Genomic DNA, 144,179 nt, shown 5'->3' on the forward strand with positions numbered 1-144,179 from the left:
TACCTTACATCAATCTTTCCACTTAGGAGAAGAAAATACTCTCAAATTAACTCGAGAGATATTTGAAGGAAAGGATCTTTCAAAGACTATTCACCAAATAGTCAAAGCCTGTGGCACATGCCAAAGAAATAATCCACGTAATTCTACTCAAAAGCCCCCAGGATTACAAAGAACAGGACAATTCCCTGGGGAAGACTGGCAACTTGATTTTACTCATATACCTAAAAGTAATGGATTTCAATATTTACTAGTTATGGTAGATACTTTTACTGGATGGACTGAAGCCTACCCCTCCCAAACTGAACAAGCAGGAGAGGTAGTCAAGGCTTTATTACAGGAAATAATCCCACGATTTGGGTTGCCTCAAAGTCTACAGAGCGACAATGGAGCAGCCTTTAAGGCAGCTATCACTCAGGGGATATCAAAAGCCTTAGGCATTAAGTATCATCTCCATTGTGCTTGGAGACCTCAATCCTCAGGAAAGGTAGAAAAAACTAATGATATTTTAAAAAGACATCTAAGAAAACTCACTCAAGAGACCCACTACCCATGGCCCAAGGTGCTTCCTTTAGCACTGCTCAGAATCAGGAACACCCCAAAAATATTAGGGCTCAGCCCATTTGAACTCCTATACGGGAGACCATTCCTAAGAAATGATATTCTTAAAGACCAAGAAACTGCAGATCTAGTGACTCATATCACAAAGTTGGCCAAATTTCAAGCTGAAATTCGCAAATATCCTATATCCGAGCCAGTTACTTCTCCACCTCTATATGAGCCTGGAGATCTAGTTATGATTAAGACCATCCCTTCAAACTCTCCAGACTTAGACCCTATTTGGAAAGGACCTTTTTCTGTAATCTTGTCCACCCCTTCCGCAGTAAAGGTGCTGGGACAGGAGAATTGGATCCACCACTCTCGGATTAAGGCCTACCATCCTGAGCCAATACCCAAAGAGACTACTTCTTCCCAGGAAACTGAGGAGCGATACTCCTGCACTCCAGTAGAGGACCTAAAATATCTCTTCCGCAGAGAAAATGGTGATATGTAAACTTTTCCTTCTCTTTCTCCTTGTTACCATAAACAGACCAACTGAAGCTAACTCTTTTCTAATGTGGGCTCAACAGTATACCATTAGGTTACAGAAAGATAATTGCTGGATATGTGGACTATTACCCCTTTCCAGCACTTCTGGACTACCTTGGTGGGTATCCCCATTACAAGGAAAGGACTAGATAAATTTACAATCCTTAATGTTACAACAAAAGAAAGAAAGACCTTATTTACAAAATGCCTCTCGTGCAGATGCTAATTTATGGCCTATAAATGAAACTTTATCACAACCTGGTCATGGAAAGATTTTCACTTTAAACCAGACCAACCTTCAGACGTCCACTACTATTAAATCCCATATAGGCCCATCCAATTCTCTCCCTCCACTACCTGCACCGTCAATATGTCACAGATATAAAGATGGTTATTATCAGATTTGGGACGGAGATTTATGGCTCACTCCCACTATTGGGCATTTAAACCAAAAGGCCCCACTCTGTTGGGAACAGCGAAACCATACCTATGACACGTGGCCTAATGCTACTCGAGAATTAGGATGGACCCCAGAGTCACAATGTAAAAAAATTATAGTTTTACAAGCCAATGATTGGTTTGGAACAAATTGGCTTTCTAGACCTAAAACTATTTGGCCAGCACCCAATGGGACTCAATGGATATGTGGAACTAACCTATGGCCCTGGCTTCCCCCAGGCTGGATAGGAAGATGTACTATTGGGTACCCCTGGATGCAAGGGAGATGGACCCCAAATATAACTCAGCCAGCAAACCTCCCCAATCTCAAACACAGATGGGGACAATTCTGTATTTCGTTGGTATGATCATCTAGCTTCTTTGTTTATCCCACAAATTGGTTTAGAAGATGTAATGTGGCATGTAGAAACTTTAAACAATTATACTCAAACTGCCCTCCATGATGTTGAGGAAAGTATCTCTCTCCTTAATACTGAAATAACACTTATGAGGAAGGCCATCTTACAAAATCGAATGGCTTTAGATGTCCTTACTGCAGCCCAAGGTGGTACTTGTGCTATTATTAAAACTGAATGTTGTGTTTACATCCCTGACAATTCTGGCAATGTGACCAATATCCTTAAGGATTTACATACTCAGATAAAAGCCATGTCCTCACCAACTTTGTCATGGGAACAATATCTTAGCTCCTGGTTCTCTGGTACTTCCTGGTGGAAAACATTGTTAGTCTCTGTCTTTGGTATCATACTTATTGGCATATTCCTGTGTTGTGGTATTTATTGCTGCATCAATATGGTTCCAATATTAATGAATTCTTGTTTCTCTTATAGACCGCCCATCGCCCAAATGGCCCTCCAGCCTATTACTTCTCAATCGGACTTCTATCATGGACCACTCGATAGACCCAATTTTTAAAAGGGGACTCCAAACTGCTTGCCCCAACATCGCCCCTTTTGTCAACCTGAAGAAGCCAGAACGGTCTTCGCCCCCATTCCTTACAGCAGTAAGGAGCTCCCCAAATTAGAGGGGGAAATGAAGCCAGATTTAAAGTTAGGTAGTCAGTGTAGTTAGGTAAATCGGGTCTAATATCGAGTGAAATCTAAAATGGAGGCCATGCTGGGAATGACTCACGGAAAACAGGACAACTCATGGAATGTTAATAAAGTTCCGAAAAGGCCCTAGGCCAAAGTCCACCTGGAAGAAATGTTAATGAACATCCCCCAACAGACTTGAAGACAGCCCATCCCAAAGAAATGTTAATGAAGCCCAGGATACAGCCCCCAACAGATTTGGAGGTAGCTCATCCCAAAGAAATGTTAATGAACAGCAAACTTGACTCGGAAATGACCAGATTACTCCTTTGTCCCAAACCCTTCCCACCTACATTCCTTCACCAAACCTATAAAAAGGGGAACACATTGCCCGCTAACTGGATTCCACCTTTTGGGTCCCCTTCTTCCTCCGGGAGAAGTCTTTTCTTCTGTCCTTTAATAAATTTCTAATTTCTACTCTGGCCTTGCCTCGGCGTGCTTCTTTGGTGTTATTCTTCAGCATCGGGGAGCAAGAACTCGTCACCGGTCAACAGCGGTAACACCGCCATTTTTAAAAAAGTTTTGAAACAGGGTCTCACTAAGTTGCCAGGCCTGCCTTTAACTTACTTACCATTCTTCTGCCTCAGCCTCCTTCGTAGCTGGAATTAAAGTCATATGCCACCATGCCTGGCCTTGGATGGGGTTTTAAGAAAAAACTTATTGCTTATATTTACTTCATAAAAACTTCTCAGGTATTAGATTCAACAATCGATAAATTATCTATTCTCCAAAGCCAATTAAGTAACAAATTGTGCCTTGTGCAGTGTTTTTTATTTTGTCTTTACTCAGATGTGATTAGAGAGTTGTCTTGTTTTAGACTCATTCTATTAAAGTTCTGGTGACCTTGACTGAAGTTGGTGTTCTGTGAACCTGCTTAGGTTAAACTGGAGAACACCATAGTCTTTCTGTTATGGCAGATCAGTTACCACTCAATAGGTTGTTTTTGCCTTTCTCCTCTAGTTAAAATCAGGCTGCCTGTATTGAAATCCAGGCTTCCTCAACAGCTCTGAACTTGGGCAGTCAACTTCCCTGAGCCTGTTTCCTCAACGCAAAGTGGAGATAAATAGTGCCTATTTTAAAGGGATTCTGAGGATTAAAGGGGTTAATATGAGAAAAGCCTTTGAACAGTGTCCAGCACAGGGTAGGTAATAGTATGTTTTTTATTAACAACACCCTGTCTCATTAATTCATTTAACCAACTCATATTTTCTTACATATATCTTGGGACTGTAGAAATTTATTCATTTCCTCATTTTGCCAGAATATGAATTTAAAACTCTGGTTGAAGAATGTTTGCAAAAGTTATAATAATGGTTGAAATTTAAATACAGGCTAATTTGCATTTTTTAACCAATCAGCACGATCAATAGTTCATTCATTACGTATCTTTTTCCTTTTCTAGATCATGATGAGTTGAAACACCCAAAACCAAAATAAAAACAAATATTTAAAACCATACAAAAACTAATTTACTTCCCTCTTTGCTCATTTTTCCCTTTCCAAATTTAGCTAGTGCTATGTATACCAGCCCTTATGGTCTTCGGGTTTTTGTTTTCTTCTAGTTTCTAACGTTGGGCTGTGGGATTAAAAACAAATTATTAATCCTCATTTGTCTGGTTCATAAGAGTGTTGTGATGATGCTCATGTATATGGGGTGGGGGGAAGCAAAAGAAAAACCTTTACAATTCAGATCGTTTCAGAAACGCTTGCCCAAGGGAAGTGAGAAATCACCTGTCAAAACCCTGCAAGCATTTCCGCGGTGAGAGGAAGTTTGGCACTCTGAGGCTCCCATAGCTCGCTTTCCAAGTCAATGTGGTGCCTCCCACAGAGTTTCCCCCGGCCGTTTCCGGTTGTACTTGGAAGCACGAGTTCAGGCCGCCGCTGCGATTGACTGGCTGCTGGCGGCTGCGTGAGCCTTCTTAGAACGGCGGCGGGGGAAGCCAGTCTACAGCCAATATGTCCAGCAGAAATAACAACAAGCTGCCCAACAATCTGCCGCAGTTACAGAATCTGATCAAGCGGGACCCGCCAGCCTACATCGAGGAGGTGGGAGTGGGGCAGGGTTAAACACGTTCCCACCCTGTCGGTTATCCGCCAGACCGGCCTCCCGGAATGCAGGCGGCGGACACTAGAGGCCTGGGCACGCTCGGTGGACAGACCAGCGCGGGGGGCGTGGAGGAGCCGGGGTTCCGGCTCCGCGGGTGCCTTTAGGATCCGGGGTCCCTGCGGAGGAGAGAAGGGTTTGGGGAAGGAACTTGCATAGAGCTCGTTTTCCACCTGTTGGCCTCTTTGGATCTTCTATCTGATCTGTAGACCCCGCTACCACGAAAACATTCTTTAAAACTTCATCTTGTCTCGGTTTATCTGGCTACCTCACTGAGGTGCAGAGACAAAGGACCTGCCCCTATCCTCCACCTTTCATCAGGTTTCTTAGCTGCTGCTTTTCAGAAACTCTTAACATGAATTAGTGGGTAACCCTTGGTAAATCGTGTATTGAAATGCTTTCGAGGGACGTCAGCTCTGCGCCCTGAGCTGTGCCTGAAGAGGCAGGGTGTTCTCGAATACTAGGGACAGAATCAGGAGCCTAGTATACCTTGGTAAGCCAGGATTCAAACCCATTGGAAGCAAGTGTGACCTGGATGAATTGTGAATATTAAAGGTGTTTGAACTGAGGAATGACAAAATGAAAGTGGTGATTATAATGTAATATTAACTATCATAATTAATATATAAGCTCTAGATTATGATTTGCAACCTATTAATGCATCTGTCGATTTCATTGCAATATTTGCAGAATTGAAAGCTTAGGACTTAATGGGGGAAAACACTGTACAACAATTGACAAGAGTTTTAAGCTGAAAGCCCATATATTTCTGTATTTAAGAGCATTGATTTTGGTTCTATTGTAGATCAATTGTGTAACCAGGGAAGGTTAATCAATGAACCTATGTGTATATTTTAATGTGTGAGAAGGCTCTTTTAGTCACTTAAATACACATACAAATCCACACATGTTGCCCCTGGTGTGTATCAATGTAATTCTAAACCTTAGGGATACAGTGATAAACAAGGCAGATGAGAGCTTTCTTCTCCTGGTCTTACATTTTAGTGAAGGTAGATTTATAGTGGTAAGGACTGTGAAGAAAATAAGACTGCATAGGAATATGTTAGAGGCTGTTAATTTTGATTCTGTAAACAGAGAAGGCTTTTCTGCAATAGTGATATTGAGCCAGACAGGTCAAAAGCATAACAGAAAAATTAGGAAGGGCAGAAGCTCTTGGTGAAAAAGAAGTGGAGAGGAAGAAAGTATGGCTAAAATGTAGTGAACACAGAAGACAGCAGTGGAAAATGATGTGGGAAATACAGGGCTGTTGTGGATTTTACACTTTGTGCTTTGGGAAGCCATTGAAGAGTTTTAAACATGAAAGTGACATGATCTGATTTATATTTTTATTTTTATTTTATTTTGGTACCAGGGATTGAACTCAGGGACACTCAACCACTAAGCCACATCCCCAGCCCTATTTTGTATTTTACTTAAGAGACAGGCTCTCATCGAGTTGCTTAGGGTTTCACCGTTGCTGAGACTAACTTTCAACTCACGATCCTCCTTTATATTTTTAAAAATGTACTCTGTAGTTATGTGTGGAATGAATTGTAGAGGAGTAAGACTGGAACTAGGTAACTTATAATGGCTATTGGAATAGTGCCAATGAAATTATCGATAGAATTAGGACAAATTTGAACTAGTCATGGAGGTAGAGCAAGTAGGACTTCCTTGCTCCCTTGTGGAGGGAATATAGGGAGAGGGGAAAAAAAAAGAACAACAAATGATTTTTGTTTTGTTTTGATTTTTTGCACACGGGTGCCGCTTACTGAAGTTCATTCATTTGACAAATATTATTAATTGCCTGTGGTGTGCTAGGCAAGGTGCTGGACCCTGGGACTGTAGTAGTGAACTATACAGAAAAAATCCCATCCTCATTAGATTGCATTATTATAGGAGGAAACAAAATGGCAAGGAATGTATAGTTTGGTAAATGATGGTAAGTACTATAAAAAAAAAAGTAAAATAGAAAAGTCCTCTAGTAACTGCTTAAAGTGGATGAGGCAGAGTTGCGTATATATTTAAAGGAGAAGCATTCTAGGCGGAAGGAACAGCAAATATAAAAACCCTGGGATAGGAATGTGCTTGGTAGGTTTGAAGAACCTAAAGTAGGCTATTATAGCTCAAATGGATAATGAGGAAAGGGAGAGTAATCAGAGGCGAGATGGAGCTTAATCTTATAGAGCCTGGCTGTTTTTAAGAACTTTAGATTTTGCTTTGAGTGAGATGGAAGCCTTTTGGGCAGAGGAATTCATGAATAATCTTATGAGATTTGGATCAGTGTGGCTAGTTTTGAGGATAGATTGTATTGTAGGAAGGCAAAGGTGGAAGCAGACATAGTTAAGAATCCATTAAAATTATCTACAAAAGAAAAATGGTGCCAACTTTGACCAGGATGGTAATAGCAGACTAAGTGAGAAATGATCTGATAAGTGGACAATGCCCCAGGGATTCCCAACATTTAGAGGCTAATAGATTGCTGAGTAACTATCAAAAAAGACTGAAAAAATTTGCCCATGAAGTAGGAAAGCCAGGTAGTATGCTAGAAGCCAAGTACCAAAGGTGTTCCCAAGGTTAAGGGGAGACCAAGAATTTGAGGTGCTGATGAATCAAATAAGATAAAGACTTTCAGTAATTCTAGCAATATTAATGTCATTAGCTACCCTGAAATGAGCAGTTTGGGTGGAATAATGAGTCCAGAAATCTGATTACAGTAGGCTTAAAGGCAAATGAAGTATGATCCCATCTATATGAAATGTCCAGAATGAGTGAATCCATACAGACAAAAGTAGATTAGTGGTTGCCAGGGTCTGAGGGGAAGGGGAATAGGAAATAACTTCTGACACATAGGAGTTTCTTTTATGGTGAAACGTTTTCTAGAATTAGATAGTGGTAATTAGATAGTTGTTTGACCTTTTGAATATATTAAAAACCACTGAATGGTGTACTCCTAAAGGCTAAACCTTATGTATATGAATTATATCAATTTTTTTTAAAAAAGGAAAGCAATTAGATTAAGTATGCACAATTCAGTTTTGCACGCTTTATTTTTTGTTTTGAGAGAGAGTCTTGCTGATTTGCTTAGGGCCTCACTAAGTTGCTGGGGCTGGTTTTGAAATTGTGATCCTCCCACCTTAGTCTCCCAAGCCCCTGGGATTACAGGTGTGTGCCACTATGCCCAGCCTGGGCAATTTAGGTGTTTTTCTGAAAAGGAGGGAGTAGCCAGATATGTGGTGGCATTTACCTGTAATCCCAGCTACTGGGGAGGATGAGGCAGGAGGATTTCAAGTTCAAGACAGGCTTGGGCAACTTAGCAAGACTTTGTCTTGAAATAAAAATAAAAAGGGTTGGGGGTGTAACTCAGTGGTAAAGCACCCCTGGGTTCAATTCCCAGTACTGCAGGAGGGAAAAAAAAAAAGAGAGAGAGAGAGAGGGTGGAGAGAGAAATGGAGTGAAAGCTAGAAAGTGAAGTGGAACCCAGAAAGTTTCTCATTAGATGGTAGAAATAAAAGCATGTCTATATTCTACTGATGGGGTAAAACTTGATTGAAAGCTGGGAGTGGAGACAGTGAAGAAAAAAATAATCAATCTGGATGGATGCCAGTGCTCTTAAAGTAGGGTTGAGGAGCAAAGAGGACACATTCTGACTCAGCTATGTTGGAAGAAAATAATGTGCTCTCCACGAAGTATCAGGATAACTTGGCTCTTTAAAAGATATAAATGCCCGATGCCACCCCAAAGAGTTTTGGGATACTACTAATATGAACATGCCCTCTTTTGAGTAGTGGGTTGAGGGATGGCCTGGGAGACTGTGTTTTTGTAGGACATATTAAAGACTGCCTTTTGACTACTACACTTGGTAAAAGTTGTTGAGTAGACACCTAGATTTTTTTTTTTTTAAGGGAAACAAAAGTTATGTTGTTTCCCTAAAAAAACTTAAGTTTAAGACATCTTTTAGACATCTAAACAGATGTCAGATAGGCAAATGAATATGAGAATTTGGAGTTCACCACACCATTTAGGGCTGAGCTGATGATAAATAAATATGCATTTTCTGTATATATGTGTCTGTTTCTTACACATATACACAATTTAAAAACACCAACTATGGGAAGCTGGAAGAACACTTCTATGGTAGAACACTTGGCTAACATGTGTGAGCCTCTTAGTTCAAACTGTTACTCCACAAAGAAACAAAACAAAATTAAAAAACAAAAGAGAAAGAAATTGGACTATGGAAGGAGAGAAGTTATAGGACATGGAATTGAAGCCTGGCTCACCAGTTCTAACATGAGACTATTGGGTTGTTAGGACTAATTGCAATGAAATAAATAATGTACATAATGAAGTTGGCACGTAGTAAGTGCTGAATAAGTGGAAGCTATGTAATTTTTATGTGTCTCTTGCCCTTGACTCTTAAAAACACGTTTTCTGTCGTGGTATTTTTCTGCTGGTTTGAGTGCTCTCCAAACAGACAATTTATAGAGGTCATCTAGCTAGTAAATGACAGCACAGGGCCAGAATCTGAGTCTTTGACTCTTGCTTATTGTTCTTTATACTACACTACCTAACTTTCTAATGATAATTCTAAGGAAAGAGTTTTTAGATTATCTTTGATGGCTTTAGGTTTTTCAAAACTCATTTAGAAGAATGCAGATAAGGAAAAAGAAGTATTTTTATATATGAGATGCATCTTTTTCTCCATGCCACTGTCAAAGACTTTATTAAATAGTTACTCATATAATAATAAGTTACTCATATAATAATAAGTTACTCATATAATACTCATATAATTGAACATGACAAACTTAAATTTTATTTTTCTACAGTTTCTTCAGCAGTATAATCACTACAAATCCAATGTGGAGATTTTCAAGTTACAACCAAATAAACCCAGCAAAGAATTGGCAGAGCTGGTGATGTTTATGGCACAGGTAAGAAGATAATTTCTGAATAAAACAAAGGTCAGTGTTACTCACTTTTACAGAATATTTTTTTAATAATAATACTCAACCTCATTCCATTCTGGAGTGGAAGCTTAAGTTTTTCTAAAACTTGCCCTTTCTCACAGATTTTATTTTCTTCCTACGATGAGTGGAGAATTTGTTAGGTCTTTTCATAGAAACAATCAGAACCAAACTGTCAAACTATTTTTTTCAAATTCATTGAGCAGGTTCTCAATGATATCATTAATATTTTACAAAGACTATAGGAACTATGAGAATAGCAGGAGAAATAGCATATAGGAAAAAAATAATTTGGGACCATCTGCCTTTGTGAAATACTTTCCTTTTGCAGAACATCTTAAATCTGTGCATCTCAATTTTAGAAAGAGGAACTTCAGAAAAGCCTTTGCTTTGTTATAGATTGGTCACTGCTACCCAGAACATCTAAGTAACTTTCCTCAAGAACTGAAAGATCTTCTTTCCTACAATCATAGTGTATTGGATCCAGATCTTCGAATGGTAGGACAAGTTTTTTGATCAATAAACTATACTGTGTTTAGGTGTGCATATGATAATGTATTTAAATGACAATAGGCTGTCAGCTAAACATCTTTTTAAAATGTCAATCAGAAGGGTCACCTTTTCCTTAAAATTTCTGTGGGTTCTCATTTATATCTATAATATAATTCACACTTATCATTGTGGCCTGTTAAGTTCCTACCTGTGCTCTGCTTCCTGCCTGTTTTTGTTCCCTCATCTCCTTTTCTGCTACTCTCCTCTCTGATTGTTCTGTTCTTCTACCATGCCCTGTTTTGAGTAGGTGATTACTTCAAATCTCATATGCATGAAGAACCTTAATTGTTATAATATGTAGTTTTTATATAATACTTAATTCAGTAAAGTTATCCATTAAATGGCCAGTTTGAGCATTTAAACATTGTCACTCTAGTGGTTGATCTTGGGTCCTGGTTAAGATCCCTTATACCAACTGTTGTACCCATTTCCCCTATCTGCTGAGAATGTCAACTGCTGATCCCCTCCAACCCCCCAACTTCTGCCGCCACCTTACTCTGAAGCATAGTCCCCAGCTAAATGAAAGTCCTAGATCTGGGAGGTTACACTTCCAGCTGATTATCATGAACTGCAAAACCCAACTCATGTTGGGTCTAACTGTATTGTAAATTGTACTCCAGGGCTTCCCTGTGATTGCACCAAAGCTAGTCTCCAGCCAAGTGAGTGTCTTTGCTTGGTTTTTCTTTTCTCTGTACTTATTCTGCATTCTTCACTTCTCTTTTGAGAGCATGTATTCACAAGTGACTTACAATGAATCAGACTCTGCTTTTAGGGAACCCAACATAGGCATATCTGCCTTTCAAATACCTTTACAGCAGGTACTTACAAAAAAAAAAATTATGATCACAAAGCGTATTAATATCCTATGCCAAAACTTGTAAAAATATTTAACTAAGTTTATAGATTTAACATACTACTTATTCTTTTTACTTTTTATTTGTTCTTTTTAAATATTTATGACAATAGAGTATATTCTGACATAGTATACATACATGGAGTATAACTTATTCTAATTAGATCCCATTCTTGTGGTTGTACATGATGTGGACTTTTAACTTTGTTCTTATTCTTAATGTTTTTCCCAGACTTTGTGTAATTCTACCATTTTTACGCTGTTTTGGGGTTTTCTTTTTTGTTTGTATGTTCCCTCCTTGCTATGTTGCTCAGGCCTTGAATTACTAGGCGCAAGTAATCCTGCCTCAGCTTCCTGAGAAGCTGGCACTATAGGCAAGCACCACCACACCCAGCAGTATGTTTCTTTATGTTTTATAAAGATTAGTAAGATTCTTTTGGTTTTGTTTTTTAAATAGAGATTTCCTTTGCTAGAACATGAAGGATTGAGTCTGAATAGTTAGCATTGCTCTTTAGAGGAATAATTTAGTATATACAGAAGAACTTTTTGTGTTCTAATGTGTGTGTGTGTGCGTGTGTGTGTGTGTGTGTGCGTGCGTGCATGCATGCATGTGCTATGGGGAGTGAACCCCAGGACCTTGCACATGCGAGGCAAATGCTCTTGCACTGAGCTGTATCTGTAGCCCGTCTTCAAAAAACTGGCAACACAGGTGTTTGATACTATGCCTGGCCTATTTTATTGGTTATTGTGATAACCACCAATTCTGATTAACCACTGGACTTTCCATCTAGTTTATTTTGCTGTTATTTTTGTACTTTGGAATCCCCAAGTATTTGTTTACTCTTTCCTGCTTACATAGATGGAAACAGATTGTATTTCTTTGTAGAAGAAACTAAATATTCACAACTTACTTATGTAACGAAAAGCAAGAAAAATTAAGCAGATTTTTTTCTTTGACCTTTTAAAATACTTTTATTAAGTTCTTTTGGGGTCTTATTATTTTGTGTTCACATTGTCACCACTTGGCCAAGGGGGAGCTTCTTAGTTGTTTTAGAAGTATCCCTGATTTTTTTTTTTAAGACCTTTCTTCTATTTATTTTTATGTGGTGCTAAGAATTGAACCCAGTGCCTCATATATTCTAGGCTAGTGCTCTACCACTGAGCCACAGCTCAGCTCTACTGTGCTGAGCCCAGTCCTGCCCCTGATATTTTTTAAAGCATCCTTATTATATTCTAGAAGAAATAGTCCCAAGCCTATTCTTATTGTTTCCCCTGCACAAACAGTAAGCAACCAACTATTCTCCAAATATTTCTTATTAGATCTAATGGAAAGTAGTATTAGAGGTCATAATTTGGATAAGACTGCATATGAAAATTGGTGGTAAGCAAGAATGCTACAAGTCTTGTAAGGTAACAGACTTATTTTGATTATTCCATTTCGTGTATCATTTCATTGTTGCCTGACCTATGTTATCCTCATGGAGTCATTGATCACTAGGGTTTTCTCAAATGAAGACAGTCTTCCAGAGAGGCCTTCCTTGACCTCTCTTTGTAAAGTTGCCTTCTTCAGTCAGAATTAATCAATCCTATTACCCTGTTTTACTTCTTCTGTGACATTTATTATCTCACATACTCTTCTTTATGCCTGTATCTTCTTCTGCTCTACCCCTAGTGGAAGCTCCATGAGGGCAGAGATTGTCTGTTCCGATGCCTAGAATAGTGCCTTGTTAGGAAAAGACCTAAACCTATTTGGGATATATATAAATGCTCCATTTTCTTATTTGATTTTTTTCATTTGTCCATAAGACATATACTATAACTGTGTTTTCTTTTCCTTTCAAAGACATTTTGCAAAGCTCTGATCTTGCTGAGAAATAAGAATCTCATCAATCCATCAAATTTACTAGAGCTCTTCTTCGAACTTCTGCGTTGCCATGATAAGCTTCTGCGAAAGGTAAAGACCAAAAAAGTTTTTCCCTACATCTCATTCTTCCTTCAAGTTATATAAAATGTGGAGAGTTTGGAATCCCTTGAATTCTTTATGCTTTATGTCCTTGGATATGGCAAAGAATGATATTTTTATATTATTTTAGTTGTTGATGGACCTTTATTTTATTTATATTCAGTGCTGAGAATTGAATCCAGTGCCTCACACATGTTAAGCAAGTGCTCTACCACTGAACTGCAATCCCAGCCCAAGAATAATTTTAACAGGAAAAAAAATAAACCTTTGTGTACATGCAATATGGTATTAATAGCAAACATTTAATAGCTAACATTTACTTTGTGCATACTTTGTGCCAGGCACATTCTGTGAGCTTTTGTGTATTTGTTTACTCACAAAGCTCAATGAGATAGGAATTTTCATTATAATTTTTATTAGCACTTTACAGATAAAAAGACTGTGGCACAGAGAAAAAGAGTAACTTGCCTAGGGTCACACAGTTTCTGAGTGGTGAGACTGGAATATAAAACCAGGTAATCTGGCTCCAAAATCCATTTCCTTTACCACTGCTCTGTTGTAACAGAATCAGGGCATGGACATTCATAACTAATCGTCCTAAAAAAACTAACTTTTATTGTTGTTGTTGACATTTTCACGTGACCTTGTTTTTGCTATATAAAACTAGAAGCTGAAGGTTTATGAAACAAATTTAAGAAAGAAAAATTAAAAGTTTATATTCATTAACCTAAACATTTTTTTTTCAGAGTATTGAAAGACTACTACATTTGATTTTGAATAATCAGCCCCCATCTTTTCCTGCCCTAGACAGTTACTAGTCTACTTTTTGTCCTCTATAGATTAGCCTATTCTGGATATTTCACATAAGTGCAGGCATATAATATATGTCTTTTCTGGCTGTCTTCTGTTTTTAAGGTTTATCCATGGACACTGCATTCTTTTTGTTTCCAAATAATATTCTGTTATATGGCTATACTCCATTGTGTTTATCCATTCATCAGTCAATGGGGACATTTGGATTGTTTCTGCTTTTTGGTTATTATGAATAATGCTGCTATGAATATTTGTGTGAACACTGATATGGAAATGGGTTTTTCATTTCTTTTGGGTATATACCAAGGAGTGGAATTGTTGGGTCCTATAATAACTCGATGTTTAGCTTTTTAGGATAACTTTACTTTGGTTTTTAGCTGCTTTTTAAATTATTATTATAAATTTGCTTGCTTTTATTTTTTGTATCTTTTATGATATAATGAAAATAGGTAAAATTAAGTTATTCTTATTTGTATTTTTATCCAAATTTAATAGGTTAGAAATGTTGGTTAGGTTTAATGTATGTTTTTGTTTCTTTTCCTCAGACTTTATACACACATATTGTAACTGATATCAAGAATATAAATGCAAAACACAAGAACAATAAAGTGAATGTAGTAAGTACCTTTTTATTGTCCATGTTTGTAGCATTGTACCATCAATGTATTAAGACTTCTTTCTCTTTCTCTTCAGGTTTTGCAGAATTTTATGTATACCATGTTAAGAGATAGCAATGCAACTGCAGCCAAGATATCTTTGGATGTGATGATAGAACTCTACAGAAGGAACATCTGGTAATAGATATATGACTTTGTCTTTTAAGAAGTAGATTCTTTTTTTCATTCATAATTAATACAGAGCACATACACAAATACTTTTCATCATGTGCTCTTCGATATACATCTATCATAAATTAAGTTAGAAGTAAGAATATGGAGGCAATCCAAATGACTAGATAACATTGACTACTGTTTCTTGATTACCTCATTTACCCTTAAGAACATCCTAAGAACAAAGGCAACCTGTATGGAACTAGCTCCATTTTATAGGTAATCAAATGGAAGGTAATAGAGTAAGAGTTTAGGTATTAAGAGGAAGAGTTGAAATTGAAACCCCGGTCTTCTGACCTCAAAATCTGCCCTACTTCCTTTGCCATTCTAAAGATTTCCAAGTCAGTTACTACTGCACATGTGACATACTGTATTTCATATACTTTGTTTTGTTGATATAGTGCCCCAACTCATGTCTTCTGCTTTTTGATATTGATGAACTTTATTTTTTTTTCTTCCTTTTTTGGAACATTTGGAGAAACTAGAAAAGTTTTTTTTTTTTTTTTTTTTTTTTTTTTAAGTTGTAGTTGGATAGAACACCTTTATTTCACTTGTTTATTTTTGTATGTGGTACTGAGGATCGAACCCAGGGTCTCGCACGTGCGAGGCGAGCGCTCTACTGCTGAGCCACAACCCCAGCCCTGTTGTTGTTTTTTATTTTTTTCATAAAAATCCCACCACCCAAACAATTAACTGTTAGTATTTTATATTTCTTTTGGGTATTTATGTAGCATGCGTATTTAACTATGGCTGGATTTTTGCTGTATTACAGATTTTTTCTTCTGGGTTGTTGGGGGTTTTTTCCCCACTTACTTTTAGATTCTGTGTCATTAAAATACTTCAAATACTTCACCTTACTTGTTGCAAATTTTCTGTCTTAAGAGTGGGCAAAATTAAATGTTTTACTTGTGGTTGACTAATTTAGGAATCCATGACATTTTTTGGCGCTGGGGATTGAAGCCAGGGCCTTGCACATGCTCAGTAAATTCTCCACCACTGAACTATACCCCCAGCCTATTTAAAAATTTTGTTTTGAGACATGGTGTTCTTTGAGTTGCCCAGGCTATCCTTGAACTTTTTTTTTTTTTTTTAATATATTTAGTTGAAGATGGATACAATACCTTTATTTGTTTATTTAAGTGGTGCTGAGAATGGAACCCAGTGCCTCACACATGCTAGGCAAGTACTCTACCACTGAGCCACAACCCCAGCCCCTATCCATGAACTTTTGATCCTCTTGCCTCATTCTCCCAAGTACCTGGGATTTATGGGTGTGCACCACCACCTGGATGCAAACCATGATTTAAAAATTTTAGAGTTGAAAATTCGAATGTCAGAAGTATTTTTTATGTTGTTTCTTTTGTGCCATTGTCTGTACTGTGAAATACAATACAATGAAAGTCTACTTCAAAACATTCATTGTCTCCCCCCAGGAATGATGCCAAAACTGTTAATGTTATCACAACTGCATGTTTCTCTAAGGTCACCAAGGTGAGCACTTGTAGGGCTGTGTGGAAACACTGTCTTTGTGGTCTGTTTCTATGGATAGAAGGTAAAGGAGCTGGATATGTAAAGAAGTGGTGGATGGAACGTGGGATTTATGTTTGATGAGGCTTTCTTTGTATTTAGACTACTTCCTTAGGTTGTCTGTGCTGTAGAAGAGTCAAGCAATTATGAGATTATAAAGCATTGTAATGAGTAATAGCTGTTTACATTGTTTTCCCCTCTAATTCTTCTCTTCTGTTAGGCTCTGATACAATTGAAAGAATTTTAAGAACTATATTTGACTTTCTGTTAGAATGGCCATGACATTACTTTCCTTGTGTGGAATGTAGAAATTCTTGGTAGTCTACCTGAAAGACAAAGATAACAGAGCCTGGCAGTTTTTATCCTAAGTTTATTTAATTTTTGTGATGCTAGAGATTGAACCCAGGAACTCATGCATGCTAAACATGTGCTCTACCACTGTACTACACCCCCACCTGTAGTTAAGGATTTTTAAAATTACATATTTGGGACAGATGACATGTTGAAAACATTTTAAAATTAAACAAAAGGAGCAAAAATCCCACTACACTTTGCATATTTTTCTTTAGATCCTAGTTCATATGTATATGTAAAATGTAAAAAAAAAATTGTTGTTGTTGTTGTAAGCTGGGTTAGATAACTGACTTTTTTTCTGATTGGTCTTTAGATACTAGTTGCTGCTTTGACATTCTTCCTTGGGAAAGATGAAGATGAAAAACAGGACAGTGACTCAGAATCTGAGGTTAGTTTAATGATAGATGCTTCTGAATTTTATAATTTCTCAGATTTCGTTTTTTTCTCTGAGAACAACTTGTAAAATTTTGGACTACTAGAGTTAGAAAAACTGTTGTATTTCACCTTTGTCCTTCATTGAGTTCTATATTGAGATTTTATTCCACTTTGAATTTATCACTTGTATTCAGTAAGATTGATGAAGTAAAAGGCAGATTTATTCCACCTTATTCTTAACTCTAAAGCTATATCTTTATCTTACTGTACAAATTTAGAATAAAAATTGCTGCCAGTATATTTTGAGATAATGTCAACATCATAGAAATTTACAGTGGGAGGAGGGGAGAAGATTATGGCATCTTTAAAAGGAAAAATAATCAAGATTTATGACATCATAAAATTTTCTTAGAAGTATTAAAAAGAAATTCTAAAAAGTCTCCCTTTTCCATTTAAAGCATTTTGATAGCTAGATCTAAAATATGTAATGGCCATCTTTTAAACAATGTGTGATTGATACATTTTTGCTATAAAACTTTTTAGATACTATGGATAAAATGTGTTTTACTTTAATGTTATTTCTACATTGCTGTTCCTTCTTCAGAGATAACCATCTCATTTTTCATCCATTTAAATATGGATACGCCTGCATAAAGTCTTACGTGTATAGTAGGTTTTTAAGAACTGTATGAATAACATGTATTCTGCAACTTGCTTTCTTTATATCAATACATATAGATCTACCAGTGCAATTAAATCTTAAAGAATAACCTCCACATATTCAGAATATATGACTTTATTTTAAGTGTTCCCCTTTTGATCAAAATTTGTTTCTAGTTTCTTTCAAATAAATACAAAGTTGTACTCTGTATATCAGTCTTCAGTAAAAATCAAAATCAAAATATAAACACAGTAATTTTTGTGTGTATCTGTTTTCTTTTACAGATGGGTGCATTTTTTTAAGAGAGAGAGAATTTTTTAATATTTATTTTTTAGTTTTCAGTGGACACACATCTTTATTTTACTTTTATGTGGTGCTGAGGATCGAACCCAGCGCCCCATGCATGCCAGGCGAGCGTGTTACCGCTTGAGCCACATCCCCAGCCCAGGGTGCATATTTTTTAACTTAATTTTAAAAATTTATTCATTTTTAATAGGTGTGTGCAGAGCAGATAAGAACCAAAAAGTTGTTGAAAGGATTATATATTGCTTCTATGCAGATCTATTCCTTGTTTCCAATTTTTTTTTAACTTTTATTTTTTAGTTGTGGATGGACACAATACCTTTATTTTATTTTTATGTGGTGCTGAAGATTGAACCCAGTGCTTCATGCATTAACTAGGCAAGTGCTCTACCTCTGAGCCACAACCCTAGTCCCCCTTGTTTCCAATTTTACAAAGTAGTATCTCTTTCAGGATGACGGCCCCACAGCAAGAGACCTGCTAGTGCAGTATGCCACAGGGAAGAAGAGCTCCAAAAACAAGAAAAAGTTGGAAAAGGCAATGAAAGTACTCAAGGTGAGATTAATACCTGGGAAATGAGGTAGGAATCATTAAAATACTGAATATATGGTTTTTAGCTAGAGCTTTATAAGATTTAGAAATCCAGAAATAGCATTTTTTCAAAATTTAGAAATTTGTGATGAAATTTTCAACTCTAATTTTTAGTAAGATATTCAGCTCTAGCAAAATCTGTGGCTTAAATAAATTAATTTGATTAAATTCATTTTCTTTTTTTTTTATTGGTTGTTCACAACATTACACAGCTCTTGACAGATCATATTTCATACATTAGATTCAAGTGGGTTATGAACTCCAAATTTTTACCCCAAATGCAGATTGCAGAATCACATCGGTTACACATCCACAATTTTACATGATGCCCTATTAGTAACTGTTGTATTCTGCTACCTTTCCTATTCTCTACTATCCCGCCTCCCCTGCCCTCCCATCTTCTCTCTCTACCCCATCTACTGTAATTTATTACTCTCATTGTTTATTTTCCCATTCCCCTCACAACCTTTTATATGTAATTTTGTATAGCAATGAGGGTCTCCCTTCATTTCCATGCAATTTCCCTTTTCTCTCCCTTTCCCTCCCATCTCATGTCTCTGTTTAATGTAAATTCACTTTCAATTGTTCTGATAGAATGTGCCTGTATTAGGATATCTTTGCTAGACATGTTTTTTTAAGAAAAGTATAGAAATTAATTGCATTTATTATTTTATAATGATTATTCTGAGAATCATTAGTTTGGTCCCTTTGAGTATTTTGTGTGTGTGTGTGTGTGTGTGTGTGTGTGTGTGTGTGTGTGTGTGTCCTGGGTAGTACTGGAGATTGAACATAGGACCTTGTAAATGCCAGACAAGCCAGCTACCCCTGAGCTATATCTCAGCACCTCCTCACCTCTTTTTTTTTTTTTAATATTTATTTTTTAGTTGTAGGTGGACAGAATACCTTTAGTTTATTTTTATGTGGTGCTGAGGATCGAACCCAGGGCCTCACACTTGCTAGGTGAGAGCTCTACCACTGAGCCACAACTCCAGGCCCCTCTTCACCCCCCCCCCTTTTTTTTTGCTTTCTATCAAGGTAGAGTCTTGCTAAGTTGCTGAGGCTAGCCTTAAACCTTTGGTTTCCCTGCCTTACTCTCCCATGTAGCTGCGATTATAGGCATGTACCACTGTGCCCAGCTCTTCTATTTTTAATTGTTTGTATTTCCAGATTCCTTTAAGTTTCACAGATTCTAATGCCTAGAAGGGTTTAATCTTAAATGGCAAAAACCATCTTTAGTTCTTTTAGTCAAAAGAAAGGTTTTTAGATCAAGGATTTTTTTTTTTTCTTTTTACACAGTCTACTAGACATGTTAACAGCCTTTAGCACCATAGCACGTTGAATTCCAAGGGCAATATCGTTATAATTCAGATTGAAAAGTTGTTTCACTCTGTCTCTTTTAGAAACAAAAGAAGAAAAAAAAGCCAGAGGTGTTTAACTTTTCAGCCATTCACTTGATTCATGATCCCCAAGGTACTGTAGTTATAATTTCCTAAGTTCCTTATTGGCTTTGTCTCTGCCTGTTTTGTTTCCTGCTTTCAGGATTGTCAGGAAATATATGATCCTTGGCACTTAATAGACATAAGTGCTTAATTTTTTCTACTTGGTTGTAGCCTAGATAATTATATTGTTAAGGAATGATTTCCAGTCTGGCAAGATAACAAAACTGGATGAACAAGTTTTTCAGAGATTCATATTTTTAACAACACAAAAGTAGTAGAATATTGTACTTAAACGAAAACTGATTGTCTGTTTCCTTTTTTTCTAAACTGATCTTCAGAAACCAAAAGTCTGGGAAACTGTATTCTAAAACACTAGTTCTCAAACTAGGTCGCACATTATAATCACCTGGAGAATTTATTATAGATGTATTCTGATGCCCAGAGATTGTGACTTAGTTTGTATGGAGTGTGGCTCTCTGCACTCTACTGTATAGCAATATTTGCTAACCCATGTTCTAGGTCAGTACTTTTCAAATTTTATGTGCATACAAATCACCTGGAGAATTGGTTGAAGTGCAGATTCTGATTCAGCAGGGCACAAGTAGGACCTGAGATTCTACATTTCTAAGAAGGTTCCAGGACTGACTGCTGCTGGTCTGTAGATTATATTTTGAGAAACAAAGCTCTAAAGAACTATTAAGTGAAGCCCCTATTAAACAGTTACTCTAGATACGGATGCTTAAAACTTTGAGGCTCTTAAAGATGTGACTTTGGGCACCATAAAGTATATTCATCTGTGTTTAATCTTTTCACTGATCTAATTATGTACAAACCATAGACCCACACTGTACTTCTTTGATCCTCTCCTTTCCAGATTTTGCAGAAAAATTACTAAAGCAGCTGGAGAGCTCTAAGGAAAGGTTTGAAGTGAAGATGATGCTCATGAATCTCATCTCCAGATTGGTGGGAATTCACGAGGTTTGAAATACCTTATGTTTCTCTTCTAAAATCTTAGAACTAGAAATATTCTCAGTAAAAGGAAAGCCATTAGGTAAAGCAGTGTCTTAATTTTTTAAAAAAATTTTTATGTGTCCTTTTTAGTTATACATGACAGTAGAATATATTTTGACATACATACATGGAGTATAACTTACCATTTTTGTGGGTGTACATGATGTGGAGTTACACTGCTTATGTATTCATATAAGAACATAGGAAAGTTATGTCTGATTCTTTCTACTGTCTTTCTTATTTCCATCCCCCATCCCTTCCCTTCATCCACTTTGTCTAATCTAGTAAACATCTATTCCCCCCAATCCCCGCTAGCTTATTGTGAGTTAATATTTGCATATCAGAGAGAATATTCAGCCTTTGTTTTTTTTTTTTGGATTTTCTTATTAATATTAGCATGGCAGTCTCCAGTTGCTCCATTAACTGGCAAATGCCATCATTTCATTCTTTATGGCTGAGTAATATTCCATTGTGTGTATGTACCACATTTTCTTTATCCATTCATCTGTTGAAGGGTACCTAGGTTGGTTCCATCCCTTAACAATGTGAATTGAGCTTCTATAAACATCGATGTGACTGTGTCACTATAGTATGTTGATTTAAGTCCTTTGGGGATATGCCGAGGAGTGGGATAACTGGGTCAAATGGAGGAATCTTCATACTACTTCCAGAGTGGTTGAACCAATTTGCAATGTATGAGTGTACCTCTTTCCCCATATCCTTACCACTGTTATTGTTCCTTGTATTCTTGATAGTAGCCATTCTGACTGCAGTGAGATGGAATCCCAATGTAGTTTTAATTTGCATTTCTCTAATTGCTAGTGATATTCAACAAAATTTTTTCATATATTTGTTGATTGATTGTATTTCTTCTTCTGTGAGGTGTCTGTTCACTTCCTTTGTCCATTTATTGATTAGATTATTTAATGATTTTTTTTGGGGGGGGGTCAAATTTTTTGAGTTCTTTATATATCCTGGAGATTAATCCTCTATCTAAGGTGCCATGTAGCAAAGATTTTCTCCTATTCTGTGGACTCTCTCTTCATATTCTTGATTGTTTCTTTTGCTCAGAAGAAGCTTTTTGACTTGATATTATCTCATTTATTCATTCTTGATTTTACTTCTTGCATAATAGGAGTCTTGTTGAGGAATTCTGTTCCTAACCCAGTTTCCAACAATGATGGAAATTTAGCCCTGCTTCTTCTTTTAGTAGGTACAGGATCTCTGGTAGAATGCCTAGGTCCTTGATCCTTTGAGTTTTGTGCAAAGTGAGAGATTGGGTTAAATTTCATTTTGCTACATGTAGATTTCCAGTTTTCCCACACCATTTGTTGAAAAGGCTGTCTTTTCTTTAATGTATGGTTATGGAATCTTTGTCTAGTATGAGATAACTCCATTTATATAGGTTTGTCTCTGCGTCTTCCATTCTGTTCCATTGGTCTTCATGTCTGTTTTGGTGACAATATCTTGCTGTTTTTGTTGCTGTACTCTGTAGTATAATTTAAGGTCTGGTATTATGATGCCTCCTGCTTCACTTTTCTTGCTAAGGATTGCTTTGACTATTCTGGGCCTCTTATTATTCCACTGATTTCATGACTGCTTTTTCTATTTCTATGAAGAACATCACTGAAATTTTAGTAGGAATTGCCTTAAATCTGCATAGCACTTTTGGTAGTATGGCTATTTTGTCAATATTTATTCTGCTTATCCAAGAGCATGGGAGATCTTTCCATCTTCTAAGGTCTTCAGTTTCTTTCTTCAGTGTTCTGAAGTTTTCATTGAAGAGGTCTTTCACCTCTTTTGTTAGATTGAGTCCCAAATATTTTCTTTTCTTTGAGGCTATTGTGAATGGGATAGTTTACCTAATTTCTCTTTCAGTTGATTCATAAATGATGTCTAGGAATGTAGTTGACTTATGGGTATTAATTTTATATCCTGCTGCTTTGCTGAATATATGAATTTTAGAAGTTTTCTAGTGGAGTTTTTTTGGGTCTTCTATATATAGAATCATTCATTGACAAATAGGGATAGTTTGAGTTCTTCTTTTCCTATTGATATCCCTTTATTTATTTATTTATTTTTCTCTGTCTCATTGCTCTGGCTAGAGTTTACAGAACTAGGTTGAATAGAAGTTGTGTAGGAAGGCATCCCTGTTTTGTTCCAGTTTTTAGAGGGAATGCTTTCAATTTTTCTCCACATAGAATGATGTTGGCCTGGGGTTTAGCATATATAGCTTTTTTGATCTTGAGATATGTTCCTGTTATCCCTAGTTTTTCTAGTGTTTTGAACCTGAATGGATGCTGTATTTTGTCACATGCTTTTTCTGCATCTACTGAGATAATCCTGGGATTCTTGTCTTTAAGTCCATTGATGTGATGAATTACATTTATGGATTTCTGTATGTTGAACCAACCTTGTAGCCCTGGGATGAACCCTACTTGATCATAGTGCACTATCTTTTTAATATGTTTTTGTATGCAATTTGCCAGGATTTTATTAAGAATTTTTGCATCTATGTCATTCAGGGATATTGGTCTGAAGTTTTCTTTCCTTGATGTGTCTTTGTCTGGTTTTGGTATCAGGTTGATACAAATCTCATAGAATGATTTTGTAAGCATTCCCTCCTTTTCTATTTCATGGACTAATTTGAGGATTGGTGTTAATTCTTTGAAGATTTGCTAGAAGAACTGAGCTGAAAATCTGACTGGTCCTGGGCTTTTCCTTGTTGGTAGGCTTTTATGCTGCCTCAATTTCATTGCTTGAAATTGATCTGTTTAAATTTTCAATGTCCTCTTGATTTAACTTATGTACGTCATATGTCTCTAGAAGTTTGTCAATGTCTTTAAGATTTTATATTTTATTAGAGTATAAATTTTCAAAATAGTTTCTGGTTGTTGTCTGTATTTCAGTAGTTTTTTGTTGTTGTTTAATTTCATTGATTTCTGCTCTGATTTTAATTATTTCCTATGTTCTGCTGCTTTTGGCATTGATTTGTTCTTCTTTATAGGGCTTTGAGATGTAATGTTATGTTATTTTTTTGGTAACTTTATCTTCTTTTAATGTATAAGCTCATTGCAATAAACTTTCCTCTTAGCACTGCCTTCCTACTGTTCCAGAGATTTTGATATGTTGTATTGCTATTCTCATTTACCTGTTAGTATTTTTTTATTTCATCCTGATTTCTTCTGTTATGCATTGGTCATTCCAGGTATAACGTGGATTTCTTCTGTTATGCATTGGTCATTTGCAGGGTATAGTATTCTTGGCTAGCATCCATTTTCTTTAAGAGCTTGGTATGTATCATTCTTTAATTTTGTATTTTATTGGTGACTTCTAATTTCAGTCAGTTATGATTGATAGAATGCAAGGTATTATCTGTTTTTTTGTATTTGCTAAAAGTTGCTTTGTGGCCTAAGATGTGGTCTATTTTAGAGAAGGATCCATGTGCTGCTGAGAAGAAAGTGTATTTAGTCATTGATGGATGAAATATTCTATATATGTTTATTGAGTCTAAATTGTTAATCTTATTTTTCAGTTCTATAGCTTCTTTGTTTAATTTTTGTTTGGAGGATCTATCCAGAGTGGTGAGAGATGTGTTAAAAGTCATCAAGTATTATTGTGTTGTGGTCTATTTGTTGAAATCGAGAAGGGTTTGTTTGACATACATAGATGCTCCATTGTTTAGGGCATAAATATTTATGATAATTATGTATTGTTGCTGTAAAATTCCCTTAAGCAGTATGAAATAGCCTTCTTTGTCCCTTCTGATTAACTTTGGCTTGAATTCCACTTTATTTGATATGAATATAGCAACCCCTGGTACTTTACATGATAACATGTGAATATGTTTTTCCCATCCTTTTACATTCAGTCTGTGCATGTCTTTGCCTATGAGGTGAGTTTGTTGGAGACAGCATATTGTTGACTCTTGTTTTTTAATCTAATCTGCCAGTCAGTGTCTTTTGATTGATGAGTTGAGGCCATTTACATTTATTACTGAGAAATGATTTTTATTCACAATCATTTTGATATATTTTTGGTTTTTAATTTGAATTAATTTCTCCTCTGATTGACTATTCTTCTAGTATAGTTCCTCCCTTTGCTGTTTTTCACTGTTTTGTGGGGGGATGGGAGGCAGGGATTGAACTTAGAGGCACTCAACCATTGAGCCACATCCCCAACCCATTTTTGTATTTTATTTAGAGACAGTGTCTTACTAAGTCGCTTAGTGCCTCAGCCTCCTGATCCGCTGGGATTGGTTTTCACTTTTATTTTTCATGAAGTATTTTATTGAGTATATTTCATAGTGCAGGCTTTCTGGTTGTGAATTCTTTTAAATTTTGTTTATCATGGAAGGTTTTTATTTCATGATCAATTCTGAAGCTTAATTTGCAGGGTATAGTATTCTTGGCTAGCATCCATTTTCTTTCAGAGCTTGGTATGTATCATTTCAAGACCTGTTCTCTTTGAGGGTCTGGGTTGAGAAATCAGATGAGATCCGGATTATTTTCCTTATAAATGTTACCCATTGTTTTTCTCTGGCAGCTTTTAAAATTCTATCCTTATTCTGTATGTTAGGCATTTACATAATAGTGTACCTTGGTATAGGTCTATTGTAATTTTGTATATTTGGGATCCTGTAAGCCTCCTGTATTTGATTTTTCATTCCATTCTTTAGGTTTGGGAAATTTCCTGATATTATTTCATTGAAAATATTGTGCATGTCTTTGTTTTGTATCTCTAAGCTTTCATCTACCCATTAAATCTTAAAATCTGTTCTTTTCAGGTTATCGCATTATTTCTTGAAAATTCATCTTTTCTCCATGATCAACTTTATTTTCTAGATTATATATTTTGTCTTCATTGACTAAAACTCTGTCTTCCAAGTGATCTAGTCTGTTAGTGATGTCTTCCACTGAGTTTTTAATTTGGTGTATTGATTTCTTCATTTTAAGGATTTCTGTTTGATTTCTTTTTCAGAATCTCTATCTCTGTATTGAAGTGATCTTTCACATCCTGAATTTTCTCTCTGATTTCACTCCTTACATCATCTTTTACCTCACACATGAGTTTAACTCTGTACATTCTAAACTTCTTCTCTGATATTTCCACTGTGGTGTTGATGGATTCTGTTATTGGAGTATCTTGGTTTGTTTGGGGTGATTTGTTCCCTTGCTTTTTCATGCTGTTTGTGTGTCTACCCATCTAACAATATGGGTCTGAGGCAGTAGAGTTTCTACGCTGTGGACTTACAGTGTCCCTGAAGGTTTCCAGTACCTCACCATTTTGGGGAAGACAAGTAATAACATCAACTAATACAAACAACATATAGCATTAAATCAAATAGTTCCTGCTATAATGTCTACAATATTAATTGTCATAGTAAACAGAACTTATATAACAGTTATTGTCTACAATAAAAAAAGTGAGTTTGCAAAAGGGTTTACAATTTCAAATGGTAGACAGTGATAGAACAGAAGTGATGTAGGATGTAATGATTATGAAGGAGCAGAAGAGGAGATAGAAGTGAAAAATTGATAGAAGTAAAAATTTAAAAATTACAAAACAAAATAAAAATAGATTAAGCAAACATCCTAGTCCTCAAAAACTGACCCATGAAAAATAACTGGCTTCAAAAATGATAGAAATGAGAAAAAACATCAATATGAATATGTATAAATGTCCATGAACCATTAAGGTCACAAACAGAAAACAAACAAACAAAGAAGACACAAAAAAACATGAAAAGTTAAAGAATTGTTTCTGTTGGAGTTCAAAAGATTCTCAGTTTCTCCTCTCAGCAGTGTTAGGTGGGGTTATCTGGAGTGTGATACTGCACCCTGTGGGTGGATTGCTAGAGTAAGAGAGGTAATCCCACAGGCACAATTCCTGGAGGTGGGGTTTAGGTTTAGGTGGGCTCTAGGCTCTTTGCTGAATACCAGTTGGTCTGGAGATTTTATATCAGTGTACCTCCAGGGCCCAGCAATTCTGGTCCACACTAGAAGACTGTTATCTCAGGGATCTCCTTGGGTTTCACTGTTGTGGTGGAGCCAATTCTTAGCCATTATGTCACCTGTGGACCCCACTTTTCCTGGCCTCGGGTTTAGTCATCAAATCCAATCTCTCCCTCCCATGCCCTTTTAAATTCCTGGTCAGGTGCATTTCTCCCAAGCCAATCTTGCAAACAGCCTGATTAGAGGGATGGAGGGAGAGCCAAGTGGGTTTCCACAACCAGTATTCCCCTGTGTAAACCTCTCTCCATGCTTGATTTTCTCCTGATCACTTAGGCACAGTCTGTGTCATGCAGTGTGGGTTTTCCAGGTCTGAATTTCAGGCCAAACTTGGGTTTCCCAGGAAGCGACTTCACCACTTGCCTGGCCCCACACTGCATCGGCTGCAAAATGGTTCTTTTCTCTGTCTTCTGCACCAGGAGAGAGTTGGCTTCTTTCCTGCACAAGGATGTTGTGCACTACTCCTTTCGGTTTAGTCTAGCTGTGTCTTTCATTTCTAAACTCCCCATACCTCCAGGACTCCCAGAAAATGTGGTTCCTTAATTCCCTTATTCTCCCACTTTGCTCACAGAGGGAGTGCTCTTGCTGGTGCCTCCGGCCACGGCAGTAGCTTTGGCACTGGGGATTTTTTTCTTTATTTTATTGTATCCAACCTCCAGAGTCTCCCCCAATCTGCTTAGTATTAAATTCCAGTATTAAATTCCAGGAAAGCCCTTTCCCTTCTTTTTTATTTTTTTGCTGAGAAGCTGCCTAACTGCTTTCTTGGTTTCATGCCACACAACAGCCGGGAAAGCAACCTTTTCTATTCTATCATCTTGAAACCTCTCTTGAAGTATCTAAATTTTAATTCCTAAGCCATTTATACCTATATTATTAAGAGAACTATATAGTCTTTCAGTCTTAAATAGTTATTTTGATTATTTTCTTTCTAGTTAAGTATTTATGTTAATTTGTATATATGTCCATTTTATTGGTAACTATTTTGTGTTCTATTTTAATATTTCTTATTAACTTTATTTCACATATGCATTTTTCCCAAGCCATTATAACACACATATTTTTATTGACTCTTAACTACATTTTACAATTTGTTTAGCCCTCTAAGGCCTTCTTGACTTTCTGATCTCTCTGGTAGGAAATTGTCATGTTTGTAAAGATGAACTCCATGGTTATTTATTTTGTATTAAATTAGATTGTTAAAGTTCCTCAGTGGTGTATGTGTTTAGATGTGGTATACATATATGGGAACTTCACACATACTCTTAGTATCATTATGGAAAAAGAAAGATGCCTAAAAATTTAAGCCTTAAAGAAATGACTATTGAGGTTGTTTCCTGTCAATTGTACCTAGTGACTGGTATCTACATTTTAGTGAATATATTGCTTTTTCTCCCGGGGTTATATTCCCAGTGGGATCACCAGGTCAGTTCTTTTTACATTTGTGTAGCAATTTTATGTCTGACCTGAATTTGAGTGTGATAGGAAAGCAAAAGTGGTTTGTGATTTAAACAGGAATTGTTGGAAGTAATACTGGAATTTCACACTGACTGTAATTAAATATTCATCTTTATAGGAAATCGAAGTCTTCCCTATTCCTTCCCAATAACATATCTTCATTTTGCTTTGTGGCTAAAATAGAAAAAATTAATTTATTCCCAAATGATGAACCTTGAAAAAATCCCAATCCATCTCTAAAGTTTCACTTCTTGAAGGTAAACTTTACTGTTGCTGTAATAACTGGACCCTTGTCAATTTTGTTTATGTAGTGTTTAGTGTTAAAATGCAGAGCACAGAGTAATTCCTCCATATAGCTTGGCTGGAAGATAATAACAAATCAGGACTATAGGAGTTTTGGTGTTCAAATTATACTAGGTCTGTTCATATTTGGATTTCTATTTTGTCTCTTGCTTTGAAGCTTTAATATCAGTGTTATTCCTTCCTATAATCCCTTCTCTTTGAACATAGAAATATTAGTTCTGTAGCCGCACCAATTTTAAATGTGGATGAATATTGTGTTTTGGTTGCCTTTCTCTCCTTTATTCTGCGTGCACTTTCTCCCTCCATTACATAATAAAAATAGTAGCATAGTGTCAGTTGAAAGAGATCCTTTTCTTAGTTACTCCAGCATATTGAATTGGGCTGGGGCATGATTTCTTACTGAGACAAAGCAAAAGTAACAAATGATTCCCAGTGAGTTGTCTTAATGATATAGTTGCATTATAGAAAATTGAACCTCCATGCTTCAGGTTACATAAATACTAAAATCAGTGTTTCTTCTCTCCACAGCTTTTTCTCTTCAACTTTTATCCCTTCCTGCAAAGGTTTCTGCAGCCCCACCAGAGAGGTAACCTGCCCACTTACTACCACTTGCCATGTCTCCTTGGTGATCTTAGTGTTAGAATAGCTATCCAGAGCCTTTTGTTTTGGAATCATTAAAGACTGTGTTAGGCTGGGTGTGGTTGCAGTCTTCTGTAACCCTAGTGAGTTGGAAGGCTGAGGCAGGAAGATTGCAAATTTGAGACCAGCCTCAACAATTTAGACCCTGTATCAAAAAAAAAAAAGGAATGGGGGGTGTAGAGCAGAGGTATAATGCGCCTAAATTCATTCCCCAGTACCACAGTCAATCAATTAATCAATTAATAAGATAGTGTTAGGAGTAGAAATGTGTTCTATAACAGACAAGGAGAGAGAAGCTCTTACATTTTCTTGGTATAGTCGGCCATGGGTTAGTTGTTCTAATTTTAAAATTAAAATTAATTCTCATCAATTTTAAGAAACAATTATTTTTTAAAAAGAAATTAGACCTTTTACCGTAACTTTAGAATAGGTAGCAGAATTTTATTTTAACTGTTCTCATTATGTTTTTGTGCATTTTCATTTAAAAACAACATAAAAGCAGGAAACAAGATGTTTTGTCTTTGAATTTGAACCAAGATAGGAAAGAAACATTTATTGTGAGGCTCTAACATGCGCCAAAGCATGTGTTAAGTGCTTTCCTTCCATCATCTCATCTGGCCTTCATATCAATACTGCAAGGTGCAGAAAGAAGCAAAATGAAAAGAGTCAGTCAGCAAATAAATGGCAAGTCAGATTTGCTTCACTTCCTTTCACCAAAGGCCTTGTTCTTTACATATACTGCACTGCCCCTTTGAAGAGAGAATATGTGTATTTGCTTATGTTGTATTTATTTATTCATTCAACAAGTGTTTAGTGATTTCTATGGCAGGCATTGTATTAGACACTAAGAATTTCACAATGACCAAGAAGTCCTTACCCTCATAGAGCTTACATTCTAGATAGAGATAAAGATAATACAGTACATATGTCAATGTAAAAGATAAGTGTTTTGAAGAGAAAGGAAGCAGAGTAGGGACAATAGGGAGTGCTGGGGCAGGTTTTATTTTATTTTTTATTTTTTTTAAAGAGAGAGAGAGAGAATTTTTTAATATTTATTTTTTAGTTTTTTCGGCAGACACAACATCTTTGTTTGTATGTGGTGCTGAGGATCGAGCCCAGGCCGCACGCATGCCAGGCGAGCGCGCTACCGCTTGAGCCACATCCCCAGCCCCAGGTTCTATTTTAGATTGTGTGGTCAGGAAAGACCTTTCAGCAAGGAAGCAACTGAGCAGGTAGCTGAAGGGAGCAAAGGGGTGAGCCATGCAGATAGCTGGGGTTGGGTGTTCTTGGTGGAATAAACAGCTGTTGCATAAGGCAGGAATATGCTTGCCATGTTGCTATATATTCTGAGAGGCAGAGTGATAACTGTGACCTTTCTCATCTCTTGTGTTTTTAGAAGTAACAAAGATCCTTCTGTTTGCTGCACAAGCTTCTCATCACCTAGTACCCCCAGAGGTGAGAACTCTTTTTTTTATTATTATTTTTAATTCTAATTTGTTATATATGACAGCAGAATGCATTATAATTCATATTACACATATAGAGTGCAGTTTTTCATATCTCTGGTTGTATATAAAGTATCTTCACACCATTCATGTCTTTATAAGTGTACTTAAGGTAATGATATTCATCTCATTCCACCATCTTTTTACCCCCATGCCCCATCCCATCCCCTCCCATCCCTTGGTCCTACCTAGAGTTTGTCTAATCCTCCCATGCACCCCCTCCCAACCCCAATATGAATCAGCCTCCTCGTATCAGAGAAAACATTTGGCATTTGGTTTGTTGGGATTGGCTAACTTCACTTAACATTATATTCTCCAACTCCATCCATTTACCTGCAAATGCCATGATTTTATTCTCTTTTAATGCTGAGTATTATTCCATTGTGTATATATACATGTTTTCTTATCCATTCATCTACTGAAGGGCATCTAGGATGGTTCCACAGTTTAGCTATTGTGAATTGTGCTGCTATAAACATTGATGTGGCTGTGTCTCTGTAGTATGCTGTCCTTTGGTATAGATTAAGGAATGGGATATCTGGGTCAAATGGTGGTTCCATTCCCACCTTTCCAAGGAATCCCCATACTGCTTTCCATATTGGCTGCAACAATTTGCAGTCCCACCAACAATGTAGGAGTGTGCCTTTTTCCTCACCAACACTTATTGTTGTTTGTGTTCTTAATAGCCGCCATTCTAACTGGAGTGAGATGAAATCTCAGAGTAGTTTTGATTTGCATTTCTCTAATTGCTAGAGATGTTGAACATGTTTTCATTTATTTGTTGATTGATTGTATAACATCTTTTGAGAGGTGTCTGTTCAGTTCCTTGGCCCATTGTTGATTGGGCTGTTTGTTTTTTTGGTGTTTAGCTTTTTGAGTTCTATATACCCTAGAGATTAGTGCTGTATCTGATGTGCCAGCACTAAATTTGCTCCCAAGATGTAGGTTCTCTATTCACTTCACTGATTGTTTCTTTTGTCAAGAAGAAGCTTTTTAGTTAGAATCCATCCCATTTATTGATTTTAATTCTTCTGTTATAGGAGTCTTATTAAGGAAGTTGAGGCCTAATCGACATGATGGAGATTTGGGCCTACTTTTTCTTCTAAAAAGCACAGTGTCTCTGGTTTAATTCCTAGGTCCTTGATCCACTTTGAGTTTTGTGCATGGTGAGAGATTGGGGTTTAATTTCATTTTGTTGCATTTGGATTTCCAATTTTCCCAGCACCATTTATTGAAGAAGCTATCTTTTCTCCAATGTATGTTTTTGGCACCTTTGTCTAATATAAGATAACTGTAATTATGTGGGTTAGTCTCTTTGTCCTCTATTCTATATCATAGGTCTACCAGTCCATTTTGGTGCCAATACCATGCTGTTTTTGTTACTATTTCTCTGTAGTGTAGTTTAAGGTCCGGTATAACGATGCCACCTGCTTCATCTTCTTGCTAAGGATTGCTTTAGCTATTCTGGGTCTCTTATTTTTCCAGATGAATTTCATGACTGCTTTTTCTATTTCTTTGAAGAATGTCATTGGGATTTTGATTGGGATTGCATTCAATCTATAGATTGTTTTTGATAGTATGGTCATTTTGACAATATTAATTCTTCATATCCAAGAAGAAGGAAGATCTTTCTATCTTCTAAGGTCTTCTTTAATTTCTTTCTTTAGTGTTCTGTAGTTTTCATTGTAGAGGTCTTTTACCTCTTTTGTTAGACTGATTCCCAATTATTTTATTTTTTTGAGGCTGTTGCAAATGGGTTAGTTTTCCTCGTTTCCCTTTCAGAGGATTTGTCACTGATATAGAGAAATGCCCTTGATTTATGGGTATTGATTTTGTATCCTGCTACTTTGCTGAATTCATTTACTAGTTCTAGAAGTTTTCTGGTAGAGTTTTTTGGGTCTTCTAGGTATAGAATCATATCGTCAGCAAATAGTGTTCTTCTTTTCCTATCCATATCCCTTTAATTTCTTTCATCTGTCTAATTGCTCTGGCCAGTGTTTCAAGAACTATGTTAAATAGAAGTGGTGAAAGAGGACATCCCTGCCTTGTTCCAATTTTTAGATGGAATGCTTTCAATTTTTCTCCACTTAGAATGATGTTGGCCTGGGGTTTAGCATAGATAGCTTTTTTGATCTTGAGATATGTTCCTGTTTTCCCTAGTTTTTCTAGTGCTTTGAACATGTATGGGTGCTGTATTTTGTCAAATGATTTTTCTGCATCAATTGAGATGATCATATGGTTCTTTAAGTCTATTGATGTGATGAATTACATTTATTGATTTCCATATGTTGAACCAACCTTGCATCCCTATGATGAACCCCACTTGATCATGGTGCACTATCTTTTTGATATGTCTTTGTATTCGATTTGCCAGAATTTTATTGAGAATTTTTGCATCTATGTTGATTAGTGATATTGGTCCGAAGTTTTCTTTTTTTGTTGTGTCTTTGCCTGGTTTTGGAATCAGGGTGATATTGGCCTCATAGAATGAGATTGGAAGTGCTCCTTCTTTTTCAACTTCATGAAATGATTTGTAGAGTATATTTATTAATTCTTCTTTAGAGGTCTTGTAGAACTTTAGCTGTGTATCCATCTGGTCCTGGACTTTTCTTGATTGGTAGACTTCTGATGGCGTTTTCTATTTCCTTGCTTGAAATTGATCTGTTTAAATTGTGTATGTCATCCTTATTCAATTCATGCCTGTAGAAATTTGTCAATGCCTTCAGTATTCTCTATTTTACTAGAGTACAAGTTTTCAAAATAATTTCTAATTATTTTCTGTAGTGTCTGTTGTGATATTTCCTTTTTCATCACATATGTTAGTGGTTTTTCTCTCTCCTTCTCTTTGTTAGCATGGCTAAGGGTCTTTCAATTTTATTTATTTTTTCAAAGAACCAACTTTCTATTTTGTCCATTTTTTCAGTTGTTTCTTTTGTTTCAATTTTATTGATTTCAGCTCTGATTTTAATTATTTCCTATGTTCTACTGCTTTTGGTGTTGATTTATTCTTTTTCTAGCACTTTGAGATGTAATGTTAGGTCATTTATTAAGACTTTTTCTTCTTTTAAGGAATGAACTCCATGCAATGAACTTTCCTATTAGTACTGCCTTCATAGTGTCTCAGAAATTTTGATATGTTGTGTCAGTGTTCTCATTTACCTCTAAGAATTTTTTAATCTCCTCCTTGATATCTTTTGCAACCCATTGTTCATTCAGTAGCATATTATTTAGTCTCCACGTGTTGGAGTAGTTTTTTTTTTTTTATCACTGATTTCGAATTTCATTCCATTGTGATCTGATAGAATACAGGGTAGTATCGCTACTTTTTTGTATTTGTTACGAGTTGGTTTGTGGCATAATATAAGGTCTGTTTTAGACAAGGATCCATGTGCTGCTGAGAAGAAAGTATATTTGCTTGTTGAAGGATGAAATATTCTATATTTGTCACGTAAGTCTAAGTTATTGATTGTATTATTGAGTTCTATAGTTTCTTTGTTAAGCTTTTTGGAAGATCTATCCAGTGGGGAAAGACGTGTGTTGAAGTCACCCAGTGTTGTTGTATTGTGGTCTGTTTGACTCTTGAACTTGAGAAGAGTTTGTTTGATGAACATAGATACTCCATTGTTTGGGGCATATATATTTATAATTGTTAAGTCTTGTTGGTATATGGTTCCCTTGAGCTGTATAAAATGTCCTTCTTTGTCCCTTTTGATTAATTTTAAAGTCTACTTTATTTGATACAAGGATGGAAACCCCTGCTTGCTTCCGCAGTTCCATTTGAGCTATATGAGTTTTCCCAACCCCTCACCTTCAGTCTGTCTTTTCCTCTGAGGTGAGTCTCTTGGAGGCAGCATATTCTGTATGTTAGACATTTTCATTATAATGTGCCTTGGTGTGAATCTGTTGTGATTTTGTACATTTGGTGTCCTGTAAGCCTCTTGAATTTGGTTTTCCAATTTGTTTTTCATGTTATTATTTCATTGAATAGATTGTCATTCCTTTGGTTTGGAACTCTATGCCTTACTCTATCCCAATAACTCTTAGATTTGGTCTTTTTATGCTATCCCATATTTCTTGAATATTTTGCTCATAGCTTCTTACTATTTTCACTGTATGGTCTACATTCTTCTCAAGATTATATATTTTGTCTTCATTGTCTGAGGTCCTGTCTTCCAAGTGGTCTAATCTGTTGGTGATGCTTTCAGTTGAACTTTTAATTTCGTTTATTTTTTCTTTTATTTCAAGGATTTTTGTTTGGTTTTTCTTTAGAATATCTATCTCCCTATTAAAGTATCTTTTGCTTCCTATATTTGCTTACGTAGCTCTTTGTTGAAATGATCTTTTGCTGCCTGTATTTGCTCTCTTATATCACCCTTAAATTCACAGAAACTTTTAATCATGTACATCCTGAACTCCTTGTCTGTCATTTCCTCTGCTGTGCTGGCCATGGATTCTAATGATGTGGTATCTTGATTTGTTTGGGGCACTTTCTTCCCTTGTCTTTTCATGTTGCTTGTGTCTTTTCCTTTCTATCTCTATAGATCTGAGGCGTTACTGTTTTTACCCTATAGGTTTATAGGGCTCTTATAGGGTTCTAATACCTCATCTTTGAGGGGAAGGACAATATTAACAGATCCCAATATAAACAAGATACCACCTAAAAACAAATAGTTGTTATTAAGACGTTTATAGTTTGGTCACAGTGTACAGAAATGGTGAATTCAATTATTATCTACAATATGATCAGTAGGTTTGTAAAAGGGTTTACAGTTTCTGATGATGTACACAGAACCAGGGGTGAGGTGTAAGGTGATATGCTGAGGAGGTAGGAGGTGAGGCTATGGAGTTATTATATCTCAGGAAGTGTGAAACAGAAATCTAAAGAAGAAGGTTAGTAGCAGGAAAGTAGAGAGGCAGTAATTTGGGGTAGACAAGTAAGAGGGAAGACAGTAGAGTACATAAGACAAACCCATGTATTAAAAAAATAAAAAATGTTAAAATAGTCAAAATTGGAGAGAAAAAACAAGAAAAAGAATATACAACACAACTGTAATATACTATTCAGTCATCTCAGTCCTCAATATCCTAATTCATGCAAAGTACTTGGTTTCACATATGTTGGGGATGTGAGGGCGCGAGAATAAAGAGGGAGAAGGAAGGAAAAAAAAATCTCAAAGGGAGAAAAAAGGATTGTTTTGGTTGATCAGTATATTTCTTACTTCCCTTCTCATCCAGTAGGTGGGGTTGTCAGTTCTTAGTTGGCATCTCTGCCCTCAGGATGGTGTGGGTTACCAGGGTGTGAGGGTTGGTCTTGGTGCAGGGCACCTAGAAGTGGGGTATGGCACCTGCCCGTCCTGTTGGGAGACTGCACCTCCTTTGGGGTCTGCTCCTGTGATATGGGCGCCTGGTCTTATTTCCTCATCTTGCCTATAGACCTCACAGTTTCTGCCCTCTAAATCAGTCTCTAAAGTTATCTCCCTTACCCTCTCCCTTTCTACTTCCAACCAGGAACCTTTCTCTCTGGGAATCTTGTGTGTTGTACTCTGATGGCTGCACGCCTGTAGCAGAGGGTTGTTTTGTAATAGGCACTCACTCTACTGAGTTAGCAGCTGCCAGGGTTTGGGGGGCAATTAGAAAACTATGGGTACCTCGCTATCTCGTGTTTCAAACTTGTAGTTGCCCAGACTAAAGATGGTGATGGAGATGACCTGAGATGGAGGCTGCTGCTTTCAGGGATGGAGTGTCAAGTCAGGTGGGAGGAGCCGGGCGATGGCGTTGTACCATCAGTTCAGAGATGAGCTCTGAGACATGCAGTGTGTTGTTTATAGCTTTCTTCAGAGCTTGTGATATCCCCAGGTGCAGGCAGTTTATCTCCAATAGGGGACTATGGCAGTATCTTCGAGTCCCAAGATGGAGGCTACCGGGGGGTCCACATGGGAGTTGCACACAGAGTTCTTGCATGTAGGTAGCAGCTTAATGTCCTTCGTGGGAGCAGCGTCTGGGAATTCTGGGCCAGCGCTCATGCTGGTGGTTGCGCTAAGGCACCCAGAGACCTGCGTGGGAGGGTAGTCGGGAGTCAGGAGTCCTTTTGTAACGCTTGAGGTCTGGGTCCCTGCACACCAAGGTGGCCATGATTCCTATGCGGGATCAGCTGTAGAGGGGTCCTCCGTCACTCTCACCAAAGCAATATTCCCAGAAATTGAAACCCGGGTCACAGGGCGACACAGAATGCTGCCTCCTCTGGCCCATCATCTTGGATCTCCCAAGGTGAGAACTCTTAACCTGAACTTTGGATCTAGTGCACACAGAGCAGTGCCTGCCCCTATTAGATATACTTATTCCTTTTTAAGTGAGCAGAGGAGATAACTAACCCTTAAGAAGATATAATACAGAAGTTCAGTTGTACAGTTTTTAGAAAGTGGAATTTGGGGTTTTTTGTTTTGTTTTGTTTTTGACAAGTTGAGAATTCTACTTAGTTTGCTAACTAAATAATATTATGATTGGGAGAGATCAACAATATCAATTTATAGTGATTATTTTTCAAAGGTGGTAATTTCTTTGATTAAAACAGCTTTGGATTATCCTGTGTCAAAGCAGGGTTCTTTTTTTTTTTTCACTTATACTATAAAATGATATTAAAGAGGAGTAAAATTTATTTTAAAGGTTAAAAAAGATTGAACTCCAAAGTGGCATATTTTAATCTCTCTTTCTTAGTCATGATTCCTCCAACTCCCAAATGAAGGTGGAAGGCTATTTTTCCACTATGAATAATCTGTTGTCCTTTCATCCTCAGGTGTTTGTGTGGGTACAGACATTTCACTTATATTCATCTCTTCTTTTGTTCCCAACTCAGATCATTCAATCAGTGCTCATGACCGTGGCCAACAATTTTGTTACTGACAAGAACTCTGGGGAAGTCATGACAGTAGGGTATGTAGAACATGGTTGGGGGCAATAGATATGTTTTCAATGTACTAGATTTGCTTTAAGTTACAAAGTTGTGTAATTTCAGCTGACAGTATGGCCTCTAGAATAGCAGTTTAAAATACGCTTGAGTCCTTGAGGAGGCTTGATATTTTTATTTTATTGGTCATAATTTTGAGAAGGGAACCAGAGATAATCTGCTTATTCTTTTAATCAGAATTTTTTTTTTTTTACTAGTTTTACACTTTGAATTGAATGATTATTTGGCTACCTCAGTATTTTTTTGTTTTTGTTTTTTTATCTTCCACCATGAATTTGTGTCTTATCCTGGAATAAGTGATATATTATTGAATCAATCTTCAATTTTAGGGCAAGTCAGTGGCCCTTTTGATTAATTAAAAATTATTAATGACTAAATCATCTTGGTAAGTAAGTGATATACTAAACGGTTACTTTGTATTTCCCTTGAGAAATGTTACTGGGAGAATAGCCGGAAGATTTTCCGTCTTTCTTGTTTAGCCTAGTCCCTTCTTTCCTTAGGGTTGGCAAATAAACACTGCCATGATTTAGTTTCCTGACATTGCTCTTCATGCCACTAGCAGCAAAAATTGCTGTAATAAAAGCCCTCTACCCACTTAACATTCTCTACTATACTACAGTTTTAGAAACTTAGGCCACATAAAACGCAACTTGTATTCCTTTTGATTCCTTTTTTGAAAAATTTCTTAGATTTAACCACCACTTTTTCTTTTCTAGAATTAATGCTATAAAAGAGATAACAGCCCGATGTCCTCTCGCCATGACTGAAGAACTTCTCCAAGACCTGGCTCAATATAAGACACATAAAGATAAGAGTAAGTTGCATGTTATTCTCTGTAAGCCAAAGAGTACAATGTTTTTACCTCTTTGCTTCTTTACCTCTTAACCTTCTTTGCTCCAGAATTTGTAATTAAAGGTATTATTTTTGTAGATGTGATGATGTCTGCTAGAACTCTGATTCAGCTCTTCCGGACACTGAACCCTCAGATGTTACAGAAGAAATTCCGGGTAGGTGAACCCTGTTTATGTTGGTCTAAAGGTTATGGTCTTTTGAATTTTATTACAATTTAGATTTAGGTATTTGTGATAGTTTTGAGTACTGGTGATGCACATGGTTTTATTTAAAGTTTGAATTCAATTGATTGAATACCATTACCTTAAATATTTTGTAGTTGGCTTGTGTTCTTTGATGATGACTGTTTTTTATAAACCTATCAAGCTGATTAAACTTGATGATGCCAGTATTAAACAAGACTATTTCCCAGCCAGGTACTACCTCTTTAAAGGGCAGAAGGATGCTTGTGTATAAAGAAAGAGATTGTACTTTGGACACCTAAAATATTTGAACAGATATTCTTTAATAGCTGCCAATTTCTTGATTTGGATTAGAAATGAGAAAATAGTGGACAGCATTCTGACTCAGTATTTACTTTGACCTGAGATATAAACAGAATATTTTGTCATTTTATTATTTCCATTTTCTGTAGTGCTCCCATCTCAATTCATAATCAATTCATTGATGTTTTACAGTATGAGCACTTTATTATAAACAATTTATTTTCCTTTAGGGTAAACCTACAGAAGCATCTGTTGAAGCAAGAGTACAAGAATATGGTGAATTGGATGCTAAAGATTACATTCCAGGAGCAGAGGTTCTGGAAATTGAGAAGGAAGAGAAAACAGAAAATGATGAAGGTTCATTTTTCTTTCTTCCTTTCTATCTATCTTTCTTTCTTTCTTCCTTTCTTTCTTTCTTCCTTCCTTCCTTCCTTCCTTCCTTCCTTCCTTCCTTCCTTCCTTTCTTCCTTTCTTCCTTTCTTTCTTTGATGGTACTGGGGAAATTGAACCCAGAACCTTTTTTTTTGTTGTTGTTTTTTGTTTTGAATTTTTAACATTTTATCATTGTAAATATATTTACTGCAACTTTATAGTTTAGTTAACAATTATATACAAATAGACTTTTAGCTATAAAATCCCAATTGATTACATCTAAATCACTGTTGTGAAGAAAACAAATTAGAAGTCTTCCAGTCCTTTAACTTTACCTTTCTTAAATTATATAGGAAAAATAACATCTGATAGTTTTGATTTCAAGTTACAGGGGAGGAGGTATTATCACATTTTATCACTTAGGAACCTAGGGCCCCTTATGCATGCAAATCAAGTGCTCTGTCCCTAGGCTATATCTCCAAGCTATGGAGGTTAATTTTATTTCACCATTATTTAGGGAGAAAACCACATGGCAAGATAGGAGACTTGAAAGAGAACTGGAAACATTATTATGTGGGTGGTTTTATATATACCAGACCAAAAAGTTGGGACACTGTCTTACAGATCCCAGGGAGCCACTTTATTGAAATGTCTACAAGGTTATTTTATGCCCAGAATCTTTTATTTAATTCTCTGAATAACTGCAGCTAGTTTCTCATACATGCATAAATATATTTAGATGAGTTAGTCAGATACTTGCTATATGCCCAAGTTAAAAGTATAAGCGCCATTTTTTTTAATGTGCTTTATTGTCTGTCATCTTTACTAGATCATGAGCTTTATTAGGGCAGGGACCAAATCTCTTTTGTTTACCATTGAATCACTAACCAATCACAGCATAATAATATCTGCACAATTCCCCGAGATCTGCTTAGTGAATGGTTAGTGAACTTCCATCGAATCATGTTTTTCATAGATAAACAGTTATATAATGTGAGATCTATGTTGTTCTAATTAGTTATACATGGCAGTAGAATGCACTTTGACACATACATAAATGGAGTATAACTTCTCGTTCTTCTGATTATGTATGATGTAGAATCACATTGGTCATATAGTCATATATGCATATAGGGTAATAATGCCCAGTTCATTCTACTATCCTTCCTACCCTCTCCCCTTCATTCCCCTTTACCTAATCCAAAATAACTATTACAAGTGCCATTTTGATAGGCACAGTTGGCTCCGTGAACATGGACTCTGAAGTCAGTCATGGTTTTTGTGATTTCCATGTAGGCTACATTTTTTGGCTGTGATATTTAACTCTGGGGAATGATCCTTTTCTGCCAAGTTGTGATGACAGTTTATTTATTTTTATGTGGTGCTGAAGATTGAGCCCAGGGCCTCACATGTGCTAGGCAATTGCTCTACCATTGAGTCATGACCCCAACCCCAGTGTATAGTTCTTATTCCTTAAATTAACTAAGTTGAGATGGCTTATTTAACAACAAACATTGCTCAAGTTTTTGTCAGTATTATATGTATTTAAGTTTCACTACTTTACTCTTCCATTGCATGATTTATTTCAAATTGTTGTAAATATTCAACATAAAGTAGTAGTTACATCACTAAGCTCTTTTTCACACAGATGAATGGGAAAGTACCAGTCTCAGTGAGGAGGAAGATGCCGATGGTGAATGGGTTGATGTGCACCACTCTTCAGATGAAGAGCAGCAAGAAATTGTAAGTCATAAAAACTCCTCTTACAAGTGCATCACTCTGATGGTTATTAAGATATAATTTTTGCTGGACCTTGTGGGGAGACTAACACTTGAATGGCTGAGCTCTCACTTGAGCTGGTAGCCATTTAAGCCTTTGTTTGTGTACTCTTAAGTCTAAGAAACTAAACAGCATGCCGATCGAGGAGCGGAAAGCCAAAGCTGCAGCCATCAGCACTAGTAGAGTTTTAACTCAGGAAGACTTCCAGAAAATCCGCATGGCCCAAATGAGGAAAGAACTTGACGCTGCCCCTGGGAAAGCCCAAAAAAGAAAATACATTGAAATAGACAGTGATGAGGAGCACAGGTAAAATGCATTTTCACCAGGTCTTCAGTCAGCTTGTGTGCGAATGAAAGCCTCGGGAAAAGGAATTGCACCCTTATTTCTTATTTTATTTTTCCCTCATCCCAGGGGTGAATTACTTTCTCTTCGGGACATTGAACGCCTTCATAAAAAGCCAAAGTCTGACAAGGAGACAAGACTAGCAACTGCTATGGTGAGTGATACATTAACATTAAAATGAAATATAATCTGGATTTTGTATAGCCATAGAATGGCAATTTTTTAAATGTCTTAAATTAACAGAATAAAATGTACAGATATTAGATGTTGTATTAGATGAGTTTTGATTGCTGTACATACCATGTGACTATGTTCATGGTATTAGGAGATTTCACCCCACCATGAATGCTTTTATCTGTTTAAAAAAAAAACTTAATTCCCTTTCTGGGAACCTCTCTTACCTCACCAGGCTGAATTATGACTTTTCCTTCCACTGAGCTTCCTTATTCCATTGCAGTACTTCAGCCATTGCTCACTGGGACGGAGCCCTAGGGAGCAAGGACTGTGTTCTGTCTGTGCTGTGTCCTTGGTGTCGGATAGAGTGCCTGGCAGAGAGGAGACATTGACTTAGATTAGATGTCTTCTGAAGTGTGTTATTTCACAAATATCAATCTTTTTGTGCTGATAGGCTGGAAAGACAGATCGAAAGGAATTTGTGAAGAAGAAAACCAAAGTGAATCCATTTTCCAGTTCTACAAATAAAGAGAAGAAAAAACAGAAGAACTTTATGATGATGCGGTATAGCCAGAATGTCCGGTCAAAAAACAAGCGTTCCTTCCGAGAAAAACAGGTGAGTTCCACTTAAAGCTGGGTGGCTGGAATGGTACTATAATTTGAGCCCACTTATATCTGAGATGAGTTGTGCTTTCTGAAGACTACCACCGTGTGTACCTTGGTGCTAATGGGCACTGTTGGAAAACATCAAGAGGTGCTAGGCAGTCATGCCACATAAATCCTGGACCTGACTTAGTTGGGACTCAACTGTGTGACAGATGGGTTAGGGGTTTTGTGTCCATTTTTCTTCTTTGTCAGTAAAGGGGTATAGCCAGCTGTAATGATGCACACTTGTAATCCCAGAGATTTAGAAGGCTGAGGCAGGAGGATCACAAGTCAAGGCCAGCCTTGGCAAGTTAGGGAGCTTCTGTTTCAAAATAAAAAAGGGCTGGGAGTGTGGCTCAATGGTAGAGGGCCTTGGGGCTCAGTTCCCAGTACCACATGCTAAAATAATCTGTCATTTAATCTGTGAAATATACTATTGAAATTCATTGATATTAGCAATTGTATGCCTGGGAGTTTTAGAAAGGAGTGATTTTGTGTGGTAATACATCAGAAACCGTTTCAGGAAAACAGTCTAAAACAAACTTCTATTTTGGTATAACCCTTCCTATATATTTATACCCTTTTGCAAAACCCTTTCTGTTTACAGGCCTTTGGGTTTTCATTTTATTTGTTTGTAGCCTTTGAATGGTAATCCTGTTCTGCTCAGATGGCTTGCTTATTTTAGTAATTCATTGTAGTAAAATAAATTTATGCTTTTTTGTATCTTCCCCTCCTGGGAAGAATATATCAGAATATATCTAAACATCATTTTGAAGAATCTCCAGGAAATCAGGTCCAGGCTAAAATAATCCCTCATTCTGAACCAGTGTTCCTAAGTAGATGACAAGCCTGCCAAGTCTGAATGTTACAGCCTGTCCTCTAGGGCAGCACTATGTCTATGTGGGAGCCAAGTCAGGGTGACCTGAATTAGGTACTGTTTAAACTCTCCCTATCTGTTTTTCTAAATCTTCCACTCTGTGGGTCAATACATCATGTAAGCAATAAAGTGATGGCATATTTAATAAAGGTTGAAGTACTTTAAATTTTGCCACAAATTGACTTAAGCCCATCATTCTAACTTTCATTGGCCCTTAATAACTATTTTAGGTGGCCTTACTCTATTATGTAGTTTATGTGACCTGCCTACATTTTAGCTAAGTGTGTCATCCATCCCTTACTTATTTTGTTTGTTTGTTTGTTTTTTGTTTTTTTGGTACCTGGGATTGATCCAGAGGCACTTAACCACTGAGCCAAATCCTCAGCCCTTTTTAAAAAACAAAAAAAAAATTTTTTATTTAGAGACAGTCACACTAAGTTGCTGAAGCTGGCTTTGAATTTGTGATCATCCTGCCTCAGCCTCCCAAGTTGGTGGGATTACAGGCGTGTGCCAACTGGCTCCTACTTCTAGGTTTTTAACATGCCATTTTCAGCATATAAAAAAGCCCTGCCTTGTTCCTTGTCAATACCTCATAAAATCTCTCTCTCAAAGAGTAAAGAATTTTTATTTAAGAATAAATTTAGAGTTCGTTGGACATAAACCTTGACTCAGAAATGTTATTTCCAGGCTGGGGTTGTGGCTCAGTGATAGAGCACTTGAATAGCACATGTGAGGCACTACAATCCTAAGCATTACATAAAAAATGAAAAAGAAGCCTGGCAAGGTTGCATATACCTGTAATCCCAGTAGCTCAGGAGACTGAGGCAAGAGGATCACCAGATCAAAGCCAACCTCAGTCAGCAAAAGCAAGGCGTGAAGCAACTCAGTGAGACCCTGTCTCTAAATAAAATACAAAATAGGGCTGGAGATGTGGCTCAGTGGTCAACTGCCCCTGAGTTCAATCCCCAGTACCAATAAATAAATAAATAGATGATAGATAGATAGATAAATAGATTAAGAAAAAAATAAAATAAAGATATTGTGTCTGTCTATAACTAAAAATATTTTTTAATGTTATTTCCTGTTCTCTAGTTTTCTTACTGAAATTAATCAATTTCTGTGTATATTTCCTTGCCTTATGTTTTCTTTAAAGTCTCTTTTATTATAAAAGTTTGGTTTTCATATTTTCTCCTTCTTTAGAACATTTTGTTCAATTGAAATATACAAATCATATGTGATTTTTAAAGAAAAAAGAAATGAAGTTAATTTTAATAATATATCTTATTTGGGGCTGGGGTTGTGACTCAGTGATAGAGCACTTGCCTTGCACATGTGAGGCACTGGGTTCGATCCTCAGCATCAAATAAAAATAAATAAAGACTAATAAAGATATTGTATCCATGTATAACTAAAAAATTTTTTTAATTATATATCTTATTTAACCTAGTATATCAAAATAGTATTCTAATGTAACCAGTATAAAAATTATTAATAAGATATTTTACATTCTTATATTTGAACTAATTGAAATCCAGCATCTCTTTTACATTATAGCACATCTCAATTTGAGATGCTCATCTTCTCTGTATTGTTCCAGTTTTAGTATGTGTACTGCCTAAGTAAGCACAAGCCGTGTTTCAAATGCTCAATAGCCACATGTAGTTCATGGCTGCCATAATGATCAGCTCTACTATACAGCAACCTCAAACTGTCCCATGACCCATGCACTCTGTGGGGATGCAGCATCACATCACATTTTCCTTTGCCCCTCAGTGGTGTTTCACTGTCTGAAATAAAAGATCTTTTGTGACTAGAATATGTACATGAAGTCTTACTGTAAATTTTTAGAATAAATAAAATGATCTGGGGTTGAGACTAGAAGAGTAAAGTAAAGCATATGAGAGAGAAAGAGAAAAAGATCTTATAGGGATTTTTAAATGAAAAGAGGAGACTATACCTGTTCTTGTATTCACTTGGTGGCACTGAAGGGGAAAAGGACCTCTGAGAGTCACCTGTGCTGTTATAGTTTAATGAGCAAAATTAAATCTATGCAACCAATATTAGCTTAAACATACAGTTTTTGCAATATGGCTTTAATTATACCAGAGCTTTCCATTAATTTATTTAATCATCATACAACATGAGCAGACACAGTAAATGAAGTATGCAGATAGAAAATAAGACACAAATAAGTCTTGAGAAATTCCTCCTTAGCTAGGCATTGTGGTACACACCTATAATCCCAGTGGCTTTGGAGGCTAAGGCAGGAGGATCTCAAGTTTGAGGCCAGCCTAGGCAACAAATGAGTCTGTCTCAAAAAATACAAAGGTCTGGGCTTGTAGCTCAGTGGTAGAGCACCCTTGGGTTTAATCTCCAGTGTCAAAAAGAAAAAGAAAGAAAGAAAAGAAATACCTCTTTTTGGCCAAATTAGATTAAAATGAACTTGCCAATTTTTTTTCTCTTAAAGATACTATTTTTCCTATCTACAAAGATACAAAGACATATAAAGCCCATGTACAAGCTAAAGAAAAGGAATCAATAACTTAAATCATAGAATCCAAAAGGGTTGAACATTTAGATATAATCCATGCAGTTTTGATCCAAAAAAATGTTTTTTTAACAAAGCAATCATATCAATCATTCCTTGTTAAAATTCATAATCGAGAGACTTTTATAAGTTTGAAGGATAAAGAGTAGTGCTGAGGAATTAATGGAATAGTTTTCATCACATACATAAAATGTGTCTTGGCCTTAGTTACTCTTTTTGTAAAAATTGGATTTATTCTTGATAATCTGTAATATTCTGGGGTTTTTGTTTTGTTGTTTGTTTTTGAGGAAAATGGTAATCTTTAAATGGCCCATATGTTCAGTTTATCTTGGAAAGGTGACCTGTATTCCTGGTACTCAGGAAATTGAGGTAGGAGGAGAGCTTGAGTCCAGGAGTTTTTCAACCTGGGCAACACAGCAAGACCTTCAGTGAAAAAATTTAAAAAAGAAAAAAATGTGTAAGTGGTGCTCATGTTCAGTAGGATATAAATGATTTATAAAAGATGATTGTGAATAAAGATCTGCTTTTCTATTTTAATTTAGATAGTATGTCCTACCCATAGCTCTCAAAAATTAAGAGCTGTGTAGGTCAGAGTAGTACTGAGCAGTATCCTCGGAGACAGGTGATATGCAAGTCGAAACATTCAATACACCTGCTCTAGTTGTGAGCCTTGTTTCCATGAGTTGGGAATAGTATTTAAGAGCATTGCATGTTTCCTAGCAGTGTAGAGGCCCCCATCCTGAATACAGATTGGATCTGTTAGGGAATATTTCATTATTTGTACTTTTTCAGGATGATTTATGATTTAGTGATTTCTTTTTTGTACATTCCTTATAACCAAATTAACATAATGGGATACTCAAGACTTATCACTTTTTTTCTTACCTTCCAGCTGGCATTACGAGATGCGCTGTTGAAAAAGAGGAAAAGGATGAAGTAACTTCCAAGCAAGTTTTTCATTTCAAGGAGAAAATGCCAAGTTTGTGTCACTACTATGAAAATTAGTAAATCAAGAATGTTTCTTACATTAAAAAGTCCAGAAGCACTATATGGTAACAACCACAGTAAACTTGGTAGCAATTTGGTGTTTTTAACTTGGAGATGGGTAGTAGTGGGAATGTTTAAAATGTAAATACTAGTGATATTATAAAAACATTTTCATTTAAACATTCATGCAAAGAAAAACATTGAATGCCTAATAAGTGTCATTCTAGATATAAAATTAAATGAGCCACAGCCAGTTCTCTCAAAGCATTCACAACTAGTGTGGGAAGGGAGGCAGGTATTATATGTGTGTTTACAGTTCATTGTAAATAGTTCTCTTGCAGAGATCGGTTTATATTTCTATAGGGTCACTGAGGCCTGATGGACTAAATCTGCAAGGGTGGGAGTTATGTATTCTCTTAAAACAAAAAAGGACGATGTTACAAGAGTAAGAGGTTCTTACTTGTAAATAGGCTTACCTGCTAAAAACAGGTCCCTGCTGTACAGACTTTGGGTAGATAATTTAGCTCTTTTAGTCTATCCAAAAGATTTCAATATTTTTTTTAATGCTATGTAAGGATTTTTTTCTTCAGACCTCATTTTTTTAAACAGCCGTAAGGATAAATTATAATTTTGAAATGTCTTTGTTTCATCCTTTGATCTGTGCTCTTCCTGTTAGTTTCCTCCGCTTCCTTGGACTCTTATCATATTTTCAACTCATTGTTTGTCTTGTCTTCAATAAAGGGTTTCTAACATCAAATAGGTATTCTTTTGTATGTGCAATAGTGTATGATGTTTACCAGTCACACTTAAGTCAATTTCAGGAGACAATTTGTTTGCATTCAATTAATTGCACTTAGAAATAGTTTGGTCCTTCTACCTTAGGTTTTTTAGCTGATGTTGTGGTAGATGAGAAATTTGTTTTATGTTATTTCAAATTTGAGTAATGGGCAATTTTCTGTCCAGAGTTAGAACAACTTCTAAAATCACTTCCCCTGTTCCCTTTGCAGTTTTTTTGTTCATCTTCTGAATTCAGTTTTAGTTTTATTTGAATGAAACTTTGTGATTTTTGCCGAAGATGTTCCAGATCACTGTTAGACAGTTAGTTGAATATAAGAGTCAACTCCCAGCAACTTGATTGTTTCGTGGGATGTGCCCAATGCAAATGTGTTTATTTCAGACCCTTTTCTTTTCTTTTTTTTTTTTCCTTTGGGGTAATGGGAATGGAGCACTTGCTAAGGCAGGCACTCAACCACTGAGCTATATTCTCAGGCCCCCCCTTTTAACATATATTTTTTAGTTGTTGATGGAATTTTATTTTATTTTATTTTATTTATTTATATGAGGTGCTGAAAATTGAACCCAATGCCTCAGTCATGCTAGGCAAGCACTCTACCACTGAACCACAAGCCCAGCCCCTCTTTAGCCCTTTTTAAATTTTATTTTGAGATAGGGTCTCACCTTCCCAGTCTGACCTCGAACCTGTGATCCTTGTGCCTGAGCCTCCCGAGTTGCTGGGATTGCAGGTGTATACCCAGCTTCAGACCCTCTTCTTTGTGTATTTTCAAATAGGGTATCTCATGTGTCTGGAGCCAGAAAGTGAATAAAATCCAAAATAGCATAGTAGATAGTGTCCACAGCTTTGCTATGTGTTTTCTGATGGTGCCTGGAAGTTTCATCTTTCCCTTGTATTTCCCCACCCTACTTAGATACTAAGATGCCAAAGTTTTTTCTGTGCTCTGACTCCAATTCTGCTGTGGCCTCACCCTGCTCTTAACTAGCCTGAGGCTTATATGCAAGATAAAGGTACCTGGCTTTAAAAGATAAATTCTTCTTAACTGTTTTCTTTAATCCCACAGTCTCTTATTTCTGGTTACTTTTAATAATGTATCAGTTTTCTCTTGAGAATTTTTCCTTTTACTGCTAATTTGAAGATCAAATTCTCACAAATTGGATGCAGCCAGCAAAGGTCAAGTAACTTTGCGGGGTGACTTTAATCTTGAAGAAGTCATCAGTGTTTAAAACTTTTTAGTCTCGAACTTTCCTCAGCACTGAGAATGTGTCCATGTCATGATGCACTCGCATTGTCCAAGCTCATAATATATAAAAGCGGTATGTAAATCTGGAATGCTGACCTGTCATCTCTGTGATCTTACTAAGTTCCACTAGTAAATTAGCTCCACGTGAGGCAGAGATTTTGATCTGTTCTCTGCTATATTCCCTGTGGTAGTTCAGTGTCTAATATGGTATAGAGGGACTAGGAAAATGTTTGAACATATGATTTAATCTCTGTCAGTTTTCTGTCTGTAAATATACCAGCTCCCTCACTGACTATTTTGAGAATTTTGAAAACTAATGTTTATAGGCATTTACCATGTTATCTGACACAAAGAAAGGTTTCAGCAAATTTCTCATCAAAAATTAGCTACCTGTTACATTGGTTTTGCTTAATTTATTTAAAATAAAACAGCAATTACATTTGCCACAAATATTTTATCCCTCAAATCCAATTTTTTGGATTACTAGTTTGAAGTATAAAAATGTATGTTGAATACCCACTGTATACAAAGTATTCTGCTAGATGCTGTGTGGTTTGTAGACAGCATTTGTCCCTTATTGAAACTTTCAGTGCATTGAAGGCAATAGATTCACAAAATGACTTCATAATACAAAGCAGCTTACAAAAAGTTGTCAGAAAGGTACAGTTATACAAAAAAAGTATGTGAGGGGCTGGAGATGTGGCTCAAGTGGTAGCACGCTCGCCTGGCATGCGTGTGGCCCAGGTTCGATCCTCAGCACCACATACAAACAAAGATGTTGTGTCCGCCGAAAACTAAAAAATAAATATTAAAAAATGCTCTCTCTCAAAAAAGTATGTGAGGTGATATAAAGGTATCTTAGTTAAGTCATTCTCAATACATGTCAATGTTAAAACATCACATGGTCTATCATAAATAGATCTAATTTTGTCAATTAAAAAATCACAGCGCAGGGTGTGGTTGTAGCTCAGTGGTAGAGTGTTTGCGTAGCACTTGTGAGGCACTGGGTTTTGTCCTCAGCACCAAATAAAATAAGGTATTGTGTCCATCTACAATTAAAAGTATTAAAAAAAAAAGTACAGTATTAGGGGATCATAAGGAAGGGACAGATCACCTGGCAGGAAGGTCAAATGCTGGTTTGCTAACAAACTGATGCTTATGATGGTCAGCGCAACCAGTAGGAAGACATTCCCAAACTGTACAAGAAAAGTTATGGTTTAAAAGTTGAAATAATTTTAGTATGATTTTTAAAAGGTTATTGTTATATAAATTTTAATTTTTTATATTCTAATTCCTTGAAAATTTTTATATAGGGTATTACATTGCAATTGTTTTAACTAAAATGTTCAGTCATTTTGAGTATTAATACTATTTTAAATAAGATGTTTAAAATATATGTAGATAACATAGTTCTGTACTTTCAGAAATTTAAGAAATATCTTGAATATGATTAAGAAGAGGGATAGGGTTATGGCTCAGAGGTAGAATGCTTGCCTAGCACATGTGAGACATTGGGTTTGATCCTTAGCACCACATAAAAAAATAAAGGTATTGTGTCCATCTACCAACTGAAAAAAGAAGAAGATAGGGCAATGACCTAGAGCTTTTTCTTTTACAAGATCAAAGTTGGAAACAACTTTCACTAGTGTAGTATTTGGTCTGCACTTGAATTAAAATGTAAGCAAAAGTAGCACAGCTAATGCTATATTATTGAAAAAGAATAAACTCGTATAGGACACTTTTTGTGTAGTAGTCTTATTTCCTTTTGCTGATTCTACTTTTGTGTTTTGTCAGTCTGATCTCAATACAGAAATGTTTTAAGTAAACTATGATTTATCTACATGATGGGATATTATATAGTCATTAAAATGTTTATAATAGGAAATACATATTATAACTTGACAAAAAACAAATACATATTATAACTTGACAAAAAACAAATACATATTATAACTTGACAAAAAACAAATACATATTATAACTTAACAAAAAACAAAGCTTTTTACATGTAAGAAAATTGTACATGTAAGAAAATGGAAAATCATAAAAGCCCTAGAGAAAATATACCAAATATTAAATATAGTTTTCTTTAGTGTTTGGAGCATTTTTGTTATTATGTAAGAGGCAAAATAAACTAAATAAACTTTGTCTTCTTAATTACTCTCTTCCCTCATTTAGTCATTGGGGCTAGAGTCATCTTTGTTTGGTGCTAGCCAAAGTTGCCTGATATTAACAAAAGTACTATTAGTACAATTCTTTAAGTTCTATGTACCAAGAACTTAAAGATAGTCATAACCTTTGGCTGAAATCCACTTCGGAAGGTCTAATCTGAGAAAATGATCCAAAATATAGCTGTGTCTGTGACTGTTTGGCTGCAAAAAAACGTATTCGTTTTAAAATACCCTAACCAAAGTGGAGTTTGTCTCACCAAGTATAGAGATGGACTGTTGATTCTTTGGGGTTCAGCTTCTCTATAATGACACCAGGACCTTGGGCTCCTCTTCGGCTTTGTCATTCTTAGTGTGTTGAAGTAGGACCATGTTGGATGCTGGCTCTGACAGCTGTATGACCATGTGGAACTCACTCATTTCTGCATCTCAGTTTTTTAAGGCAGCAAGAAGGGACCGAAGTGACATTGCCGTATCTATCCCTTTTCTAAGAAAACAAGAGCTTTCATAGAATTCCTTCAACAGCCTTCATACTTTATATGGATTAACTAGCCACCCTACTATTAAGAGAAACCAAGAAAGCAGGAAATGGGATTGTTGACCCCTCAGATGGACCATAACCATCTCAACAGAACTGAACTTATGTTAGCAAGGAAGGAAGTGAGAGGGAATTTGGATAGACTATTTTCAATCTGTAAACTATCTATAGGTAAATATTCACTATAATTTTCAATGGCAAGAATAGGTACAGAAAAAAGTTCTAAAATATGAGAATACTTAAGCAACTTGGGATATAGTTAGTTGGTGGAATATTCAACTGTTAAACAATATCATTTTGATAAGTTAAAGGTATAACAATGTAGTAATGTAAAATATGTACCCTGTTAAAACTGTAAGCTGATATTACATGATTTTAAGACATTTTTTTTTACCTTTTTAAAAAATCTTTTTAAACTTTTGTTTGTAATTATAAATGGACAGAATGCCTTTATATTATTTGTTTCTTTTTATGTGGTGCTAAGGATCAAACTCAGTGCCTCACACATGCTAGGCAAGCACTCTGCCACTGAGCTACAGCCCCAACCTTTTTAAAAAATCTTTGAAATTAGGATTTTTAAAAAATTTTTTACATCCAGATGATAGTCTTAACAGTTGTCATTGCCTTCGCTCTCACAAACTTGATCTAAAATCTTCAGTTGACATCAATTAAAATCAAAAACCTACATCAGAAATATACAAGTATTATTAAGCATACAAGCTCAGTGGATTTTCATAACCTGAATACCTCCCAGTATTCAGCACCTGATCAGGAAACATAACATGACCAATACCTTACAAGACCCTTTTTGAGTGGAGAACTCAGAAATACTGTAGATCACCAAGATTCATAATGACACAGAGGAGTGGTGTGTTGTGGAAAATGGGCATCTATGATGCCAAATCAAATGGCAACTGGAGTCTAACTCTGAATCTAAAGCACTTAAGCATTTCTTAGAAAACATGCAAGAATAAATGTATGAGGGCTGAGGATGTGGCTCAAGCGGTAGCGTGCTCGCCTGGCATACGTGCAGCCCTGGTTCGATCCTCAGTACCACATACAAACAAAGATGTTGTGTCCGCCGGAAACTAAAAATAAATATTAAAAGAAAATTCTCTTTCTCTCTCTCTCTCTCTCTCTCTCTCTCTCTCTCTCTCTCTCTCTCTCTAAAAAAGAAAAAGAATAAATGTATGTTATTTGTATCTGTGACAAAAGACTTATTGAATGCATACACATTTTAAAATTCTGGTAAGAGCATTTGTCATAGTTTAAATGGAGTTTTTCTTTGAGGAGTATAAAATAATGGTGCTTCTTACATGTTTAAAATATGCCTATGAAAATATTGCTAGATTTGAATGGTAGAATATAACTGAATTTAGATTTTCTTTTTGTCTACATTTTACCCATTTCACAATATTTATAAAATATTTGTACTAAGCATTTAGAAAAATCTAAAAAGCTAGTTCTAACTTAGTAAGATGTAATTTGGCTATACCTACTGTTACTAGTATCTAAGTTAACCTCAGAGGTTTTTTAGGCCAAGGAGGCAAAGAAAATTAAGGACAAAATGGAAACCATGATTTGTATCTGGGAAATATTATAAAAAGGGAATTTTAAAATAATTACATAAAGGTAAATGATGATATTTGATGCAACTTCTTAGTTTAAGGATATGTGAATCTTCCTCTTGTTAAAAATTTTAAACTATAATTTGAGCTGTAATTTTTTTAAAATACACAGAATAGAAAATAATGAAAACCATCCCTGAATTTTATCCAATGTTTTATGTATATATCACACATATACACATATATATTAATATATACCTTAGTATAAAGACATATGTATGTATATGAATGTATATATATTCAGAATGGGAATATTTAAGCATAAAAACTATAGCTTCACTCAGCCATATCTCCTCCTCTTTCAGGACGATTATCTTGAAGTTGATGCTATCATTCCAGTAGCTTTTTTTTTCTTTTGCCGCATACATATAGTATACAGTATTATTTAGTATCTTAAAATTTTACATAAAAAATATCATTGGATATATTATTTTGCTGACCATGTAACAGATTGTTGATGAATAAAGATACTTTTTATTTTAATCATGTCAGAGTTTCCATTGCTTATTCATAAATCCACAATTTATCATTTTCCTACCCAAAAGCAATAAGATTGTTTCTATTTTTCCTGCTATTTACAAACCTTACTGCAACAAACATCTTTGAACATGTTCTCTAGGGTTCATAGTTTTAGAGGGGTTTTGTTTTTTCTTTTTTTAACCAAAGATGAGATAGAAACAAAGAAATGTACTTTGCCATGCTGTAGATTTATTCATATTTTATCATTGGTGTTTAGAATATCCCGCATCTATTTTAATTTTTTACTTGTTCTTTTTAGTCACACATGACAGTAGAATGTATCTTGACATATCACACATGGAATATAACTTCCCATTCTTGAATATTGTGTATGATGTAGAGTTAAACCGGTAATGTATTCATATAAGAACATAGGAAAGTTTTGTGTGATTGATTCTACTGTCTTTCCTATTCCCATCCCCCTACCCTTTCCTTTATTTTCCTTTGTCTAATCCAGTGAACTTCTCTGTTCTTCCCTCCCCGCTGCTTATTGTGAGGTAGCATCCACATATCAGAGAAAACATTGGTCTTTGGTTTTTTGAGGTTGATTTATTTCATTTAGCATGATAGTCTCAGTTCCATCTATTAACTGGAAAATGCCATCATTTTATTCTTCTTTATGGCTGAGTATTATTCCATTGTGTATATGTACCACGTTGTCTTTATCCATTCATCTGTTAAAGGCACCTAGGTTGGTTCCATAGCTTAGCTCTTGTCAATTGAGCTGCAATAAACATTGATGTGACCATGTCACTACAGTATGCTGACAGTAAGTCCTTTGGGTATACCCTGAGGAGTGGGATAATTGGGTCAAATGGTGGTTCCATTCCAAGTTTTCTGAAGAATCTCTATACTGTTTTCCAGAGTGGTTGCATCAATTTGCAGTCCCACCAGCAAGGTATGAGTGTGCCTCTTTCCCCACACCCTTGCCAACATTTATTGTTCCTTGTATTCTTCATAATTGGCACTCTGACTAGAGTGAGAGAGATCTTCAATATAGTTTTAATTTGCATTTCTCTAATTGCTAGTGATATTGAACATTTTTTATATATTTTCTGACTGATAGTATTTCTTCTTCTGTGAAGTGTCCAGTTCCTTTGCCCATTTATTGATTGGGTTTTTTGTTTGGTTGGTTTTTGGTGATAAATTTTTTGAATATATATCCTGGAGATGAATCCTCTGATGTGAAGGTGAAGGTGGCCAAGATTTTTTCCCATTCTGTAGGCCCTCTCTTCACGTTCTTGATTGTTTCCTTTACTGTGAAGAAGACTTTTATTTTGATACCAACCAACCCATTTATTAATTCTTGATTTTATTTCTTGCGCTTTAGAAATCATGTTGAGGAAGTTGGTTCCTAAGTTAACATGATGGAGATTTGGACATATTTTTTCATCTAGTAGGCACAGGGTCTCTGGTATAGGTACTTTCCAGGTACTTGATCCACTTTGAGCTGAGTTTTGTGCACAGTGAGAGATAGGAGTTTAATTTCATTTTGCTACATATGGATTTCCAGTTTTCCCATCACCATTTGTTGAAGAGACTATCTTTTCTCCAGTGTATGTTTATGTCACCTTTCTCTAGTATGAGAAAACTGTATTTATGTGGGCTTTTCTCTGTGTCTTCTATTCTGTTCATTGGTCTTCATGTCTGTTTTGGTGCCAATACCATGCTGTTTTTGTTACTATAGCTCTGTAGTATAATTTAAGATCTGGTGTTGTGATGCCTCCTGTTTCACTTTTCTTGCTAAGGATTGCTTTGATTATTCTGGGCCTCATATTTTCACAGTTATTTTTTATGACTGCTTTTTCTATGTCTATGAAGAATGTCGTGAAATTTTAAGAGGAATTGCATTAAATCTGTATAGTGCTTTTGGTACTGTGGCCATGTGGACACTTTATTCTGTGTATACAAGAACATGGGAGAACTTTCCATATTCTGAGGTCTTTTTCAGTTTCTTTCTTTAGTGTTCTGTAGTTTTCTTTCACCTCTTTTGTTAGATTGGTTCCCAGATATTTTCTGTTCTTTGAGCTATTGTGAATGGGATAGTTTTCCTAATTTCTCTTTCAGTTGATTCATAAATGATGTCTAGGAATGCAGTTGATTTATGGGTGTTAATTTTATATCCTGCTACTTTGCTGAATTCATTTGTGAGTTCTAGAAATTTTCTGATGAAATTTTTTGGATCTTCTAAATATAGAATCATGTCCTTGGCAAAGAGGGATAGTTTTGTTCTTCTTTTCCTATTCATATCCCTTTAATTTCTTTCTTCTGCCTGATTGCTCTGGGTAGAGCTTCAAGGACTAGGTATAATAGAAATGGTGAAAGATTCTTGGGGATACTTGTCTTGTTCCAGCTTTTAGAGGAAATGCTTTTAATTTTTCTCCATTTAGAATGATGTTGGCCTTGGTTTTAACCTATAGCTTTTATAATATTGAGATATGTTCCTACTATTCCAGTTTTTCTAGTGTTTTAAACATGCATGGATGTTGTATTTCATCACATGCTTTTTCTGCATCTTATTGAGATAATCCTGTGATTCTTGTCTTCAAGTCTATTAATGTGATGAATTACACTTATTGATTTCCATATGTTGAACCAACCTTGCATCCCTGGGATAAGCCCACTTGATCATGATGCACTATCTTTTTAATATGTTTTTGGATGTGATTTGTCAGAATTTTATTAAGAATTTTTACATCTGTATTTATCAGGGATATTGGTCTGAAGTGTTTTCTTTCCTTGATATGTCTTTTGTCTGGTTTTGGTATTAGGGTGATACTGATCTCATAGAATGATTTTGTAAGCATTCCTTCCTTTTGTATTTCATGTGAGGAGATTGGTGTTAGTTCTTTTTTGAAGGTCAGTAGAATTTGGCTGAAAATTCATCTGGTCCTGGGCCTTTTTTTTATTGTCATGCAATGAAATTGATCTGTTTAAATTTTCTATATCCTCCTGGTTTAATTTGGGTAGGTCATGTCTCTAGAAATTTGTCGATGTCTTCAACATTTTATATTTTATTAGAGTATAAATTTTCAAAATTGCTTTTGATTATTGTCTATTTTTCAGTAGTGTCTGTCATGATATTTCTTATTTCAGCACAGATTTTAGTAATTTGAGTTTTTTTCTCTCTTCATTAGCTGGCTGAGGGTTTATCATTTTTTTCATTTTTTCAAAGAACCAACTTTTTGTCTTGTCCATTTTTTAAAATAGTTTTTGTTTGTTTGTTTCAATTTCATTGATTTCAGCTCTGATTTTAATATTTCCTGTCTTCTGCTTTGGGCATTGATTAGTTCTTCTCTTCTAGGGCTTTGAGATGTAATGTTATGTTATTTATTTTTGTTGACTTTCTATTCTTTTAATGCAATGAACTTTCCTCTTTTTTTTTTTTTTGCCTTCATAATTGCCCAGAGATTTTGATATGTTGTGTCACTATTCTCATTTGCCTCTAAGTAATTTTTTATTTTATCCCTGATTTCTTCTGCTATCCATTGGCCATTCAATAGTGTATTATTTAATCTCCAGGTGTTAGGGTAGCTTTCATTTTGTATTTTATTGCTGATTTCTGATTTCAGGCAATTATTATCTGAATTATTATAGACTGCAAGGTATTATTTCCATTTTTTTGTGTATTTGTGAAGAAAGTGTATTCTCTTGTTGAAGTTGAAATATTCTATATATGTCAGTTAAGTCTAAATTATTAATTGTATTTTTTAGTTCTACAGCTTCTTTATTTAGTTTTTGTTTGGAGGATCTATCCAAGTGGTGAGAGAGGTGTGTTAAAGTCACCCAGTATTAATGTGTTGTGGTCTGATTGTTGAAATTGAGAAGAGTTTATTTGATGTACGTAGATACTTCATTGGGGCATAAATATTTGTGATTGTTAGGTCTTGTTGATGTATAATTCTCTTAAGCAGTAAGAAATGTCCTTTTTTGTTCTTTCTGATTAACTTTGGCTTGAAATTCACTTTATCTGATATGAGTATAGAAACCCTGCTTGTTTATGAGATCCATGTGAATAATATATTTTCTCCCATCCTTTTACATTCAGTCTGTGAATGTCTTTGCCTATGAGGTGAGCCTGTTGGAGACAGCATATTGTTGAGTCTTGTTTTTTAATCCAATCTTCTAGTTGGTGTCTTTTGATTGATGAGTTGAGGCCATTTTCATTCAATGTTATTATTGAGAAATGGTTTTTATTCCCTGTCATTTTGATTTATTTTCTGGTTTTTAATTTGAATTAGTTTCTCCTTTGATTGACTATTCTTGTAGTGTAGTTCCTCCCTTTGCTGGTTTTCACTTTTCTTCATGTAATAATTCATTGAGTATGTTTTGTAGTGCAGGCTTTCTAGGTGTAAATTCTTTCAACTTTTGTTTATCGTGGAAGGTTTTTATTTCATCATTAATTCTGATGCTTAATTTTGCTGGGTATAGTATTCTTGGCTGGCCTCCACTTTCTTTCAGATTTTGGTATATATTATTCCAAGACCTCCTTTCAGGGTCTGGGTTGAGAAATCAGCTGAGATCCAGATTGGTTTTCCTCTAAATATGACTTGTCGTTTTTCTCTCACAACCTTTAAAATTCTATCCTCATTCTCTGTTAGGTATTTTCATAGTGATATGACTTGGTGTGGGTCTGTTGCAATTTTATTTATTTAGGGTCCTATGAGCCTCCTGTGCTTGATTTTCCATTTCATTCTTTAGGTTTGGGAAATTTTCTGATATTGGTTTGTATCTTTAAGGCTTCATCTCTCCTGATAGATCTTAAATTTTGTCTTTTCGTGTTATCCCATATATCTTGGAAGTTCTGTTCATGATCTCTTAACAACTTGTTTCCATGGTCAACTTTATTTTCAAGATTATATATTTTTGTTTTCATTGCCTGAAACTGTTTTCCAAGTGATCTAATCTGCTGGTGATGTCTTCCATTGAATTTTTAATTTTGTTTATTGATTCCTTTATTTTGAGGATTTCTCTTGATCTTTTTTCAGAATCTCTCTTTATTGAAGTGATCTTTCTTTTCCTGTATTTTCTATCTGATTTCACTTGTTACATTGTCCTTTACCTCACATATGAGTTTAACTATGTATATTCTAAATCATTCTCTGACATTTCTTCCACTGTAGTGTCTTGGATTCTGTTATTGGAGTACCTTAGTTTGTTTGGCACAATTTTTAACAACAGTCAATGCAAACAACATACAATGTTAAACCAAATAGTTCCAGCTATGATGTCTACAATATTAATTGACACAGTAAACAGAAATGATATGACCAGTTATTGTCTACAATAAAAACAGTAAGTTTACAAAAGGGTTTACAGTTTCAAATGGTGGACAGGAAGAGAACAGAGTTATATAGGATATGATGATTATGAGAGAAGAGAAGATAGAAGTAAAAAATTAAAGGAAGGGTAAAAAAATAGAGATTGACTGTCAGAGAAAGAAAAAAGAATCAAGGGAAACAGCTGAGACAAAAAATATATATAAAGTAAAAATTTAAAAATTAAAAGAACACAAAACTAAATTGTAATAGACTAATCAAACATCCTAGACCTCAAAAAAATTGATCCATGAAAAATAACTGGCTTCAAAAATGATAGAAGTGAGAAGAATACTAATATGAATATGTACAAATGTCCATTAACCATTAAGGTCACAATTAAACAGAAAAGAAAAAAAAATTTGATGAAAAGTTAAAGAATTGTTTCCATTGGAATTCAAAAGATTCTCAGTTTCTCTTCTCAGCAGTGTTAGGTGCGATCATCTGGACCAATGTGATACCTCACCTTGTGGGTGAATTGAGGTAATCCCGTAGGTGGAACCTTTGGAGGTGGAGTTTAGGCTTAGGTGGACTCCAGCCTCTTCACTGAATGCCAATTGGTCTGGCACACCTCCAGGGCCCAGCATTTGACAGTTCACACTGGAAGACTGTAACCAGGGATCTCCCCAGTTCCACTCTTATAGTAGAGAAGCCAATTCTTAGTCCACTTTGTCACCTTGCTAAAAAGCTGCCTAATTGCTTTCTTGGTTTCATTCCATGCTCAGCCAGGAAAGCAACCTTCTCTATACCACCATCTTGAAACCCTTCATAAATCCCGTTTTTTTGTTTATCTTTGAGACAACAACTTACTGTGTTGGTTAGGCTGGTCTGGATCTCCTGGGCTCAAGTGAATCTTCTGCCTTAGTCTCCCAAGTAGATGGGAATACAAGTGCACATCAAAGTAAAGATAAAATTTTTTAAAAATACAGAAGCTGGGCATAATTCTGTATTTTTTTTAAAAAATTTATCTTTTTTTTTTCCTTTTGCAGTGCTGGAGATTGAACCCTGGGCTTTTTGTGTGCTAGACAAGCACTCTACCACTGAGCTGCATCCTCAATCCCTAATTTTTATCTTTTTATTTATTTATATGCAGTACTGAGAATCAAACCCAGTGCCTCACACATGATAGACAAGTGCTGTACCACTGAGCTGCATCCCCAGTCCCTGATTTTTATCTTTTTAATATCAGTCTTGGAGTGACTGGAAATCATTTTTTTTTAATGCAAGCCCACCTCTTTGAACTCATAATTTGTTCACTTTATTGGTGAATCTTTTAATGCACTTTGATTAAGCAGACAATTGCTGTTACTAAAGCTTTACAAAAGAGAAAATTAAGACCAGAGATAGGGCTGGGGGTTATGTTCAGTGGTAGAGCACTTACCTAGCTAGCAAGCCTAAGGCCTTGTGTCTAATCCCCAACACTAGAGTTGATAAAAAGACTGGGGGAAAAAAAGGAAGAAGCTGGAACTGAGGGTTGAAACTTTAGCCTATGGAAACCAAGAGAATTTTGTAGAATACTTAACTGTTACTGACCACTGATCTTCAAAATTTTTCAGTGGTCTTTGTCCTGGCCAATTGTCTGTAGACAGTTCAGAAAGACTGTAGAAAGGAGATTGCTAGGTGATCATGTTCAACCATTCTTATCTCAGTTGGCTATATTGATTACCGAGGGAGAATCATTACATCACTGAATTTACAGTCCAGGCAGCTCCACTCATCTGGGTTTCAGAGGACAAGAGCCTGTATTTTGTTTTAAGTATTTAATTATTATTATTTATATAATAATAATAACAATAATAATAATAATGTCTCCTGTTTGCACTTAAGCACCATCTCCTCTTTTGCACAGTGAAATATTTTCGATTATGTTCTATGTTGGGCATTGTGTTGCAAAACAGGACTCAAAAGAAACTTCAACCCAGTGAAATAAAGTCCATAAAAAAGGAAAAAGTAGAGGTTATAATGGGGGTTTTGGTAGACAGGAGGATAGGGGATTTGGGGAATCCCTGAAAATATTTTTTCCAAGTTTCTAGTATACATTTACTCTATTTTACCCATACATGATTGTGTTAACCATTAAGAATGTACCAGTTTTAGACGATTTTCCTGACCTGAAAGTTTCCCATTTCCCAAATATTGAGAATGCAAGTAGGTGAGGAAGCTTCAGGTTAGGCATTGGAGAGGTGGGTTTTGAATGCAGACAGCCTAGCTTGAAGCAAGACAGAGCTCACCAGTGGTGTGACCTGGGGCAAAGACTTCCCTCTAAGAACCTCATTCCTCATCTGTAAAACCAGGATGATTTAGCAGAACCTATATTTTGGCTTTTTGTTGTTGTTGTTGTTAGCAAAAATACTGGACACATGAATGTTAACCTTTTTTTTTTTTTAACCTGAGAAGTAGGAGTGTTGAAAAGAAAAATTCCTTTGCCCTTTACAAAACCCAAGCAAGGGGCTGGTTGTAGCTCAGTGGTTGAGAGCTTGCCTAGCATGAGTGAGGCCTTGGGTTGATCCTCAGTACCACATAAAAATAAATAAATAAAATAAAGGTATAGTGCCCATCTACAACTTAAAGATATATTTTAATTTTTTTTAATTCAAGCAATTCAAACAATTTAAAATTTAAAATGCTGTGAAGCCTGTTGCAGTGGCGCACGTCTGTAATCCCAGGGTTCAGGAGATTGAGGCAGCAGGATGGCGAGTTCAAAGGCAGCTTCAGCAAAAGCAAGGTGCTAAGTAACTCAGTGAGACTCGGTCTCTAAATAAAATACAAAATAGGGCTGGAGGTGTGGCTCAGTGGTCGAGTGCCCCTGAGTTCAATCCCCAGTACCAAAAAAATAAAAAATAATAATAAGCAAATGAGGCGGGGAGTACAGATTCTTTTCTACCACAGTAGGAGTTTCCCCATACACATTCGCTACTGAAAATCTTAACCTCCCAGGCAGGCTGCAGTTCACACTCCCTCAGTCCACGTAGTTGGGATGGGGCGGGCTGCAGCAATAAGAAGCCTGTAGCCTGCTGCATTCAGCGTCCCGGTGGTGAGGGACGTCAGGACTGGACTGACAGCCAGGGCGGGTGGTGGTGTAGATAAGTGGCAGGGATGGCGGCGGGTGTCACAGCTGGGTGTCTGGGCTTGTCCCCAGCGGGCGGGCAGCTTGCAGTACCCGCCTCTGGCGTTCGGCACCGCCCCAGCTCCTCCTCCTTCGCCAGCTACTCCTTGGCTTCCCCAGCCGTCAGTAGCCACTGCAGCGGGACGAGTTGCTGCAGGCAGATCCTGAACCATGAGAGCGGCGGGCCGTGGGGCGCAACCCGCGCAGGCATTGCTGCTGCTGCTGGTGCCACTAGCCGGGGTCTGGTCATGGGCCTCCGCCTCGTGCCCAAAGCCGCCGCTCTTCAACGTGAGCCTGGACGCGGCTCCAGAGCTGCGCTGGCTGCCGGTGCTGCGGCACTATGACCCGGACTTGGTGCGCGCGGCGGTGGTGCAAATCATCGGGTGAGCCGCGGGCTCAGGACCTTGTCTGCGGGAACACGGGCGGCTGGGGTCCGAGTGCGGAAAAGCCCAGAGGCTCGCTGCCTTTGAGCTTTCAACCCAGATTATACTCCTCCCCTCCGTCTCCAACGTCTTCCTCTCCTCCTCTTCTAGGACTAGGCTTTGCTCTGGCGCTGAGCAGCATGGGGCGGGCGGGACTATCCGGCGCGGCTGGTTTGACTTTTAAGTCACCAGTGGCACCTCATTCCGGGTCAGGGTGGCGCGCTGTCACTCGGTTACTGAGTAGGGGACACAATCCACGCCTTCTTTGCAGGCCTTGGGGCTCCCCTCGCCTGCCCTTCGGGGATCACCCCTTCCGAGGTTTCTTTTTCCCTCTAGGACGCTGCTGATAGAGCTCTGTGGCTCCAGAGCTGTCAGCTCTGTGGGGAAACACAGGCACTTAACACCCGCCTCCCTGCACCCATCTGTCTTCTAAGCAGGTCAGACGCTGGTTTTTCGTTTCTAGAGACAGAGTCCCCAAGTGGGCCCTCACGTTGATTGGGAAGGTGATCACGGAGCTGGAGAGCTTCCTTCCCCAACCCTTCACCGACGAGATCCGCGGCATGAGCGACTTCCTGAACCTCAGCCTGGCGGACGGTCTCCTGGTCAACCTGGCCTACGAGTACTCTGCGTGAGTGTCCAATTCCTGGGCAGCTTGCTAGGGACTCCTGCCACCTAGAGGTGTGCTGTCAGTGAGATAAAAAAGGAATGTTGACTGACTACCCAAAACCTGCCGCATTTCCTCTTTGCCTCTGGGGATATCTGAGCAGCAGATCATGAGCTTCTAGAATGAAAGCAACTTTTCTGACTCAACTTTCCCTGTCCCCGAACCCCCTTTGTTTCTCACCACTAATCCAGGTAGCATCCCACTTTCAAAACTTTGTTCAAAATGTACTTTTTTCAGAAACTTTTTGAAACACAACCCATTCTCATCTGGACCCTTTAGATGCTGTATGCAGGTAGTGGGTCATCCTGCACTCACTTGTCCAGCTGCACTCACTTTTCATGGCCTGTGATCCAGAGTACTGTTTCAGAGTCTGTTTCCTCCAACGCTGGGGTCACAAGGAACTTTGCTCTATCTAATAAGGCCAAACTTTGATCTGAGCACTGGACATAATAAAGTGTGGAATCAACACTGAAAGCAATATGGAGTGTGTGCTTGATTCCAGGCAAAGTGCAGAGGGACTCCTGTTAGTGGACTCTGTAACAGGTCCTGAAACTGAGAGGTTTGGCTTGGGTTCTGCCTTTAAGACATTGTTTTGTCACCTCATGTAGTAACATTTGGTAGTTCCTTACAGCTTCTGGCTGCCTAAGATGAAAGGGAAAAAAAGTTCTTGGGATAATAAAACTTTACTGCACTTGGTATCTTCCCAGAGCAAGTAGAAAGGGTAAGTTAAGAAGTAGGGTGACTACCTTCCTTCCTCTTCTGGAAAGTGTTTTCAGACACACATAAGACACAGGTCTGCTAAATTAAAGTGCTTTTAAGTTAAACTAAGTTAATCTTACCGTCTCCCTCTCCTACATCCAACTTTGTTCTCTTCTGGCATATGGCTTTCTCAGTGAAAAATCACTGACCATTTCCACCCTCTTTTGGAGTCATTGTAGGCAGATTAAGCCAAAAGTTCTAATAAAAACTTTCTAACTTTTGGATCTCAGATTAAAGTATTTATTAAATTATCTACAAAAAAAGACACTACTGTGCTATATTCCACTAGCATTAAAAAAAGGAAATGTTTTGTTCTCATTTCCGAAGTCAGGCTGTTTGTATCAAAATATTACCTGCATCTTATGGAGTCTACTGGGTTCCAGACACTTCATGAATACAGCTCCACTGGGAAGATGGTATTTTCTGTTTTGTGATGTAGAAACCAAGTCTCAGAGGGGACAATTTGCTGGAAGTCTGGTGGCTGGTATGTTCCAAAGATGCTGCTAAAAAGCACACCAGTCTCCAGGGCCCTGCAGTGCCTCTTCCAAAGCAGAACTATCTCCTCTCTTGTCCCTTGTGCTCGTGTAGTGCATCATGTAGAGTATTTGGAATGAGATGGAATGATGGTTAGTTTGACAATTTTGAAAGATCACTTTTGAAAAGATTCTGAAACCTTTATTTTAGTTACTTTCCTATTTTATCAGTTCCGTTCCTCTTATAAACCCTTTGCAGGTAAGATTGGAAGCCCTGGAAGGAATTAAAACTTCACCAAGTTTCCTTTCTAAATACACCAAAAAAAAAAAAAAAAGAAGAAGAAAAGAAAAAAAATTTAGTAACATTTGTTTTTTTCCTACTTATAAGAGTAATGTATAATCATTATAGGAAATCAGCAATACAGAAAAGTACTAGCTATTATCAGAGAATATGGATAGTGAGATGTTTTAACAAATCTCCTTCTCTTTTACTCAAAATAATTCTCTCCAACCAAGAGTTTTTTAGGATCTTTTTCTCTTAGTAGCTCTGTGCAACAAGCTCTGAGTGGAACAGGAACAGTACCAAGCCCCTAAAAAGCTGACCATTTTCCCAAGGGGACAAAATAAAACATTCATAGAACCAAATGGTTTAGTGCCATTGTACTTGCTCTGAGGAATTCAGAGCTTGGATTAGCTTGCAATAAAGGGTTCAATAGGAGCTGGGGCTGGGGCTCAGCAGTAGAGTGCTCACCTAGCACGTGTGAGGCCCTGGGTTCGATCCTCAGCACCACATAAAAATAAATAAATGAAATCAAGGTATTGTGTCCAACTATAACTAAAAAATAAATATTTTTTAAAAAGTGTTAAATAGAATATATACTGCCAAGCAGAGGAAGAGTCAGCGTTCAGAGGGCTAGATGAGCCCAAGATGGTTTGTTTCTGCATGTTTGCAACATCATCCTTGTGTACCAATAGCACAGGTCAACACTGAATGAACACAGATGAGTTATGTCTGGTTGTGTTCTTCAGCTTGAATTGTGAATCCATATTCTTATACAAAGATTATGGCATGTATGTTAGCTATAAGGAAGAAAAACTCTTTGAGGATTTTTAGTTGTAGATGGACACAATATCTTTATTTTATTCATTTATTTTTATGTGATGCTGAGGATCCAACCCACTGCCTCACACACACTAGGCAAGCACTTTACCCCTGAGCTACAACCCCAGACCCAAGGATTTGTTTAAAAAAAAAAAACAACTCCTTTTCCTTGTTCTTATTTGTCTCACTTATTCATGTTGGACTTTTCCCTTTTCTCAGATTCTGCACCAGCATTGTGGCTCAAGACTCCAGGGGGCACATTTACCACGGTCGGAATCTGGACTATGCTTTTGGAAATATCTTACGAAAGTTGACGGTGGATGTGCAATTCTTAAAGAATGGGCAGGTATGGTCCATACCGTATGATATAGAATTCCAAAACACCTTCTAACCCATGTTAACAGTCATTTGGAGAGCCTGGTATACTAAGTGTATTCTTACTATAAGAAACAAATCAAACCCTTTGGAGAAGCAAAACCAGGAGAAAGATGTACATTAATTGTGCATATAGGAACAAGAGTCATTTATTGTTATTGAGCTTGGATTTAAGGAGGTCAATCAGTTTCCTTAGGGAAGTCTCTTTTGGGGTATGATAAGTTGTCCATCTATTAGGCTAAATCAGCTCTTTCCTCTGCTTTCTCAGGCTGCTTCTGGAATAGGTAAGGGGCCGAGTATTGTAATGGCTAGGAACACCCAGCTTGGGGTCTGATAATCCTGGGTTTGAATCCTGCTTGGGTCATTTCCTCTATGAACCTGGAGATTTACTCATACCTGTTTTGCAACTCAGAGACCCAGAGAGGTTAATAACTGCTTTATTGAAAGAGATTAAGATTAAATCATGTGGAAGGTGCTTGATAAATAGTGGCCAAATAATGAATGGACTTTCACCTTTCAAGTATAATTTGCCCACACCACTCTTGTGTATAATCATTAAAAAATTATACTTATTTTATTTTCAGCATGGTCTCTTTAAAAGCATAATCTAATAGATACTATTGTCACATGACTGTAAAAACTTAGCATTAATCAATGTTAATTGAATATACAAAGGATATCATTCCTATGAAATAATACAACCTACAAAAGACAGATTTTTATCTTTTGGGACAAGGACTTCGTTCTCTTTGTGCTTAGGGATGGATTCAGAAATACTAAAAGCTTGTTTACTAAAAACTCATTTAGTCATCTGCTTTTACAAAGGTAAACTTTTTCTCAGAAAAATTTAAGATGAAATTTTCTCCTTTCCCAATTTTATTCCTTCACTTTGCTACAATTAACAATTTCAAGTCTAGCTGAAGATGTACTTCAAAAACAATTTTGCATAGTAGCAAGTTCTAACATAAATGCAGGAAATTGAAAATATTAAGTTATCATTAAATGAAGGGATAACTGTAATTGACAACTTTATGTTTTCTCCATTATTCTACAATGAGCAAACATTTGTGTGCGTGTTTTGCATAGGGATGGAGCCCATGGCCTCATGCATGTGAGGTGAGCACTTTACCATGAGCTTCCCAGACCTTTCTTTATTTTTTCCCCCACATTTTTTATTGATACATTATAGTTGACATACCGATGGGATTTGTTGGTACATCATCACACATGCATACAATGTACAATATAACAATATAATTTGACCTATATCACTCCCCATTTTCATTTCATTTTGAAACAGGGTCTTGCTAAGTTGCCCCAGACTAGCCATGAACTTGCTATCCTCCTGCCTTAGCCTCCCAAGTCACTGGGGTTACAGGCCTGCGCCACCATGCCTGACTGGAAATATTCTTATAAATAGAGAAAATAATAAATGCAATAAAAATAAATTATTTCAACTGTTCCTCTAAAACTTACCCTAACAATTGTCACTTCATTTGTTTCTGTTTGCCCTGGATCTCCCATGAGAAACAGTCCCCTGAGGTGGCTTTACTCTCAGATTATCACTGAATCTAGTCAGTGTACACGTGGGTATTAATTTTTAGCAGAGAATTTGTGGCCAATAAATTATTTTGCCAAATTAAGAACAGGTAATCTGCATAACAATTCATTTCTCATTTGTGTTTAGTGTTCATGATTTTTTTTTAGAGAGAGAGGTGAGAGAGAGAGAGAGAGAGAGAGAGAGAGAGAATTTTTAATATTTATTTTTTAGTTTTCGGCGGACACAACGTCTTTGTTGGTATGTGGTGCTGAGGATCCAACCCGGGCCGCACGCATGCCAGGCGAGCGCACTACCGCTTGAGCCACATCCCCAGCCCCTAGTGTTCATGATTTTAAAAATAGTTTTCTATATAGGACCTCATTTGAACCTCTGAGCAGCCTTGTGAAGTTGGCCCAAGTCAACATTTTCATTTATATTTTAAGGGGGCTGGGCCTCACAGAGACTAACCTGCCTCAAATCACATGGTGGAAATGAGGTGTAGATCTTCAACTCCTAATAGCTTTTTTTTTTTTTTGGCCAAAATTCAACCTCAGTTAAAATATAAATTAGTGTCCCCCGCTAAGGGTTTCTTCATTTTAACTGACTTGGCAAAGACAATTGGGCAGTACAAACATTTAGAAATAAAGGCCAATTTGCAGAGCTGCCTGATAAAATATCTTACAACATTATGTACAACTTGAAACTACCATGTGATTTTGATTTTTAGGAACTTTAATTTCTCAACCCTTCAAGAGTGACAGTACTGTGAGGGCCAGTGTGTCATGTGAATGGAGTGACTGTGTACTTACATGTTTTGTTCTTCATATAGTTACTAAAAGGCCTTTAGTAGTAACATAAGCTTACTCCCGTTTCATGGCTGTGAATGGAGATGGGGGAAGTCACAGAAGGCTCTCCTGTAGTCCCAGCAACTGAGTCAGGAGGATCGAAAGGTCAAAACCAGCCCAGAGGCTGAGTCAGGAGGATCGAAAGGTCAAAACCAGCCTCAGCAACATCAAGGCGCCAAGCAACTCAGTGAAACCCTGACTCTAAATAAAATACAAAATATACAAAATAGGGCTGGGGATGTGGCTCAGTGGTCGAGTGCCCCTGAGTTCAATACCTGGAACCAAAAAAAAAAAAAAAAGGCCACTTGTAATTTAGCTACTTTACCCTATGTTTACAGCCAGAGGAGGTGAAGATAAATAATTCAGTGAAAAAGGTTGCTAATTAAAAATTAAGCTTTCTAAACAAAAAGATTAACCTAGGCCCAATTTATTTCTCAAAATATAAAGATACAAGTTAACCCTTGGACAGTATGAGCTAAGCACTGTTCAAAGTACTTCCTTGAAAAATAAAATCTGGTATTGGAAATAACTGCTAGACTTTGGCTTTTCTCCTGGGGTATCATAGTGGTATGTTTTGATCACGGAAGCTAGTTACCTTAATTTAAAGTGAGGTGATTCCTCTCACATGGGATGATCATGAGGGTTAAATGAAAGATATGTAAAATGAATTTTTAAATATTTAAAATTTAAATGTGATTCTTATTGGTGAGCAGTCCCACTTGTTTCCTCTGACTTCACAGAGCTTATCAAATGTGTGACATTGATCTCTTGTAATCAAGTCAAAACAAGTTTTTAAATCAAACACCATATTCTGGGATGAGGCTTATTTGTGCATAGATTTCCTAAAATAAGATTTATGGGAATATAAAAGAAACCAGTTATATTGAAATACAGTTATTTCAGTATTATATGTTTAAACACATTAAGTAGTAAGATTTAGCAGTGAGTTTAATAACTACCATAATTTCAGGGCAGTGACAACTGAAGGAGGCAGCATTTCAAGTTATCTATAACCACCATGGTGCATGTGAAAATAGCTGCCATTTCTACTGGGGACAAAATCACCACACCATTGTCACTGCTTGGTTTGTCATATGCATTCATGATAGAGGGAGTTAACTTTCAGTTAGAGGTTAGTGAAAATAAAGATAGACCTTTTTTCCCATCCAATCATTCCATTGAATTCTATTCATGGATCCCCAAGGTTAAGAACCCCTGTTCTAGAAGGCTATTTTAGAGTCTTTAGAGTCTTATTCTGTTAGGAAAAAAAATCCAGGAAATTATGAGACACAACAATTGATTGCAGTGTATGTTTTGTTAGAACAGTAAAATGATACCTTGTCTCTTGATTTCAGGTTGCATTCACAGGAACCACTTTTATTGGCTACGTAGGATTATGGACTGGTCAGAGTCCACACAAGTTTACAGTTTCTGGTGATGAACGAGGTAATCAAACTCCTGAGCATCTCCCACCCTATCCCTGTTCAGTTCTAGTTTCCTTCGCTCAACAGAATATGTGGGAGAACATCTACCACGTGATAGGGACCTTCATCCTAGTGACAGGAGAGGGACGGTAGGCTTGGAAGCAATGAAGATGATCTCAGGGAGTGGTAAGCACTACCAAAAAAGCAGAACAGGAGGACAGGGAGAGTGCAGGACAGCCAGGGGAGGTCCCTCCAGGGGATCCCCAGCCAGTTCTACAGAAGCTGCTACCCTCGCCTTCCTGTAAATCTCTCTCTCCCCAGCACTAGAACGATCACGTGGTCACCCTGTTTAAAACCCACTGTAACTCAGGAAGACACATGATTTCACTTACATGTGAAATCTAAAACAGAGAGAATATCTGCATATTTTTACTCACTAGAAGAACATTGTACTTATAGAAGAGAGGAGAATGGTGGTTACCAAAGGCTGGAAGTAGGGATGGGGAAAGGAGAAATGTTGGTCAAAGAGTACAGAGTCTCACCTAGGAGGAATAAAGTCTGGTGGTCTGGGGTCACCTGGTGTCTATGGTTAATAATAATGTACTGTATATTTCAAAATGGCTAAGAGTGGATTTTAAACAGTCTCACCACAAAGAAATAATAAGGGTATGAGGTGATGGATATGCTAATTAGCCTAATTGGCTCATTCCACCATGTGTGCAGGTATTAAAACATCACATGGTAGCCAGACAGGTGGCAGAAGCCTGTAATCCCAGCACCTCGGGAGGCTGAGGCAGGAGGACCATGAGTTCAAAGCCAGCCTCAGCAATTTAGCAGGTCCTAAGCAACTCAGAAAGACCCTGTCTCTAAATAAAACACAAAAAGAGCTGGGGATGTGACTCAGTGGTTGAGTGCCCCTAAGTTCAATCTCTGGTACAAAAAAAAAAAACCAACCCCACATTGTACTCTATACATAAATACAATTATTATTCATCAATTAAAATAACAATACAAAATTTTAAATGTCACCCCAAAAAAACTCTGCAGTGGATTGTCCATTTCACTTAAAACAAACTCAAGGTCCTGATTCTCACCCCAGAACCCTACTTGATCACCTCCTGCACCTCGTTGTATTCCTCTCTCCCTTGCCCTTCCTCTGCCTGCACCTCATTGGCCTTCTTTCTCTTCCTGAAGTCTGCCCTGACACCCACGCCTTCTGCCTGGCATGCTCTGCCCATCTATAATCCCAGTCCCTGGAATTACAGGTGTGGCCCTTTGCCCAATTTTGAATTGAGGTGTTTTTGTTTTTTGATTATTGTTGTTGAGTTTTAGACGTTCTCTATATGTTCTGGCTATTAACCCCTTATCAGATATCTATATGTAAATATTCCCCCCACTCTATTCTTTTCACTCTGTTATTATCTTTTAGTGCACAAAATTATGAAGTTTTTACGAAGTCTAATTTGTCAATTTTTTTTTTCTTTTGCTTCCACTGCTTATTTCTTGCATGATTTTTTTTTAAAATAAATACCCTACAGAGACTTTTAAAGGAAAATAATTTGGGGAGTGACTGAAAATATGTATGTTTTTTTTTTAAAAAATGTAAGCCCAAATCAAACTTAAAGGTTTTAGAGATATATGTTGTAAAGATATAAGTTCTATACATTCTTCCAAATAATTACTGAGCCACTTTTCTTAAAAGATACATGATTTAATTTTGCCTGGGATAATTAATACAGTGTTTTCTTTTGCCATAATTATCATTGTATTCAGGTACCAAAAATTTTACTTTCAACACTTGAGAGAATATCTGCATATTTTTACTCACTAGAAGAACATCTATGTTTATTGTATGTATGTGTACACACATAAGCATATGTATATGATGTTCTTATGTCACTATGAAATTCAGACTTAATCTTTCAAAGCTGCGTACTAGTAAAATCACTTTTTCTTAGCCAGCCTTTCTCTTCCATCAGCTTGTAAAATGGGAATGAAGCAAAACAAAACAACAAAAAAAATGTGTTGTTGTTGTTGTTGCAGTATTGGGAATTGAACTCAGGGACGCTCTGCCACTGATCTACACCCTGAGTCCTTTTTATTTTTTGTTCTGAGACAGGGTCTCTAAGTTGCCCAAGCTAGCCTTAAACTAGTAATCCTGATACTCCAGAGTAGTTGGAATGTCAGGTGTACACCACGACGCCTGGTAGAAATTAACAAAATTTAAGAAAAATACATTTTCATGCTGTTTGAGTAACAAACTGTTACTTCTTCACCTCGGCAGATAAAGGCTGGTGGTGGGAGAATATGATCGCTGCCCTTTTTAAGAGATACTCTCCAGTCAGCTGGCTTATCCGCACTGTGAGTATATTTATTGTTGAGCCCACCTCACACTAACTTCATCTTCTAGACCACTGTGTTCTTGTTGCGATGTTCTTTGTCACTTAGAGATATTGCTTTTAATGTAAAAAGGTGCTGAAAAGAAGCAGAACTTAAATGTTTGCAAACTGCACTTGAACCTTTCAATAATAAGTATCAAAGGTAAACAAAGCCAGGCCCTAATTAAAGTAGCAATTAGGGGTTTTAATCAGTAATATACTACAATTAGAATAAGGACTTGGATTTGAGCAGAGGTGGTCGGCTATTTTAAAGGAAGAATGAGGGAATAGAAAAGGAGTTGAATAGAGGCTTAGTAGAGTCAGGGAAGGGAAGAATTCTGAGTGGAAAGGAGGGGTTGCCCATTTGAAACCCATCTGGGTTTGCTAACTGGCCTTATGGAAGTTGGGCTCCTATCCTCCCACTAAGACTGGGAGATAGAGTACTATTTTCAGGTGTTGGCTGGAATGAATTCTTTTGATGACCTTGAGTGTCCTCAGACAGGCTAGCAGGGAGGATCATCTTAGGGATACAGCCTTGAGCTGATAGAAATGGCTAGTGTTTGTACCTCTTGATAGGCCAAGGTTAGGGCAAGTAGAAGAGGACTCAGAGGAGCCCAGCTAGAGTTTGTTCAGGAGAGAATCTTTATCATAGGCTAGAATTTTGCACAATATAAGAGATTAATTTAGGTTCTTCTATGGGTATAGATATATACACTCCTTTTAGAATCTCCTTTACAAATATCTGAATTAATGAATCAAATGCATTACAATTTATCTTCACATACCACTAAAGGAACATATGCTTTATACAAGTCTATTAAATGAGCAGCTTCCAGGCCATATAAACTTTATTTTGACTATAGAAGGCCCCTTTAGGGAGCACATCTCTGGTATCAGGATCTGGCCCTGTCCAGCTTTGCCTTTCTGACCTTTCCTCACTTTGCTCTAAATCATCTGCCCACTGCCTGCCTCTCCTTGACCTCTCGCATTTCTCTTCAACTTGTTGCTGGAGCACTCCCTAAAGATGCTGTAAAACTATGCATTCATCACAAATGAACTTCTATTATTCCCTTCCAACCCCCGCTTATTGCGTGTTAGCATCCGCATATCAGAGAAAACACTTGGCCTTTGGTTTTGGGGGGATTGGCTTATTTCACTTAGCATGATATTCTCCAGTTCCATCCATTTACTGGCAAATGCCATAATTTCATTCTTCTTTATGGCTGAGTAATATTATTTTGTTTATATATATATCACATTTTTCTTTAGTGATTCATCCATTGAAGGGCACCTAGGTTGGTTCCACAGCTTAGCTACTGTGAATTGGGCCTCTACAAACATTGCTGTGACCATGTCATTATAGTATGCTGATTTTAAGTCCTTTAGGTATACGCTCAGGAATGGAATAACTGGGTCAAATGGTGGTTCCATTCCAAGTTTTCTGAGGAATCTCCGTACTGCTTTCCAGAGTGGTTGCCCCAATTTTCAGTCCCACTAGCAATGGATGTTCTCTCTTATACTTTAATGTATCACCCTCTCAGGGCCTAGCCCATGATGCCTGATACCCTCCACCCCCCTCACCCCGGCCTTCCTTTGAAATATCCATGGAAGCCTCCATAGTTCTGTAACTCTTGTATTCTGCATTCCCACAAAACCAGAACTAAGTGGAAAATGCCAACGTTTGCCGTCAGCAAGAGCAATAGCCAGGCTTTCATGGACCATGGCTACAGTGGCCTCTAAGTGCATGGTGAAATGAATTCTGGGGAAACAGCATCATACATAGGCAGTCCTACGAGACCAGGGCATCCTCTGTGCTTTCTTCTCAAAGCAAAGTATTTCACATGAGATTTTACTTTTACACCCTTGAGCCTACTATGGGTCGGGGGTGGGGGGGTGGGGTGGTGTCTGGCCAGTTGTTGAGATGTCTTCAAAACAAGGCATCTTTTCTGATGTCTCTATGCCTAGCGCATGGCTTCTGTTTAATGGTGCTAATATCTCCAGCAACCACAACTCCCTTGGCCCCAATTTTACATGTGCTTTTCTTGTCAAACTAAATTTTTTTCAAATCTTTCTGTTCCGCTTCTTGCTTCTGATTCAGATTTTATACCTGGCTAAAAGCCACTGCCTGAATGCTGTGTTGCCATGAAATTGCCTCCAACAGATTAATTAGTCCATCACCTTTAAATTCAGCTCATACAAAATCTCATAGCATGTACAAAATTAGACAAGTTCTTTGCCAGGATGTAATAAAAATGGCCTCTAGCTCAATTCTCAACAAAGTTCTCATTCTCATCTGAAACCTCGTGACTACAGTCTTTACTCTCTGCATTTATTTCAGACTTCTGGTCTTCTGAACTCACACCAGAAATATTCATTAAGCTCAGCTTACAATATTCTAGGGATTTCCTAGCCTGTATTGCCAAACTTTTCCAAATGCCTCTCCATTCCAAAGGCCAGGTATAGGAATAGCATCAACCCCACTTCTCCGAGTTAATTTCTGTTTTAGTCAGCTTTTCATTGCTGAACCAAAATACCCAACAAAAACAAGTCAGAGCCTTTATAATTCAACCACTTCCCCAAATTCTCACCTCTGAACACTGTTTCATTGTGGACCACGCCTTCAACACACGAGCCTTTGAGGGGTACTTCATATCCAAACCATAAATTCCCCATTTCCTCCATTTCCTGAAATAGATAAAGCACTTGTTTTCTCTGACTTTGTCACTTGAGTGAAATAAGTCACTATGCCTTCAATATTTCTTATTGATGTTCTTTTGCTTTGTTCACACAGAGCTCTCTGTAAGAAGGAATGCATTATTTAATAATAGTTGGATGATGATATAGTTGGGTGTTTGATATAATCAAACAAATATCCCATTACTCCAACTACCGCACTTTGTCATTTTTCTCAGTTCAGAACAAACCAATGCAAATCAAAATACCCCTCACAGCAGTATGTATAAGACAGGGTGATTTATGGGTGCTGAAGGATGGAACATTTGCAGATACCAATATTTTGAATCATTCTTTTTATTTTATTTTATTTTATTGAACTCGGGGTATTCAACCACTGAGCCACATCCGTAGCCCTATTTTGTATTTTATTTAGAGATAGCATCTCACTGAGTTGTTAGCACCTTGCCATTGCTGAGGCTGGCTTTGAACTTGTGATTCTCCTGTCCTGTCTTAGTCTCCAGAGCTGCCACCACACCCGACTTTGAATTGTTCTTTTATTTGACCCTATCCCCACCCAAACCCTTAACAGTGTGTCTTGACAATATTCAAGATGAGTTAGCCTAAAATGTACTACTCTCAAAAAATTAATTATGAAGGTGCAGGCAGAAAGAACAGGCCTTCTACTGCAGAATGTTCCTGAGCAGATCAGCTCAGAAGGAGCACCCATGGAAGCTGAGGATTTTGAAAGATTCCCTTAACTGCCCATGCCATAGAACTTTAGAAGTCTTCATGGACCCTCAGGAAGTCTTCATGGACCCTCAGGGGTGTCAGAACAGCAGTTAAGCTCTCCATTCATATGTGTTCTTTTATCTCAAGCCTTTGCTAATAAGTCCATTGAACTAGAACTTTCTACCCTACTCCCTGTCCTCTTCCTGCAACCACCACTTTCATAATTGAGTTCAGCTCCTGTGATGCTTCCATGGGATGCCATTTCTACTGCCCTGGGAGAGGATGGGCTCCCTGCTATGACTTCTGCCACTTTGCCTTCTCCAGTGCTAACACTTACTGTTCTGTGTCCCCATTGCCTGGTTGACTTTTCTGTCTTCCTTGGAAATTTGGGAAGAAAAACAACCAGGTCACTCATATGCACTGCTCCAGCCTGGCTCCTGCACAGTGCCTAGCCACCAGTAGGTACTCAAGAACTGCCCTTGAAAGAACAAATGAAGGGAGAAACACAAGGCATCTGTTGAGACTGAGATCTGCCTGGAAAGCACCTAGCTTGTGTTTGGTGAACCAGGTGTGGGACCTGCAACAGTTTTGTCCTTTCATGAGGAATTCTTGCTGATTTTGGCCCCCACTGCAGCTGAGGTTTCTTCCATCTCAGGAAGATAAGTTAGAGTAGTTCTATGGCTCAATATATCAGGAGAAAGCGCTTTGGATCATTTTTGTTCATCGTTGGGTGTGGACCATTCCCTTGGATCATGTTGCCTATGCTGGTTTGTCTTTTTGTTCAGACGCTGAGTGAGTCGGAAAACTTTGAAGCAGCCGTTTACAAGTTGGCCAAGACTCCCCTCATTGCTGATGTCTATTACATCGTTGGTGGTACATCCCCCCAGGAGGGAGTGGTCATCACCAGGAACAGAGGTGGCCCAGAAGACATTTGGCCTCTAGATCCTTTGAATGGAGAGTGAGTTGAATTAAAGACTCTGGTCATTTTGTATCAAATCTTTCTTTTTAATTTGGTGAAACTGAGGTATTTTTATTTTTTAATATTTCTTCTATAATTATATCTCAACAACCTTGGATAAGACAAGATGATGTGCTCTGTTGTAGGTGGTTCCGAGTTGAGACAAATTATGACCACTGGAAGCCAGCACCCAAGAGAGATGACCGGAGGTAGCCTTCCATATGCTTTCTGGTTGGCCATGTTTTTTTGTGGTCAAGAGAATATCCCCTTCCTACCCCAGGGACTGGAGAGACCTACAGGTGTTTTCCCCTCCTAGAGAGCGTACTTCCCTCCCTTCACCAGTGTCTTGACCAGGGTGGGGAGTACAGTGTGTGGAGGAAAGTCATGGTGAGGGCCTTTTGGTAGTTGCTGGGGTTGGAAAGGATGAAGTTGGCCCTGGCCTAATGGCTAGAATCCCTGAAGCTCACCACCAACCTCACTAATAACTCTTTGTGTGGCCTCTTGGATCTCTGTTCACCCATCTGTAAATAAAAGGACAAGGCCAGACTCATGAACTTCAGTGTAGTTGGGGTTTTTATTGTCCCTTCTAATTGTGAAAATTCTATTACTCATTGTGGCTGCAAAGAACAGATGACTGTATATTTCACTTGCCTTTACCATCCCAAATTTGGTAGCAAAAATTTAATTCTGAAACTTCCTTGAGCACAGGAGCCAACAGGACCAACAGTTGAATGAGTCCCATCATGGTGGTGTGAGCCAACGTAGCTAATATGCTTGGGGGCCACATTCTGTTTTGACATAGGGGAGATAATGAGACAGGGCCCTGGATGTGTAAAAGAGAATGACAGCTGATGGGATTCAGAGTTTCCTAAAGTACCTAGTGACCTTTGACGGTTGTCCTTGCAGAACACCTGCCATCAAAGCCCTTAATGCTACAGGACCAGAAAACATCAACCTGGAGACACTTTTCAAGGTAACTTGTGTCCTGATGTCCAGTTTACCCAGGATGTTTGGTGAAAAAAAGAAATTCTCTGAAATCAAACAAATGTAGTAGATGAAAAAGTTATAGTAACAGTTCTACCTAGTTAAAAACTTTTTAAAAAGTTACATGACATTTATTGAGCTTTTTTTCTGTATAGGTTAAAATTCCACCTTCACCTGAGTTTTTATTCACATTAAAAGTAAACAGACATAGTTGTAATATATGTTTATTGTTTAAAAGAAAAAAAAGAGCAAGGATTAAAAGGTTTATAACTATAGCCTTGAGATACACTAAAGGGTTCAACGGTTATGTTCTTCCTATAGATATTCTACACGTATTTCTTCTACCTTTTCATGTTTTTGTAATTTTTTTTTTCTGTGCAGGTTTTGTCAGTGGTTCCCGTGTATAACAAGTAAGTTAAGCACATCTGTTCATCTGTCACCTCAGAACAGTGACTTCACTCACCCACTGTGGCTCCCCAGGCATGTGAGGGCTCCTGGGATCAGACACCATAGGTGTTGTCAGTTCAGCAGTGGACAGAACCGTCTCTACTCTCAGGGGACTAACATTCTGCGTGGGGAGTGGGGTAGATAAACAAATACACCACAAGTCAGGTGAGAAATTCATGCCAAAACTAAAAGTGAGGAGGACAGAAGATGGAGAAGGAGGAAGGCAGTGACATCTTCACCCTGATTCAGTCTGGTAGCTGTGGGCAGTTTTCACTGGAGATGAGCATCCTTAACATCACTTTGTTAGAACTAGATTTTTAGCACCTTTGGTGTTCTTTATCTTCCTGGAAGTTTCCACTACCTCCACCCCCATGTTGTTCCTCATTCCACACCCAATTTAGTAAGAATAGTTCCTTTAGCCTGCACCCTTGAGGGTAGCATTGTGTGAGCTGTGGTTTCTCTGGACTATAGTTCAGGATTTTATTCACACTTTTTGGGCAAAGCTCTAGGCCACGATTAGCTCTTAGCTCAATTTGAGAGGCAGCTGCACCAAATCTGTTGGGGGAAACTGTGAAGGTCCATTGTCACCACCACTGCAAAGCTGAATAGGCCATCAGCCCCCCTCTTTATCATCCCCATTAGGGGAACACTGAGGAAGGGGACTCACCCCTAACTGCCTTATTCACACCCAAGACTACCTTTTTAGGAATGTAGGCACCTTCTTATGCTTAGTGGGGCAGAACTGAACTTATTAAAATAAATGAGGAAGTACCTGCAAGCAAAGATAGTTATCTCCTTCCTTTACTTCAATAAACTCCAAACAGCATTTCCTACTTTCTCATCTCTGCTTTCTCCACAGCAATAATATCAAACTGTATTCTTCAAGAAATAACAAGTGAAACTTTAAACATCCAGTAGAAGCCAGGTATTGTGGCACATATCTGTAATCCCAGATACTAAGGAGGCTGAGGCAAGAGGATCCCAAGTTTGAGACCAGCCTGGACAATTTAGCAATATGGAAGGGCACTTGCTTAGCACATGTGAGGCCCTGGGTTTAATTCCCACGATTGCAAAAACAAACAAACAAACAAACAAAAAACAATCAAATACCCTGTAGATTTTTTTTTCTTTGCATTTGTATCTGCGTGCTTTAAGATTCCTGAGTACAAAGATTTTCTCAAAACTGTTATTTTGCACCATAATAGAAATCTATTTCCAAAATACCTCTTTGGAAGTCTTTTCATTGAGTATGGCCAGATACAAAGATTAACACTTAAGAATTTATTTCATAATTTTCTAATAGCCAACATAGAAAACAAATTAATCAGTATTCTACCACCATTATGTAGCCATTTAAAAATTTGAAGGCTATTCAAAGCATGGACTATTTAAATAAATATAGTAATGATTTTATTACAAAACTAATTTTAAAAATATAGTCATTACTTATGTAACTACTTTAAAAACTATAAGAATACAGAAATAGTTTCTTAACCCTTTAATTTATTTTTATTATTTATTTATTTGTTTATATTTGGTACCAGGGATTGAACCCAGTGGCTCTTAACCACTGAGCCACATCCCCAACTCTTTTTATTTTTTATTTTGAGAAAAGGTCTCACTAAGTTGCTTAGGGCCTCACTAAGTTGCTGAGATTGTCTTTGAACTTATGATCCTCCTGCCTCAGTCTCCTGATCTGCTGGGATTACAGGCATTTGCCACAGTGCCTGGCCTTTCTTTAATTTCTTTTTATTCTTAAATTTTAAAAATTTTGTGGTACTGGGGATTGAACCCAATGGCACTTTACCACTGAGCTACAATCCAAGTCTGTCTTTATAATAATTTGAGACTCTTGCTAAATAGCTGAGGCTGGCCTTAAACTGGGATCCTATAGCCTCACCCTCCCCAGTCACTAGGATTATAGGCACATGCCAACACACCCAGCAACCCCTCATTTTAAAAATAAATATTCTAACAAATAAGCTATTTGGATAAAGAACCACCCCCCAATGCCCCCAATGGTATGTTTATAAATTAACTCTTTGGGATAGGGGAGAAAAACAAATAATTTCCCTGATTTTTAGCATTTGTCAATTTCCTATTGTAAATACAGGTAAAGTATCCCTTATTCAACATGCCTGGGACCAAAAGTGTTTCAGATTTCAGAGTGTTTTCTGTTTTGAAATATTTTCATGCACTTTACCAGTGAAACATTTCTAATCTGAAAATCTGAAACATTCCAAAATCCAAAACTTTTTGAGGGCCGACGTAGTGCTCAAAATGTTTTGGATTTCAAAGCATTTTATATTTTGGATTTTGGATGCTCAACCTGGACTTTCACCATGGCTGATTTGAAGCTTTCAGTTGGTTCATGAATTACCTATATATTTGACAATTGCTCTCACTAGCCTGTAGGAGCCAGCTCTAACACTTTATTGGCTGTTTCCTAGGATATAATTTTGCTCTTCTAATATTCATTTTTAAAATAGAGTTTAAAAACTAAGCATGGGGCTGGGGATGTGGCTCAAGCGGTGACGTGCTCACCTGGCATGTGCAGGGTGCTGGGTTCAATCCTCAACACCACATAAAAATAAAATAAAGATGTTATGTCCACCAAAACCTGAAAAATAAATATTTAAAAAATTCTCTCTCTCTTCTCTTTCTCTCTCTCTTTAAAAAAAAAAAAAAAAACTGGGCATGGTGTACATGCATGCTAGTAGCCCTAGATGCTAGGGAGGCTGAGGCAGGAGAATCCTTTGAGCCAAGGAGTTTGAGGCCAACCTGGGCAACTTAGGGAGACCTTGTCTCAAAAAATTAAAAGGGATGGGGATATAGTTCAGTGGTAGAGTGCTTGGCCAGCATGTGAGAGACCCTGGGTTGGAATCCCAGCATTACAAAATAGGGGTTAAAAATTATCTTAGTGTTCTTACAGTTTTTGAAAGTAATTACATAAATGATCACTTTATTTTAAATTAGTTTTATAATTAAGCATTTAGTATATTTATTTTAATAAAAGAAAGCAATTTCTATGCTTTGAATATCCCTCGTATTTTTAAATGCTGCACGATGCTTAATTGTATGCATTATAATGAAATTAATCTTTCTCCACTTACTAGTTTTTCCTCCATTAAAACAGAAATGAACATATATGTATCTCACACACCCACTACTTTTGGATTTTTTAAAATTATTTCCATTGGCTGAATTCCCAGAAGTAGGGTTACTGAGTTACAGGCTCTGACTATTTAAATCGTTTCTGAAATGTTTGTCAAAATAAAATTGTTAGAAGTTATAAGTAGTTTACTAAGTAACATTTTTCTCTATTGTGTAATCAAAAACCCAAGAGGAAATTTAAATTTAAATGACAGTCCTCACTGAACCAGAATGAACGCAGCATTCTAACTCTCAGGCCCTTTTCATGTAATGATTAACCCCATCTGGGCTTGTTGAGTGTGTGAGGTCAGTAGAAATGTCAGAACATACCAGATTAGCTCTATGTTGCCCCCTTGTGCCGTACTCAAAAGTTAAACCTGCTGGCAACAGAATGTTCTCTGTGGCCATCAGCAGAGAAAGCATTAATGTAGAGAGGGAGACCTGGGTTTGGTGGTGCACACCTGAAATCTCAGCTACTCTGTCTGAGGCGGGAGGTTTGCAAGTTCAAGGCCAGCCTGTGCAATTTAGTGGTACCTTGTCTCAAAATTTGAAAAAATAAAAAAGGACTAGGGATGTAGCTCCGTCCTGAGGGTAGTGATAGGGAAGTGATAGAGAATAGACCTATGACTAAAGTAAGCAAGCATCTGAGGTCCTGTTCAGAGGACCCCTGATACCCTTAGTCAAGCTTTAAGCATGCTCACAGTGCTGTCTTCAGCTGGCTGTGTGATTCAGCTGTGGTGTTCAGTGCCTCTAATTCTGCCTGTTCCTGAACAACCCAGTTCCAGTTGCTTTGACCATGTGCCCCAGCTGCTCTCTAACACAAGCAATGGAGGAAGGGAGTGAAGGAATGGGCCTTAGCATGGGTGCACATGTGCTTGTGTTGTTCTCTTGCTTTGCAAAATGTGGAATAAATGACATTGTACTTTTTTCCCCTTAGTTCTGGGCAAGAGGGGCATCTACCTTGATCCCTGAGATTTTGAGGCTGTACTCTGGCCATCCTCTGGATGTGATCCTCCCATATAAGGAATATGCTGGGTCAGGTGTCCATCCAGAATCTGCCCCAGGATTTCCTGAAAAGCCCCAAGCCCATTTCTGGGGTCCAGGTGTCCTCTTTCCTGGAAGCTGTCTCCTGATGGTGGTGAGCAGCCATTGTGAACACCCTGTCCTTATAGGGGCCAAGAAATGGCTGCTTACTGGGGGATATGAATGAAGCTTAGATGTCTGAGGTGTCATATATGTGCAAGAAAGTCCCCTTGTGGGGTAGGAAAGAGCCAGGGTCAGGGTCAAAGGCTGGCTGGCTCTCATTGCCATAGCAATGGAGCTTTAATGAATCTGAGAATTTTACATTCATCTTGGTCTTCCACAGTGTTGTCAAAGAAAGAGGAAAGAACATTTTGACCTTTTGATTTATACATTTTAAAACATTCTGACATATATGAACCTCTATTTGTATTCTTGTCCCAGATCTCAGTGTTAGGGAAGGGCTTGATATTTTTTCCCTGTCTTTAGCATATTAGAGGAAATTATGTCTATATAAAAATTTCTCTTGTTATTTCAGCTATACAGTTTATACTACAGTAATGAGTGCTGCCAACCCAGAAAAGTACAAAACGAGCATCAGAAACATGAGCTGAACGTAAGTAAGCTGAAGAGTGAGTTTGTCCATGCTTTGAAAGAATTGTCATAGCTTATTGATATTGGGGTGGGATGAGAGGTGGGTATGTGCTGGTATTTCTCACGAAAGATGGTGATACTTAAGATTTATATGTACATAGTATTTTCTGACAAGCATTTGGCATATGATTGACATCATTAGGTATTTTATTATGAATTGTTTGAATTGAATGAAACTGAAATCTTCCAGTGCCCTGTGCCTCTTTACCTCTAAATATACCCTTTTCTCAAGACAAGATATTATCTCTTCACACACACAGAAGAGTAAATATCTGGGAAGACTAATGTGTCCCCAGAATAATAGTGAGGCGCAGCACCTTCATAGCATTGGAAGACAGATTCTGAAGGCAAAGGACACTTCCAGAATTTATTTCAGGTACTGGTGAGTCCATAGGTAAGGAGAAGGACATTAAGGAGAAAGCAAGAGTCTCCTTCCTGCTACCCCTGAAATCAAACCTGGACAGTACCATTCTAATTGCAAGAATCATCTGAAGTTTGTAAACCTGGCCTGATGTTTTGATCACTGATTTATCTTGGGAATGTTCAAAATCACTGTTTGAATTAAATGCATTTTTTTTTCTTCTGTTACAGATTTTTTTAAAAATGAAATTCTTGAAGAGCTGCACTTAAAAAAAAGACAAAGTGGAAGTATTTTATTATTTTATGAACAATACAGACTCCTTCCTCATTATACTTTTCAACCTTATGAAATGGGGGTCAGGCGTCACTTCGGTGGCATTTTGATGGAATGGGGAATAGCATTGTTTTGCATTCTCTTCTCTTCCTCGTCATCTTGATTTTTTTTTTAAGCTTCTACTCTGGCTTTACTCCCAGCTTCTCATGATTCTGTTATCATACCTCTGCTTATCCCCTAAAGAAGTCAGCTAGAAATACCTCTTTGTTCATTATGAAGTGCTTCTAGAAGAGCCCAGTTAAAAATTTCTTCTAAGGCTTAAATAGGTCAGTTGTAGAACTGTACAGATTCTGTCTCCAACACCACACACACACACACACACACACACACACACACACACACACACAGAAGGATTTCTTCTTAAAAAAAAAATGGAGAGCTCTATTTTGAATAGAGCCTGTTTGAAGGTGTGTTCATGGGACTTTGGTTGTATATTTCCATGTGATGGGATATTTTTATATTTCTAATGTTTTTTACTTCAACCAGTGGACCTTCTTTTTTTCTAAATAATTTCTTACCACTTTTTAAGGGGAGTATGAAATCAAGTCATTTTTAGTAGTTACTTATCATTTGTTAACAAAATGTTGAAAGAGATGTTGGCAAGGAGAATAAAACTGTTTTTCAAGATACCAAATGTTGTGTCCTCTGTGCTTTCTTACCCCTGGGATCAAAGGGATCTAAACAGCTGTCCTGAGAAGCAGCTCTCCTAGTTGTGACGTTGTTTACAAGTTTCAGGATTTAAGGGAGTGAACAGCTGTTTTGTAGAATTTTATTCCCCCATCCCCCCCACCACCACATACATGAAAGAAACTTCTTTGAGGATGAAGTCACAGAAGATTAAAATCATGAACAAAGGAATTTTGACTGAATATTCTTGTTTAGTGTTTTAGCCGAATGAAGGAAGATAAATGTCTAGAAGGCAGTGTTACCTGGTCACAGAGGACCTCTACCCCTCTGCATGGCACACCTATCCAGTGGCCTGGAATAGTCACGGTTCTTCTTGGATAGTGTTATTCAATTTCCATCATACAAGGCTTTCTTTAAATAAAATATCAGAGATAGTTTACTCATGGCACATATATCACACTGTCATTGAAACTAGAAATTTCCACTAATTTATTTCATTCCATTCCTGTTTTCTTGAAAATATATTGTGATCTTTGGATGGAAATTTGGAGAAAACCCTAATTTTAACCAGGCAAGGCCATGCTATTGAGGATTCTCAGCAGGAGAGCAATCTCTGGTTGCTTTTTAGATCTCTGTCCTTTGTATTGTGTGATTTGACTATCATGTGTCTGGATATAGACTGGATTTTATTTAGCCTGTTAGGAATTTGTTGTGGCATACAAATTTCAAATTATGCCTTTTATTATTCGTTTTTGGTTAATTGTCAGTTATCTAAGACTTGCTCTCCTACATTCTCTCTTCTTCTGAACTCCAAGTATGTTGAAAGAGTTCAGAACACATCACTCAAATTATGCCATTTTAGGATAAGGGTTATTTCAAGCTAAAGGCACTTGAAAAACCAGCAGATAGAAGGTTGTTCTGACCCTCCCCTTTTCCTCCTTGAAAGCAGGAGAGAAAATCTTTCAGGAGGAAGGCAACAATCTTATGAAGGACAGGAAGTAGAAGCAAGATAATTCTGTACAAACAAACCTTATTAAACTAACCTTTACCTTCCTATTAACTTCCCCACCCAGTTAATTACCCTATTCCGAGCCCCTGTGCCTTGTCATGCTTTCACAATTTACTATTCTTTGTCCAGCTTGCTCCTCAACTTAGAATGGGCTACAATATGTGAGGTGCTTTTGTTACAATATGTGAGGTGCTCCTCAACTTAGAATGGGGTTACATCCAAAGGAAAAAACAATCATAAGTTGAAAATATTCTAAGTAAAAATTGCATTTAATACAGCCACCTATCAGCCATCACAGGAAACAACACAATACACAATACATTGTTTCTTCCTCATGATTCTGTGACTGGGAAACAGCTTACTGGAGATGGGAAGCAGGTGAGAATCACATCAAAATTCAAAATTTGAAGTCTTTTATTTTTTCCTGAATGTGTATTGCTTTTGTCCCATGATAAAGTCAAAAAATGTAAGTTGAACCAATGTTGAGTTAGGGCCATCTGTATAGTAAAACAAATGAAGAATTAAAATGTCTTGAAAGATGTAAATACAATCTAAATGTCCATCCATGGATGAATGGATAAAAGAAATAGGATGTGTACATACAATGGAATATTCTTCCTTTTAAAAAGAGGAAATGATACTATAGAGGAGAAAAAAAATTTCAACATTTTTACCCATTTTAGGTTCTTGGATTGGAGTCCTGCAAATTAGACTAACAAAGTTTAACAAACCAAAAAACAATTTTATTAACGTGTTTCATACTAATAACATGCAGGAGCACCCAGAGATGAGTAACTCAAAGGTTTGGTTAGAACATGAGTTAATATAGCTTCTTAGCAAAGAAGCTTCTTAGCAAAAGAAATTTATAGAAGTGACAAAAGAAAAGGACCCTGAGTCTCTAGGGTGGCAAACTGTCGGAAGGTGTAACTGTATGGAACCTGTGGTAGGTAGATAACGGCTAGTTAGTCAAGTTTTGTTAGTGATTTCTCTGCTGCCCTAGAGTTTTCTCCTGTGAGTAAGCTTATCCTTACAGATAAAGAAGGGAAGAGAGACACTGTTGTAAATTTATGACCTCCCTATAGCAGGAGGACAGGCAAATAGGGAGAGGGCAAAGAACTTTTCCTATGTTTGCTGCTTTCTAATTGCCTTTTGCTCAAAATAATTCTTGTCAAAGAGGCATATTTTGGGTGACATTTGTTACAATATGTGATAACATGAATGAAACTTGTAGACATTAGGCTAAATGACAAAAGACAGATGCACAAATACTGTATGATTTCACTTACGTGGAGTATCTCAAATGGTGTCAGAAGCAGAGAGTAGAACCGAGGTTTTAGGGGTTGAGCGGTATGAAAAATGGGCAGTTGCTATTCAACCAGTATAAATCAGTTTTGCAAGGTGAGGGATTTCTAGAGATCTGCTGTATCACATCATGCCTATAGTTAATGATATTGTATGGTACACTTAAAAATCTAAGAATATAAGCCAGGTATGATGGCATGTGCCTATTTCCCAGCTGCTGGGAGGTTGAGGCAGGAGGATCCCTTGAGCTCAGGAGTCTGAGTGCAGCCTGGGCAACATAGCGAGATTCCGTCTCAACAACAACAATAACCCAAAACCCTAAGAGGTAGATCTCCTGTTGTATTCTTACCATAATAAATCAAATATAAAAGAAGAGCAAAAATAAGAAGAGAAATTTAAATAATTTGGCCTACAGTAGTTGCATGGAAGAGTTGATGGAGAGTTGATGTTTTTAAAAATAGCCTTTTTAAAAAGTATACAAGTAAAATAAAAATAAACCAAACAGTACATATTGTAATCTTCTGCCTCTCTTCCCATCTTGTAGCTAATATTCCCTCCAGACTGTATTCATCAAGACAGTTTTTAATATGTCAATCATTTGATGCTCTGAGAGCATAAAAGTAAGAGGATTTTATTTGGGGTTTTATGAATTAAAATTCAAGAGAATTTCAGATAGCACTGAATGAATGTTCCAAAGGTGACAGGGGAAGTAGGAGCTTATATAGGCAAGCAGCGCTGATTTATTGCAAAGTGGTAAAAATTCTCTCGTAGGAAACTTCTGTTGAAGTAGAGAAAGAACAGGAGCTATGGGGTAGGGATTATGTAACCAATCAAATCTAACAAAAAGAATGCATTATGTAGTAAAAATGTTCATAAAACAAGAGTCCAATAGTCCTTTGACATACATCTTGAATCTCTACGCATGATGTAATTGTCCTGGTCATTCCAGATGCCTGCAGTCAAGGGGTCAAGGTGACTAAATATTCACATTCCTAGGCAGAAGCTCGAGAAATGATAAGTCATATTCCCTTGAGGGCTTCCTGGCTCCATGTTGAAAAGCTCTTTTAGTGTTGCTTCTACTGTGATTTTCATTTTATTTTCACAATGCATATATCTTTTAAATTTTAGATACTATATTTATTTAGGTATGGTGAGGCCAACAGATATGAGAAAGTTGCCATTGAAATTAAAACAGTTACCAAGAGGAGGGGCCATGCATGGCCACAGTGGAGAACACTGAGGTGGGTCACAGGCAGAGAAAGAGACAGGAACAAAGGACAAGACGCTCTCTATAGGAAAGGAATGGTTAAGACAAGGTAAGCACAGTGCCTCACACATGCTAGGCAAGTGCTCTACCACTGAGCCACAACCCCAGCCCGATAGTTGGAATAATTTCAGCAGATTCCTGAGTGTAGGGACTACTCCTAGTTGTTTGATACCTGGTTTGGGATAGTTTTCTTTTGGAATTAGCTAACCATGGGAGGGGTACCTCCCTCTGGACAGCAAGGCCCAAAGATGTCAAGGCATCAATATAGATTCTATACCTAGGAAGACCCCAAAAAGTCCACCAGAAAACTTCTAGAACTAATAAACGAATTCAGCAAAGTAGTAGGATATAAAATCAACACCCATAAATCAAAGGCATTTCTGTACATCAGTGGCAAATCCTCTGAAAGAGAAACTAGGAAAACCACCCCATTTACAATAGCCTCAAAATAAACAAATAAATAAAATACTTAGGAATCACCTTAATGAAAGAGATGAAAGACCTCTACAGTGAAAACTATAGAACGCTAAAGAAAGAAATTAAAGAAGACCTTAGAAGATGGAAAGATCTCCTTTGTTCTTGGATACACAGAATTAATATTGTCAAAATAACCATACTACCAAAAGCAATATATAGATTTAATGCAATCCCAATCAAAATCCCAAAGACATTCCTCAAAGAAATAGAAAAAGCAATCATGAAATTCATCTGGAAAAATAAGAGACCCAGAATAGCCAAAGCAATCCTTAGCAAGAAGAGTTAAGTGGGTGGCATTACTATATCAGATCTTAAACTATACTACAGAGCAATAATAACAAACATGGCATGGTATTGGCACCAAAATAGACTTGTTGACCAATGGTACAGAATAGAGAACACAGAGACAAACCCACATAAGTACAGTTTTCTCATACTAGACTGTGGGATCACTCGGTCCAGCTGAAGCTCACCTAATGGCTGAGGAGGGTGTGGTGACAGAGTTGAAAAGAGACCTACAGAGACCAGTTTCAGAGAACTTGATCCACTTTATTATTGCTAGGCAAACCTTTTATGAATAGCCTGTTATTGGGCAAATTTGCTGAGGGTTGTAATAATCCAATGAACTAGCAACACCCTTACAAATGGCAACCAGTGGGCTAATACGTCAGTGGCAAAAAAAGCAGAAGGAAGGAAACATGCTGTACACCTGCAGATTACCATGGTAATGGGGCTGGTCATGGTTGGTGTTCCAAACCACAAATATCTAGACTCAGTGTGCTGAACCCTGAGAGCCCCTCACATTTGTGACATCACGGGCCCAACACTAGACAAAGGTGCCAAAAACATGTTGGAGAAAAGATAGCCTCTTCAACAAATCGTGCTGGGAAAACTGGAAATCTATATGCAATGAAATGAAATTAAACCCCTATCTCTCACCATGCACAAACTCAACTCGAAGTGGATCAAGGACCTAGGATTTAGACCAGAGACCCTGTGCCTAATAGAAGAAAAAGTAGGCCCAAATCTTCATCATGTCAGATTAGGCCCCAACTTCCTTAATAAGACTCCTATAGTACAAGAAATAAAATCAAGAATCAATAAATGGAATGGATTCAAACGGGAAAGTTTCTTCTCAGCACAAGTAACAATCAGTGAGGTAAATGGGGAGCCTACAGAATGGGGCAAATTTTACCACATGCACATCAGATGGATCACTAATCCCTAGGATATATAAATATATATAAAAACAAATAACTCAATCAATAAATGGTCAAGGAACTAAACAGATACTTCTCAGAAGAAGATATACAATCAATCAACAAATATATGAAAAAAATGTTCGACATCTCTAGCAATTAAAGAAATACAAATCAAAACTACTCCAAGATTTCATCTCACTCCAGTCAGAATGGCAGCTGTTAAGAATACAAACAACAATAAGTGTTGACGAGGATGTGAGGAAAAAGGCACATTCACACATTGCTGGTGGGACTGCAAATTGGTACAACCACTCTGGAAAGCCCTATGGAGATTTCTTGGAAAATGGATCCACCATTTGACCCAGCTATCCCACTCCTCAATTTATACCCAAAGGACTGAAAAACAGCATATTATAGTGATGCAACCACATCAATATTTATAGCAGCACAATTCCCAATAGCTAAATTGTGGAACCAATCTAGATGCCCTTCAGTAGATGAATGGATAAAGAAACTGTGGTACATATACATAATGGAATATTAGCATTAAGAGAGAATAAAATCATGGCATTTGCAGGTAAATGGATGGAGTTGGAGAATATTATGCTAAGTGAATAATCCAATCCCCCAAAACCAAAGGCCGAATGTTCTCTTGCTGAGAGCCATAGCCGAATTGGAATGACGCATGGTATTTTTGCCAGAACGGCTCGAGATTTGTGCCCAGCCAGACTGTGGCATTCTCTCATTGTGGATGGTGATCCACAATAGGGATGGGGTGGTGGGGGGGAGCATGGGAAGAATGGAGGAACTTTAGATAGGGCAAAGGGGAAGGAGGGAAAGAGAGGGGGCATGGGGAAAAGAAAGATAGTGGAATAAGATTGACATCATTATCCTAAGTACATGCATGAAGACATGTTTTGACTCTACTTTGTGAACAACTAGAGACATGAAAAATTATGCTCTATATGTGTACTATGAATTGAAATACATTCTATAACAAATTAGAATAAATAAATTTAAAAAGAAACCAGAAAATGTAGTGAATACCATACAAAAAGCAATTTTTAGGTTATTTTTTAATTTTTCATAATCACAAATAAAATAGTAATGAAATCCTTTATTTTTTGTTGGATATAAAATTTAAGCTGAATTTCTGGATCAAAGGGTTTATATATTTCAAATTTGTAATTTAGTAGATGCATAATTTATTAAACTATAATTAAAACTTAATCTAGGGTTAGAGTAGTAGCTCAGTGGTAGCGCACTTGCTTGGCATGTGTGAGGCCCTGGGTTCGATCCTCAGCACCACATATAAATAAATAAATAAAATAAACGACTCACTGACAACTAAAATACATTTTAAAAAAACTTAATTTAATAGATTCCAAAAATGTAAAATGATTTACATTTTGACCGATAATATCTATACAAGACTCTTTTTACTCTTACTCGCAATAATACAGGCTATTATCAGTCTTACAGTCAATTTGGAAAAAGAATGAAAGCAGTCAACCACTAACAAAAGGTAACCCAGTGTAAAAATATTAATATCAGACAAAAGAGAATTCAAGGCAAAAGGCCTTAAAGAGGAGAGCAATATTTTTTAAATATTTTAGGGGGGCTGGAGATGTGGCTCAAGAGGTAGCGCGCTCGCCTGGCATGCGTGCAGCCCAGGTTCGATCCTCAGCACCTTATACAAACAAAGATGTTGTGTCTGCCGAAAACTAAAAAATAAATATTAAAAAAATTATCTCTCTCTCTCTCTCTCTCTCTCTCTCTCTCTTTAATAAAACTATTTTTTAGTTGTAGATGAACACAATTTATTTTGCTTATTTTTATGTGGTGCTTAGGATCGAACCCAGTGCCTCACACTTGCGAGGCAAGTGCTTCAAGACCGAGCTACAACCCCAGCCCAAAGGTAGAACAATGTTTAATTTTGAAAAGTTGCCCTCTACCAAAGGAGTAATACGGTTATAAGCCTTTATGTATTATAATTAGGTAATTGCCAATGGCGATTTTATATGATCCAAAGTAATATATAATTATAGAACTTCAAAATACATATGTAAAGACTCAAATACAAGGAGAAATTGCTAAATATCACCATAGAAATCTTCAAAACACCTTTTTTGAAGATGGGCAAATCAGAAAGAGTAAATAAGAATAAAGACTTGAAAAATATAATTAACAAGCTTAACTTTCTAGATACTGATAAATAAACATTATTTTCAAGTTCCAGTGAAATATTTAGTATTTACCAGCCCACACTCAAGCATCTTAGATCAATTGCCAGTAAATTGAGACTGTGGATTAACAACAGTTTCGGTTATATCCTAAGGGGAAAGTGGCCACAAGAAGGGCATGATATTTCAATCAGGTTTAGAAACAAGCCAGCCACAATGGAAAATGCCTTGCACCTCCTGTGTGGCTCCTGATGAGGACCCCTGAACTCTGGAGCCCCCGGGCCCCTCTGTCTCCTCAGCACTCTTCTATTTCTGGGTTAAGGAGATCAGGCTTCTCACACGTGGCTTGGGAAACGTGTCCTCCTAATCCAGCAGAGTAAGAAGATTTAGGACTGGGGAGGAGCTGGAGTGAGAGAGAGAGTGGAAGGGGGACTACGTGCAGGCGTGGGCCTGGGTGTGCAGAGGGCACCTGACTACAATCTCTCCTTTCCAGGGCCTGATCTGACTGAGGTCTGGTGTGTCCAGTGCTTCAAGGAGGGGAGCCCTGTAAGTGTCTCCCTGTCACGGTGGATGTGTGGCCAGGGCTGTGGATATCATCCTTGCCTTTCGGAGAGATGGTGTGCCAGACTAAGGCAGCATTTTATTTATTGGACCTGTAGGTCTGGAGAGATCAGATTGGCCGGATCCCTTGGCCAACTCTGAAGACAGAATGGCCATCGCAACTGTATGTTGAAGGTTTCTGTTTTCTTGTGCATCATAGTAAGAAACACCCAAGAAGGTAAGAACCTATTAGCCTGCAATACAGAAATGGGTCGTGGGGACTGTCAGGGCAACGAATGCATGTTTTCCACAGGAGATAAATACAGGTTTGGTTTGGGGACCAGCTTGAAAACCCCTCTGTTATTTCATCAACTCAGCTAGAGAGGGTCTTTGGTATGTGTGTTCCAGGGTCTTCAAGTCCTGGGTAACCAATCTTTCTTCCATTTATTAGACTCATTTACTGGGCAGATAAATACTAACTACATTTTTAAAAACTGATAATTCCAGGTATGGCTATGCTAAGTCAAATTCTAGAGGGACAAACAGTGGTAGAGATGTGTCAATCACCTAAAAAGACTATTAACCATATGAGTCATGAGCCAGACTCATGACTCACCAAAAAGTACTAATTCAACGGGGTGAGGCTACAGCATACCTAATTTTATGAAGTTTTTACTCTTTGAGTTTTTCTCTTGAGAATTATTTCACTTTTCCTTTCTATTAATTTTTTTCTAGTGACTTCTAGAACATTCTGTACTAGTCTGTATATAACGTCACTTTCTTAACACTATATGCAGGATCTATTTAGTCATTTTTTTCTATTTTTTTCTCATATGGGAAAATATCAGTAATTATTGTTTGTGTTCTAGAGTGCTGGATATTGAACCTGAGGGTTTTGTGTGTGCTAGGCAAGCACTCCACCACTGAGTTATACCCCTGCCCTCATTTATTAATTTTTTATTTGTTCTTTTTACATGACAGTAGAATGTATTTTAAGACATTGTACATACATGGAGTATAACTTCCCATTCTTGTGGTTGTACATGATGTGGTCATTTACTAATTGTTAATGATTAAAGTTATAAAGAGAACTAAGTAAGTTCAATGAGATTTTTGTCAGATATAGTGGCCCATGCCTGTAATCCCAGTGGCTCTGGAGACTTGAGGCAGGAGAATTGAAAGTTCAAGGCCAGCCTCAGTAATTTAGGGAGACCCTAAGCAACGTAGTGAGACCCTGTCTCAAAATAAACAAAAAGGGATGGGGATCTAGCTCAGTGGTTAAGTGCCTCTGGGTTCAAACCTGGGTACCACAAACAAAAAAAGAGAGAGAGAACTTCTCTTACCCAGCTTCATTCTCCCAAAATAATCACTATTAACAGTTTGGTGTACACTCTTTGATCTTTATACACTTATTGATTGATTATTTTTTTATATATAGATGAAAGCATGAGACAATATTAAACACAACTGTTGTGCAATTTTATTTTCTTTGTTTTGCTTTCAGTACTAAAAATTGAACTCAGGGGTGCTGTAACACTGAGCTACCTCCCCAACCCATATATATATATATTTTTCCCCTATATGAGACAGAGTCTTGCTAAATTGCCCAGGCTGGCCTTAAATTGTCATCCTTCTGCCTCAGCCTCCCAAGTCATGGGGATTACAGGCATGCACCACCATGTCCAGTTGCAGTTTGCTTTTCTTCACATTACAGTATATCTTGAGGATATTCTCAGAGGGTTGCCATATGAACCTGCCTTGTTCTTTGTTGTTGCTGAAAACTATCACATTGTTTTTAGCATACCATGACGTTTTTAGTTGACCCTGTACTGAAACTATTTAGGGTGTTTTTATTTTGTAGGGAGAAATATTTTAGGAAATTTTTGAGAGTGTCATTTAAGAATGTTCCTAGTCTACACTTTTCATGACAATGACAAACATTTGCAAAGTAGTCCTCATATATAACTTCCCTTCCCCCCAATGACAACTCTGGTAGAAAAACTATTATCTATACACAAAGGAGAAACAGAGACCCAAGCAGGGATCTCATGCATCTTTGCTGTTCTAGTGACAGCTGAGTGCCCTCTGCCTGCTTCCCAGTGGTTTATAGAAGTATATCCTTTTGTCTTTGGTGACCCGGTTACAACTGGATGTGTGGCCTATGGAAGACTTCATCACTTCTTCACTGTGCAGGAGTGCCATATTTCTATCTCCAGTCACCTTTTTTATAGGGTAAATGACTCTTAAAATCATCGTATTCTGCTTCCATGTTTAGATTTCCAAATTCATAAGAAACAAGGTACCGGGAGGCAAAAGAAGATTCAATAATAAACGTTGATGCAGCAATAATAAGTATTTTCCTGTTGTTTTATGCTGAAATTTTGTGACTTCTAGTTGCTTCTAAATTTGAGCCAAGGACATATTTTTGATTGTTGGTAACTTAAAATAAATATGATATCAGTTAATCCATTCATTGATGAGGAGTCGGGCGTGATGGCGCATGCCTGTAATCCCAGTGGCTCAGGAGGCTGAGGCAGGAGGATCATGAGTTCAGAGCCAGTCTCAGAAAAAGTGAGGTGCTAAGTAACTCAGTGAGACCCTGTCTTTAAATAAAATACAAAATAGGACTGGGGGTGTGGTTCAGTGTCAAGTGCCCCTGAGTTCAATCCCCAGTACCAAAAAAAAAAAAAAAATCATTGATATGGTCAGAGCTTTCATGGTCCAGTCACTTCCCCAAAGCCTCACCTCTGAACATCGGTGCATTGGGGACCAAGCCTTTAACATACGAAGAGCCTTAGGAGGACTTCATACCCAAACCATATGAGGAGGTCAAAGGGTAATTATGATTATGAAGATTTGCTCTGAAAATGCAGCAGAATCCAGTTTGTTTCTAGACTGTAAAGGAAAAGCCAGTAGAAAACAAGATAGAGATGGGGTAACAAATGGAAGGGGAGGAACGCTTTGTGCACTGGGGCTGGAGAGGTGGGAGGGATGCTCTCACATGAGGGCAATTGGTCTCTCTCGGGGACAGTTTGGTCCTTCCTAACACTCTACCTGAATTTCCCTATTACAGATTCCCCTTCTCATCATCAAACAGCTCACTGCCCCGTGGATCTGCTCTCTGCGTCTGGTGGGAACACTGTACTTAAACTATGGGGAGCAGCACCTCTATCCATCATCATTTTGCTTTTCAGAATGCAGAGAAAGGTATGTGCTTCCCCTGTTCCAGGTACCCCAAAACCCATGTTGCATGTGGAGGGGCTTCTCAAGGTGGAAGCAGAAAACCATTACATTTCTTCTCAAGGCAACTCTTAGAAATCAGTTTCCCCTTGAAATATGACCACCAGAATGCTCAAGACAACTTTATTTGACAGAATTAAAATTTTCCCAGAGAGTTAATGTCCTCCCTTGGAGTTTATCTCAAAACTAAACCCATACAAGTGAAAAAAAAAAATAAAGGTGGGAAAAAAAAAGAGAATGAAAAGCATTCCAGGCAGAGAGTACGTACAGCATGGGCAAGGGACACGTGGCCGGAAGAACCAAGGTGTGGTCAAGGATCTGAAGGGTCTGAAGTGACAGAGAAGGAGGGTGACATGAGATGAGGCTGCTGAGGTAGGCAGGACCCAGGTCTTGGGGTCTTGTAGGATTTTAAACTTTGCCCTAAAAGAGTGAAGAACCAAAGAAGAATTCAAACTAGAGAGTTCTATAGTAAGATTTACCTATTTAAAACATCCTCCCGGCTTCTGTGACGATGAGTTGGAGGGGTGAAGTGGATGGAAGAACGGTAGGGTAGATGGTTGTTGAAGCCCTGACAGGAGAGAACCTGGAGGCAGAGCAAGGACAGAGCACAGCCTGGGGCCCAGGACAGTCATGAGGGACTCCAGCACTTCAGCAGCATGTGGATGAGGAAGAACCTGCAAAGGAGGCTGAGGAGAGGGAGCCAGAGGTGGAGGAGGCAAGCCAGGAGCACGTGATATCTTAGAAACCAAAAGAAGAATGTTTCAAGAGCACGGTCACCCTCAGCACAGATGAGATACTAATTAAACGCCAGGTAAACACACCTAACTGGAACATTGATAGAACCCAAATCCAAGCTGAGGGTAAAAGTCAACCACAGCATGGAATGAAGAGTGATAGAAAAAAGAAAATAGAGAAGAGTGTGTAGCTGCTAACACTTTGACAAGTTCAGGTGGGAAGGTTTTTGTATCAAACACAAAGCATCACTACTACGTAACACTGAGTGAAGAGCCAGAGGGTGTGGGTTCAAATCTTGGCTGTACTACTTACCACCTGTAAATGAGATCCTCTTAATTTCTTTTGGTCTTAGTATCCTTATTTTTTAAACCAGAGAAAATAACAAGACTACATCCCCACTCGTTTGTTATGAGTATTAAATGAATGAGTTAAGATTCAGTACTTACAACAGAATGTGGCTCACGGTAAGTATCCAAGTAAGTATTAGTTACTTTTAGTACCAAAATTTTGGGATGGTTTGAAAATAAACCAAGGTTAGCTGTTCATGGATGTCTGAATGATGGGACGAGGAGGTATTCATGGACCATTGTGATCCTGCCAAGATGAAGTGGATCCACAGAGGTGGGAGGAGAGCTTTTATATCCTTTGAGGGCTGTACTGAAAGTTGAAGTAAACAAACAAAAAATATCATAAGATAAAATTAAAAGTGGCTTTTACCTTTTGGGTAAGTAAGTGGTTAGAACAAGTCATGGATATCCTCCTAAAGTGAGGACTGACCAGCCAAGCCTGGAGGGGAAGATGCGTAAGTCACAGTGACCAGGGTGAAGGGGAAAGAGGGAAGGTGTTTGAGTCAGAAACCTGGGCTCCTGCCCTGCTCTTCCCTGGCGGTGTGCTACTGGTCAAGGACACTGTGTTAAGTCAGCTTTTCACTGCTGTGACCCAGATGCCTGACAAGAACAACTTAGCAGAAGAAAAGTTTATTTGTGACTCATAGTTTCAGGGGTTCAGTCCATGGTCCGCTGACTCCATACCTCTGGGTCTGAGGTGGGGCCGAGCATCAGGGCAGAAGGACGTGGTGGAAGAAAGCAGCTCACCTCATGGCAGACAGGGAGCAGAGAGAGATCAGGGTACCAGGGGCAAAATATAAAAGGCATGCCCCAGTAAACTACTTCTTCCAGCCACACCCTACCTGCCTATAGTGACCACTCTTTTAGTCCATTCAAAGTAGGAGAGACTTGATTCATTTACAGCTCTCATGATCTCATCATTTCACCTCTGAACATTTCTGCATCAACACAGGAGCTTTGGGGGGATACTTCATATTCAAACCATAATGTGCTCTGTGACATCCATGAAATGCAGATAAATAAATAAAGACAGTGATTTTCCTTATGGAGCGCTCACTACCTGCTTTACATACATTATTTTATTTATCTGCTCAACAACTCTGTTTGATTAATCTCCGTTTTAAAGATGCAGATATAAACTGCCCCTCCTCATACCTTTCAATATTGTTTTCCATGAAACAGTGTATGTGGAAGAACTTTTTAAACCATAACATGCCAGTTAAATCTGTTATTATTTTAACTGTCTTTGGAAAAGAAGGCTGTGATGGATGTGCTGGGTGGTGGGCACCCTGGAACCCTGAGAGGGTCTCACTTTCCCTATCCCTTCTGCACAGTCAGCTGATTCCTTTAACTGTGACCACCCAAATAAGTCTAGATGGAGGTCTATGGGTCTCCCATGGTGAAGACACGGGAAGAATTAGTACTCTGAGAAAAAATTAAGAGTCTTTGACTAACTTACCTCTGAAAAGTCTGACCTGTCAAATGTGAATAAGGGGATAGTGGAGAAAGAATAGCATTTACTGTCCCTAGAGTGGGGAGAGCCAGCTTCTGTATGAACTGGCCCTACCAAAGGAACACAGTGAGGGAAAGAGGATGGACACAGAGCTGAAGGAGGGGTTTGTGTTGGGGGGAGCACCAGCATCAGCACCTGGTTTGTCAGGGCATCTCTGGAAGCCCGCGGCTGCCCTACTTCCTAGTGTGGCAATGTGCTGAGCTCATTCTGAGTGGTCTTTGCCTAGGATCAGGAGCAGCTGTTTCTCCAGGGCTCTGTGGTGTTCATTGCTCCCAGGCTGGGTGTCCTTTCTAGGTGTTTCAGTGAACAGACTCACAAAGCACGTATAATTTGAAGAGAAACAAACATGACCAATTTAGGATGGCAATATTTTTACTTAACAGCCTTGATAATGATATTTATATACACTTTCTCTTTGTTAAACATTTCTATAAAGACATTAACATAATGCTATTTATCCTACAATTTATATAGTTTCAGAACAACAATAAAAATATGAAAATATGGTTGCTGGGAACTCTAAGATTTCTTTGTAATTTTTTTTGGTTCAAATATATCCTCTAGGGATGTACAAGTTTCTGAATTTTCAAGTTATTTGAAATAACTCCTTTCTGTGTGGGTGAGGCCACCCACACAGAAAGGAGTTAGGATCACTTTACTTTTTGCTTTTGGTTTTTAGAGACTGTTCTCTTTTTTCATTTTGATTTAAATTTGTTTTATAATTTTATGAAGCTTTTATACCATCCCTCTTCCAGTTACATAATGCTGTATAACAAACCATTGAAATATTAGAGGCTTGTGATAATTATTTTATTCTGCTCATAACTTTGTGCGTTCGGACATTGCCAAGGGCCTAGGTGGGTGGTTTATGTGATGCCTGGTGCACCTAGGACTGGAGACTCTTCTTCTAAGTTGGCTCTTCACAAAGATCTGGCTTCTCACTGTGCCCAGCCTCTCTCCCTATGCCATACCTCATCTTACAGGCCTCACCCTGGGTCTCGGGCTTCTCACACCATTAGTGGTTGGTCTCAGACTAGTCAAGCTGAGACTAGCCTGAGACCATGGCAGCTGGCTTCCCCTAGGTGAGCATTCAAAAGCAAACTCCAAGAAGCAGGAAGCAGAAGCGGTTAAATTCTTAAGATCTGAGCCTGGAAACCAGCACAGTCTCATTTCCGCTGCATCCTCCCAGTCACAGTGATCAGAAAGCCCACCTCGATTTGCAAGGAGTAGACATAGACTCTGCCCCTTGGTGAGAGAAGTATCAAAAAATTTGCTGTCATCTTTAGTCTTCCACAGTTTCAAAGTCAAATCTACAAAAGGTCCACTCAGAGAAGTATAATTTTTGTCTCTGTCCTTTACACTTGGTTCCTTCCACCTATAAGTAATTATATAAATTTTTGAAGGGGGCTGGGGCTATAGCTCAGTGGCAGAGCACCTGCCTAGCATGTGTTAGGCATTGGGTTTGATCCTCAGCATCACATTAAAAAAATAAATAAATAAACAAATAAATAAAGGCATTCTGTCCATCTACAACTGTAAAATTTAAAGAATTTTTTTGTTTTATTTTTCCTAAAAAAAATAAGCATGGTGTGTGTGTGCGTGTGTGTGTGTGTGTGTGTGTGTGTGTTTTCACAGTTTTCCTTTTCTTAGATAAATGGTAATATCCAATACACCATATCCTTTTCCTTATTTCACTTAATAACATATTCTGTAGATTGTGCCATCACAGAAGAGTGATATCCCTTATTCCTTTTTGTATCTCTCTATACTCCGTTATATGATAGTAGTTTTGTTTACTCAAATCAGGTCCCCAGATAACTGAAAAGTTTATAGTGCTTTTCTATTACAACTCGTGCATACAGCTTTTCATATTTTTGTCAGTTTATTTCTGTCATAGATTTCTTTCAATATAATGGGATTGTGGGGTCAAAGAGTAAATCCCTGTGTAATTTTGTCAGATATTGCTAAATTCTTCTCCAGTTGCATTCCCACCAGTGATGTTGTGTTGGTTTACTAGAGCTGCTAGAACAGTCTCACAGACTGGGTATCTTAAGCAACAGAAATGTATTTGTTCACAGTTCTGGAGGCTGGAAGTCCAAGGTCAAGGTCTTGATTTCCCCTGGACCCCCTCCCCTTGACATGTTGATGAAGGCCTTTTTGCTGTGTTCTTACACAGCTTTCCTTTGTACACAAAACTCCCTGGTATCTCTGTATGTCCATATTTCCTCTTCTTATAAGGGCACCAATCACATTTGATCAGGGCCCATCATATACTTTATTCTAACTTAATCACCTCTTTAAGACCCTCTCTCCAAATAGTGTCACATTCTCCAGTACTGGGGCACCTCAATTTCAACAAATGAATTTGGGGGGCATACAATTTAGCCTTTGGAAAATATCTGTTACCTCCCAGCCTAATAGAGCTAATAGATCACAGTGCCAAATTTTATATTTATAACCATCTAATAGGTGAAAATATGTCTGTCAGCAGTTTTAACTTCTCTCTCTTATTATGAGTGAGGTAGAATATCTGCATAGGTTTAAACCTTGTGCTTCTTTTTCCACAGGACTGTCTCTTTACATCTCTTGTTTACCCCACCCCCCAATTAATTGGTTTTTTTCTTCTTTCTTTTTTGAATTTCCTAATATAGTGGGGATATCAGTTATCTGTAATATAAACTGCAAACGTTTTTTTCCCAATTTGTCTGCAAACACTTTTTCCCAACACTTTGTCTTTTTTGTGGACACATTTTTGAGTTATCTTCGGCTCAGGTTTGCTCACCTAGTGACAAGAAGGCAACCCACACATGGCACAGGCTGAGACTTCCTCTCTCACAGGGGACTTTGGGTTTATGTCAGCTCATTCCCTGCTGTGAGTGAGTTTGGGAGGCAAAGATTTACCTGTTTCCATCAGGAACAGAAACTTCCCCAGCTCTTGCCTTTTTGCAGACTTCAGTTATAGAGCCTCGCAGTCCACAGAGACCTGGGACTCTTCCCATCCCCATAAGCGTATTAACCCCAGCTACTGGGACTCTCTGGTTCATATTCCCCTGGGAGATGACTGATGTCAGTGCCTCCAGGTGCTTTTGGTTATAGATTCTTTCCTCATTTCTGGCACCTGGAGATTTCCCTTTAATTGTTTTTATTTCATTTTATTTTCTCAAACTATTTTTTTAGTTGTCAATGAAACTTTAGTTTATTTATTTATTTATTTATTTATTTATTTGTTTATTTATTTATTTATTTATATACAGTGCTGAGAATTGAACCCAGTGCCTCACATGTGCTAGGCAAGTACTCTACAGCAGAGCCACAACCCCAGCCCCCCTTTAATTGTTTTGACTTCAGCTCTCTGTTAATTTTTTTCCTAATCACTTTATGAAGCATTTCTCACTTTTGTATTGTTTTTCTGGTGCCAGGGAAGAAGCCTAGTGCCTCATGAATGGTAGACAAGCACATTGATCCAGAATCCCCAAAATATGCAGTGTTTTTGTTGTTGTTGTTGTTTTGTTTTGTTTTTAATGCATTGTGGGTATGGGGAATTCCACAATCTGTTTAAACATTCCATTTCTAACTGGCACATAAAAACTCTGTCTACTATTCATGACGTTGACGTCAGTTAACCCACGGGGTTTGCTTTTTAATCCAGCTTTATCCACAAATAGTCCATTCATCACTAGCAGTACCTCGGATTAGTTTTATATGTAGTCCAAGTAAGAGGTGTCCGAATACTTGGCATTGTGCTATTGAAAACAGATGATGGGGTAAAGGATCCTAAACTATCCCACAATTAAAGGTTACCTAGACCCCAGGTAGAGAGCTGGGAGAAAGAGGAAAAGTAGCCAAAGCAGAGCTGAGGCTGTCTAGTTATTGGCAGCACCTGCTTTAGAATGTTGGGGGCAAGGTATTAGCAAACAACGTCCCTGTCCATGATCTTCCTCAGTGGATTTTAACCTTGGTGCAAGTAAGAATGATGTGTGGAGCTTGTTGATTCTTTCTGGGGTTATACTTTTAGAAATTCTGATGCTGCAGGTCTAGAGCAAGTGCAGAAATCTCCGGATTTACCAACAGCTCCTACAGAATCTATAGTGCCTATTCTGCACATTTCATCAATGATTCTGGAAATGGTTTTACCAAATTTGATTGGTAAAGCTTCGTCCTCATCATTTATTATTTAGCAAGTAGCTTTGAAAAATACTTACTTTTAATTTCACAGGAAATCAAAATTAACTCTGCTTAAATTCTTTCCAGTTTCTCTTTTCTCACTTCACCATCATTTTTCCTCTTAAGGAAATCAGCAAGAAATTGATCAACTCTCTAATGCAAGCTAAATAGATTAAGTCAATCTGTCTATTATTTGACCTCAGTTAAACTGCAGAGTTTGCTTTTTAATCCAGCTTTGTCTACAAATAGTCCATTCATCACTAACAGCATGTCCACAGGAGCTTAAGAAGAATCCAGTTACTTACGTTGGACAGCTGTCCCCTCCTCTGGCAACAATACTTGACCACGGTGACCCAAATGCCCACCAAGAACAATTTAGAGGGGGAAAAGTTTATTTTGGTTCATGGTATCAGAGGTCTCAGTCCACTGACAGCCAAGACTATTGCTCTGGCCCAAGATGAGGCAGCACATCGTGGGAGAAGGGTGTTGCAGGGGGAAGCTTCTCCATTCATGGCAGGAGAGAGAGAGAGAGAGAGAGAGACAGAGAGAGAGAGAGAGAGAGAGAGAGAGAGAGAGAGAGAGAGAGAGAGATGGAGAGATGTGTATGCAGGGGAAAGGGACTACACAGAAGATGTACCCTTGCAGGGCATGTCCTTGGTAACCCACCTCCTCCAGCTATGTCCCACCTACCTACAGTTTTCATCCTGTCAGTCCATTCAAATTAGAATGAACTGATGTCACAGCTTTCATAATCTAATCATTTAACCTTTAAATATATCTGTATTTTTAAAAAATATTTTATTAGATATTAATGGACCTTTATTTTATTCATTTATTGATATGTGGTGCTGAGGATTGAACCCAGTGCCTCACACGTGCTAGGCAAGTGCTCTACCACTTGAGCCCCAGCCCCAGCCTCAATATCCCTGTATTAATGGGAACTTTGGGGGAACAACTCATATTCAAACCATAAGAGGTCCTAAACGTCAGATGAGGCTAACACATCCTAATTTGCCCTACAAGGTCAACTGACACAGGTCCTGGCAAAAAGGAGAAGCCCAAAGATGCAGTCATGGATATTTTATGATGGGTGTGCCTAAGACTCACAGAGATATCACCAAACAGGACTGGGAAATACTCTTCACCCCTGGCACTATGAAATATTAATTTGGGGGTTTAATGTTTGTTTTCCCCATCTTCATCTAGTCCAACCTCTTTTCCAGATGAACACAGGGAGGCACAAAATGAGCTGTCTGTGGCCACATAGCTTGGCAGGGCTGTTCCAGGCACAGGACCCAGATCTCCTGAGATTCGATCTATTGTGATAATATCAAATGTCCTTCCCCTCTCTCACTCTCCACATTATCCCAGTCTTCCAGGGTACTGAATTCTTAAAAATCTCTCCAGAATCCTCAGAGTACAATCTTTCTGTCTGTACAGTAGTCCCTCCCCCACCTTATCAATGATTTTACTTTCTACGATTTCTTTTATCCATAGTCAATCACAATCTGAAAATATTAAATGAAAAATTTCAGAAATAAACAATCCATAAGTTTTAAATTGCATGCTGTTCTGAATAGTGTAATAGTGTCCAGCTCCATCCCACCCAGGACTTGAATCATCTCTTTGTCCAGTGTATCCATGCTGTATACTCTACCTGCCCATTAGTCACTTAGTAGTCATTTCAGTTATCAGATTAACCGTTGCAGTATCCGTAGTGCTTGTTTTCAAGTAAATCTTTTTTTTTAACTTAATAATGGCTTCAAAGCATTAGAGTAGTAATGCTGGCAATTCAGATATATCAAGAGAAGCTGTAAAGTGTTTCCTTCAAGTAAAAGGTGGAAGTTTTTGACTCACTAAGGAAAAAATGAAATATATAGGTTTCAGTACTATCCACTGTTTCAGGCATCCACTGAGGGTTGAGAATGCATCCCTTCAGACAGGGGTGAGTTGGGATAGGGGAAGGGGTTAGTGTAACCTATAAATATTTTCATCAATAAATGGTATGAATGAAGGTGAGTTTGGGATGGGTTGAAAGAAAATGTCTATGACCAGAAACAAAGCAAATACCTTCCTACAGGCATCAGTGGGCAGTGCTGTCCCCTCCATTTTGTCCCCACATGTGTAGTGGGAGAGGGTCTGGGTGCTGCCCTTGCCCTGTTCCCCATCCCCCGCCTGGGGAGTCCCAGCTCACAGGCTTGTATCTCCATCTGTGTCACAGCCTTCAAGGCAGCGATCCTAATCCAGAGATGGTACCGGCGCTACGTGGCCCGCCTGGAGATGAGACGGCAGTGCACCTGGAGCATCTTCCAGTCCATAGAGTATGCTGGGCAGCAAGACCAGGTCAAGGTGCGGAGGGAAGAGCTGGGGTTGCCTCTAGCTCTGCTTTCTAGGCCTTGGGCATCAAACCCCAGGTGCTCAAAAGGTGCAACCAGTCTGGACACGCCCAGGTTCTCTCTTCTCTCATTTTTTAAGTTTAATTTTTTATTTGTTCTATTTCAATATAAGTGACAGTGGAGTGTTTTTGACATATTACACATACAGGGAGTAAAACTTATTCTAATTAGGATCCCATTCTTGAGATTGTATATGGTGTGGAGTGTCACTGGTCGTGTGTTCATGGATGACCATGGCAAAGTTATGTCCCATTCACTCTACTGTCTTTCCTAGTCCCACCCTCCACCCTTCCCTGCATTCCTTTTTGTCTAATCCAATGAATTTCTATTCTTCCCTCCCTCCACCCCTTATTGAGAGAACATTTGGCCTTTGTTTGGGGGGACCAGCTTATTTCACTTAGCATGATAGTCTCCATTTCCAGCCATTTACTAAGGCTCATTGGGTTCTTCTGCAGCTCCATGATTTCTTCAGTTACCTTATGGATCACTTCACCCCAGACAGCCACCATGAGAGTGAGTATGAACTGCCGTGGGGCATGTCCTCCTGTCTGAAGGTCGTAGATATCAGAGTGGGGTGGAGGATGCACAGGGATTGAGACCACGAATCTGGTGATAGCCAGTGAATGAGTGAAGGGCTGACAACAGATTGGAATTTTATTCTTAGTTCTCCCCCAAACACACCTAGAAACATGCCTAGTTAGGTTGTAAGGAGTTTGTTAAAGTGCAGAAAACACTAGGGGGTGGATGTAGGGGGAAGGTCATGAAAGGGGAGGCAGCCAATCAAGGGTGAGTCACTCAGCCAGCAACTGGGAGGGGAGAAGTGGGAAATAGCACAGAGCACAAGCCTCAGAATGGTCCCACCTGCAGATGAGGGAACTAGGGTCTGTAGAAGTCAGCTCTTGAGTCACTGAATGGGGGCAGGGGTGGGAGGTTGGGTTGCGCAGTCTATATGGCTTGCCACATGAGGCCCTCAGTAAATCCAGGCTAGAGAGATGGAGGCAGGCAGCTGGAGGTAGCTTCAGGCACGGAGCCGGCTGGGCCTCTGCCACATTCAGAGTGCACCATGAAGGCCTACCAACTCCTCCCACCCTGCCTGCGCCATTTCCTCCTGCTTATACACCCAAGCCTCACAAGTCTGTACTTTCTCAGTTTGACAAATGTTGATCTTTTAAAATAAAAATAGAGTCCATTACCAGTTAATGTCTTTATTAACATGAAAACAAAACCTTCCCTCCCACCCATACCAGGTGTCCTCTGTTCCCTTTCCTTTTCCTTTATGGGAGCTGATGCCAGTCTGGCCAGGTCCCGCTCCAGCTCCGTCCAGAGTGGACTAGGCTCTGTGGTGCCGTGGACTGCGTGTCCCATCATAAGTCAGCCCCCTTTTCTGTCTGACTAGAGGAGTTCCTGGACCGCATGTTCACTGAGGAGAGATTCCCCCAGGAGGCCGAGATGGAGAAATACAGTGACTACGAATCCATCGAGGTGCCGGACAGTTACACAGGACCACATCTCTCCTTTCCGCTCCTCCCTGACCACGCCACTGCCCTGGTGGAAGCTTTCAGACTGAAACAAGTAAGCTCACCTGGGGAGACTGGGTCCCCATCCACTCCATGCCATGTGCAAAGGGAGACCAACGCAGCACAGAAAGAATGGCCCTGGCCCTAGGGTGTTCATACCATGCGCTGCCTGGACAGATGGCATGTTCCCTTTGCTAAGCCAGGACCCTTGGTCCTTCAGCAGGTTTTCCTGATTCAGAGCGCCTCCTGATCATGTAAGCATCCTGCAGATGATTGTGGAGCACCGCTGTGGGCCCACACTATTCTGGGCACTGGGATTTAGCAGTGAACAAGACAGATGCATACCCCTGCCCTCAGGGAAGAGGCAGATAATAAATAACAAATAACAGTAAAAAGTCAATTCTGTGACATGTTAGAAGGCAACAAAATCGATGGGAAAGATAAACGTCAGTTGTGAGGGGGAGGGTCAGCAATTTTATGGAGTGGCCTGGGAAGGTGATTTTTGAGCAAAGGTATAAGGTGGTGCCCTGTGAATATCTAGAGAAAGAGTATTTTAGGCAGAGGGGACAAGTGGAAAAGGCCTGAGGCTGGAACTAGTCTGAGCTGTTCAGGTGCTTCTTGGGAGAGCCAGGGGAAGAGGAGATGAGTTGGGGAGGAGTGGAGTTCTTATTCTTCAGAGCGAGATGAGGAGACATTGAGCACAGTGTGTGGCTTCCTTTCAAATTTTATATATTTTGGTATCAGGAATTGAAATCAGGGGCACTTTACCACTGAAATACACCCCAGCCTTTTTTATTAATTTTGATACAGGGTCTAAATTGCAGAGGGTCTTGCTAAGTTGCTGAGTTGTTCAAGGCTGACCTTGAATTTAAGATCCTCCTGCCTCGGCCTTCTGAGTCATTGGGATGACAGCCATGTGCCCTCACACCTGGTGTGACTTGCTTTTTAAAATGGTACTTTTGGCTACTGTGTAAGGAGAGCGTGTACAGGGAAGGGCTGATGTCAGCAGTTCTCATAATGCAGGCAAAAGATTGTTAATGGCTTGAAACTCTGTGGTAGAGGCAGAGGTGAGAAGTGGTCAGATTCTGGCTCTAGGCCAGATGCCAGTTTTTCCCCTCTTTCACACGAAGATAACTCACTGCAAGAGCAGTTGAGCTGTTTCTTGGCAGTGTCAGGGTCACTAGATGCCATTAACATACATGTACTTATTAATAGTCTATGGAAATAATCATGAACTGCTCCCCAGCTAAAGGAGAGGAAGGGTTTTATGGAGTAACTAGAAAGAGCAAATGAGCTCAATATCTGAGGAGGGGAAAATGAGATGATGAGAAGCAGAAACAAGGGCAGAAGATGGGTGAGAGAGGAAGGCTCTGTGTAGAGTCCTAGGAGCAGTTCACTGGGGTCACTTTTGGTGTCTTTAGTGATTGGGGTCGTTAAATAGCAAAGTTGAGGGCCACCTGTGTTGTTTTGTTCCCTCCCTCCTCTTCCTCCTAGTAGCAGCTCCATGCTAGATACGTCTTGAATCTTTTGTATGAGGCCAGGAAACACCTGGCGCAGCTGCCCAACATCAACCGGCTCTCCACCTGTTACAGCGAGGAGATCACAGTGTGTGGTAAGAACCTGCCTGAAGGGCTCCCCTTGTTAGACACAAACTAGAAAGCTCTCCCTTGGAGAAGGGCAGGAGCAGGGTTTGTCCCAAGGGAGGTGGGCAGGTCAAGTTTCATGCCCTTAAACTGACCATTTACAGATTTCCCCATATTTACTTAAGGGAGCCATGGTTCAGAGAGGGGGAACGTTGGAGCCCAGGGCTCAGCCTCTGCTTTAGTTTCCAAAGCAATTCATATTGACTGCAAACTCTCATTCCCCACTGAGAACAAAACCCCTGCAAACCACCAGACCCTCCTTGTGAGAAGAGAATTTATTCATTGGGACATGAGCAAGCCCCCCAATGCCTAAGGAATTATTCCTTCCATCCATATTCATTCCTCTTCCAGAGAGAAGTCCTGTTAATGAGAAGTGCTTCCGTTTCCTTGTATTTTCTCATGATATCAAGCGTCCATATAGACTGATGCCCACACCATAGCCCAGGGAGGCTGTGTCCACGCCAGGGACCGTGAATTAGCACTTCAAGGGCCACATGCAGCCTGTATATATGTCCTGTTTGCCCTACAATGTTTTTAAAGCTTTTAAAATCAGTGTTCCCAACATTTGAAAATTAGAGGATTTCATAGTAAAGTCTAGATTTTACAACTTCTCTTAAAGAATCTCCTCCTAACACTGGTCCATAAGTGAGTGGCAGCTTCCAACTTTAATGGTGGCAAAACTCTCCAGTTCTCACCTGGGTTGCGACCCTGCATTATTCTGTCTCATCTTTTCTTCAGTAAAAAATGTAGGCCATTTACTCTTTATTATAAAATACTACTTATGACAAACTTGTGCTTTCTGCTTTCAGTATTAACCGTCTCTGCAACAAGGGGAAATGAATATTTATCTCACATATGGAAAAAATTAGTAACCCCTGATTTCTTAACTTTGTCAGATTTTTCTAGAAACATATATTTTCCCTTTTATAGTAAAAATTAGAAACAATAGTAACAGTCAATCAGCACTGATATTCTTTTTTTTTTTTTTTTAGGAGATTTACATGGCCAGTTAGATGACTTAATATTTATATTTTATAAGGTATGAATGTTCCAAATAAGTTTCTTACTTGCTCTGAGACTTAATTTAGAACTTGGAATACAGTGTCTACTAAACAAATACTTAAATATTGCTTGGATTCTTAAAATATTATTTTTAATAATATTTGCTTCTAGGTAGAAAATATATAATACAGAACTCATCATCGCATTATATTCTGGAAATGTTTTTTGTGAACTGTGTTAGCTTAATAAGTAGAAGAAAGCATTATTCAGCAATTTATTTTTTTCCAGATAAAGAAAATTGATTATTATCAAAGCAACCAATAGGTGTAAACTATTTTATATCTATTTTAGCTATAAGATGTAGAACATGTAACAAAGTATATAAATATAATGGTGTTTTATCAAATTGATATTGCTTTATACATATACTCATTTCTCAAAGCATTTTCCTACGGATTATCTTGTTTAATCCTGAGGAATCTGCAGCAGCTGTTGTTGTTATTATAATTGCCAGAACTTAAAGCTGGCCTTCAAATCACATTTCCAGTGCCCTTTACTGACACCACATGGACAGTCTGGCTTTCTATAAAGTGTCCATTCTGATGATCATCTCATAAGCTCAGCTTTGCTGGAAAGGAAATATAACACAGTAGAAAATATTTCCATTTTTTTACTGATGTTTCACATTTGGAGGAGATGTGGAAACAAAGAATTGGCTATAGACCTGATGGTCAGATGGCCATTGGCTTTAACCTGATTTTCTATTCTCTTTCCCCCACTGGCTCTTGAACTCATCTTTGTGTTGGGAAGAATGGCCTCCCGTCACCAGAGCGTGCATACGTGTTCAATGGTGACTTCGTGGATCGGGGCAAGGATTCAATAGAGATCCTGATGGTTCTTTTTGCCTTCATGTTGGTTTACCCCAAAGAGTTCCATCTTAACCGAGGAAACCACGAGGACCATTTGATGAACTTACGGTACAAGCCAAAACATGCTTGGGTATTTGATACTCGCTTGTTGCAATTATAAAAAAAAATCTTGCCAGAGTTTCTTATTTTAGATGCTTTTGAAAAGTGGTTTTCTAATTTCTGGAAGTAGAAGACACAATATATAATATTTTAAAATTTTTTAAATTATGTTATTCTACAATTCTAATAAGACTATTAATTTGTACCCATGTCCATATTATTTGGCATGTAAATTATAAGGATTCACCATAGAAAAAGTGGGAAATATGGATTATCAAAAGAAAGAAAATTAAAATATCTCACAATTTCTTTATCCATATATAATGTTATAACTGAACATTTTGGTGATTATTTCTCAGTCTCTTTTCTAAATACTTCATATATATATATATATATAATTTTCTATATATAATGTGCATTTTTTATAAAACTGTGAGCATGCCATAACTGTTGTCACTAAATTTATTTTAATACCTACTTTCCCTTCTGTATCTAGATATGGCTTCACCAAGGAAGTGATGCAAAAATATAAGGTGTGCCTGTCTTTATAAGCTAAAGTTTCTCTTCAATCAGATGAGTAAGTTATTTGAAACTTAACATCTTGCTAATATCATTTTTTTTCAGGTGCATGGAAAGAAAATATTAAGAACTCTTCAAGATGTGTTCTGTTGGCTTCCATTGGCCACTCTGATTGATGAGAAAGTCCTGATTCTTCACGGTGGAATATCAGACAGGACTGACCTGGAGCTTTTGGCTAAACTAGACAGGCACAAGGTACCGATTCATGAAATAATACAAATATCACCTTAATGTGCAGTTTCACTACCAACAAAAAATAAATGTCATTTTGCATGAGGACTCCTGGTGACTAAGAAGAGCATAAAGACTGAGAATCCATAGCTGGGATCAAGATTCGAGTATGCTGTAATCAACTGGTAATGTCTACCATGGACACACGAGTGGCAGGAGGTAGCTAGTGCTACGTATTTGCCTTTCCTGATCTAGATAGTTCTAATCACTACCCTTCTATCCAGTTTCCAAATAATTCATATCATCTTTAAACTCAACACATCTAGTACCTACCACATGCAGGGAAGGTGCCACTGGCAGTACATAGATGAAGATCAATTTCAATTAAACTAAAAAATCTCTGTTTTACATGCTTACCATGCATAAAGAAATTGTTAGGGGAGATATCAAGATGAACCAGAGATGGTGCCTTTCCTGAAGGAACTGACAATCACCAGTGTGTGTTGGAAGTGGGAGGGTGGGAGAGTGGGAGACAGATGTATTATAGCCTATTAACAACAAATGGCTATTTTCCAATTCATTTTAGCAGTGAAAACCTGGAAAGTAAAAGTTGTATTTTCTTTTAATAGTAGACTCTTATATTTGAATTATACCTTAAGGCACCCATATTCCAACTGCCCATCCCACACAGGAAACTCTGCTACAACAGTCTTTTCTTTTTCTTTTTAAAATTTATTCTAATTAGTTATACATGACAGCAGAATGCATTTCAACTCATTGTACACAAATGGAGCAAAACTTCTCATTTCTCTGGCTGTACATGAGGCAGAGTCACACCATTCATGCAATCATACATGTACATAGGGTAATAATGTCCATCTCATTCCACCATTCTTCCCACCACCATACTCCTTCTCCTCCCCTTACTCCCCTCTGCCCAATCCAAATTTCTTCCCTAGTGCCCCCCGCATTATGGATCAGCATCAACATATCAGATAAAACATCTGGCCTTTGTTTTTGGGGGATTGGCTTATTTTGCTTAGCATGATATTGTTCAACTCTATCCATTTACGTGCAAATGCCATAATTTCATTTTTCTTTAAGGCTGAATAATATTCCACTTTGTATACATACCACATTTTATTTATCCATTCATCTGTTGAAGGGCATCTGGGTTGGTTCCATAGTTTAGCTATTGTGACTTGAGCTGCTATAAATATTGATGTGACTGCGTCATTGTAGTGTGCAGATTTTAAGTCATTTGGGTATAAACTGAGGAGTGGGATAGCTGGATCAAATGGTGGTTCCACTCCAAGTTTTCTAAGGAATCTCCATACTGCTTTCCAGAGTGGTTGCACCAATTTGCAGTCCCACCAGCAATGTTTGAGTGTACCTTTTCCCCCACATCCTCACTAACTCTTAATATTGCTTGTATTCTTGATAATTGCCATTCTGACTGGAGTAGTTTTGATTTGCATTTCTCTAATTGCTAGAGATGTTGAACATTTTTTCATATATTTGTTGATTGCTTGTGTATCTTCTGTGAATTTTCTGTTCAGTTCCTTAGCTCATTTATTGATTGGGTTATATGTTTTTTTGGTGTTTTTGGAGTTCTTTATATATCCTGGAGATTAGTGCTCTATCTGAGGTGTGTATGGTAAAGATGTTCTCCCATTCTGTAGGCTTTCTGTCCATGTGATTGATTGTTTCGTTGCTGAGGAGAAGCTTTTTAGTTTGAATCCATCCCATTTATTGATTCTTGATTTTATTTCATGTGTGTTAGGAGTCATGTTAAGGAAGTCAGATCCTAATCTGACATGATGAAGATTTGGACCTACTTTTTCTTCTATTAGGTGCAGGGTCTCTGGTTTAATTCCTAGGTCCTTGTTTCACTTGAGTTAAGTTTTGTGCATGGTGAGAGACACAGGTTTAATTTCATTTTGCTACATATGGATTTCCAGTTTTCCCAGCACCATTTGTTGAAGAGGCTATCTTTTCTGAGAGGCCTAAAACCAGTTCTTGTATTTCTTTTGTTAATTCCAATGTATGCTTTTGGCACCTTTGTCTAATATGAGAAAACTGTATTTATGTGGGTTAGTCTCTGTGTCTTCTATTCTGTACCATTGGTCTACATGTCTATTTCGGTGCTAATACCATGCTGTTTTTGTTACTATATCTCTGTTTAGTATAGTTATCCATTAGTATATCCATTTAGTATAGTTTAGGGTCTGGTTTTGTGGAGCCTCCTGCTTCACTCTTCTCACCAAGGATTGCTTTGTCTATTCTGAGCCTCTTATTTTTCCAAATGAATTTCATGATTGCCTTTACTTTGAAGAATGACATTGGGATTTTAACAGGACTTGCATTAAATCTGTATAACACTTTTGGTAGTATGGCCATCTTGACAATATTAATTCTGCCTATCCAAGAACATGGGAAATCTTTTCATCTTCTAAGGTCTTTTTCAATTTCTTTCTTTCGTGTTCTCACTACAACATTCTTGATGACATTTTCCTGAGCATTCCAAGAAGAGGGAACTCATCACCACACAGGCCAGGCTACTTCAACTTTGGGCAGCTCTACAGGATATGAAAGTTTCTCTGCATGAGGCACACATGAAAGAGTCCACCAGATTGGGTTTGAATCTTGCCTTACCCAGTAAGTGCCTGATAGGGCAATTTTGTTCTATGAAGTTGTTCAGAGACCCAGGATTATTATGTCTCATTTCCCATCTCTAGAGTGCATCACTCAAGAAAACTTGTTACCACATTCAAATCCTAAGCAATAGAAGAGGGGAAGGAAAGGAATAAGAATGCTCTTATCACAGTATAGAACTTGCACATCTCCCCATTCTTATCCTATTGGTCAGAATGTGAGTATGTGGCTATCCCTCACTAGAAGGGAGGCTAGAAATGCTGTCTTTATCATGGCTGCCAATCTCCCCAGCAAAAATTGAAAAACATATTTGACAGGAATGATAGTCTTAGCCATGTCAGAGGTGTTGTTACCGCTGTTGGCCGGTGACGAGTCCTTGCTGTTGAAGAATAACACCAGAAAAGCACACGCCCGAGGCAAGGTCAGAGTAGAGATTAGAAGTTTATTAAAGGACAGCAGAAAACACTTCTCCCGGAGGAAGAAGGGGACCCAAGAGGTGGAATCCAGTTGGCGGGCAAATGTGTTCCCCTTTTTATAGGTTTGGTGATGGAATGTAGGTTGGAGGGCCCGAGGGGTGGGACACAGGTGGGCCAAATGGGCAGGAAGGACTTTTGGGATGGGCTTATCACTTCTCTGGGATGGGCTATCTCCAAATCTGTTGGGGGCTGTTTCCTGGGCTCCATTAACATTTCTTTGAGGTGAACTTTGGCCTAGGCCTTTTGGGGACTTCATTAACATTCCATGAGTTGTCCTGCGTTTCCGGGAATCATTCTCAGCATGGCCTCCATTTTAGATTTCACTCGATGTTAGACCCGATTTACCTAACTACACTGACTACCTAATTTTTTTAAAAAAAATTTAAATCTGGCTTCAGTGTTATCAAGATTAAATGAAAACATTTGTGGCTTACAAAAGTGAAAATGGTATTTACTTTTGACTGAAGTGACAAAAAACTTCACGAAAGACATGTTTATATCTCTCTCATGTAAACAAAGGCTGGAGGAGAGCAGTCCAGGGCTGGTATAGTGATGCTACGAAGTCACAGGATTTCAGACTTCTTCTGTCTTGCTGATTCACCATGTTACATCATGATCAAAGATGGCTGCTTGAGTTCCAAGCATTATGATCACATTCTAGTCAGCAGAAATTGAAATTAAACAGAGTAAAAGAAAGGCATGCTTTTTCCTTTTATATGATTGTATAATTGAATATCCAATTATGAAACAAACCTTTTCATATTTAATTGACCAGAATTTAGTTATGTGTCTACATTCAGCTGAAAGGGAAAGTTGCAAGTAAAGTCTTTATTTTAGGTTGTTATGTGCCCTCATAAGAATCAGGGATTCTATTACTAAGGAAGAAGGGTAGCTAGATCTTAACACTGATTTAAGTTAGGGTAGCAACATTCTAGGTTGGTTTGTCCCTTTGGCTCCCCAAATTCCAATGCCAGCTCTTCTTCCCACACGTAGAAACAGGCTCATCCCCTTTCCAAGGGAGACTCTCAAGAATCATCCAGTAATTGCAACCAACTCAAAGGCCAAGGGTTCTGAACTTTGGTCTTACTTATCAGGTCTGGTTGTGGCTCCTCATGGTTTGGTAACTGAGATCTATGTCCTATCCACCCAAACTCAGTTCAAAGAAGAAAAGGATAACTCTTTGGTAGAGGTGGAGGTGAGAAGGCCTGCAACTTCCTCCAAAAGTCTTGGATTTTACCAACCTTTTCTCTACCTCTGTGCAATCTCAACCCTTTTATATTCTTGAAGAGAGCACGGAGCTTGAGAGGCCTAAAACCAGTTCTTGGTATTTCTTTTGTTAATTCTGCATGTTGCCTGGCACCTAATTATTATTATGTTTTTTTAGCTTCTACATTTTTATACCTTGGTGTTTCTTGAAAACTTTGAATTCAACCATTCTGTTAGGGTGTGTTGGCCCAAAGGCAGAGAAGAGACATTAAGTCACAGTAGAACAGATCATGTCATGGAAGAATCATTTTTAATTATGAAAACAGAAGTAGGAGGAACTTTGAGGAAGAATACTAACAGCTGACTTTCTGTGGCTAATTAAAAAATAAACTAACTTCCTAATGTTTGGTTTGCAGAGTTCTACAAAATGGGTAATATAGTAATTTGTGTGGTCTGGGGAACACTTGGGAAGGAACTACAGAGAAATATGGGCTCTGCAGTCAGAACTCTGTGGCTTCAGTCCTGGACAAATCTTAGTATCTATGTGCCTTTGTTTTTTATCTGTACTATAAATAATGATGTTATCTCATAAGGGTGATAAGGAGAATGAATTAACTTGTGTGAACTGCCCAGAATTGTACCTATTTGGAAAGGGCTCAATATATGAATTTGAAACATATGAAAGTTAGGAAATTCAGTAAGGATTTGACTTTCTAGAGATTTGCCCTTTTCCATCTTATCTGAAAATCATAGGTTCTTAGAGAGAAACAATGCCCTAGGTTAGTGTTTCCCAAATTATCCAGGTTTTAGAATTTCCCAATTAGTCACACATCAATACCTTTGTAAAATACGACACATATGAATCATTAAAAAAAATTAAATACAAATGAAAAATATGAGCCCATTGATCATGTGCTTGAATGTCATGGCAATATCAAATTGCTATACAAATTTCTAGGGCTTACTGTCAAAGGTCTGTACCTGTCTTGTTCTAGGCCAGGGGCCAACAGTGCACAGATTGACCAGTAATTTGTTTCTGTGGAGCCCAGCCTTTAGGACTGACCTGTGTGCAAAACTGCTTTTCAGAAAGGATCTACAGTTTCATTATCTGTGTCTTTTGGGGACCTGTTTAGATCGTTTCCACGCTGAGGTACAAGATAAGAAAGGAAAATGACAGACAGGCAGAGGAGAAGAGAAAAGCCCACCAGACAAGCTCTGCGCAGACGTCCACCCCGTGGTTTCTTCCCCAAAGCCGCTCTCCCCCTTCTCTACCCTTTCACCTGGGCTCAGACAAGTCCCACAAAGCCAGCCTGTCCTCCAGCGTCCCCTGCAGCGCCCTGCTTGAGCACACAGAGCTGGCCTGGCTGGGGCGGCACTCGGTGGACCAGGAGCTGGAGCGGTGCCAGCAGCGAGCCAGCTTCCTGGGGATCCGGGAGAAGGAGGAGCCCTTGCCCCAGACCTCGGAAGCCCACGCCATCCCTGGAGAGCTGCCAGAGCCCACTCTGCAGGAGTGGAGGCAGGTGGGTTTCCTAGAATTGGACTGCCATTGGGTGGGACCCAGGATTTTAATAACAGCCCCAATATCCTCCTTCGGTATAAATTGAAGGTTATACTTTTGTGGGGTTAGAAAATGCCAGAAGAGCATTAGTATTTGCTTAATGATTCCTATGTTTTAGAGTTTCATAAAGAACGGGAAGACGTAGCAGGTGGGCTCTCTTGCCTGGTTTAGTGACTTAGCATCAGTGGGTAAGAAGGTAAGCTACAATTTATTGGATGGTATTAAATACTAGTTTGTACCTGTCAGCACGATGGCTGCTACAGCTCAAAGACAAAAGAGCTAGGCAGTAACTTCTGTCCTCTGTTATCAGGCAACTAAGACCTTTCCAAAGGCTCCAGAACTTTGTCACATGCCCTCCTCCCGGAACTTCAAGGGAGACTGGAAAAAGGAGTGTTTAGTGGGCTCAGTGTCATCCCAGACACAATCATTTTGTTATATTGGAAGAAGAAGGAGAATGGACATCCAGTGGACACTACTCAATTAGGCACAGTGCTTGCTAAAACCCATGAACAGGCATCCAGGTGGAGGGCACATTTCATGGGGGCAAGTCTTTTAAGGTCTCTTAAAAGACTCTTGTAGCTCAGTGGTAGAGTGCTTGCCCGCATGTGCAAGGCCCTGCCTCTAAAAGGAAGGAAGGAAGGAAGGAAGGAAGGAAGGAAGGAAGGAAGGAAGGAAGGAAGGAAGGAAGGGAGGGAGGGAGGAAGGAAGGAAATATTGTAGGAGATGATGGTGGTGATCTTGGGCAGTAGTGTTACTGAACTACATGAACTTGCTAGTATTTAATCATTATTTTACCTACAAAACCTACCATTTCATATGGTTCACCCAGTAAAGAAAAGAATTCAGAATTAAGATGTAAAATTAGCAGAACTGGCTGATTGATTGGAGGAAGGGTGGTGAGAAAGAGGAGGGGTTGCAGCTGACTCTGAAGCTAGAAACCACAGAGAGAGAGAGGGTGAGTTTAGGTACATTCTCCCAGACATCCATCTGGGCTTCAATACTAATTTAGAATTGAAATACTAAAATTCAGGCCTTTCCTTTTGCAAAACATGACTCAATAATAATGTGCAAGTACTTATAAATCACATTCAGGTTTTGGTTTTTATTTTTTTGTTTGTTTGGTTTTTGTTTTTGGTACTGGGGATTGAACCCAGGGGCACTCAAACACTGAGCCACATCCCCAGCCTTTTTAAAAATATATTTTAGTTAGAGACAGAGTCTTACTGAGTTGCTTAGGGCCTTGCTAAGTCGCTGAGGCTGGCTTTAAACTCGTGATCCTCCTGCCTCAGCCTCCCAAACTGCTGGGATTACAGGCATACGCCACTGCACCCAGTTTGCAGTTTTATGTTTAGAAGTACATTTGGGATAAACAACTGAAATATACTCAATTATTTCACCTGATTAGGATGAGACTGGCAACCTCCTTCTTCTGCTTTCATGTGAATGACTCTGAATGAATACCTGTCTCTTGGTCTTCCCAGGTTGTTGACATCCTGTGGAGTGATCCCATGATGCAGGAGGGCTGCAAAGCAAACACCGTTAGAGGAGGAGGCTGTTACTTTGGGCCTGATGTGACAGAACAGTTGTTACAGAAATACAACCTGCAGTTTCTGATCCGTTCCCATGAATGCAAACCTGAAGGCTATGAGTTCTGCCACAACCGCAAAGTAGGTGAACCCACTGCAGCAGTGCTGGTTTGTGTGTCACAAAAGCATCCCAAGAGCTCCTCCTAGGCCTGGAATGTGAAGTGCATTTGTTACCAACTTGATCAAAGCAACTGGGCCCTTTATAGTCATTTATCCATGACTTTTATAGCCTCTTTTTCTTTACTTTCTTTTTTCTTATTCTTATTCTTTTTTTTTTTTAATGATACTAGGGATTGAACTAAGGACCTTGTACACACTGAGCTACATTTCAAACACTTTCTTTTTTTATTTTTTCTTTCTTTTCTTTTTTCTTTTAATTTGAGACAAGGTTTTGCTAAGTTGTCCATACTGGCCTTGAACTTGGGATCCTCCTGCCTTAGCCTCACAGGTAGCTGGGGTTACAGGAATAAGCCACAAGGCCCAACTTCCCATCTTTATTCTTTAAAGCTTACTGTCATATGTCTCAAGCAACCTAACAGGGTAATTAGATTTCTGCACTATTCCAGGTGGGGATTCAGGATCATTTGTTTTCTCAGGAGTAGAATGAATATCCTAACATCTTTGGGTATTTCCAAATCCTATAATATTTTTCTAACGTAATGCCACTAGAATGGGATTCTGTCTTCCTGGGAATACTAACTTTATAGGAGAATAAGACATTTCCATGGCAAGGGGTGTGTGAGAGATCAACTAATGGAAGAAATGTTTGCTTAAATGGTTATATATGAGTTTCTTTGTTGCAAGACTTCTGAGAGCCTTTGATTTCCTATATTCATTGTAAATCTTCAGGAAGAGACACCATGTCTAGCAACTTCCAAGATATCGACAATGGAAATCTCTTTTACAGAGAATCTCAGAGGAGGCACAGAAATATGTATAGCTTTGAGGCAGCACAACAATTTCATAAACTCATTTGCCTGCTAGTTTTTTCATGGTCATTCCAGCTCATCAGACCAAACCTGCCCTTAAATTAAAACAAATGACTGGTTTTCTCTGAACCATGAAATTTTTATTTGGAGCAAAAATGTGAAAACATGTTATAGGCCTCCTTTTGAAATTCAAGTGTCTATGACTTGAGTCACAATTCATGCCCTCGTTAAAAAAGAAGAACGAAAGAAAGAAGAAAGGAAAAGAAAAGGTTCACAGACCAGAGCAAAAAGGAACAGCAGCCCTGACATTGGGTTGGCCATATGGGTTTGAGGTTGAAGGGTTCTTCAATGAACATGAATGCTATCTCTCTTCTGTTTTGATTCAGGTGTTAACCATCTTTTCTGCCTCCAACTACTATGAAGTTGGCAGTAACAGAGGGGCCTATGTCAAACTGGGGCCATCCCTGAGCCCATATATTGTGCAGTATCAAGCTAACAAGGCAACCCACATGCTCACCATGAGGCAAAGGCAAGACATTTCAATGAATGGTTTTCAGAAAAAAAATGCAGTGTTTAGAGAACTTTGAGATGCCAAATGCAATTACATTTATCCAAATTCAATGTGAGAATTCAGAATTTAGCTATGTCAGCATACAGCTGTAGAATAGACATTATAGCCAGGGTCTTATAGAACTCCATTTTTTTGTTACTATAATGAAGTACCTGAGGTGAGAGATTTATTTAGAAAAGAGGTTTGTTAACACAGAGTTAAAAGCTGAAAGTCCAAGATCAGGCAGCCCCAGGGTTCAGCCTCTAGTAAGGGTATAATACTAGAAGGTATCATGGTGAGAATAAGGAATGAAAGATCACAAATCAAAAAAGGAAACCAGAGGAAGAGGGAGGAGCCAGCTTTGCTTCTTTTGTAACAACCCTCTCATAAGAATTAACTCAAGGACTCAATGAAAACTTCCTTTATCCCTTCCAAGGGCATTCCTCCAATGACCTAAGAACCTGCACAAAGCCCTACTCCCCCAAGGTCCCACCAATACAAAGGACCAGGCCTCTAACCCATGAACCTTTAGGGGACAAACCATATCCAAACCACAGCAGGTTTCCTCCTTCTCCTCCATATACTCTTAGTATCTGTATCTACCCACCATTCATGGGAGCAATCAGTTTGCTTTCTGCAGAAATTCTCCATGGGTACATCTTGAGGAAGTCCATATATCAGGCCACCAAGTCTTGCTAAGGTTATTCTTCAATTTCTCTCATCCATAAAGTTTTGGGTTATTCCCCCTCCCCCCGTAAGCCACAACAAATGTTCTTTCATTCTCTGGGGATTTGGCAGATAGATTTCAGTGCACATATTTGTTAAAGATATCCTTTCTTTCTGGCAAGGAAGTATGTAACATTACTAAATGCCATCTATTGAGAGGATTCTGGATGGTAGCCTTAGATGAGAACTTACTGCCTGTTAAGTACTATAAAGAATTTATGGATATTTTCTCACAGTAAACTTATGAAGTAGATATTTTGATTAATTTCAGTTTGACAGATGAGATCACTCAGGAAAAGACGTTAAATCAGTGGGCCAGTAGTGACCCAGGCTGTCTTGTTTCAGAAACCACCTGTTTAGTGACTATGCAGCATTGCCTCCCACGGAGCAGAGGGCCTTGGAGTATATAAGATGCTAGTAGGTACAAGTTTAGTCTCCCAAACAAGCTTCTTTAATTATTCAGCCTAACTAAATTAAAAATCAAAATGGACAAAATTCACATGAATCAAGTGGATCGAGAACACATTCATATTTAGCATTTACCTTCCATGAGTGCTGTAAAATTGGATGATTTAAAATAAGCCTTGTGTTATTAATTACAGATGGGCCCCAGCACTGGAACAGCCTCACATAAAAGGAAGTGCTTCAAAAACAGAAGGGCGAACAGCAAAGTAGAGGAAGTGGATCGAGGGGGTGGGCAGAGGAAAGAGAAAGGGGAAATACTAGGGAAGAAATTATGAGCAAATATGAATATGCCACAGTGAACCCCACTCTAGTGTATAAATATAATGTACTAATTAAAGAAAAGGAAGTGGTGTTTAAAAATTATTATTTTTTTGAGACAGAGTGTTGCCAAGTTGCTGAGGCCACCTCTGTCTCATTCCTCCTGCCTCAGCCTCCTGAATTGCTGGGACTATAGGCATGGGCTACTGTTTAGAGAATTGATTTGATATGTAAAAATCTAAATGGATCAAGTGAGAATCAAATGTACTGTGCAGAAAAATTTTCTGTGGAGCTTTATAAAAAATCAGCAACCTGAGCCTCATCCACCCTTACCAAGTCTCCAGGGGTGGGCCCTAGCACCGGAACACCATGATTCCTTAAGTGTTGTCACCATAAAAAGTCACTGCAAGGAATCCTATAAGTAGTGCATTTTAATAAGGTAGACAAAGAACTCTTTGAAATACTCATTGATTGCATTAAATAAATGCAACATCATCTGATTTTCCCAGAAGTTACTTACCCAATGACACCAACTCTCTGGAGCACAGTGGTTAACTTAAATTTTATTTATTTATTTTTATAATTTTTATTATTAGTTGTTCAAAACATTACATAGTTCTTGATATCTGAGCAGCTGTAATGGACGTCTCAATGTCCATAAAGTCTCACTTTTCTTAGAGAACCCTTATTCAGAACTCATTTACTTTTTGTTTAAATCCACTTCTCATGATAATGGCATACCCAGCCTGGAGTCCTGCTGTCAAGATGGCATAATGATAGTGCCCTACTTCAGTGGGTGTTGAGGGGTTAATAAGAGAATCCATGTAGAGTTCACAAGGGCTTCATCCATGCTGCCTGATGGCAGGGACAGAAAGCCTTCTACATCCAGATAGTCCTTTTTTTTTTTTTTTTAAAGAGAGAGAGAGAATTTTAATATTTATTTTTAGTTTTTGGCAGACACAACATCTTTGTTTGTATGTGGTGCTGAGGATCGAACCTGGGCCACACTCATGCCAGGCAAGCGCACTACCGCTTGAGCCACATCCCCAGCCCCCCCAGATAGTTCTTAAGGGCATTGCCATATACTCCGTCCCTGCAGAGGTATTGATGACTACGGTTTACAGTTTCCAGGAAGCAGTTTAATTGCCTTACATAACTAGTGGTTCTTAAACTTTTTAGCGGTCCCACTTCTATCAGCCTCTGATAAAACAATAAACATGCTCCAGTTAAAGTGCATATGCTCACATACCCATGAAATTTGGGATGAGTTTTAGGTAGTTCACATTTTTTTAAGGATCTATGAAGGCCATTTACCAACTGTTAGTTATCTTAAATTACAATGAACACTTTCATCAAACATGATTAAAATGTTTTTTTTTTTAAACTTTGGTACTTAAAAAGATAGATAAGCTGGTTATTATTTGTAGACTGGTCCCTCAATGAGACGCTACAAATAGAATACATTTAATTTTTATTTCTTCTTATATTCTTATTCATTCAACTGTAAATGTCTATTGAGCACTTACTTTGGGCCACATATGCTGCCCAGCAATATTCTATTGACCCAGTGAGAATGAGAAAGCTAAATTAGTGTTATTTTATTATTCATAAATCTTGCTTTTTGACTGCTTAACAAAATAAAATATAAGGTGAACATAAAGATTATAATGGCTACCATTTGTTGAGTTATTTTGATGGGCCGGGATTTAGTGCTGTCCATGAATTTTTTCATTTAATTTTCTCAGTGATTCTATGGATAGGTACTGTACTTAGACCTGTTTTACAGATGGAGAAACCATGGCAGAGGCTTATTAGACAACTTTACCACAGAGGTGATCTTTCTCCAGAATGGATCCAACCACTGTCCTAAACTGGGAAGGACAGCAGTCTCCCCACTCTTTCCCGTTGTACACAAATAGGGTCACAAACTAACCCTATTTGTGTACAACGGGGAAGAGTAGGAAATAGTGGGAAGAAATAAGAGAAGGAGTTCATCCCTCAAAAACAGCTCTGCCTAGCACAGTGGTGCATGCCTGTAATCCCAGTGATTTGGGAGGCTGAAGCAGGAGGATCACAAGCTCAAGGCTAGTGTGGACCACTTAGAAAGACCCTGTCTCAAAAGGGGCGGAGTATGTAGCTCAATGGGTTCAATCCCCAGTACCAGAAAACAAAACGAAAAACAAAAGAACCTCATCCCTGAGCCCTTGGGAGGTTGCACTATTAAGATAAAGGAGAAATGTAGTAAAACCTGTAACTATTTTTTTCTATGCCAGCTTTTAAAAATATTTGTCTTCATCTTCTGTCCCAGGATTAGCAGAGTAGAGGAATCAGCTCTGAGAGCTCTGCGGGAAAAGCTATTTGCTCATTCCTCAGACCTTCTTGATGAATTTAAGAAGCACGATGCAGATAAAACTGGTAAGAATAAAGTAGGAGCTTCATGGAGGAAGGAACCCAGACAGAAAAATCGGTCTCACAATAGACAGCGAATAAGTTACATGTTGACTGACTGAAAGGCCTGAACTACCCTTGACTGCTTCTTCCTCTCATTCAACTCAGTGTCTCATTTATTTTTTCCAAATTTTTGAGTTCTAAACTTTTAACACAATATGAACTTGGCCCAATAGAGATGGAGATGATGAAAATAAATAAGGTCAAGGGAAGAAGGCCAGAATTAAGAAAAAAAAAAACAGAGTGGAAGAAATTACAAGAGTGTGTCCAAGACTAGCAAAAGGTCAATGGCTTGCCATCTTCTTCTTGTTGAATCTGTGCTTATCTGTTCCATGTTCTGTTTTCCAAGCTAGAAATTTGGCCTTTGTTCAACTCAGTGGACTATCTACCCAAATTTGATTAACCACATCTCTATCAAAAATGCAGAAACATTTATAGATTTGTATCTTTTCATCTACATATATTGTAGCCTCCCAAGAGTTTCAATGAATGATATATTCTAAGAAATCAAGAGATTTGAATTTTTTAACAATTAATGCTGTAAATGGTCAATTTTTATGATATTGTTTTAAGAGCTAATATAGCTTCTGGTTGGGTTGCCAGATTTAATAAGTGAAAATTTAGGATGCATAAAGTCTAAATTTTAGGCAAATAGTCAAGAAATAATATTTGGCTCATACTTAGAGTTTGTTGTCTGCATGAAATTCAAATTTTACTGGCCATCCTATGTTTTCTCAGGCAAGTCTGGTTTCTAGCCAGCACTGCCACAACCAACAACAAACACTGACAATACCCATTATTTCTGTTACTTACAGGTAGTACGAGAATGTCAGGATGATAATGTATGTACATTGGGTGGGAAACGAGACTTCCAGGTGACCCTTGTCACCTTCCAGGTGACAAGTCAATAAGTTAGCTCTTTCCTGTAGGTTTAATCACCCTGACTGACTGGGCGGCAGCTGTGGAGTCCGTGTTGCATCTGGGATTGCCATGGCGGATGCTGAGGCCACAGCTGGTGAACAGCTCAACGAACAACACACTGGAGTACAGGTCCTGGTTGAAGGACTTGGCCAAAGAACAGCTGAGCCGTGAGGTAATCATGGGATAATGTGGATGAGAGCGTATCGTGGACAATGAAACCCCTTAAAGAGAACTTTGAATCAGAAACACCATTTAGAACCAAAAAGGCAGGATGGATGAGAAATAAGAATGAGTATTTGCTGCATTTCTGTTGCTTTGTGTTAAGTGGTTTACATATATTGTCTCAGTTAATCCTCAGAACCATCCAAGAGGTAGGTATTATCAGCTCTATTAGATCTATGAAGACCTACTGAAGCACAGAGGTTAAGTATTGGCCTTGGGTCATAGAATTTGTAAACTAGGACTTAAACTTGGGTCTGACTATGGTTGTAGCTGTGGTAGAGCAGGTACTTAGCCTGCCCAAAGCCCTGGGTTTGGTCCCCAGCACCAAAACAAAACAACAACAAACTCATGGACTTGAAGATCCATTCTGTTTCCTCAATACCATGCTGCTTCCCCCATTTAAAAAAGTATTTAGTCAATGAATACTTGATGATGACTATATAAAGTAGGTGAGGTATTATTTTTAAAACAGCTTTATCATAATAGAATTTGCACATGATGTTAATCATCCACTCAGATTACACAATTCAATGGTTTTGAATTATACAGAATCATCCCTCAGTATCTGTAGGGATTTAGTTCCAGGATCCCCTGTGGATCCCCAAATCTGTGGATACTCAAGTACCCCATATGAAATGGTGTAGTACTTGCACATAACCTATGAACGTATTCCTGTATATCTCTAGCCTAATGTGAAAAAAACTTTCTATATTATTTAGAGAATAATGACAGTTTGTACGTGTTCAGTATAGGCACATTTTTCCCCCAGTATTTTTGATCTCTGGTTGGTTGAATTCGTGGAGGCCGATGATTGAATATGGAGGGTGGACTGCATTTGAAAATCTGTGAAAAAATCCTACAGCCAATCTTAGAACATTGTCATAATGGGCTATGTGCTTCTTAACCACTAGATTATTTGGAAGGCTGAATGGGATTAAAGGAGTGGTGGGATGATAAAATATCCTCAGGTTTTTGCAAGAGTGTGCGATTGTCAGAGTTTATTGTGTGTGAATTATATATCAGGACAAGCTAAAACATAAGATATAGAGGGAAATGAGTTTTTTCTTACAGAATATACAGTCAAGTTTGCTGGAAACCCTGTATCGAAACCGATCCAACCTGGAGACTATTTTTAGAATCATAGACAGCGATCACTCAGGTAAAAAACCCTCATTATTCTTCCACTTTTGATGTACCACCAGTATTTTACCTTGAACCTTTTAGTCTCCTTCCCAATTCATTCCTGATTCATCTCCACTCAACATTTTGGGAGTAAGGTAAGTAGTATTAATGTTTATAAATGATAGACACTAGAAAAGTACTTGAGCAATAGAATAAGTCTATGTAGCTATTTGGGAGGCTGAGGCAGGAAGATTGCTTGAGCCCAGGAGTTCAGGACTAGTGTGGACAGCATAGTGAGTCCTAAGAAGGAGGAAGGAGAAAGAAGAGAGAGAGAGAGAGTGAGAGAGAGGGAGAGGGAGAAAGGGAGAGGGAGAGAGAGAGAGGGAGAGAGAGAGAGGGAGAGAGAGAGAGGGAGAGAGGGTAAGGGAGCTCATTTAAAAAAGAATGGCCCAGAGTAGAATGAAGACAAACTAAATGAGAGTTTCTCATAGGAAGAAGTTACTAGAAGATGTGATATCTTTTATTAAATATTTATTTTTTATTGTGTAGTTGGACACAATACCTTTATTTAATTTATTTATTTTTATGTGGTGCTGAGGATCGAACCCAAGGCCTTGCACATGCTAGGCGAGCATTCTGCTGCTGAGCTACAACCCCAGCCCCCTGATGTAATGTCTTTTATAGTTCCATTGAAGATTGCCACAAAGTAATGAAGAGTGCCTAGAACCTTCACCCTGATCTCCCAATGGTTCAAAGATTTTACGATACCATTACTTTTTTTGTTTAAGTATAGTTCACATACCATATTATTCATTTAAAGGGCACAGTTCCATGGTTTCTAGTATATTCACTAGGTTTTGTAACCATCACTACTATTTAATTTTAGAACATTTTCATCACCCCCAAAAGAAACCCTGTAGCCATTAGCAGTCACTTCCCACTCTCTATCCCTTGTCCTCCATTCCCTGGTAGCCATTAGTTTACTTTCTGTCTTTAGGGACTTGTTTATTCTGGACATTTATTAAAAATGGAATCATATCCTATATAGCTATTAGTATGATAAATGAGTTCTTTCATTTAGCATGATGTTTTCAAGGTTCATACATGTTGAAGCAGTATCAGTTCCTTTTTTATATTTGGATATACCACAATTTGTTTATTCAGTTATCAGTTTATAGACATTTGGATTATTTCCCCTTTTTGGCTATTATGAATAATACTGATACAAACATTTATGTATAACTGTTTATGTGAATGTATTTTTAGTTCTCTTGGACCTTGGAGTGCAATCATATGGTCACCTGGCAATTCTATTTTTAAATTTTTGAGGACTGCCAAAACCTTTTTTCCACAAGAATGTAAAATGGCTGTACCATTTTACATTCCTACCAGGAGTATATGAGAATTCCAATTCTCTACATCCTCTCCAACTTGCATTATTTTTCATTTTTGTCTTTTAAATATTTACTATGGTCATCCTGATAGATCTGAAGAATTACATATTGTTTTAATTGCATTTTCTTAATAATCAGTGATGTTGAACATCTTTTTATATGATTATTGGCCATTCATTTATCTCCTTTGGAGAAATGTCTATTCAAATTATTTGAATAGGCAAATTTTTAATTGAACTATTTGTCTTCTTTGAGTTATAAGAGTTATTTATGTATTCTGGATGCTAGGGCATTATTAGATATATGCTTTGTGAGTATATATTTTGATTTTGTATATTGTCTTTTCATTTTCTTGGTTATGTCCTTTGATGCACAAAAGTTTTGAATTTTGAAAACATCTAGATTGTCTCTTTTTTTCTTTTGTTGTCTTGTGCTTTTGGTGTCATATCTAAGAAATTTTTCATAATCCAGGGTCACAAATATTTACAACAGTGTTTTAAGAGTTTTATAGTTTGGAATCTTACATTTGGGTCCATATTGAGTTAACTCTTGTGTATAGTAAGGTAGGGCCTAATTTCATTCTTGTAGGTACATAATTATGTCCCCATCATTGTTGAAAAAGTGATTTTTTTCCCCATCAAATGATCTTGAACCCTTATAAAATATCAATCAAGCCCAACATAGTGGCTTAGGTCTGTAATCACAGCTCCTTGGGAGGCTGAGGCAGAAGGATCACAAGCCTCAAGGCCAAAAAGGGCAGTTTAGTGAGACCCTGTCTCAAATTAAAATTTGAAAAAGGTTTAGAATATAGCTCAGCGGTAAGGCCCTGGGTTCAACCCTCTATAACTGGAGGGTGGGGGGTGGAATTGACCTGGTCTGGTAATATACTTAGTGGTAGAACACTTGCCTGACATGTGATCCCCAGCACTGTAAAAACAACAACAAACCAGTCAACTGTAGATGTATGATATATGGATCCAAAGTCTTTATTTCCCCCTCCTTTTTTTGGTACTGGGGAACCCAGAGGTGCTCTATCACTGGGCTAGATCCCCCAGACCTTTTTATTTTTTTATTTTAAGACAATATCTTACTAAATTGCTGAGGCTGGCCTTGAATTTGTGATCCTCCTGCCTCTCAACCTGCTGAGCAGTTGGGATTATAGGTGTGAGCAGTTGGGATTATAGGTGTGAGCAGTTGGGATTATAGGTATATGCCACCACACCCAGCTCCTTTATTTTGACAGGATCACTTTATTTTGCACAAGCTGATCTTGAACTCCTGAGCTCAAGTGATCCTCCTTCCTCAACCTCCCCTGTAGCTGGGACTGCAGATGTGGGCTACCATGCCCAGTTTCAGTGCCTTTTTTTTTTTTTTTTTTTTGGTGGTATCTGGGATTGATTCCAGGGGTGTTTAACCACTGAGCCACGTCTCCAACTCTTTTTGTCTTGAGACAGGGTCTCTCTGAGTTGCTTAGGGCCTCATTAAGTTACTGAGGCTGGCTTTGAACTTGTGATCCTACTGCCTCAGTCTCTAGAGCCACTGGGATTATAGACATGCACCACCATGCCTAGCTTTAAGGGCTCTTTTTACAAAACATAAATTAGTATATATTTGGGATGATTTGATGCAGGGTTTCTCTGTAGTGGTACTATTGATGTTTTGGGCTGGATAAGTCTTTTTGGAGGAGTTCATCTTGTGTGTTGTAGGATGTTTAGCAACATCCCTGGGTTTTATCCACTAGATGCCAGTAGCACCCCACTCCTACCTTGGTTGTGACAACAAAATATGTCTCCAGACACTGCCACATGTCCCTGGTGGGGAGCAAAATTTCTCCCTGTTGAGAACCCCTCCTGATATGAGGTTTCTTGTGATCCAAGAAAAAAGTTTACACTAGGTACAAGGCCTTGGATGTTTTGGATTAACAGTAGGGGAGCCAGTGTCCTTGCAGGAATGTCAGAGGAAATGAACGCTGATTGACTCACTGAAGTGATTTCTTCCCTCTGATCAGGGTTCATCTCCCTGGATGAGTTCAGGCAGACATGGAAGCTATTCAGCTCTCACATGAACATCGACATCACAGATGACTGCATCTGTGACCTTGCCCGGAGCATTGATTTCAACAAGGATGGCCACATCGACATCAATGAGTTCCTGGAGGCCTTTCGCCTTGTGGAGCAATCCTCCTCAGAGGGCCAAGCCGCAGACTGCCCACAGTCCACAAATGCTAATGACAGTGGCTGCAGTAGTTCAGGTGCCCCTTGAGAACTGTCGGACTTTATTGCCCTCAGTGCCTTCTAGGCAATGCCCAGCTTTTTGCTGTGCATAGATTTGTGGAACTTCATGCTGAGAATTTGCCTACCAATATGCATCAGAATCACCTGTGTGTTTGTGTGTGGAGGGGTAGGTATGGTGTGTGTGTGTGTGTGTGTGTGTGTGTATAATAAGTATATAGTTGCCTCAGCCTGATCTCAGAATCTTCACAAAGTAGAATAAATAATTTTCATGTTGTAATCCAGTTAAGAACCACTGATAGAGCTGGGGCTGGGGCTCCATGGTACAGCGCTCACCCAGCATGCATGAGGCACTGAGTTTGATCCTCAGCATCACATAAAAATAAAGATATGGTGTCCACCTAAAAAACTAAAAAAATAAATATTAAAAAAAAGAACCACTGATAATTCAACCCCCTTGTTGCTTTCATTTTTACACCTTTTGTTTAAAAATGTCACATTGGTAAAGGAAAGTTATTAAAAATTATATGCAGCTAGGCGTGGTGGCACACACCTGTAATCCTAGCAGCTTGGAAGGCTGAGGCAGGAGGATCTCGAGTTCAAAGCCAGTCTCAGCAAAAGTGAGGCACTAAGCAACTCAGTGAGACCCAGACTCTAAATAAAATACAAAATAAGGCTGGGATGTGGCTCAGCGGTTGAGTGCCTCCGAATTTAATCGCCGGTCCCTGCCCCCTCCAAATTATATGCATAATTCCATGATCCAAACATGGATGTTTTTACTACTTATTCTTTTTTACTTGTTATAATTAATGTGCTTATAAAATTTTATGTTCTGCATTTTCATAAGTTTACACTAATTGTAAATACTTTCCCATGTTGTTACAGTCTTCATAATTATTAGTTCAGTGGTTGTGTAATTTTCTTTCAAATGGATGCACTGTGATCTAATAGCCTCTCCCCAATTGTTAAACATGTGTATTGTCTCTAGTTTTTCATTATTATAAATAACACTGTGGTTAATAACTTTGTGTATATAGCTTGTTTTACAAAAATCTTTTGAAAGATGCATTTTCTTAGGATAAAATCTCAGGAATGGGATCATTTTGTTAAATGGTGTTGTATTTGGGTGCTCTAGAGAAACAGAACTAACAGATATATAGGACAGATACAGATTTACATTAATTAATTAATCTTTAATAAAAATTAAAGAGCTGTGGTCATGGTGGCTGAAAAGTCTGGAGATCTGCATTTGGCAGCTGGAGAACCAGGAAAGCTGATGGTGTAAGTTTCAGCCCAAGGCCAGACCTAGGCACTAGAAGAGCACATGGTGCAAGGTCTAGTCCACATCCGAGTAGGCAGTATCTTAGCATTTCTGTGGAGTTTTAATATGTACTTCATTGATGAGTATCCCTAACTCTCTCCCCTACCTTGTTTTATTTCTGAACTAAGGAAATCGAGGTGTGGAAAGCTTGCAGGATATGTGACCCAGTTAATGACACAGCCAGAACTGGAACCCATGATTCCTGACTCCACCCAAGCTTCTTTCCAGTTATATCCAAGGAATGGAGGGAATATATCATCATCCTCCCCATTCTATGGAATATCATGCAGCCACTAAAAAGGATAACCTGCCATTAGTCAGGATTATGCTTAGTGTTGAAGGACTTTCACTTCCTATCAAAAGAAGCATCAGGAAAGATTTAAGTAAAATTCTGAAACAAATCTAATTAGAAAGGCAATTATTATTCAGTATCCTTTGAGGTTTTTCTTATGATCATGAGTTGCTTCTATAACTATTATATTTTTATTATCTGATAATATATAAAATAGTTATAAAAGTGACTAAGAAATATAATCAAAATACATATTTCAAAAGCAAATTCGTTTGTTGTACCTTTAAGAAAGGATAACACTATACCTCAATAAAATAAATTTTTAAAACCACTAGATGTCACTCTGAGCAAATGCTCTGTCTCTTATAGTAGCTGCTAAAAGTGCAGCTCTCTCAGTACCAAATAGGTCTAAGATGGCGATGTTCTAGGGTCAGAGGGAAAAGGAAAGAGCCCTACAGCTGCCTGCCTTGTTGCCCCCTTAGAGGTGCAAATCAGGAAGACACCCAAATGCTCAGAGGTGGAGGCAGGGACATCTGACAGAGGGAGGGTAAACCTGGACTGGACTTAGAAAAGAGATCCTCCAGCAGACCCTGGGCACATCCTGGCCATGGTCATGCAGGTCACTCCTTAATTTTAGGCCATGAATTTATATGTATTTAGAGTACATTTTGTCCCCCAAATTCCTAAACTTTATACTTTTGTTTTTTAATAGCACCTTGGGAGTTCTGAAAAAAAAAATTAACCCAAATCAAATCTGGCTTCTGGGCCTGTCAAGTTACAAGTTATACGACCTGAGGAATGTGTTAAATGACACCAGGAAGTTTCAGTCATGAAAATCCAGATGGAGGGGACCAATGACCTGGTCTCTTCATCAAATACATTACAGGGAGATTAAATAAGAGATGAAGGAGAAAACTACATTTAAAAGGACATAGCAACCCATTATAATTTATAGAACTTATTTGATTCCTAATCAAAGCAACTTTTTTTTTAAAGAGTGTTAGAGATGTGTGAATAATGACATCCTTTTTGGCAATAGTAAGGAATTATTGCTCATTTTTTAGGTATGGAAATAAAATTGAGGTTTTTTTAAATCCCCTATTGATGTATACCAAAATATTTACTAGGATTAGTTTCAAAATAGAAGCCGGTGGATGGGGGGTATGAACCAAACCTGGCTGACCCTGAGCTGGTGATTGTTGAAGCTGGGTGATGACTTCGTGAGGGTCTATTGTAGTATTTTCTCACTTTTTCAATTTGAATTTTTCTATAATCCTTATTTTTAAAAATTGGACTCCAGTGTAAGGTGGGGGGAATAAATGACATGCTCACCAAAGCAAGCAGCCAGGCAAACTTTCTCAGGGCATGACTGGAACCAGCCCAGTCACTAAACTCATGAGTATGCAAGAGTTAATAGAATCCATTTGTTAGTTTTGTTGAACTCGAAGGGGAAAAAAAATCACTTAATCTCATTAAATCTGAGCTTCCTCAACTGTAAAATAGACATTATACAACAATATTTTCCAGGAAGTCATAAGACTCCATGAAGATAAATTACAAAGGAGACGAGTTCCAAATAATCCCTGGAGCAGACACAGCCAGTTAGTCCTCACGTATGACCTAACCTTGCTCCATCTGCAAATACTCGCAGAACTTGAGCTGTTTCTTGCAAAAATCTATATTGAAGAAAAACAACTTAAGCTCAACCAGAAACAGCCAACAAACATACTAATGTAACTAGAGACTTTCTAGCAGCATGACCTTTGTGCATTCTGGAATGGAGCCCTTGAACTACTTCTGGTTGGAGCTGCCTGATTCAAGAATCACTATTTGCTCAAAAAGACGTTAAAATTTTTAGTGTGCCTAAAAATTTACCTTTGTAACAGACTTAAGTAAGAGAAGAACATACAAAAGTATCCTGAAACCCCTAAAGTTTGACCCATGTGCTAATAGTTGCATGCCCGGATGACACTAGCCCAGTTATTCACCCTTATATTCTACAGATGTTAGGGAGTACCTGAGTGCCTGAAGCTCAACATTTATTTTTAAGTCACATTTTAAAATATCAGGCCTAGACCAGTTAACCCAAAATCTCTGGACATGTGTCTTGGGCATGGTAATTTTTAAATAAGTCTTCACAGGTCATTGATTCTACCATTTAAGCAAAGTTGAGAACTATTTGCCTAATTGATCTTCTATCAGGGAGTAGTTCTGAGACAATCATTAAGATAAACCTTAGTTTATGTATTTCTCAAGCAACTTTTATGGACCAGAGGTCCCCTCTAGGTGTTCAATTCCTGGAAGGACAGGACTTGTTCAACTGTGAATGCTTGGTGGACGCCTGGTCATAGCTGACCTCCCAGTTGTTGACTCAAAAGTCAGGCGCTTTCAGTTATCTGCTCATGAGTGGAATTTTCCAGTGTGGTTCTCTTCCTGATAGGGGATTTATCCTTTCAATTACACAAGGTTTGGGGTTTTTCTCAACTTCCTAGTTTCAGATCTGAGTAAGGAAGAACAGCCAGAGTTCCTGAGTCACATTCCAGATCAGATCTTCTGGAGTTTGTATCCCTGAGTCACACCGAGCCCTGGACCTTGGGGTTTTAGGTCAGAGAGAGGTGAGCCTGGCCACACCACTCCATCCAGCACAGAACTCCCTGGCAGCAGCGTCCTGACTGGTCTCCCTGTTCCAGACAGATCTGAAAAGAGAGCAATAGAGTCAGTTGAAATGCCTAAAAAAGGACAGGAAGTCTCATTCCAGAGACTAATATTTCTGAAGAGACAAAATAAAGTAAAATTCCTTTCTCTGTGACTGCAGAGTCTCAGACTCTCCAGATCTAATAGATCTAGATGTGCGAGCTGTGTAAAGCCACAGAAATATTTATTTGCAGTGGGGATCTTATTTTACTTCTTCCCTCAAAATACTTAGCCATCTTCCTTCCTCAATGCACATTCTCACATACAAGACACCCATATGGGTTCTTTCTGGGCATAGAGGAAATTCAAAGAGGTAAAGCATGCACGTTGAAATCACAGACCCAGAGGAGGCCGCAACTCCACCTCTTACCAGCTGTGCAATCGTGAGTAAAATGCTTACCTATTTCCCCTGCTGTATGGTGGAGTTCAGGTGCTGGAAGACTAGATGAGAGGAGGCATGCAGAATACTTAGCACAGTGTCTGACTCATAATAAGTTATGGTTACCTTTCCTGTGCCCAGAAGTCCCCTAGCTCAGAACTTCCCAGCTTTAACATGCACACTAATTGCTTGGAGGTCTTGCTTCAAACTATACTTGTTTCACTATGGGTAAATAAACAAGTTCTGGAGATGAAGTGAGGTGGCACAACTGTGAATGTACTTAATGTCATTGAACTGTACATTTAAAAATGATAAATTTTATGATATATATATATGTATATAATCACAATAAAAAAATTTAAGGTACATTCAGTAGTATTTCTAGCAAGCTTCTAGGTGAGGCTGATGATACCAGTTAGAAAATCACACTTTTAGTCCTTGGCTTTTCTGTTTACGACTATGGTTCCAGCTAAGCCTAGGTCCTCCATAGGCCTCAGTAGGGAGCTTTGGCTTGGCCCATTACATATTGCTTTCCTCCCAATCTGGAAGCGGGTAGGATATCCCAAGGCCAGCCATTTTCCTCTGCATTTATCACCTTTACTGATGCAGTACATTGAAAATTGTCAAGGGTGGGACGGACGGCAGTGTTGAGACTCTAGTGTTCTTTGTTTTGGTGTCATCACCACCTATCAAAGTGAAAAAACAGAACTGAAAGATCCCAACCACTTTGTGTTGCATGGTCAATACTGAAGGGTTATGGAAAATCATATTCCCACAAGACAGTCCCAGGGAAAAATGGAAAGACAGTGTAGCTCTGGAGTAGGGAGAGAAACTAGCCAAACATGAAACCTCTCCCAATAAAGCCTTTTCCAGGAACAATGGGCCCTAAAGGAAGGAGGCAGATACTGAATGCTGGGTCCTAAAAATTTTGACCTTCCCCCATTACTAATCAGTCCTGAACCACACACTCAATAGTGAAACTCTGGGAAACAATGAATCTCAGAAGAAGAAAAGCAATGGGCAGGATCTGAGCTCCTATCTCCTCTTAGAAACAATGAATCTCAGAAGAAGAAAAGCAATGGGCAGGATCTGAGCTCCTATCTCCTCTTAGTAACAATGAGTTTCAAACTTTTCCCAACTGCCTTTCTGAGTTAAAATTTTAACCTGCACAACTAGTTCCCTGACTGTCTGATAGGCACGCCCACCGTTTCCAGTCATTAAACCACCCTCATTGTACCCTATAAAACTCAAACCCATCTATATCCAATGGCCATTTTTCTACCCAGAAAATGAGCCCCTTCAGTGCCTGAGTGATTGAGTCCACGAATGAATAAATAAACGGCTTTGCAGAATCTGTTGAGATCTGCGTCTATAAGTTTGCACTTACAAATACCTCCTCCAAAACAACAGTTCTCAAAGTGTGTCCTGCTTAAGCTAACAGGTGATTATCCTTCCCAAGAGAGCAACAGATAGGACCCTCATTAATGCATCTGCTAACAGCTGTCTCCGGCATCATGCAAATTTAGATCCTGGGCTGTCTTTATTATACATCTTTCCTCAGAGTAATCGGCAATCATCCTGCAGTAAGTGTACCTTTTCTGAGCTTTTGGAAATAAGTACAAGACTCCTGGGCCAGCCTTACTCAGGAGAGTAAAATGTCTTATCAGCTTTCTGATTTGTAAAAGGAACCGTGTTGTTGAGACCAAATTTTCTGCCACTGGCTCCTACAATAATGGGACAACCTAGCAACCACCAGTGGCAGGAATTCTGAGGGGTGTCACACTTCAAAGATTGTAGGAGATGGACTGGCCACCCCGGGATGCCAGTCCTTGAGAACAGTGGTTCTCCCGTTAGGATCATCTGAGGAGGTGAGGGTCTTAAAAAATACTGATGATCAATTAAATTAGAGTGTCTGAGGACAGGAGCTGGGCATGAACAATTAGCTTTAAAAGTCAGTTTAATGTGCAGTTATGTTGAAAAGTTCTGCCTCAGAGGGTTTTTTGTTGGGTTTTGTATTTTGTTTTATTTTAATCAGGCAAAAATTGTAGTTGGAAACAAAGAGGCTGTAGTTATTATCATCACAAAACATCATAAGACTCCAAGGTTTTGATTACAAAATGGGAATACTTGTTTCTAAGCTAAGCAGCAGTTTTAACCACTGTAATTATGCTATGTGTTTGTTCCCAAGTGAGCATAATTTGATGTTATGTATGAGCACAGAACCAAGCGCCAGCTGTCACCCTGGTGTCACCCCTGTGTAGCTGACTTGCCCCTGGGAGGTACCTGGAGGGAAACAGTTGGATGCACCTCCCTCATGGATAATGCTCACAATACTAGCTGGATGCACTGAATTTGGAAATAAGGAGGACTTTTTAAGTATAAAGAAAAATTTGTAAGAGAACCTCTTTACCAGAGAGGTATGTTTAGAATCAACTATTCCCGAAGTAGAAGGTAAACATACAGAGAATTTTGCAAAGTGATGAAACCAAATTCACTTGAAATGATTATGATTAAGACTTGATTTCTGGAACTCCTGGTCACTTTGTCATACTTACATTCCCTTTCTCCAGGGGTGCCGGGTTTCTGTTCGCAACTAAAAGGCTCAAGGGTCACTCCAGGTAAACTGGGCTGACTGGGCTGCACAAAATGACCACACAAGAGACACAAAGACCTTTTTCTTTGGGGTCACTGTGGCGGCTCCTCTGACCTTAAGGGTCCGCAGAAAGAGCGAGAGAGCACGCGCTGACCCCTTTTATTGAGGAGAAGCTATTCAAATGAGGCAAGGCATCAGGTTTCAGGGGACTGAGTCTATCTTCATGATGTCCACTGTCAGCAGGTTGACTGACACCTGGGTAGGCCACACCCAAGGGCACAGTAAGAGAAGGGGACACACACAAGGCACTTCCATGGAAGATTCTATCTTAAACAGGGCAAGGGGTAATATTACAAAGGAACAGGTGATCTTCGATCCACCCATGGGGCTGTAGGAAGCCACGCCCAGGCAGGAAGAGACAGTCACTGGAAACCTAGAAGAGCAGGGCAGTCTAGCAGCATGGGTGCCTGACGCCACATCACCCAGCAGGAGAGTTGGTCTCCCACACAGGGGCAGTATTTGCACAACACACTTCAGAAAAATGAGATGAAGTAAACACTTTAAATCCACTCTTGAATGTATTTAAAGCCATATTCTAAGCAGGGCTCTCCAAACTTGGACAACTAAACAAAACAACAACAAAAAAGCCAAATCAGAATCACTCAGGATGAGGCTCTAGATATTGTCGATGGCATATCCATTTCTCCTGCTATAAGACATCAGCACAAATGTAGGGGTTTAAACCAATACAAATGTGCTGATTTACCCTTCTGGATATTAGGAGTCCCAGTTTTCACTGGGCTAAAATCAAGCTGTCAGTGGGCTGCATTTCCTTCTGGAGGCTCAAGGAGAGAATTCCTTTTTCTGTTCTTTTCCAGCTTCTAGGTTGCCCACATTCCTTGGCTTGTGACCCCTTCCTCCATCTTCAAAGCCAGCAAAGGCTGGTTGCTTCTTTCTTGTATCACCTCACTCTGACCTCCTCTTCTGCTTTTCTTTTCTACTTTTAAGGATTACATTGGTGATTACATTGGGCCCCCTGGGTAATCTAGGAAAATCTCTCCATCTCCAAGTCTTTAGCTTAATCACACCTGCACTATGTAAGGTGACACAGTCAGAGGTTCCGGGTTTAGGAGCTGGATCTCCTTATGAAAAACCATCATTGTAACCCACTCCCCTCCTCTGAGGGTGAGAGCTCCCAGGATAAATCTGAGGCACTTGTTCAAGGACTGTTACCCAGGAACCATTGCTGGGTGACAAAGGCTTTCTCCATCCCAGCTCTCCCTCCCAGCCTAGATGTCTCTTACGATGACATTCTCATGACTCTATCCCCATATTCATCATCATTCTTATCACCACCCTTCTCTGTGAAGTGGGAGACCTCAGATGATTTCATTTATTCTCTCATAAACTTTATTGAGCATCTCTATTTTTCACTTTTTTATTGTAGTTAGAAAACAGTTTGTTTATAACCTAAATCCTTACTAATCAATAAATGTCTTCTTAGATAAAATTCAGCTGGAGACTCGTTAATGCAAAAAAATATATTCACTCCAGTCTCAGAAAAAAACACATGATTAGGAACCTAGATAAGTTAAACTATACTTAAAAACTATTTTTAAGATGTTTTTAAAAATATCTTTCTTTTTACACTTAGGTCTTGTGGAAAGGAACTAATTCTTGTTAAGTAAGGGTGGGGGACAAAATGTAGTAGTTTGATATCATTCACTTTGGAATTGGCAAGAGAATAATCTAGATTTTTAAAGTGGTCTCAATAATACTCAGCAAATTATTCTCACTTTGTGGGTCCAACAGTCTTGTAATATCTACTACACTCACAAATAACTACTGAAATATATATTTTAATATGTCTAAAATCCCTCAAAATGTCAAAATACATATAACATTACAAAGTCTGTATTCTTCCAGAGATAAATCGTTATTAATAGCTTGTATTTTCTTCTAGAGTGTCTAAATGTACATGTGGGCATATCAATATATACCTCTTTTTTAATATTTATTTATTTACTTTAGTTTTAGGTGGACACAATATCTTCATTTTATTTTTATATGGTGCTGAGGATCGAACCCCGTGCCTCATGTGTGCTAGGCAAGTGCTCTACCTCTGAGCCACAACCACAGCCCAGTATATACCTTTTTTGAAGTACGTATGTTGTTATATGATTTGTTTCTTGCTTTTATTTTACTTTTAAAAGCTTTACTGACACCAGATAATTCACAGAATACACCCTAAAATCATGACAACATGACTCTCCTTGACTTGGTCTTGATTAGTTTTCTATCTTCTCCTCACCTTACATGGGCAGACAGTGTCAGATCACGCTGTTCATGTCATTGGTTTTTCAGTGCTGCCTCACTTTTGGTCTTTGAGGATTCCTCTTCCTTTAACTTGAACTCAGCTATTCATTTAAAAGTCTCTCTGTATGAATATGTATCACCATCCTTTTATCCAAGTAGGAGGGTTTTTATGGTTTTTTGGTTTGAAATAGTCCCTAAATTCAAAATTCTTTTATATATATATTTTTCCACTTTTATTTTAAATATTTATGTCATTGTGTTCCAAATGAGATTCTTTTAAACTCCCAAAGATGGATTTTTTTGTTTTTATCTCATTAATAATTTAAGCAAATTTAATCCATTTACATTTATCATGATCATTGATATATTTGCGTTTATTTCTATCACTTTAAATATATTTTCTAGCTACCACATTTATTCTTTATATCTGCTTTTCTCTTTTCATGGCTTATTTTGTTTTTTTTTGTTTTTGTTTTTTTTTATTTTTATTGTTGGTTGTTCAAAACATTACATAGTTCTTGATATATCATATTTCACAATTTGATTCAAGTGGGTTATGAACTCCCATTTTTACCCCGTATACAGATTGCAGAATCACATCGGTTACACATCCATTGATTTACCTATTGCCATACTAATGTCTGTTGTATTCTGCTGCCTTACCTATCCTCTACTATCCCCCCTCCCCTCCCCTCCCCTCCCCTCTTCTCTCTCTACCCCCTCTACTGTAATTCATTTCTCCCCCTTGTTTTTTTTCCCTTTCCCCTCACTTCCTCTTGTATGTAATTTTGTAAGACCCTGAGGGTCTCCTTCCATTTCCATGCAATTTCCCTTCTCTCTCCCTTTCCCTCCCACCTCTCATCCCTGTTTAATGTTAATCTTCTTCTCATGCTCTTCGTCCCTACTCTGTTCTTAGTTACTCTCCTTATATCAAAGAAGACACGTGGCATTTGTTTTTTAGGGATTGGCTAGCTTCACTTAGCATAATCTGCTCTAATGCCATCCATTTCCCTGCAAATTCTATTATTTTGTCATTTTTTAATGCAGAGTAATACTCCATTATGTATAAATGCCACATTTTTTTTATCCATCTATTGAAGGGCATCTAGGTTGGTTCCACAGTCTTGCTATTGTGAATTGTGCTGCTATGAACATCGATGTAGCAGTGTCCCTGTAGTATGCTCTTTTTAGGTCTTTAGGGAATAGACGAGAAGGGGAATAGCTGGGTCAAATGGTGGTTCCATTCCCAGCTTTCCAAGAAATCTCCATACTGCTTTCCAAATTGGCTGCACCAATTTGCAGTCCCACCAGCAATGTACAAGAGTACCCTTTTCCCCACATCCTCGCCAGCACTTGTTGTTGTTTGACTTCATAATGGCTGCCAATCTTACTGGAGTGAGATGGTATCTTAGGGTGGTTTTGATTTGCATTTCTCTGACTGCTAGATGGTGAGCATTTTTTCATGTACTTGTTGATTGGTTGTATGTCCTCCTCTGAGAAGTGTCTGTTCAGGTCCTTGGCCCATTTGTTGATTGGGTTATTTGTTTTCTTATTGTTTACTTTTTTAAGTTCTTTGTATACTCTGGATATTAGGGCTCTATCTGAAGTGTGAGGGGTAAAGATTTGTTCCCAGGATGTAGGCTCTCTATTTACCTCTCTTATTGTTTCTCTTGCTGAGAAAAAACTTTTTAGTTTAAGTAAGTCCCATTTGTTTATTCTTGTTATTAACTCTTGGTCTATGGGCGTCCTATTGAGGAATTTGGAGCCCGACCCCACAGTATGTAGATCCTAGCCAACTTTTTCTTCTATCAGATGCCATGTCTCTGATTTGATATCAAGCTCCTTGATCCATTTTGAGTTAACTTTTGTGCATGGTGAGAGAAAGGGATTCAATTTCATTTTGTTGCATATGGATTTCCAGTTTTCCCAGCACCATTTGTTGAAGATGCTATCCTTCCTCCATTGCATGCTTTTAGCCCCTTTATCAAATATAAGATAGTTGTAATATTGTGGATTGGTTTCTGTGTCCTCTATTCTGTACCATTGGTCCACCCGCCTGTTTTGGTACCAGTACCATGCTGTTTTTGTTACTATTGCTCTGTAGTATAGTTTGAAGTCTGGTATCACTATACCACCTGATTCACACTTCCTGCTTAGAGTTGTTTTTGCTATTCTGGGTCTTTTATTTTTCCATATGAATTTCATGATTGCTTTATCTATTTCTACAAGAAATGCCATTGGGATTTTGATTGGCATTGCATTAAACCTATAGAGAACTTTTGGTAATATGGCCATTTTGATGATGTTAGTTCTGCCTATCCATGAACAGGGTATATTTTTCCATCTTCTAAGATCTTCTTCTATTTCTCTCTTTAGGGTTCTGTAGTTTTCATTGTATAAGTCTTTCTCCTCTTTTGTTAAGTTGATTCCCAAGTATTTTATTTTTGGGGGGGATATTGTGAATGGAGTGGTTGTCCTCATTTCCATTTCAGAGGATTTGTCGCTGATATACAGGAATGCCTTTGATTTATGCGTGTTGATTTTATATCCTGCCACTTTGCTGAATTCGTTTATTAGCTCTAATAGTTTCTTTGTAGACCCTTTTGGGTCTGCTAGGTATAGAATCATGTCATCTGAAAATAGTTATAATTTAAGTTCTTCTTTTCCTATTTTTATGCCTTTAATTTCTTTTGTCTAATTGCTCTGGCCAGTGTTTCGAGAACTATGTTGAACAGAAGTGGTGAGAGAGGGCATCCCTGTCTTGTTCCAGATTTTAGAGGGAATGCCTTCAATTTTTCTCCATTCAGAATGATGCTAACCTTAGGCTTAGCATAGATAGCTTTTACAATATTGAGGTATGTTCCTGTTATCCCTAGTTTTTCTAGAGGTTTGAACATAAAGGGATGCTGTACTTTGTCGAATGCTTTTTCTGCATCTATCGAGATGATCATATGGTTCTTATCTTTAAGTCTATTGATGTGGTGAATAACATTTATTGATTGCCCCTACTCCAATTGGGGTTCTACCACGCCGGCGGGCCGCTGAGCCTGTTCTGGTTGGTCGCAGGTCTACCTACCTTGCAGGCGTGTGGGGCGGCTCTGCTCTGCTCCTACTCCAATTGGGGTGATGTGTCTACCATGCCGGCGGGTTGCTGAGCCTGTTCTCTGTTTCTTGCTTTTTTTAACTAACAATATACATTGCTATTTCTTCACATTCTTACATGTAAATCTACTTTATTCTTTTAAATAACTAATTTAGTGCATTACATTATGTGAATTGCCATAATCATTTTTAGTGCTGGTGATCAAGCCCAGGGTCTTGGGCATGCCACTTGCTCCACCCCTAACCTTCTATAACCTTAGCTGATGGAGAATTTGAAAACTGATTTTTTTAAATAATTATAATCATCAATGCAATCAAACTTCTTCTCCATTGTTTCTATCTCCTTGTATGATTATATTGACTTGGCAATTCTAGATGTAGAATTGCTGGGTGAAAGTGTATGTGCATTTTAACATGTTGTCAATTTGCAATTCATTTTTATTCCTTCTCCTTTGAACAGGTTATTCATGTTCTTAGTCTACTTTTCTATGAAGTTATTTATCATTTTAATTTATTTTAAGAGTGCCTTATGCATGAAGTAAGTTAGTAATTTGACATTTTAATTGAGATCCTTTCCATTTAGACATTTTTATTTTGACTCTATTAACCATAAGTCATCTCTGCTGTAAGGCAGACATGACAACTACTTCCTTGAATGTTTTTCTGACTTTGGAATCACCCAACTTGTCAGACTTCCTAGAACATCACTGTAGGTACTGACTTCAGCTACTTCCTGCCTCATCACCTTCAACAAGAGTGAATTCTTGGTGATTTTGTAAAATCACCCTATTAAATTTCTTACTTCCTGCATTTCTCATGCTGTCCCCTCTGCCCAACATACCTTTTCCACCCTTCCCACTAAACCTAGGTAAGGGCTGGTCGTCACTAAGATTCAGTGGAATCGTCTTTTCCTCCTGGAAGCCTTTGGAGTGAGGTTCCTCTTCCATATCAAGTAACACCCCAGCACACCTGTGTCGCTGCATGTAGGGCACTGTGCTTTAACCATTTGTGAGTCTGGATTTGCTGTTAGACTGATTTCCTCAAAGGAAGAAAATATATTTTATCCATTTTTGTATTCCCAGTGCCATATATGTGGTAGGTTCAAAATAATTATTTGTTAAACAAAGGAGGGAAGAAAAAGAGGAAGGAATGAAGAAAGGAGGGAAGGAAGAAAGACATTTAAGGAAAGTCCACTTACTGATCTCTACCTTCTGTTTTCTTACCTCTGTGGCTTATCCTTCATGAACCAGAATAGCATTTAAAAGTTATCACCTAATGTTCCAAGTCATTCTCTGAACCTTCAAAGTGGCATGATCCAAAGAAATAAGATTGTCTTTCAATCTCTATTTCTCTTTTTTTAAAGGCTAAATTATAGTATTTACTCAAGCAAAATATTTCTTAGGCTTTATTTTGGATCAATCATAAATTTATTTGCTTTTTTTTTTTAGATGACTCTCATTATGTTGCCCAGGCTAGTTTTGAACACTTGGGCTCAAGTGAATCTATTACCTCAGCCTCCCACACATTATTTGTTGTATCTCCTGATTTTGTGTTATACAATTTTCAAGTCTGTTTCATATAGATATTAGTTGATCCTCACACAATTCTGTGCGGTAACTAGAATTGATGAAACACCATTTCATGGATGGAGAAACTGAGGTTTGGAGAGAGAGAGATTCTTTTTTTTTCTTTTTGGTACCTTTTTGTAGGTAACAGTTATTACCTGTGGAGCCAGGACTGAAACCCAGGCCTTCTGACTAAATCCAGTGCTCTTTCTTCTCTTCTATTTTGCTTCTTCATATCCTAGTGAAAGTTTGATTTTGATTGTATGGCTGCTTTAATAATGTGTTTCAGCATACCTGTGCAAGTGCATCTGCATTTGTGTCTGTTACATATTTAAAACTCCAAGAATGACCCAGTATAAGAGTAGTTTCTATTAGTTACTTTTTAGCAACACCTCCTCCATCAAAAGAATCTGACCAGATGGGCAGACTGTGTGGCCTCTGCAACAGGCAAGGTAATTAATTTCTCTGGGTCCTTTGGCTGCTGCATTCCACCTGCCCTTTCTTCTTTTCTCTCATTCTCATCTGTCAGTCAATAAACTCTTAGGCATCTATAAAAATTAGTGTTTATAAAGAGTTTATAGTTACATAATCGCCATATTTGTTTTTTTCAAAGTAAGACTTTACTAAATAATTTCAGCAACATAAATAATATGCTAAAGAAAAGAAGGAGGAAAAGCACTGAAAAGTCATCAGTGATTATTTCCTGTGTGTTGGGATTATGAGTGCTTCATATTTTCTTTTCCATTCATGTGTGTATGTG

At 38.3% G+C, this 144,179-nt stretch overlaps 3 protein-coding genes across 3 annotated transcripts; all 3 read left to right on the top strand.

Annotated features, from left to right (window-relative positions):
- Positions 1-4,497: 4,497 nt before the first annotated feature.
- On the top strand, positions 4,498-47,662 carry Sdad1 (SDA1 domain containing 1). Its single transcript, XM_077803370.1, has 22 exons — positions 4,498-4,682; positions 9,573-9,677; positions 10,110-10,208; positions 12,959-13,069; positions 14,437-14,508; positions 14,585-14,685; positions 16,155-16,212; positions 16,916-16,990; positions 18,393-18,494; positions 19,931-20,000; positions 20,844-20,947; positions 29,278-29,335; positions 30,785-30,843; positions 37,747-37,823; positions 38,574-38,671; positions 38,788-38,864; positions 39,425-39,551; positions 41,215-41,309; positions 41,461-41,651; positions 41,757-41,841; positions 42,316-42,477; positions 46,824-47,662. Exons 1-22 carry the CDS (start codon positions 4,593-4,595, stop codon positions 46,869-46,871), a joined length of 2,064 nt encoding a protein of 687 aa, XP_077659496.1. The 5' UTR covers positions 4,498-4,592; the 3' UTR covers positions 46,872-47,662.
- Positions 47,663-62,374: 14,712 nt separating this feature from the next.
- On the top strand, positions 62,375-84,126 carry Naaa (N-acylethanolamine acid amidase). The gene is made up of 11 exons (XM_026413671.2): positions 62,375-62,614; positions 63,117-63,281; positions 65,871-65,997; positions 69,767-69,857; positions 72,120-72,196; positions 76,404-76,576; positions 76,723-76,785; positions 77,483-77,549; positions 77,942-77,970; positions 82,719-82,796; positions 83,426-84,126. The coding sequence occupies exons 1-10, from the start codon at positions 62,403-62,405 to the stop codon at positions 82,792-82,794; spliced, it is 1,080 nt and encodes a 359-aa protein (XP_026269456.2). The 5' UTR covers positions 62,375-62,402; the 3' UTR covers positions 82,795-82,796; positions 83,426-84,126.
- Positions 84,127-95,287: 11,161 nt separating this feature from the next.
- On the top strand, positions 95,288-129,188 carry Ppef2 (protein phosphatase with EF-hand domain 2). The gene is made up of 16 exons (XM_077803134.1): positions 95,288-95,342; positions 104,356-104,483; positions 104,986-105,043; positions 105,927-106,102; positions 107,545-107,659; positions 108,683-108,729; positions 109,503-109,669; positions 110,157-110,193; positions 110,285-110,434; positions 115,881-116,267; positions 117,787-117,972; positions 119,207-119,349; positions 123,128-123,234; positions 124,197-124,360; positions 125,482-125,569; positions 128,935-129,188. Exons 1-16 carry the CDS (start codon positions 95,288-95,290, stop codon positions 129,186-129,188), a joined length of 2,262 nt encoding a protein of 753 aa, XP_077659260.1.
- The last annotated feature ends 14,991 nt before the right edge of the window (positions 129,189-144,179 follow it).

The sequence above is a fragment of the Urocitellus parryii genome, chromosome 10 (assembly GCF_045843805.1).
Source record: "Urocitellus parryii isolate mUroPar1 chromosome 10, mUroPar1.hap1, whole genome shotgun sequence".
NCBI classification, from domain to species: domain Eukaryota; kingdom Metazoa; phylum Chordata; class Mammalia; order Rodentia; family Sciuridae; genus Urocitellus; species Urocitellus parryii.

Coding starts and splice junctions, on each gene's coding strand:
- Naaa (XM_026413671.2), top strand. CDS start 62,403: ATGAGAGCGGCGGGCCGTGGGGCGCAACCCGCGCAGGCATTGCTGCTG. Junction 63,282..65,870: donor CTGGCCTACGAGTACTCTGC/GTGAGTGTCCAA, acceptor CCCTTTTCTCAG/ATTCTGCACCAGCATTGTGG. Junction 76,577..76,722: donor CTAGATCCTTTGAATGGAGA/GTGAGTTGAATT, acceptor GCTCTGTTGTAG/GTGGTTCCGAGTTGAGACAA.
- Sdad1 (XM_077803370.1), top strand. CDS start 4,593: ATGTCCAGCAGAAATAACAACAAGCTGCCCAACAATCTGCCGCAGTTA. Junction 18,495..19,930: donor AGGCAATGAAAGTACTCAAG/GTGAGATTAATA, acceptor TGTCTCTTTTAG/AAACAAAAGAAGAAAAAAAA. Junction 41,652..41,756: donor GACAGTGATGAGGAGCACAG/GTAAAATGCATT, acceptor CCCTCATCCCAG/GGGTGAATTACTTTCTCTTC.
- Ppef2 (XM_077803134.1), top strand. CDS start 95,288: ATGGGGAGCAGCACCTCTATCCATCATCATTTTGCTTTTCAGAATGCA. Junction 110,194..110,284: donor AAGTGATGCAAAAATATAAG/GTGTGCCTGTCT, acceptor ATTTTTTTTCAG/GTGCATGGAAAGAAAATATT. Junction 125,570..128,934: donor CATAGACAGCGATCACTCAG/GTAAAAAACCCT, acceptor CCCTCTGATCAG/GGTTCATCTCCCTGGATGAG.